Below are 114,379 nucleotides of genomic sequence, written 5' to 3' on the forward strand. Positions count from 1 at the left end.
TTTTTTTTCCTTCTCTCTCTCTCTTTTTTTTAAAATGTGTTTCTCAGAATTGTCCAGAGTGCGACCCGTCTCTGTGTTCAATTGTGCGACAGATGTGAAACGCAAGGCTCTCTCACCCCCTTTTTTTTTTTTTTTTTTTGACCATAAATATATATCCCATCCTTTCAAAAATATCCCGAAACAACAGAAAAGAGCAGACGAAACGATAAACCATCAGGCATCAGTCTTTCAAAACACTTGAAGCGTGTCGGTTAATGTCAGTCGCGGACAAAAAAAAACCTTCTTTAGACTATTCGTGTAGTCATTCCGCCCCTCCAGCACGGAAACTTAAAAAGGAAAAAAAAAAAAAAAAAAAAAAAATGGCGCTATCTTCAGGTGAGATTGAGCGACAGTGAGATAAAAGAGAAACAGCAAAAGGCAAAAGAGAGAGAGGGGAGAGGGCGAAATTAAAAAGGCTTTTCATCAGTCTCTCTGGGAGTGTTGCGGCACAGCCTCAGTGTTAGGAAATGAAAAAAATAAAGAGGAAATATTTACTCTCTTTGTTATAATCATAGTTTTACACAATATTCATCTCTTAATACTTTAATACTCTCTGAAGTACCACAAAGTGCAGCTGATATTAAAATAGAAAATAAAAAAAAAACAACATGATTTTCAAATGGGAAATAAATCAATGGAGAACAAGGCAACAAATCATCAAAATGACAAACTTCTCTGTCCACACGCTTTAGAAAATAAAAATAAAAATAAAACAAAAAAAACATCATGCAAATATCCCACACAGCAAAGTAGTTAATAAAACTTTATATATTTCTTTTTCTTATTTTCTTTTTTTTTTTTTTTTAAATGAGGATATATTTAATCTGATTTTCCTTTGAGGAAGAGACCAGCCACAGTGCAACATTGAGTGGAATTCAAAACAAAAAAAAAAAGAGGGGAAAAGGTGTGTGTGTATGTGTGTGTGTGTTTATGTTCGTGTGTGTGTGTGTGTGTGTGTGTATGTGTGTTTGTGTGTGGTTCCAACAGAAAGATGAAGGGGTTGGCACTTCTTATGATGGTAATTCCTTGTGTAAGATACAGTCAGGATGGGCCTCCCCGGGCGGTCCACTGGACGCCAGCGAAAGAGGAACTTTATCACAGTACTTGGCACCAAGAATGCTGGTAAAAACGAGATATCAGAATATCTTTTTTTTCATTCATATCCTTACAATTTATTAATAATACATCATTTACATTTGTGTTTCTGTATAAAAGACTCCAAAAGGAAAAGAGAGTCTAGAAGTGATTGAAGAGGAAAGGAGTGGAAATGGATTATGTCGATGGTTTTAATAAAAAGAGCTACAAGGGCAGATGTGGAGCGAGAAAAGAGCGCGAGGCAGCGGAAAACGGGAAGCGGGTAAATGAGCTGAGGTGGGAATCCAGACAGAGAGATAATGAGCGGGAGACAAATAAAGTAATGGACGTGATTAGTGAGTGTGTGAGGCGGAGATGCAGCGAGTTGTAATGGGCAGCCTGGATTCCAGGTTGCATCCTACAGACTGTGTAGGATTCGATTATTTCTCCTGTACCCGCCCGACAGTTGAAGCCCCAATCTGGAAAAGTTTTGAAATCGGCACCGGCGCATCACAAATACTTTATTTTCCTCTTTTGAAGCAGAATGTTCGGTGGCGTCGTAACCAAAACTAACAGACACGTACATTTTGCGGATAGAAGAGATGAAGTCGCAGAATGAAAAGAAATCATGCGCCGCTGTCAACTAGCGCTCATCCTTGTGCTCCTAGCCCTGTCAATACATTTCACAGTAAACAATAATCTCCAAAGCCACAATGCAGAGACAGCTGTTGGGACATAGTGCTCATCACAGGGTGCCAAATTTCCCTTCCAGATTGGGCCTTTAAAGCTGCAATTTGTAAGTTTGACAAAATCAGCGCTTTACGACAGACAGCTTGTCGGGACATATGTTGCCACACACAAAGCTGTTCACTTCTGTATTCTCCTTTTTTTTTTCTTCTTCTACTAAATGAATGAAAGTGAATGTTTGTACTCTATGTTAAACATAGTTTTGCACTGACACGACAACACATGCGCAAAACAACCAAGCTGCACATTAGATGTCTGACTGATTGCGATCAGCTTCTGAAAGAGCTCCGGGCTTAAAGCTGCATGTGTGGCTGCTCTCCCAAGAACCAAACACCCAAAAGACATTTGATAAAATAAGCAGTGTGTTTCTAGGATGACAGGCTTTTTAGCAATGGAGCTCATTAATCCCAGTCCTTCTCGAGTTATGATTACAGTTTAGAGGTATTCCACCGCTTCACGTCTTACAAACTGCAGCTTTAATTGAGGGCTTAATGAGAAAAGACAAAACAAAACAAAACAAAAAAAAACATCGTAAAGTATAGAAGGTTTAAAGAGTGGAGTTTGTATGGAGCAGTTTGTGTGGTGCATCTCTGAAAGCCCAGAGTGGGGTAGCAGAGCTTGTGCCTGGTCCTATACACGGGTGGTGGAGTGTTGGTGTGGCAGGGCATTGTTGCTGTGGCTGGGGACGGGTGTGGTGGACGGCGCCGGGACGGGAGGGTAAGTGTTGAAAGGGTGGAGGGGCTGCATGCTGCTGATGGTGCTGGGGATCATGGTGATGGTGTTGGCTGTCATCAGTGGCACATCCTCCGGCGCCCTCCGCAGGGCCAGCGTGTAGTCGGGCGGGCACACGGGGGGCCGCAGCGGCTCCAGGTCTCCGTGGACGCCGCGCGAGGGGAGCGGCGTCCCGTGCTCCAGCTCCACCCTCTGCTGCTTCATCTGCAGAGACATCAGCTCCTCCTCCTGAGTCAGCGCCAAATCGTTGTGCGGCGGGGCGCCGATGACGCCCATGCCGACGCCCATGCCCATTGTCGTGCCGCGCTGCGGGGAGAGCCGGCGGTGGCGTCTCTGCATGAGTTCGTGACGTTTATCCCGTTTGTAGTAAAGTGCGGCGAAGGCCAGCACGTTGAGGAACAGGAGAGAGGCGCCCACGGCCACCGTCACGCTCAGCTCGGTGGAGTAGTCCCTCGTCTCGTCGGGGAACGGAGGAGTGTACGGGGGCCGATCCGAACCGTCCGGCTCGGGATCCGGCGGATAGGTGGACATTATGGGGTGTCGTGTGGACAGGGTGCCGGGAGTCGGGCGCGGCTTCTTGTGGATGGTGCCTCCCGGCGGCATTCGGGTGGTGATGGGGTTGACGAGTATCTCGTGGAGGTTGTGGAGATGTGGCACGAGCTCCAGCCAAAAGGCCACCTTGTTGGCACGGTAGTTGTCTCGGACTCGGGGCTTCAGACCGATATGCAAGTACTGCTTGTCTTTGGAGCTGAATTTGGTCCAGATGACCTCCTCAAACCGGTTAGGCTTAGTGTGGATGAAGGTGGTGTCCTGAGGAACTGGTAGGTTTGGATCCCTGGAAAACCGAGAACATTGATTACAATGACAGTTTTCCCTGATACCAGCTGAACAGCGGAGGATGGCAAATACGAGCGACTACATACCGTCAGTGGCAATACTCAGAGAGACTGTGGCATTCAAACTATTATTAAATGGTGTAAAGGCAGAAAACACGTTCTCCACCCCAAACGCTACCCTGAACTGCTAACAGAAGGCTGAGTCTGTAGTTTCATAGGATTACCATCAGCACATGGTTCTACTCTTGGCTGGCAGGAAGGAAACCAAACGACTTTAAGGTTTGACATGCTGTGCATCCGTAGATGTATTTCAGCTCATTACGTGGTAAAGAGCAGCTCAGCCGGTCTGGCTATTCTTTTCTGTCATTCCTCATGTAGATGATTTTTTTTCCATCCTTTTGTGAAAACTTGACAAGATCATCAAACCGGTCCTCGTCTGTCTGACGCAAACACCAACTCCAGCGTCTTACCAGGATCTGCATTATGCATGTCACTGCTGCTGTGTAATTACCTGATTGGATAATTGTGTGAAAAAGAGGGTGTGCAGGTGTTGTTGGAAAAGTGCTTATTATTCCGGTTTACATCGACACTCGGAGCGCTTCAGCACTTTTTGCGCATCTGTGTCCTATTTTAAGGTCACAGGTTACTTGAAGATGGGTCTGCCAAAGCATATTGCTTCACTTCTAGTCTTGTTCCCAATTGTTTGAATGCATGGCTGTGAGGAGTTTGCATGTCCTCCCTGTTTCTCTGGTTAATTCAGCTTCCTGACACAATCAGTGCTGGTTTATTTAAGATGTATTTTGTCAACTATAGTTCAGCCACTTTTAGTGATTGATCCATGATGATCTCCTGTCTTTGGACTTGTAGATAAAGTAAAGTTCATAAATACACATTTTATTTGTTGAATTTGGTCCACCACTGCAGAGAGAACCAAATAATGAATAAGAATGAGCTTTGCATAGCGATGCCATTGACAATGCAATGTGTTTTTTTTTTTTTTGTACAGGTACATAGTAGGAAATATGTTTAAAATGGTCAAATCATCTCATATTACTTTGACATGTTTTTTGACGGCTTGAGTTCATTTTTCATGTTAACTTGAGGCCAAAATTACTTTTACCCACTCTTCTAAATATAGGATATAAGGCACACAAGAGTAGCCTGTAAAACAAAACCAGGCATGTGATAGGGTCAAACTACAGTTAGAGAAAAAGTGTTAAACTGAAAATATTACTATATTATAATATTCTTCTTCTTATTATTACTACAGTGTGACATCAATGCTGTGTATGTCTCCATCCGTCCATCCATCCATCCATCCATCCATCCATCCATTCATCCATCCATCCATCCGACTGGTGAATCTGGCTTCCTACTAACCCTGTCTTGGCAAAGTTGGTCCAGTACGTCATGACCACAGCGCTGAGCATGACGTCGTTCTTGGAGAAGTTGCAGGGGAAGAGGTCGGTGGCTCCCACCATGGGAATCCCGAACACATAGGGGATCTCGTCTCCGTGGGCGGCGTCGGCCCAGTCCGGCCTGGCCTCGGTCTGACAGTGGTGGTGGAAGGTATAGAAGTAGACAGGCGACTGGAACTCGGCCTGCAGCTTGGCAGTGGCGACAGCCGGGGCCACCCACTGATGGTCCGTGAACAGAGCCAGGAGGGTCTTCCTACGCATGTCACTGTTGTCCCTGTCAGCCCAGTCCGTGTACATGAATTTTATGGTTTCCCTCAGGATATTTTTACCTTCAGGGGGAAAAATAAGGAATGTGAGTATGCGTGCAGAGAGTGCACGTTTATTTGCAGCATAAAGTTGAAGCATTTGTCACTCTTTCTGTGTTGACTCAGGAAGAAAGCTTAGCATATTTTAATGTTTTAAATCGCAAAACATTCTATTTTAGGCCACACTGATGTGAAAAGGAGTCACCTGTTCAACTCAACAAACCCTAACTATATACTCGTATACATGAAGAGAGAGAAAGAGAAATGGATAAAAAAAGCAAGCTTAGAGACAAACCACAGCTTCTGTGCATTACAGATCTATTAATACAGTATTTTCAAAAAAACAAAAACAAACTTTAGCAGTGAAACATTGAAATAATAATTTTTAAATTTAAGCATTTAAGTTTTCCTTTGTTTTGTTATCGAGTATAAATTTTAAAAAGTCCACGTTACTGTGAAACCAAACAGTTATAACCGAATAGTGCTACAATTTCAACACAATAATAATGACCAAAATACAATTAAATGTTCCAAAAGAAACCTTCTCCAATGACAACTGAATTTGGTGTCAAACCTTCATGGCAACATCTCAGATACCTCAGCTCGGATGTCAGTGTTGTGTTGTGTTGTGTTTGTTACTCTTAAGAAAACTATGCTTCAAAGTGAATGGTTTCTTTTGAATTGTTACAATTTGCCTGGTTGAAGCCTCGCTGCGGGTCAGTTTTGTCCCACAATCCTGATGTTCGGCTCTCCTGTGCTCACTGATATATGGTAACTTCTGGAGATTTTCTGGAAAAGCGAGACAAACTAAAAAGCTAAACTATATTCTATATGCTGGAATTGCCTCATGAAAACTGGAGAAATGTCAAACTGCAAAACATTTATATTAGGAAAAGACTCTTCATTGCTGTAAAATAAAGTCAATCATTGTGTAAAGTTGCTATCAGTCACCGCATTATGAAACGGAAATAAAACCCAAGCCTGGCAGTAGTTAAAGCAGGCATGTACGCCTAGATTTATTCTGTCCTTGATTTCACTTTGAGGATATTTTTGTATGTTTCCCATTGTTTCCTTGCGCTATGAGATAACTGACAATGCCAAAATGATGTTGTTCTTGTTTTGCACCACTTAAGCTGCTTAGGATTCTGTTGAATAGCTGACTAACTGCACCAAAGAAGCAGATGTTGAAGACAAAAACATAACCAGGGGGACATGTCCTATCTAATGTTAATGTAGACAGAAGAAACTAAGTCAACCCTCTTTGCAAAAAGAAATGAACAACTTAGCCAACAAAAGGAAGACGAGCTAAAATAAATACTTAAATTGTAATTAAAACTCAATTTCTATGTCCACAAAATGATCTGTTAAGATCTCCTATTTATCTTTTTATTCTATGCGACTGTGAATTTTTATTAGTACTGTGACGATTCCACAGTGAGCTCCTGGACACCTTGAATTTCCCCCCTGGGGAATGAAAAAAGTATTTTTCGACTTCTTCTGTGCCCTGACTCTCTTAAAGACTCTACCTCTTCTTTACTTTTCCATTTTGCTCCCATAAAATATGACCTCAGTAGCATCACAGTGATGCAGAGAACAAGAAATATGTCGAGAAAATCCAGATTTCAACTGAATTCAAAGGTGAAAGTGGGTCGGATCTGACCTTCTGGGTATCCGTACAGATTGTCCACAAAGTTGGAGATCGTGTAGTCAAATGAGGCGGCGGATATTCCGTCCTCTCCTTCACTGTCATCCACAAACTTCAGCCCCTCTCCCTGGTTGACACCCAGCAATATGTCGTAGTTGAGGAACTCCCCCTGGTGTCACAACAAACGCACACACACACACACACACACACACACAACGTGACATGACAGAAGAGAAAGTAGCAGTAATGCCAGGGCTGTACTCACACCACAGTTGAGAGGAAGTGACTGACATTTTAGCGAGGAAAAAAAAGAAAAAAAGAAAAACTAGAAATGCTGACTGGGTGTGTATCGGCGGTTACCTGCTGCATGAGGATCTCGGGGTGGTCCGGCACCACGTCCCCGTCCACCACGGGCCCGAAGGCGATGTGGTAGCGAGCAGGCTGGATGTCTTGGTCCACCAGCTCCCGGAAACTCTTCCTCCGCAGGCAGTCCACCAGCTCCGCCATGTCCCCCAGCGTGCAGCCCACCTTCTTGGCCAGGATCTTGGTGTACATCAGCGGCCGGTAGTTGACCGACCAGCTGGAGATTGCCGAGCCACTCTGAGCGATGGCCCTCTGGAACAGGCCTGAACAAAGCATGAAAAGCCCCAGAAGATGGATTAAAAAAAGAAAGAAGAAAGAACAAAAAAACTCCTCCTGGTCTTCTATTAGCTTAACTCTGTTTTATTTCCTCTGACACACTTTTTCTGGCAGCTGATGGGGCATTCAAGGCCTTACACTGTGAGAGATTTAAATTATGCATATCGTGGAGGAGGAGCATTTGTAGAATATTACATACGAAGCAGAAAGTACATATTCTTTCTGCTTTTCGCAGCTGGAATATTTACATTTACATTTTATTTTTTTTTTTTAACAAAAGGAAATCAAGTGTTTACGTCACGCAGGACAAGAAGCAGGAGAAGTTAGACTGAAGCGGGAAAGACAGAAAAAAGTCACAGAGGAAGAAATGCTCGCACTGTTGCACCGCTGCACTGTTATGTAAAGTGGTTTGATGTCCCTCTGTTTTATCTGCAGATTCTGTCATTAATAATTAAGCCCCCCCATATTCTGCATGTGCCCCGCCCCCGCTCCTCTCCCTGTGAAATCAATTAGGAAGCCTCTCAGCAGCAGATCGTCCTCTCATCACATTTCCCTGCGTGCGCACACACACACACACACACGAAAATTCCTCACCCTCCAACTTTCACTGGTCTTCGTAGGGTTACGGTTTGTGCGCAACAACCTGTTTTAGGTGTTTTTGTAACAGATGTAACTCAACTATAATCTCCACTCCAAGGGCAGTGTTCATTTAGGGAAAAAACAAAACAAAACAAAACAAAACCAAAACAGCAGCGGCCATGTTGTTTCACGTTCACAATAGCTGCATTTACATGGTCTATTTTCATTCCAATTGAAAGAGCAGATTTTCCTGTACACATCAACACTGAATGAATAAATGCTTAAAATGAGTGGTTTTGTGGCATAAATTAAATGCTAAGTCAATTGTTTTCAAAACATTGAAAAAAAAAAAGGACACCCCAGTGCTTCATGATCTTTGCCCCCCTCCAGTTGGCAATCCCTGATGTACTGAACTACAATGTTATTATAAGGTATTTAATAAGTGTGTTGTACCCAACTTTAGGGCATCTATGTGGTAAGATGTAGCAACTATTACAGCAAATGGACTATAGAACTGCTAATATTATGCAGTCAAGTCAACATCCGGAGTCCGAGTCTGAGGAGAAAGAATGAACTGAGCATATCTAAGAACTACATACAGCAATTAAATCAAACTAATCAATCTAAATTATTTAATAAACTGCCTTGGTATTATTTAGGTGTGAGTCTTCACTTTGCAACACAACTAACATAATTTGACAATATGAGCATGAACATCTTGACATCTCCTGTCTTATCACTGTGTGAGTGTGTGTGTGTGTGTGTGTGTGTGTGTGTGTGTGTGTGTGTGTGTGTGTGTCCGCTCGCTCACACCGAGAATCTGCTTCCTGAGAAATGTGTTTCTTTTCATCGCTCCAAGGTCACTCTGTCAATGTGAAGGGCGGCAGTTTAGTAATAACATAATCTGAATTCTCGGTAGCGTATAAACTGCCATTCACCTTCTCGGCTCCAGCAACCAAGATCGCATCAGAGGATTAGTGATCAAACATCTGCCGGGTATTTAACAGATCTGCCACTCAAAAACAAGCAGGGTAAAGTAAATGCGCTCTGTAATAAGCTGCATACTGCACTGGTTCCCAATGAGGTGTCTTCAGAGGAAGAAGATTCTTTTTAACAACATTTAGTCACATGTTGATTTTATAGTACTGAAATAAAAACCCAGGTTCAATAGGAATGTCCTCGTCAGCTGTTGTCATAGAAACGTGAGAAATGATCGTGTTTCGCAGACGCACAGTGGGAGAAAATGAAGACCACCAGAGTGCGGACCACTTGTTAAAACTGCTGAGCTGAACGCGAAGAGGAGAAAATCACAGAGTCACACCTGAGTCTAAACAGAAAGTAATGAGAACCTGTGGAAACAGTCTGCAACTGAAACCTCCTCGGCTGCAGCAGCAGTATATGATGCTATTTACATGTTCTTATTATTTTAATCCACTGTGGATTTTCTAAAACGTCACATGTAAACATGCTTTTACATTTAGCAGAAACTGGAACATGCTGGTGGAGGAAACGACTTAACAATGGTCGAAGCTTTCCACGACTAAAGAAGCTTTAAAAGAAGCACAAAAGACAGACGAGACTTTTCAGACACTCAAAACCATCAAAAGCGGCTCTGCTCAAATGTTTTATACCCAACATGAAGGTGCGCAAGTGATTTATTGCTTTTAATTAACTTCAATTTTTGGAAAGATCCACAGTGATAAAATGTAAATGAAAGGTTTTTTTTTTTTTTAACGTTTTCATGAATCAGAGGAAGTATTTTCAACAAAACACTAAAACCTAATTTTTCTGACAAAAGGGTTGTTTTTACCTGCTCATCCAATATACAGAAAAAAAATGACTTAACTGGTCTGGGAAGCAATAAAGAAAAAATGCTTTATTACTGTTTGTATTTAAACCCCAAACGCTGTAGTTTTTACTTAATTTAACATGGACCAGCTCTCCTTATTTCACATTTAAAGACTTTGATTTAAAACTCCGTTATGCAACGTTTCAGGTGGAAATGCTTTGTTTCTGTGTTTTTGTTTCAGAAAGGTTTCACGGGTACACAGCAGTGTTTTTTGAAGTCCATTTACACAGAAACGTGGAAAACGTTGTAGTTTTCCTGTAGAGCCACTAGTGTGTGCTGTTTCAATGTGATAAATCCACCTGCATCTGGACACAGAGAACAATGTGTTGTTAACACTGAATCTTTAAATTGCCTTTCTTTGTTGTTTTGATCCACCCAGTAAGAAATACCGTGTTAGAATGTGCAGAATGTAGATGTAGGTTTTAGTTCATACATGTAAACCTGTCATCATGAAATTTGATTAGCGTGTAAAGTGGCCACGAAAGGTTCAACATGCGTTAAGTCAGAAATAAATTTTTGGAATTAATACGATATTATTTTACTGGAATAAAGTGAACTCAGTAGATAAATGTATATATTTCCCTTTAAGTCCAGAATGTGAATACTTTTACCACATGTGTGAATCAATAAAATGGAACTGCTGTCAAAACTGTGAGATGAGCTCATGATATCTGTTATTTGGAGTCTTGGTTAAAAGAAATAGGTTTTAAAGAAAATAAGTATGTATGGTGCACTGTTTATTATCGCCTCGTTCTGCTTGGATAAGGTTTATTACTGAGGGACAATTTTGCCCGTGTGGTTCAGCGATCTTTGCGTCCTGTGGTTTTACATTGTTTTGGATTATTACAAGATTTGGAGAGTAATGGATTTTACCCCCCAAAAATACTTACATTCACCCATCTGTCGAGTCAAACACCGTCCAGACTGACAATCTGCTTTTCTTTCAAATTACTCAATCTCTGCAGTGTCTCGTGTTTATTAAAAAAAAAAAAAAAAAAAAAAAAAAAAATCTATAATGCAAATAGTGGGTGAGTCATATCTGGAAATTGCGTCCCTTCTCTTGGGGGAACTGCCACCACCATATGTCTTTATAAAGACGTGCAGTATCCACACTGTTCTGAAATGTTAATCCCCTCTGAGCAGGGGTGGGTGAGGGGGGGGGGCATGAGTGCTAATGTGGCGACGACAGGGAGAGAGCCTGACCCTCAGAGTGGTGGGAGAGGATGAGGAGGTTCACACAGGCAGCACCGGCTCCCGAGCCAAAGATGGTGATTCTCTCTGGGTCTCCTCCAAAGTGGCCAATGTTTTCATTGAGCCAGCGCAGAGCCTGGATCTGGTCCAACAAGCCATAGTTCCCCTTCGCAGACTGGTCCCCGGTGCTCAGAAAGCCTGCAGGGCAAATTAGAAAGAGGGAGAGAGAGAGAGAGAGAGAGAGAAACACAGATCAGGTGAAAGTGGAAGAAGGCAAGAAGCTTTTTTTTTTTAACGTATCCCACACAGAGGAGAGGACGGCATCCTGCCGTTGTCAGGAACTTCTCGGCCTCGCCGAGGAGATTGTGCACAGAAGGCTTGCCAAATTACTCATTTCTGAAGACCCACGCTGAAAACGCAACGCAGCTGAGAGAACGTGTCAGCGGAGAGAGGAGGAGAGCAACAGAAGGCATGTTTCACCTACTTCCAGGACACACATCTACACAGTAGGTGCACACCCACAGCAAGATAAAATAAACCCAACAAAATACCACACACACGGCTTTGTTCTTACGAGAGGAGATCACAGGACTTCACTTGGGTTTTAAACAAAATAACAAGCTCTTTCGCCCCGCAACTATTCTTTCACGTTTCGAAAAACATGCAAAACATCAAAAGTGCTTTCAGCGCACCGAATTCAGCAGTGAGAATCGAATGCGTTCAACCCATTTGGGATTTGGCCACCCCCGTTGAAAGTGCTACATGTGTCACTACTTGTGAACAAACAGAAATCTCACTGCAGCTTGAAACCAACACCAGCGTTAACTGCGGCTTCAAATTAACCAGCAGACGCAGGAGGCAAGGGTTCAGTTAAATATTACACTAAGTAGGAGTCATTTCTAAATCCCGGAGGAGACGTGACTTTAAAAAATAGCTCACCAAACAAGACACAGTGGGAAAAAAAAAGCTTGAGAATGTTCTTGTTGCTGCTTATTATCGCCAGATTTTTTAATATGGAGGTAAAAAAAAACCCAAACTTTTCCAAAACACAAGTTCTATGATGAAAAATTAACTAAAATGTATTTTTCAAACACCGTGAATGATGCAAATGTGACTTTTTCAGACTTTGTATCCAGTGTGTGTGTCATGTCTTTCACATTTTAAGTGAAACCGCATCGTTTTTGTGTTTTTGGTAAAGAAAATGATGTCCGTTTACACCGAAACAGCAGAAATGCCTAAAATGGTGTAGTTTTGCTGTTGGGCCAGTAGTTGGCGCTGTCATTTGCTTTTGGAATGAAACCACACAAATATGCATGCAGAGAACAAAACGTGATGTATGTTGACAATTGCGAGAACTTAGAAATTCGTATGGACAGACGAAAAAGTCACCTGCGATTCCAGGTGACTGTCAACCATAAAACCTCCAAATCACAGAAGAAGACGGACTGGGAGTCAACAATGGCGGCCTCTGGAGGATCTGCACCACTACATATAAATACCTTGACCGTGTAGCTTTGTGACATAAATTATGAGACGTGTGTGTATTCGAGTTAATCGTTCCACCACTATGATTAAAAATGACTCTGCATAAAGAGGATATGCAGATCAGAGTTCAGGGATATCCTACCATCATCTTCTGGAAAACTGCACATTGATACACTGTGATTTTCTTTTCTTTTTTTTCTCCCTGAGATGATTTCTCTATCAGTTGTAATTTTAGTTTGCATAGGATGTGGATTATCTGTATTTGCTGTAGTCTCTGGATACTGTTATAAAAGGAGATTTATATTTAAGAGGCGGAGGAAACACTAATGAATTCACAAACCAGTTGACCGCTGCTGGTCAGAAGCAAAACCTGCACCGATCATCAACGCGTGAAAACGAATGCTAATTTCCACATGCAGATAAGTGAAGCGGTCTCACTTTTCGGCACCCTGCAGTGGGTTTGCTCCCTGTGAGAATCATTCTACTGCTGGAAAGAAGCTATAAAGCTATAAAACGGTGCCATTTCTCTGTGGGTTTATCACTGCTGCACCAGATCCACCGGCAACATAAAAATATTGACTATAGCAGCTTTAAGGAAGAGTGAGCTCTCCGCTTTTATCCAGCCGTAATTTGTGACTTCGCTGGGTGAGATGGTGAGACGGTGCACAAAAGCGGCCGTAAAAGCCTCAAGCCTCCATTTCCTGACTGGTTTGTCAGATATACGGTTTGCACCGGTGAGAGAGTCAATGTGCGGTTCAACTTGAGCAGCTACTGAAGAAGTGAACATCGCACAGTTTGAAACACATCAGGACAGACAATGCAATCATGCTACAGGTGGACGCTCTTCAGTGGGGATGGAGAATGAAAGACTGAGATGTATTTATTGGAAGAATTTATACTATTAGGCCTTCGAATGAAGAAATGGATCGTCTTTCTGGCAGAGCATCGTGCTGCAACCACAGAAGCCTAAAATGAAAAACGGGTGACGTTGGAATCTTTTCTCTCTTTCTCAGAATTCTATAGCCACAACAGGTTTTCTTAGATCCCTTGAATAGATGAAGAAACATGTGACGCATTCTATTTTCAAGGTAAGCAGCTTGATGTGTGTACATAACTACAAAAGGAGATCTGGCATATTCTGCTGGATCAGTGCAGTTTCCATGTTCTTCGTGTGTGTGCAGGTTTTTTTTTTTTTTTTTTGGTTTTTTTTGGGTGCTTTTGGTTTTCTTCCAGAGTGGGACTGAAAGGTGAATGTAGTTTTTGGACGGACTGGTGATCTGTCCCTTCCTCCCGCTTCAATGAATGAGATAAAATCATAAAGAAAAAAGAAAGAAAACATGGTCACAAATGAAGGTCTGCAAGGATCTAAAATAGGAGGTGAGGATCACATCATTGGGCTTCTTCAAATTACATAATAATGTTTCTAGAGTAACCTCAAACTTGTCTTTCAATTTCTATCAAACTATTGGAAAATATGTCCATTAATCATGTCATACTTAGAATACACCTAAAACGCAACATTACATTACTGTCTATTGACACAAATTAGAGATGCATCTAATTTAAAATGGAACGGTAAATCAACAAAGTACCTTGGAGTCACTGCAACAAAGCCACTTATCAATACAGTTGAAGCCAACTCCATTAAAATGAAGACAATATCAAAAAGGACATTCACGGGTTGTTCCATAATAAAAATACTACAGAAAAACTGAAATACTGTCAAAGAATCTGTTCTCTCCTCTGGCTTTGGAGAGAGCAGAGAGGACTCAACACTTCACATTAAAGACGAAGGGAAGCAGAGTTAAAAGAGTTCAACAGTTTGGGGAGAATTTTGCTGGAAAAATGCCAAGTGTTTTTGTTTTTTAATAAACCAACAATGATAATAATTGAAAAAAATAAATAACTGTGCTCAGAAACACTGTTGGAGAAGGTGGAGAGTTGCAGATGTGGACCATTCACATGTTTTCTGGATTTCCACAAAAGTGACACAATTTTGGAAAAACGTAATCTTTATCATCAAAAATGTTTCAGGATACGGAATTCCAAACTCCTTCCCTGTAATGTACCTGGAAAAGATTAAAGATGGTGTCATCAAAAAAGACCCACACTAGCCCAACATTTTACTTGCAGCAAGCAAGAAAACCACAATCAAAGCTTTAGAACAAGCACTTTCTTCCTTTTGCTCAAGTGATCAAGTTAAATGAATTCCTCGACTATTCCCAAAGTCTTTGTTTACTCTCGTAGCTCTGCACTGGATTCCCAGCAGCTCACAGGGATCAGAGTGTTGTCGCTATTTTCAAGCTATTTGCTCCATTTCTACAGGCTGAAAACAATCATTATCGAGCCATCCTGTTACTGTGGGAGCATAATTCTACCTTTCTCCTTGTATCCTTGACCGTTTGTCACCAAAGAGAACATAATGGCTGTATAAATGTTTTATTCTGCAGGGCTGTGTGGACTGTCCATCCTTGAACATGCAGCTTAACCCAACATACACACAAAGATAACAGTGTGTCGGCATTATCTGTGTCGGTTACAGTGTTTTTCTTATGAGTGTGTCCAGATCAGTGTGTTTCCTCATGAGGAAACTAAGAAAAACACGTATAAGGCAGCATGTTTGACAGGACTGTCGGTGCGAGGCACACTGGGACAGATGGCAGGAACTGAGACGGTCAGCATGTTTTCCAGTGCGTGGAAATGCAAATGAACTTTTACTGTTGATGATTATAATGTAAGTGATGGTGATGATGGTAACAGCAGCAGGGATGATGCTGGTGATGAGAACCTGCCAAAATGACCTTTCAACAACAGTTCACTGTGGGACAACATGTTATCCATTCACCGTACTTACGACGACACTTAGTGCCACAAGTGGGTTAACCTGGAGTAATCATGAGCACACCCTGTGTCAGTTCCTTACACCATTTAACTCACAGATTTTCAAAGTGAGGGACAATGAGCCTTAAACTATGCTGTAACACTCTGACCTGTCACGCCACATGTTCTGTCTCACTAAAAGTAGTAATATATGGTGTAATGCTGGATTTTGGAATATTTTCACATGTTTTACATGCCGTGACTGTTGTTTCTTGACACTCAAACAGTTTTCTCCCAGCAATTAGACTCCAGTTTGCATGTTTCTGTGTAACTGTATTATCCTTAGATCATCCCAGCGATTGACTGGCTGTTAGCCCGATGTGAGTCCGACCCAGTAACGTATCAACGCTGACCTGCGCCGCTTATCAAAAAAAACAAAAAACAAAACAAAAAAAAAACAAACGCATGAGGAAGTGTCTGCTGCCCGGCCCGGTGCTGAGCCGCCTGCCACAGTTGCCTGGCAACCGTCCAGGGCTTCAGGCAAAAATGATACGGACAGACACTCAACAAAAAGCACCGGCGTGCACGCGCACACACATACATGCACACACACACACACACACACACACACACACACACACACACACACACACACACACTGGAGTGCTTCCATATTCGAGTACACAAGCAGGAAAGTCAGCGTCACGTGCAGCCGAATCGGAGAGCTGGAAAGTATCCGCAGCCGCTGAATGTAGCGCCTCCTGCCTGCTCGCTCTGCAAGGGCAACGTGAAGGGACATCATTCTGTTCTCCCATCCGCCACTGAAGAAGAGTCAAACAAGTAAGTTTTTCTGTTCTCATCCACCAGCCACCCCTCTCCGGTACACCCTGCTCCTCCTCCTCCGCCCCCCGCATCTGCTGAGTTGGGTTTCCTACCGACTTTAGCGCTGAGAGCAGCAGTTTATGAGGCTGAACTCATGCATATTCAACACTCGCTTTAGGTAACGGCCAAGGAGCTGTGAGGAGAGCCGTCAACCTCTGAGTAAAGACACGGGATCGAGACGGTGAAGCGAACGGATGAAGGGGAAGCGGAGGAGTAGTGAACCGCAAATGGAGGGAAATTCAAAACCAAAGGGCTGATGGGACATCGCTGTAACTGCTGATGCGCGGCGTATCGCTCTGGTAATTAGGAGGAAAATTGCTCTGAAAGTTTACTTTATGAAATCATTAAACTAAGAGAAAGCGTCCTGCCACAGAAAGCACAAAACAGTAGAAGCTCTCAGTGTTTCTGTAACGTACACTGATGAGATGAGTCATGGTAAAAGCCATTATCCTCTACTGATACAGGGTTGCACTGTTTCTTCTACTGGGAGAGAGATTAGTGAAAAGATGCATCAGAAGAACTTTTTTCCATTTTGAGATGAGGAGAAATGCATTAGAAAAAAAAAAAAAGCAGCATTTTCTACTGTATATCTCATGGCTGGCTTTATTCATTGTGTTCTTTTGTTCCTGAGCTGAATTTCTGGTGGATAAGCTGAGTGTTTGGGGAGCAGAACAGGAGCACGCGTCCGCAGAGGGTCTTTTTTATTTTTTGAATTTTTTTTTTTAGGACTGAACGGAGTGACTGCAGTGGGTCACTGAACATATTCCTGTGAACAGAGGGGAAAGGACATGAGTGCGGGGTGGAGGGGATTAAAAAAAAATCCAGAGACATAAAACAGGTATTAAAGCGAATATTGCCCTAAGCTATTGTCAGATCCTGACTGAGAGAGAGGTGAAGGGAATATAGCGCCGGGCGCGTTATATAATTTGACTGTGACGTCAGGCAGCGGATCATGAGAGATGTCAAGATCCACTAAGAAGATATTGGCTTTTTTTTTTTTTTTTTTTTTAGCACACAGAGGAAACAACCCTTTCCTGTTCCTGTATATGAGTCACTAAATTAATCAGATACAGGTAGACGCTCTAATACCAAGAAATGATAATAAAAACCTAAGCAGATGGTGAATGTGTCTCGCACACGGAAGACTCTGTTTCCATGATTGGAATAGAGCGGATTTGATCACTCAGCGCTGCGCTGCAAAGTTGGGGATTATCTGCTATGTGTGAATGCAACACTGGATGAATATGACAGTAGAAAACACAATAGAAAATCTTTTTTTTTTTTTTCCTGTTAAGTCTCCTTGTTGGCACAAAGGCTCAATCTGAAGGCCTGCTGGCAGGTCCACTTCAATTACGTATCATTGTGAACGTCAAGTATAAAACCAGAAATGAAATTACATTGAAACTGGGCTTGCTCCTGCATAAACTAATGCGATTTTAGAACAGCGCCAATCGGTCTCTGATGCCACAGTATTTATTACCTCACTTGTGTCGTTCAGTTTTTACTCTGAGAAATCCACTCCAATGGACCAAACTGCAGCAAACCAGGTTGTTATACAAATCTGAAAAGAAATGAAGCTGCTGCACAAAAAAAGGTTTGGTTTTAGAAGCACTGCATTGACAATGTCAGGCCCCGTTTGCACATTTTTATAAATGAAAGATCAAAGCTTTCATTGCGTTTTGGTTTTGAGGGTCCAGCTACACGACAACGGCGGTCGGAGCTGCTGAAACTGCAGCTGAAAACGACTCCCGAGGTGGAACTTTTGGAAATCTGTCTCCATGTAAACAGGGGAAAACACAACTTTTCAGAAATGCTGCAACTCCACACACACACACCACAGCTGAAGTAAACAGTTCTTTTGCTCATGCGTGGGTAGAAGGACGATAACAGCAATGGCCGCAGCCTCCAGAATGGCATGACTCCTCGTCCACATCTTCCTGGGACTTGGTAAAAGCAGAATCGACCGTATTAACAATCCAGCTCATCTGTCCACGAGAATGTTTATGTCTTATTGTTCTCTGCACCCATTAGTGGCCTTACAGCAAAATGTCAAAACACCTTAAAATAAATTTTTTTTAATGAAGAAAATTAAATTAATATTAATCCTAGCAACACAACGAGAATGACTAAATTTATTCTGCAGAAAATAAAGAGAAAATATATACCACAGTGTGCACTTTCACTTAAAACAAATCACAAGAAACTGACAATAAATAACTGGAAAAATAAACAGAGAAACTTCTGTGATTTATCCAAGGCAAACACAAAACCATTAACCATTTCACATAAGGTCAACATGCAAACTACATGCAGAAAAAGCCTAGGTTCGAACCAGAGGCCAGAGAGCTAACCACTACACCACAGTCTGAAGAGACTGCAATGCTTTGAAGTAGTAATTCCATGATACATACCAGGTTTCAATTAAGGAATGCTTTTTCATGTTGAAATGTTCCACAAGATTTGTTACTGCACAAAAACATTCTGACGGTTTCCGGACACGAATAGAAAAGTTTAAACTACATCTCATAAATTATGCAACAACTATTAGCAAATAGCAACTTACTTTAAATAACTATTCATTCATTTTAATATTTGTCTGCAACATTGGGTATGTAGGCTTAAGTATATTTGAAAGTAAAACAGGGTTGTTTCACCATTTTCCACTAAGGAAGAGAAAGTCTTACCAATTTGGAGTCACCGTTATTTTTAACACTAACAATAATTTATTTTGTAGCAAATGTAGCAATGTAATTAAATGTTTTATCACAAAAACGTACGTGGAAAATCAGTGACTGAAGCACATTTATACAATATGTATACAATGTTAGTATGTGCATCATGTTGGAAATGTACATTTTTGACATAACTGTGCCTAAAATCTGTTTTCGAGCTTCATCAAAAGTGTTCTACATTAAGAGACCATATGCAGAGATCCAACAGAAAGATACACTTCAGCATGAAAAGTAGTGGACATTTCAAGTGTACTGTAGACAACGCCACACACCCGCATCGTGTGTGTAAGACGTCACACATGGAGTACGGCTGGTTAAATGATCCTTCCTATATTTGATGGGCCCAGCTGTGTATCTGGCTGTCAGCCCGGGAGGCAGATCGGTGTCAATTCCAGTCAATATGTTTAGAAGTCATTAGTGTTCAATGTGAACTTCCCCTATAGGAGAGAAGCGATCGTCCTTGCCTCCTGTTTGTTTTTTCTTTTACTTTTAGTCAGCAACCTCTACAGGTAAAGTATTGAAACGTACTGTATTGACTCCTGCATGGAGGACGCCCAGTGTGTCCAATTCTAAAATCTTGAATCTGAAAGGCGGCCATCTTTGCTTTGTACTCAACTTCCCTTACAATTACAGTGACAATAAAAGAAAAAAAAAAAAAATCAGCTTTGTGCATCGGCAGCAGGCAAAATGTGTGTGTGTGTGTGTGTGTGTGGGGGGGGGGGGGGGGGGGGGGGGGGGGGGGGTAGTGTTGTGCTCGCAGACTGGGAGGATTGTGGCTACATGCAAAGAGTGGGAGGTGTGTTTTACTTCAGTTTGGAGACAGCTGAGTTGTGAGAAGGCAGCAGGCCGTAATTAATTGACAGCGCCGGCTAAAAATACTGTTTATGTCATATTTAAAAGGGTGTTTTGGAGAACAACATTGTGGACTGATTCACAAGGCTCAGTGAGCTAAGCTGTATTTGTGGATGCGTTGACACTCTCCGACTTCAGCCACACACACATTTTTTTTTTTTTTTTTAAAGGTTTTCATGTACATGGGATTATAAAATGATGCGTATTAAGTAATGGATCGAGCTTTGTTTACTAGTGTGGCACAAACAGACTACACGAGCACATCAATTTTGGATACGTCCTGTTTAATTGGCCAATTTGTACTTGATGGGCAAACCAACCGGGCATTATGCAACCAGCTAAAATAAACATGGTTTTCTCTACCTTCTGTGATTTTCAGCAGAATATTACATCTTGAATTACATTTTTAATGGCAACATCAAGTGTAGCACAGAGTACACGAACCTCAAAGAGAAGAATATAAACCATAAAAATGTGTATTTATGAGATTCATCTCCAACATAAAAACCTGGTGCACATATTGATTTAGCATATTGCATTAAAAATGACTGTTTCTTCTCTATTTAAATTTTTTTTTAATATACTTTGTGTTTTTATATGAACATCTCTTTTGAAATAGGTTTGATCAAACATATGGGCTCAGCTTTAACTCTTCACATGCACAAAATAAGTGACGATATTAAAGCTGCTTTATTCAACATTACACTGGTTGAGAGTGGAAATGTGATAAGGCCATTTCAATCCTTGTGAATAACCATCTGTGGAGCCGTTTAGCTCAGGGGTGTCAGAGTCATTTTAATTCAGCAGCCACATGCAGTCCAGTTTGATTTCAATAAATGAAAAGAAGGATGACTTAAAACTTCCAGCTTTTTTTTCTGTACAAAGAAGTACATTCAGAAATGCTTAAGGACATTTAGAAAAAGCTTTTTATGAACAATCCGAAGAAAAAAAAAAAAACTTCAAGTGCTTTCAAACCTGGTAATGCAGACAAAATCTATGTTCAGTCCATCGTTGTGTATTTTTACTGCTCAGATCAAAGCTTTAAAAAAAGAACAGGAGGAGGTCAACAACGGAGGCAGAAGTTTGCCGTTTATTGGCACTGGTCACTCTCTTCTTTCACCGTGTTTGATCGGACGCGATATTCTCCTGGAAGTGTTTCCAGAAGCTTTGCCAGGCAGTCGGTGTGTTTGCTTTCGCACTACATTCGCAGCGCAGCAGTGTGCAACTGGAGCCACACTGTTTGGGGTCTGCTCCACAGTGCCGGTGTGTTATTCACATCTACACTCATTCCCAAAACTCAACAAGGTCATCGTAAAAAAAAAAAAAAACGTGTGCGAAATCACCCGAAATGCTCTTCGTCCCTTCTCAGGCTGCAAGGTTTCTGCAGCTTTCAGTCTGCATGTTTCCACAAATCCACCATGACAGTATTGATCTGACGCTAACTGAATGATTAGCAGAAAGGTAGCTTGCTCTAACTGCAGTATCTTGCTGCAATTGGTTGTATAACATCAGTTAATCACACTAAAGTAGGACAACACCTCGTGGACAAAGTAGGAAAAGTAGGAGCTTTTTTAAAGATCAGGAATTCATGTAAAATGAACTATCAGTATTTGCTGTGACATGGCCAGAATAAAAGCAACAGAGCAAATGAGTAGGTCTTTTTTTTTTTTTTTTCTTCCTCTAAAGAGCGTTTTATGTGTTTGTGCCCGCTGAAGCTCCACCACAGAGAATCTCCCCCCACTGGTTGAAAAAGAAGACTGGCAAAGGGTGCAGCGGACCATTGTGTCATCTTGGCTTCGCACACAGGGGCGCATAAATGGAGATTCTTCAAGGATTCTTTTCCAGTAAAAATGGCATTTGCACTTCTTTGGCAGAGCCATACCTCTTCTCGTATCACCTCTTACCTTCTACAAATCCTACCATGGTTTTCTTTTCTTCTTTTTATCTTTCACTCTTTACACTGTGACATTCTTCAACAGAGCAACATAAAATACTCTGATTACAACCTTATGGGCACTGAAATGATTACACTGCACCTTCTCCAACCATCAGTGACATTGTGGTGTGTGCAGTTCAGCTATACAGACGCACTGCATGTGAGAATCATCCTTGCTTTTACTTCACCCACACACAGCCAAGTCAAGTGCCAGCTCTCAAAATAAACAAGTTCATGCACAGCATAACACAACACGGTCGCACATCATGGTCTTCATGCAGCGCAGCAACCGAGATCAACCTGATGCTTCTTCTGTCCCCGTATACATTATTTTACCTGGTAATCGTGATAACTGGACTTTGAGTCTGAGCATCATTTTTTTTTTTTTGGACATCAAGCACCGTTGTAATTTTCTTGAGGTTATCTTGCTTGCTGCTCGACGGACCTTCAAGCGGCCCACTTTTGGCCAGCTCTCACTTTGAGTTATGTTCATTTTGGTAGGTGAATACATATTAAATGAGATCATTTAGATATGTTAGTAGAAAGCTGAAGAACCAAAGCTTCATCGTATCGTCTGTATGTGAGTGATCAAAAGATTTTTAGCACGACACACCAATACTGTGTTTTTGTTTTTTTTTCTGGTGGCAGTTTGCATAAAACATTTGCAATCATCCATTCAGAGCCTCCTCTTCAGCTGGCCCCTCACAACTTCTGTTTGCACAGTTCATCATTTGATGTTTTGTGTTGCTTTTTGAAACGTCATCTGATGGAAACATAAAAAATGAAACATTTTGCAACAGATCGTTCTGAAGTATAAACTGGGCCAAAGCACATAAAGGCCTAAATTGACTACTCCACTTTGCACATCATGTCCTGGTGTTATTTTAAGTTTGTTCAGTTACAAAACAGTCCCAGTCCAAAATGTCCATCTGTTTGCATGAACATGAAATTTAGCAGATTCGAACAGGATCTTTGTGAATCAGATCAACCAGGTTGCAGAGGGTTGCAGCTGATCCCAGCCCACTATGGGTGAAGGAGAAAAACACTCTTTCTGACCAAATTAAAGACACCAATTAGCTCAAAATTTAGAAAACATTCAAACTCCACACAGAAAAATCTCCAAATCTTGTGGTATAACAGGAATCTTCTGGTTGTGTATTCAGTGTTGAGGTGCTCTCCACTACACCACCCTGCAGCCAGAAGCATAAAACAAGCTCAAAACCATCCATATAAACTCATAACATCTTGCATTCAAGCAGTGGTTGTTAAAGACAGACTTATTGTTTCCGCGCTTATCTGCAACTAAAAAGCTAAAATTGGCGAGAAAGCGCAGAGAAACGTTTCCAGAAGAAGTGTTTCATCTCTCGTCCTGAGGTGAAAAATGTTCTCACTCTCCGAGCCTGCGATGGTGGGCCTTTCCCCAGAGTTCATTAATTAGTTAATTAGTTAATTAGTCTGAACAGATGGCTGTGCAACACAAATCAGAAGGCTCTGTGGGCCTGGAGCAGGAGGAAGGTAGGAGAAGGTGAGCCCAAGCAGCGAACTGCAATCACTACTGTCACCGAACCTCTGAACCGGGCTACAAGCGGCAGACATCTTCCTCTCAGTCACCGCTTCCGCTCCGCAGCGACGGGGTGCATTATAAATTAATGAGAAAATTCCAGAAAGAACATAACCTTACTGGAAAATTACATGTGTAGCATGTCGTCCCGGAGTGAGAGCGTGAAGCCATACGTGAGGGTGCTGTGGTCACACTGCAGCAGCGTCTGTTGGAATGAATGCATTGCATCGGCGCAGAGTTTAAAAAGCATTTCTGAAGGTTTATTTTTAGACTGTTCCATCTCCCCCCCCCCCTTCTGTTTCCTTTTCCCTCACTGTCTCTCTATGATTCTCCCTCGCTCATCTGTCTCTATTCCCTGCTCTCCCTTCTTCCCTTCCTCCTCACTCTCCATCACTCCCTTAAAGGTGCAGGCATTGTATGAAATGAGGCTGGCATGTTTAAGCTCCCGTGTGTGTAAGTACAGGATAATACTACAGATTAGGACATAAAACTAATAAAAAAATATGGTATGCTTCTGTTTCGCACTTTGATTCAAACGCGCAGTGTCAGAGAGGAGTGCCATTAAAAATTCAGATGGATGGTGCATTATTCATATATATATTTTACGCACGGCACAGAACCAATTATTGCACACACACACAGTTGCACATGCACAAGAAGGAACTGGCAAACATGCATGCTTACGTTACACACAACATGCAAGCACATGCGTACACACACTCACGTACACACAAGGATAATCGCCTTAGTACAGTAACCCATTTAAAGCATAACTGAGTGTGAGAGCGAGTGAGAGGGAGAGAGAGCGAGAGAGAGAGAGAGAGAGAGAGAGAGAAGGAAAGAGAGTGAGAACGAGAAAGCACATATTCGCCCACATATCCAAAATTTTCAACAATGTTAAAGGAATCGAGGACACTGCGTCATCCATCCTCCATAATCACTCAGCAGTATCTGTCTGTGCTTCTGTCTGTGTGAACCTGGTATGTAGTCTAATGGCAGCATGTGGAGGTTCAAGGGGTTGTAAACAGACTGTACAATGCGTGAGTGCTCTTCACACATCTCCGACATGAATCACGGCCACGACGTAAATCGGCCGCCTTTACGGTGTGGGGAAAAAAAAAAAAAAAAAAAACCAGGTCGGTAAGCGTGTAAAAGGGAAGCAAACAAAGATACCGCTGATGGGGGTTTAGATGAGCGTGTGATTTTGTACCACACACATACACACAATCAGCACGGTTTCCAAATTGTGGGACGGATCTTGGCTTGATAAAGGTAACAATTTGTCAAACAGCTGTGGAAAAAAAAGACCACATAAAAAGCTGAAATGAAGCGTCAGGTCCAGGTCCTCGTTTCACCGACTCTCAGCATGTCCTTGTCCCTGCGCCTCTCCGCTGGCACTGTCAATAACAGTCTGGATCACGTTGCCCTCTGCTAATACTCACTGCAACTCTTGGACTCCATCCTAAACTACTCCCATTTCTCTGTTTATCATTATTCTGATATGTTGAAACAGGCGTGATGCAACAAACAAGATCCGGTTTCCCAACCTGGCAACCACAATGGCTGACACAGAGAGTGTGTGTGCAAACACCTTTGAAAGGCGACGACAAATGTAAATACTTGACTCTGCTGATATCCAGCAGCACAAGGCCTCGGTACACACACACACACACACACACGCAGGCCATGCAAAGCACTTGCAAAGCCCCAACAGAATGAACAAACAGAATACCTCTTAATCCAAAAACACACTGACAGCAACAGACACACATTTCAATTCTGTTTTCAGCGGCAGAATGTACACCAAAGGCACTGAGCTGTCGGTGGTGTCTCTGAAGTACGGTGAGTCAGGTCCTGGCTGTTGTCTCTACACAAGCGGATATTAATACGACAATTAATTATTCTGAAAGAAACATTTTTTTTTTGAAGCGAAGTGAACACAGTAAATACACCTGTTTGTGCTTTATTATGAAATCCCAGCGGCACAAATTACATTTGGTGGACAGATAAAACGAGTGGCTGCTGAAATGTGAGCGGTTTTAGTGACAAAACTGATAACTCGAGATTAATGAGACCTCATAATGTGTGATTTCAAGACCGTGAGGAAACACTATATGAGTGTTCGGGGACACGCAGTCCCAGATCGGTGATAGACTATAGTCTCTGACAACAAGCAGTTCTGCTATATGACCTGATGCTTTTAAAATGCTGCGTTCATGAGCTACTAAAAATGTAGGAATGGTTCCGCTTCTTTGGAAAAAAATACATCTCAACTCTGCGACTGGGAACTTCCCACAAGTAGGACGTTTCTGGGATCAATTGGTTGCAATTTCTGACTCAAATTTCCAACTTGAATTTGGAGTTGAGGTGTGAAAGTTGGAATTCAAACTATCTGGGGTCTAAACTAAAATTTCAATATGGCTGCTTGCACTGAGATGTCATATTTTGTACAGTCACTCACTGTTTTATATTTTGTTAAATTTCAGTGACTATTAATTACAATTCAGTACGCAAGTATTTCCTTCGTGTATGAAGACACAGAATGGAACATCATGTTTTTTGAAGAACATTTGTTAAAATATTTCTTCTACAGCATGCTGTCACACTGAGAAGAGTTACTTGTGTAACTGCAGTCTTGTGTATCAGCTGTGGGGGATTTGATTGTTTGTTTGTGTAATTATCTTAAAAAGCAAGAGTAGGGCAAACAGATTGTTAAGTTGTTTTCGTCAGGTTAAACATCACTGTGAAAAGAGGATCGACACACTTTTAAATATGACTCTGGATTAATGAGTTACTCCCACAAACACACACATACACTAATATAAATATACTGTCATAAGGTAACATATGACAATGTTTTTATTATTTGAGAGCTTTCAAAGTGGGGAAATACTATAATTTCGCACTACAACTCATTTCATAGTTTTGAATCATCTTGATAAAACAACAGAGGATGTTTCAAAATAAAAGGATCAAACCACTTCATGCAGAGTTAAAGTGGTTAAATCCCCTTGTCTCAGTCTATGTTGATCATTTAAACAGATGTAAAGGTTTTTTTTTTTTCTGAATATAGTATCATGACACTCGGTTGTATTGACATTTTTGTACAGTTCCTGTTTTCCTGTTTATTAAATGACATTCCTATGTTGTGTCAGATGTAATTTACCAAATCAGAAAGCTGATAAAAGCAATATTAGTTGTGTTTGAGTGCTTTCAGTGGGATGTTGTCTCGCACAGCAGCTCCCTGGAGACACTGCTGAATACCTGTTCTCTCTTTTGTAGATCGCTGCCAGCACTTTCCCTTTCATGTCCTTCCTGCTGTAGCATGTCAACACAGCTGAACGGATTTGAAGAGAGTGGCTACTTTACGTTGGGACTCAAATCAAATCTTTGCAGTACATGCCGCCACTGGTATGAAGTGAGTGACACTCGTGCGGCTTGTGATGTTATCTCAGAGTGAGACGAGATGAGAACCAGTGATTCAGACTGGGCTGCACAAGGGGGAGTCATGCTTGTTGCATGCAACTGCACAAGCAACCAATCACAGCATAGCTTTTGTCGCTCTGTCAGAATGTTTCTAGGAGCCTTTTTGTGCATTGTATAGGTTGGTAGTAAGTTCCACTCACAATCTTGCATATTCTGAAGTTGTGGCTACTTTTAATATTATTTTATTAGTTAAATTAGCTTTTCCTTTTTTTTTTTCTTTTCTTTTGTATTTCCATTGTTTTTTTGTCTTTTATTTCGACAGTTTGCCTGTAGAGATGAAATAACGTAAGGTTTTATGTGGCCTCCCTTGCTGAGCAGTCTTTTCTTAGGTAAGTTTAAATTTCAGTTTTTCCTGCTCTTCCTGACTGAGAGAAGCTATACCACACCTTTCAACCTCAGCCTCTGTGACCCACAGAGGAAGGTCAAAGTGAGATGATCCATGTCAGAGGAAAGCCCCACAGCGTTGTCAAGAGCGTCCATCACCTGATGAATCGGGCATGAGGCGCGGCGAACTTACCGAGCACGCCGAGGCGATAGTTCATGGTGACCACGATCACGCTTCCATAGGCGGCGAGGACGCTGCCGTCGAACATGTTCCCTGAGCCCTCCATGTAGGAGCCCCCGTGGATGAACAGCATCACCGGCTTCTTGCGACGATCCCGAATATCTGCAGCACAGAAATGATCATATTCATAGTTTTTCTTTACGCGCTCTAATACGACAGTTTATCTGTATATACACATGCTGCAGTCTTTAAAACAACACCTATGCAAACTTTCCCTGAAGTGCAACTCTGAAAAAGAGAAATACTTCACGTTTGTCCCTCTGGGCCTGTCCTCTATATTTTATTCTGTGATGTCTGTTTGCCCTCTCTTGTCCACGCATGGTACCTTCCCAAACTGCCATTCCCCATGTGTGGAGCAAATGGTGCAGGCATGTTGTTGACGCTCTCTCTCTCCCTGTTATTGGTGTCTCTGTGCCCATCAGTGTGTTGCTATGGTTCACTCTGTCAGCCCTGTGTGCCCACCTCCTCCCTCCGCTCTCCCTCCCCTCACTCTCGCAGCGTCTGTGGTACGGTCTGAGTGTCTGTGTGTGGATAAGGCTGAGAGAGCTGCCAGTGCAGCCCCAGTTAGGCTCGAGCGTCTGCACTGTGCAGGGCCTGTGGATAATTTGTATGAAAGCCAGACCAAGTGGAAACATAAATAACAGCCACAGCATCTGTTTACCCTGATGAGCTTCAGCACTCAGAGATGGGGGGGAGACGGGGAGATAAGAGGAGAGAAAGACAGATAAGGGAGGGAGAAAGTGAAGCGGGGAGGGATGGACGGTGTGTGTGTGTGTGTGTGTGTGTGGGGGGGGGGGGGGGGGCAGAGAGAGGAAGGAGATGAAAATAGGGCAGCGTGAGAGAACTGACGGGGGTAGAGAGGAAAGGATGGGAGGTTCACACCAAAAAAAAAAAAAAAGAGAGAGAGAGAGAGCAGGGATGAAAAACATATGAAACGTTACAAAGCAAGTCATACATAGGGAGCTACGCTAATGAACACTCAAATTCACACAAGACACACACACACACACACACACACACACACACACACACACACACACACACACACTTTCTTGCATAGGCAGCTGCGATGTTGAGTCGCTATGGAAACTGCCTCTCGCTAATAGAACTGCACCATTCCATCGCACCGACTCACTGAACGCCTGTTGCCGTGGTAACAAATTCTACTCACGTATTTGCACACCCGCCTGCATCACCACCTGAATCTCAGGTTACACATGCACTTGGGTGCGTCACTCACAGTCGCACACAAGACCGAACTAAGGAGGCGGGTGCGGGGGGGGGGGGGGGGGGGGGGGGGGGACGACACATATGGCCTCACACATGCGGGCATCTTTAATGGATCACACAGAAGACAAGAGCGGGCTGCTTCAATCGAAATATTTTGAGCCGTGCACCCCCGATGCTGCTCCCTTTTTCTTTAGCCCGTCTCTTGTGTATGCTCCGAAGCTCGGCTGATTTCCCGGAGGATATGTAAACAAGTTCAATTATCTCGCCGTTACCAGGACCGTATAGAGTAGGAGTGACGAGTCAGCCGGCGTCATCGGCCACACTCACGGCAACACTCAGGACATAAATGAAACCCTTAGAGAGAGAGGGAACCTATGCAATGACATACATCTCCACATAAGAGGTCGGCAAATTGTTTTCTTTTCGCTGCTGAGTACCTCTCCTGATGTAAACACATTTGCTCTCAGTCGGTGCGGCACGACGACGACACTCTCCAAACCTGACGACGGAGCCTGGAGATTGCAGACCGCTGACACACGCGTTTGACCACTGGTATGGGCTCCAATAGCCTGGAGCCACTACAGCCGCCAGCGGAGGTGAGGCATGGGCAGCACGGGTCTGATAAGATCACTGCTCTTTAACTCCACAATGCCACAAACTTGTAGCGTACAGCCCCAACAGACACGGACCCGTGTAGCATCAGTCGAGGTCATTTATCAGGATTCAAAATGCTTTAAGAAGCTTGTTTCAATACAACTAGGCTCCTTTTTTAATAAAGCACACAGACTGGTATGGTCCACCTCTATTGTTGTGCTTAAAACCAATGTAATTTAGACAGAAATAATATTTTACAACGGTGCAGATAAAAGAGGAGGAACGTTAAATTCAATATAAACACATTACAGAATGAATTGGAAGAGATGTTCAGTGAATCAAATCAAATCTAACCGGCTGGTTTTTATAGCGGGATTGGGGGGGGGGGGGTTCCCGTCCCCTGGGGGGGTGTCAGAGTGATGCAGGGTGTTTAGCTAGCAAACTGCAACCATAATTGAATAATTGAACAAGTGTTGATCCTCAATAAATGAATGTGATGGCTATGTCTTCCATTCTTCCTTTTTTTTGATAAGCAAAATGCACTAAACCTGCAAAAAAGCTTTTATATCCAAGAGATGCAGAGTTTTAGAAAAGTTGAGTCTACATTGCTTATTCGGAAATGCAGTAGCATGCTATAAGACCTGCATGGAGGCTTTGGTGGATTTCATATTTTAATTCCACATTGGACAAACTCTGCTGGAAGTAACAAGCTTTCTAATGACAGTTCTTGTACTTTGAAGATTTATTTATGTGCCTTTATATGAGCAGAGCAGTGAGACAGGAACTATGTGAACTAAAGTATCTGAGTGACCTCCAGCAAGTCGCCACCCCACCAAGGTTTGAACCGACTGTCTTCTCAGAAAGAACACAGTCTTACGTTCTCCAACCTCACTATTCCGTTATCAGGAGGAACCTCTTTGGTGTAATGGGAGGTATATTTGCTTATTCTTGGTACACTGATTTAAATAGGCTGTTTTATCGAGTTGTCCTCCGCATTTACCATTGAAATTTTCTTTCATTGGCTTCTTTTGAAACCCCGGAGCCAACCGGTGGGGTTTTCTAAGCTAAATACAGACGGGTGAGAAATTATGAGAAAAAAAAAAAAAAAAAAAAAACAACCTTAAAAGCATCTCAGTGAGGTGTTGGGCCACCACATGCTGCCAGAGCGGCTTCAATGAGCTTAAGCTTTGAGGCCACAGTCTCTGTGACCGAGAGCCGTAAACACACTTCTTCCAAAAGATATCCCCTCATTTGGTGGAGACACTTTGGTCCAAAATCTCCCATTTGAGTTCATTTTATTTGAGATATTGTGACTATAAAGGCTTTCTCAATGAATATAAACTCTTTTCCGGCCTATCATTTTCCTTGTTGTGGTGCAGATGACAAAAAAAACCAAAAAACAAAAACAAAAACAAAAAAATACTACAATCTTAACATAAAGAAAATTTCAATGAAACCTTCTGGTGCAAAATACAGTGAAATGTCCAGAAAACTTCTCCCATTGCTGTTGCATTATGCATGCTTTTACAGATTCCCTCTGACAGCTTGGCTTTGAGGCTAAAGCGAGTTTGCTCACAATGATCTCAGGGTCTCAGTGTTGTGTTCGCAACTCTTTTAAGACATTTGTTAAAGAAAAATAAATAGTTTTATTTAAATTTATTCAAGTCTGCTTGGCGGTTTGGGTGGTCGGATTGAGACCTCCTGTAGACCTTATGTTTAACGCCCCTGATCTGCACAATGATCATAAATGACCATTTGTTGGTACCAACTGTATATGAGTTTTTTTCTGGATATCTATACCAAAAATTTATGTTTTCACTATATCTTAAACCATCATTTAAAGTAAAGCATTTGAAGGAACAAAGTAACAGAACAAAGTAACAAAGTAATGTAAGTATTCATTTTTTGACAAAAATCAACCAACGGTTCATGCATACAATGCATAAAATGACTTAAAATTTGCAGAAAGTATGAATTAAGCAAGGCCACTTTTATATTCTGGGTGTCAGTGTTGCATCCAGAAAGCAGTCTTTCATGTTTTAAAAGTGAAGCATTGATAAATAGTGAGCAGTTTGCAAACGATTCAACCATTTGCACACATTCTTCTTCTTCTTCTTTTTAACTTGTTGATTTCACTTGTACCAGTGGCAGTATCAAAAGACTGAATGTGCTGGAGATGAATAGTTACAGTACAGACCTTCCATTGCCATTTATATAGCATAATAGGAGAAATCTTGGACGAGGCATAACCATTGTCGTCATGGTCTTTTATATAAAAAATATGAGTATGACATGAGGTTATTCTACACTTTGATGTAGTCTGTAATTGTAGTCTGACTAATTCATAAAAAATGTTTCTGAATCTGTTGTTAAGTATGAACAAATCTTGTTGATAATGGAGTTTATTGCTCTATATAATAGAAACCGCCATAAGAAATATATTGAAATTGCATAAATGTATTATCTGATTTTACATCTGATCTTTATCATGTAATAATTTGATATTAAGTAACTTCTAAAAGAAGTCTAATAAAATGTTATAGCAAAAATAAATAATGCATTAAGATATAAAAAGTTTCACTTAGATGCTGTGATGCTGAGGAAGGATTTTTCCCAAACTGATCATCTAATCCAAGGGTGTCAAACATAAGGTCTGTGGGCTGAAACCAGTCCACAAGCGGTTCTAATGCGGACCACAACCCCACCAAATAAATTGTAAAGAGAACAAAGTAGGCATTTCATTTTAACTTCTTCAAAACAAATTAGAGTCAGTGTGGCACTAATTCGCCTGTTCGGACCACTCAAGATGAAATTGGGCTGCATGTGGCACCTGAACTAAAACGTGTTTGACACTCCAGATCCAGGTTGGAAAATATTTGCACTACAACATTTTTTTTTTGGTTGAGTTTATGCAAACTCAACCAAAAAAACCAAACATGCTTTTCAGAAGATTTACTGTCGTCCAATCAGAAAAGGAGGTGGCAAGGCTGCATGTGTGTTGCAAGTAAGGGGAAAACAGCACAATGACTAGAAGGCTTTGGACACAAACAGGGAGGTGATTAGGGGGCGCAGGGGGTTCCACTCAGACCGAATCCAAGGCATATAAGGCCAACAAGGAGCTCATTGTCTTTCCTGCCTGCCTCCAACACACTGGCACATTATTCACTCCTCTCTTTTCCATCTAACCTGATACCATCCTCCCCAATATCCACCTCCCCTCTCTCTCTCTCTCACACACCCATTCTCAAAGCAACATCTTACCTCCCAACCAGAAACTGCCAGTGTTTTTATTGCTGCGGTCCACTCTCATTCACTCTCGTATGGAAATTTCGATTGATTTGGGGGCGTTTAAGCTTTTTTTTTTTTTTTTTTTTTTTTTTGCCTGACTCAGCACTTGAATATTTTTTCGCAATCAAACCCGACGCCCGGCGATGCGGCTTCCTCCGAAGTCCGACGCGGCTGTATCACGGAAAATGTTGAGGAACGTGTGTTGGATTCATACCTCAGTCACACCGCAGCTCTCCTGATGTTGTCAAGATCCATCAGGTGTCGGCATAAATGTCAAGCCCGAACCGATCTCCCACCAATCCAAGCTCTCACGCTCTGTCTTTCTCCACATCTCTCTCACTTTCAAAGCCCTATAAATGTCATTTCATCAGACACTTGTCTTCATTATGACTATTTTTTGCCTTCTACCCCCCCCCCCCCCCCCCCCCCCCACCATTGCCCTCCGCGGTGCTCGGCTTTTTCTTTTCTTTCATCTCTATTCTATCATTCAGCTCCTCTCCACAATCCTGTGTGAATCCTTCCCTCTGTTTTTACCGTTAAGAAACCACACAATTGGATTAGCTACATCTGTCTCTTTTTAAACCAGAGCAATTAGAGATGCAACGGAGAGGGAGAATTCAATACCCAAATAGCACACAGCTCAAAATGCAGCAGAGAAAAAAAAAAAAAAAAAAGACTCGAGAGGCATGCACACAGGCACAAATTAAAGCACATGCATTCCCGTGTCGATCTGCACATGCGCGCACATGCACGAACGGAGACGTAACACACTGGTGGATCTACTATGTAAGATACAGTAGGACACATGTAGAGGAACAGACGCACATGCTGTCTGTACAGATTTCGGTTGCATCAGTAAAGAGAAGCGGCAGCAGCTGCTTTTGGGCTGCAGCGAGCGAACTCGAAAATGTTGAGCAACAGCAGAAACAGGCAGAGAACCCTTCATGTAGACCGAGGCGGAAAACAAGGGCCAAGGTAAAGCCCAATAGCATGATGAAGAGGGCTAATTTTCCAAAACTTAAGCCGCAGAAAACGTGTGCAGGTGAAAGCCAAAGCGCTGGGTATCGATTTTCAGCGATGCATCAGACAGGATAGCTGAAGCATCAGCATGTGGCTGATCCACCACATAGCAGCTGAGAAAAGAAAGCAAATTAGCTCTTTCACACATGGAACCAAAAGCAGTCTTTGCTATGAGGTTGGAAATGAAGAACGATCACTTTTCCTGTTGCTTTTATTTCACTAAACGCGTGCCTCTGAGAAGAAAAGATGGATTTGAGCGCCAATAAAGGCAGTTAACAATGGATAATGTAGTGTGCACATAGAGCGATGACTCTGAGATGATTATTAATACAGATGTAAGCACCATATTCCCCACGGAGTGTAAAAAGTGGAGCAGGAGGAGGAAAAAAAAAATCATGCAATTAAAATACCTTCATCCCTGGGTCTGTTCATTGTAGACTCGTCTTGTTTTTTAGTGAGCGGACCTGAGGAGGAGAGGAGACACAAAAGAGAATATTTAGAAACATTAAAAGAGGAAGAAGAAGAAAGGGAAACTCAAGAAAGAATTCAAAGAGAAAATGAACAAAGCTGTTTCACTAGTTGGCTGTGCATGAGGCGTGCACACTGTTTTCTTTAAAAGATAACCTCCAACTCATCTGTTTTAACTGCTTAGGACCGAGTGAAGGGCCGCCTCGTAAATGACCCCAGAGGCCAGCGCTCCTCAGCCCTTCTCCCAATCAGTCCTGACACACTGCTGCTTTGTAAAGGAAAATCAATGAGCAGAATCAAGCCATCACTCTTTTCAGTCTTAAAAAGAAAAAAAAAAAAAAGAAAGAAAGAAAGAAAGGAAGGAAAAAAGCTGAGGAATGCCAAGATCCTGTGTGTCAGGACAGCGATGCAGACCAACAATGAAGAGACGAGAGACACACACTTCTGAGAAAATGTGACCCTGTACGGTGAAGTGTGCAACCTGAAATGCAAGACTTGTTGACCAAATTAGCAAAGAGGGAGCTGTTTTTGATATTTACGCCGCCCACGGCGGCCTGTGACAGGATTCCCCTCATCAAGGTCAAAGAGCCGCCCCACATTAAGCTTTAATGGTTACGCCAGTTAAATGCTCCATAGGGCAGAGCCAATAACAAGCATTTATCACACTGACCAACCAATGCCCTGGCGTGTCAACCTCTGTAAGTCTTAACTGATAAGGATCCCATTAATTTGTTTTTTTTCCCCTCCGTTTCTGTCAGCGGCGCTTTCCATCAGCAAACAATTACCACTGGGTTTGGTGTCGTCCTCTCTCTGCGTGTCTTCAAGGAAGTCATTAAACACGTTCACGTTCACGCAGACGTACGCCCCTCCGCACTGCACATACGCGCATTAAAAGTCCCCACGCCACACGAGGCACGCCAAAGGTGTCCTTATCATCTGTTGCTGTCCTACTTGTGCTCAGCCGGCAGCGTCCTCCCCTCTGCTCGCCGGTGGGGAGGCGTTGCAGTTAAAAAAAAAAAAAAACAAAAAAAAAAAACTCTACGTTGGGATGCCAAGGGGTTTATCACTCTGGCAGCGTGCTGCTGACATGTCTGTTTCTACCGTTCTGCCGGAAGACCTCACAGCCAAACGATGGCATACATTCCCTTTTCACAGTGCTTTGCGCCTACTGACGGCGGAGTCGCACAGCATCACTGCACACCGCCATTACAATGCTGCGTTTTCGCCCAGCCGTCCGTACGAATATGGTTTCCTCATATAAAATGTTTATCTTCGGCCTAAATGGGAAGGGATCGATGCTGAATGGATTTGCCGCATCATCAGAGCACCACCGTGCAGGCGCCTGATCCGGAGAGCACTTACTGCCGCGACGGGGAGATGGTACAGCCGCCGGTTCTGGGGCTACAGAGCAGACAGGTAGACAAACCGGTAATGGATGGAAAGGCACATTAGTCCTCTGTCTTGTCAGCACTTCCTCGCTTAGAACCACTCTAAAACCACACCTTGCCGCCTAATGGAAGCTACTCGGATTTCAGATCAGAACCTAATGCCAAATGAAAAAAACTAAACTCTGCGTGAGGATGAGGATTGAACTTTGTTGAGTATGAATACTGGACTTCTCTGTCGCATGTGGAGATTGCTGATCTGTTTTCACCATCCTAGATTAGCATGCTAATATTAGCTTGTAAGCACAAATCACCAAGACCTCTGAGGTCCAAGTCACAAAGGGCAAAAACCTGGATGAAAGGGATACGATAAAAACCGATGGAGTCATCTTCTATTCCGCTCCATCTAAAGGAGTCTGAGCACACTGACCAGGATATTCATGAACAGATTCCAATCGTACAGAGAGACAGTCGGTCACATTTACCGTCACACCAATGAGCAATTTAGGTCCTGTTTACACAACATTGTCAAGAGACCACTTTCGTTGTGTTTTATGTGACAACAGAGTTCAGAGCCACTGAAGACACACCTTTTTGAAAACATCTCCCAACTTGGAACTTTTTAAAAACATTTTGACTCCATCTCTATGTGAAAATGCCGCTTTTTTTTTTTTTTTTTTTTTCTTTTAAATCGCTGCTACTGTGCATGCACGCCAAAAGCCGCAGTGAATAGTGGGGCCAAACAGTCGGGGCCTCCAGGGTGTCATGACTCCCAGTCCACATTCTTCAGGGACTTGGTAGTTTTATAGTTGAGAGTTACCGGGTATATATATATATCCAACTTTGTCATCTGTATACATGAAAGTACTCACCATTATTATTGTTTACAAGTTCTCTGCATGCATGTTTGTGTGTGTGGTGTTATTAACAAAACAACCAGCCCCCACTAATGGTCCAACATGAAAATACATCAGTTTAAGCACATTTCATCAGCGGACCAACAAAACAACATTATAACACCGAAACAAATCTTCATTGCAATCCACACACAAATTTCAAGTTAATTGCAGTTTCATGGAAGGTGGTGGGATCAACTACTCCTGAAATGTCACTGGCCATCCATACGTGACGGTAATCAGCACAAAAAAGCCGGGCACACACTGTCAATCAATCTCTGACAGCTGCCTATACTGACTGCAAGAGAGGGAGTTTGCTATCGCCACCTACGAACTGTCAGTAGGATTTGATTGTGAATCAGAGAAAACCAGATGGAAGGACCTTATCCACCATCTGAATCTACAACTGCACCACAGCTCTGTAGTCCAGCAGTGGGAGAGCAGGGCAGTGCTGGTATGAGTATGGAAAAATGTTTAAACAGCCAAAAACCAAGTCAACAGAGGAAAATACTTTTTTTCATGTTAAAAAATGGAGGATTTAAAAGTATGGTTATATCCCTGCAGCATAGACATCTCAATTATTGCACCTCAAAAACATTTCCAGTGAGATTATTTGAAGTTTTGGATTACATCGGAACAACAAATTTCTGGGAACAAATATGTCGTTTGTATTTTGTACGTAGCATAAAATGTCTCTCCGTCAAATTTAACTTTTCTGATTGTGAGAAAATGCTGTCAGTTTTTTTGGGTGGGAATCAGATTACTCTGTCTCAGGTATCATATTGTGACCACTTGAGTCAAAATACCCAAGCCCTCATTTGGTGCTGTCAAGGAAAGTCATGGCGTCACCGATAAGTCACTGGAATTCATCACCTGACAGGTTTGAACAAATTTTTGCACCAAGATGATTGATGAGATATTTCCCAGAACAAATGAAAGCTGTGACCTGCTGGATGAGTTCGTATGGTTTGGGCATCATAAATGTGAGCACCAGCAGTGTCAATGTCTCTGCTAAGGGATGTCAGGAAAAAAGGAACAACAAAAATGCAGAGGCATGGGTGTCTCCAGAGGGGGGAAAGCTCCAGTCATTAATCTGAAATAGCAACACATAGTTGTAGATTTCTCCTTCTGCATCATTGATTGACTGAACAAGTCAGTCATGTTAGCAAGGCTGCAAAGTAACCTAATTATGGTCATAAATGACAGAATCAATCATTATCAGTTTTGCCTTTCAAATTGGACTTGGTTTGCAGTTGATTGATTGCAACCTAAAGCGGTTAATGTAGTACTGTGACACCTTTACAGAAACAGACAGCACTGCTGCATGCTTCTGTGGCTAAAGTTGTTGATATGTCAAGACTGGCGCTGAAATTAAATGGTTACGTTTGGGATTTGATGGATTTCAAAGGTTAAAAAAAAAAAAAAAAAAAAAAAAATCAAAGTTTGGACAATAGATAAAGCAGGATGTAGCCAAAAGGGTAAAACATCCAGTAGAGAGGGTTTGGAAACATCTTTGTGATCCATCCCAGCGAGTAAGCCTGCTGATATGCTTTCTGCCACATGATGTAATGGACCAGTGGTCAGTGAAATGCAACGGCCTATGCAGGAACATTTAGCTGGGATCCTCGCAGTACTGTTTGACCTAACGCAGCTCCATCTCTCAGTCAACAGCGTTTCTGCTTGGTTCAGTGAGCCAGTGGCCGGAACGCAAGCTGTCTCCCGTCCCTCTCCATTTCCTCAGTGCAGTAAACGGGATGAAGCTGCACTATGTCATGTCTGTGGTGGCCTGTCTGCTTGACAAGGTGTCAGACACAGCTTCAGTTCAAGCCTTCCCAACCCCCTCTGCATCCGGGCAGCACTTCCAGCACATGCAGTCCCATCCTTTTGCTCTCCATCTCCTCTACTGCGTCCCCCCCGCTCAGCCTCCAGCTCCATCCTTGCCTCCACTGTCCTGCTTCCTGAAATATGGTTTTTAATAAAGAGCACTGTAAATGGCTGCTCTAGCGGTAATAAAAATGAAGAATCTCCGGCCCTTGGCTTGGGAGTGTCTTGAGGAAATAGGAATGCGGTGAGACACCACTCTTGCCTAACAGCCTGACCACAAACGAGAGTTAGGGCTCAAACATTGGAGGTGAGAAACAAGGCAGATAAAAGAAGAGAGTAAAGCTCACTGTTCAGTCCGAAAGCACATTTGTGTTCTTTACATTATTGTAAAAAAGTTATTTGGATTCCATTTGAGTTGAAGGAGTAGCGGGCTGCACAGTGGCCTGATGGGGAAGGGCACGGAGCTCATTTGCATTCAGAACAGTGACCCCTTCTACCACCATCTGCATAAAGATGGAGGCGCGAGGAGAGCGGAGGGGAGACGAGGCAGGGATGGTTTCAGGAGGGGCGAACAGATGCAGGAAGAAAATGGAGCTGTGAATTTCTTTTTGTCCAACGAATAACAGAGAGAACGCGGCCGACGCGAGTATTTCTGGGTATGAAATAGATATAGCAGACAGTGGGTGCATGACTTCAGCGAGAACGGGAGGATAATGCGTAATGTTGTACTCTGGAGATGAAATGTGTTAAAATCGAGTCGTGCCGGACAGATCTGGCACCCAAAACATTTTGATCTGGGCTGTGCATGAATCTGGGCTGCCAATTCATTTTGGCCCACCTACATCCGCTGTGAGTGGGAATGCAACTTCTCGCCTGCCAAACAAAGCACAGCACAGCGTCCACATCTATCTTTTATACTCCGTTGACCATCACTTGAAAATAAACTTAGCACTGTAGCTTAAAAAGCTTAGCATACAGTTGAGTACAAAAGCAATGTCAATTTACTTGGCTGTATGTCTAAAAAAAAAAAAATCCCCGTACAAACCAAGATTGTGAGTGGATAATGGCACCAAATCCTCCGGGAAGCAAATCTCCCAGCAATTATGAACCTCTTGGTGGCAGAAGAGGAAAAATCCTGGGATTACTAATGAAATGAGGGTACGTCATCTCTAAACCGTGATTGTCTGAACCGATTTTCACACGAATCAAACCAACACTTGTTCAGACATTTCCCAAAGAAAACACAAATGTCACGCTGCTGGTGGCACTTGGTGAAAAGTCAGAGGGTCAGCGGGGTCGGGGTATTTCCGTGTGCACATCGCCCTCCCTGCAGCGTGCCGACAAACACTAATCCTGAGCGGAACGGAACATTCATAGGCAGGTGGGCAACCAAATACTCCTTGGCTTGGCTTGATTGGCATCAGGATGAAGCCTGTGTGTGCATAATGAAAATGTATCTACAGTACTGGGTCGAGCTTCTTGAATACCTTCAGTTTTAGAATAAAACTGAAGATTAAATGTCCATTGTCATTTCTCACCAGTCCCAACTCAGCAGCATATTCCAACAGTGAGATGTGCTGTGATTGTCAATAGGTATGTTTTGAAACAGTCTTTGTCAAGTTAGATTCAGACACTTTCATGTTACGTTCATGAGAACCTGGGAAGTGGGAATGGCCTTCATGGAGAAAAAAAACACAAACAGAACACTGTGAAACTCTGAAAAAGGAACTCCAGGTTGAAAATGTGGTGCAACTAAACAAACACACTAAATGACGGCATTCGGGCATCTCCAGGAAACGTTATTATTCGCTCATGATACGCTCAGTAACACATTCGGTTTGTTAGCAACAAGAAACATCTCCATATCTGCAGAGGTGAAGTTTACGGTTTTAGTTGGCATTTAATTGGGTTGTATGATTTAAAGAAACAATATTTCTCATCCATCTGCAGATTTTTGTGGGACTGATTTTGCTGCTGTTTGTTGTCAAGTAAAGATTCCTAAGATGTTAACTTTCTGAGATTCCAGCTGCATGCACACACCGTTAATGTCGTCCACCTTGCCTCCTGACAGAGGCTGTTTCTCCTCGTTTTATATTGCTCCCTCGGCTCTGTGCAGAGCTTCACTCAAATTCATTACCACCACTAGGGGACGCTATAAATTTTGTTTCTTTAGTTAATGGAGCTGGCTCCTACATTTTGTTTAAATACAGAAAACAGCCATCCAGTCAGTGTGATTACATTCAAATCAGTCTATTGAATGCCTGCCCAACCTGAAACCTTCCACAGTCACAGAGTAGCTGATTTTTGTACCTACACTGTCGTATACTGGTTTTTTTTACAATAAAAATTTCACGCTTTAAATATATAGTGAGGTCCTTAACAGGAGCTTTAAAGTCGCTCGGTCTGCAGTAACCACAAAATGTAAACAATGTGCGGCGACGTGACGACTGTGACATGTGAAAAACGCAATTTGATTTCAGAGCCTCCTCACTGGCCTCCGCTTTCTATTTCCTCCTCACACACAAGGCAGAACCCATCCTCGGGGACGGCAGCGGCCTTGTGTAAGCAGTGACCCCTGACAATAAGTGACAGATTCTGACAAGCAGACAGGGCTACATGTAAAATCTGTCTCACTCATTTGCACACCTTCTCCTCTGGGAATAACACGGGAGACTCGACATCATCCTCTCTGTGAGAATGTGACATATACAACAAACGATAAGTACTCATTCCACTCGGGCACAAACACATATACCTAATAGCTTTTTTTTTCTCCATCACTCACACTCTGGTCTTTCTGTATACAACAAGTAAAAGCAGCACTAATTTATTCCTCTGGCAATTACAAGCAATGTTTTTCTATCGGTTTGTTTTGCTATGGAGATATTGCAATGGAAATTGTAGCTTGAAGATATACGATGCAATATAATATATTAGACTAATCCACAAATTAGACATCATATATTAGGAGCAGAATCGCATAAATATGTGGGATTTTTTTTTTCCAGGCAACTCTCAGGTGAGCCCATTAATCATAGGCTTTTTAACATTTTATCATTAGCCTTGCTTACCACCATCAGCAGCATATGCCTCACAGCCAAAGTTATACTTTGATCCTGTGTTCTTTTACCTGCCCATCTGCTTTCTCAAACGCTCTCCACAGGATCATTACTGCAAAAACTACACCCAGGTAGCCCATGAGGAGGTGGAGGTTCTGCATAACAGTGATCCTCACTTTTTGACTAATTTCACCCCAGGAGGCAAAAACAAGGTTATGTTTAGAAAAGTATTGTCGAGATGTATGCCTCATTTTAATTATAATCTGATAATTATTGTAATAAAATCTAACTTGCTGGAAGTCTGAACACTAACGTTGAAGGGAAAATGTTCTGTTCATGTGAGTTTAGTCGCCTCAGCCGAGTTTACTTGTACACTATTAAATGTTGAACATGAGATTTCCATAAGAAACACTGTTGTAGAGCGAGGACGAGCTGCCCTTGCTGCTAATGAACTCATCGTGGAGCACGTTTCCAGCCCGCTGACAGCTGCTGGCTGCAAGCGCTAAAGCTACATAATGTGAAAACCACACTGACACTGAGCTTGGATAAGGTCTGACGAGAGATGCTTGATTTCATTGCTGGAGTAGAAACTGTGAGGAAGCTTAGCTTACAGAGAAATGACAGTGATGCTGAAGAAATGTAGATTTCACTGTGCATTGCCGTGTGGATTGCATGTTCATCCTATGCATAGATGGATCATTTAATGCACTGATTGATTTGGAGTCACGCCATCAGTGCAGAGGATTGTAAATAAATTGATTAAAAAAACTTTAAAAACACATAGTTTAATTATCTTTCTGTTTAAACACATTCATGTCAAATTACAGCCAATTTATATATTATCAAAGTGATTTTCTTGAAACTAAGTATGCTAGTTATTTTCCATTATATGTAATTTTTCAAATGCCTTATTAAAGTGCACATAGTTGTATTATTAATTGTCACAGTAACTGTTAAGAAAAATGCTTTAGGTGATGCTTATCATTTTATAATAAGGCAATAAAGCTAAAAATACAAAATGTACTAGTAGCTAGTTTGCTAATCTTAAATACTGACCATTTAAAATAGTGAAGTTAGAAATAATCTAATCTACTACGGCCAAACTGTTAATCTTTCTTGACTGATTGCAACATCTGCGAATTGTTTCCACCTAGATGGAGAGGAAAGAGCATCAAGTCAGTCCTGTAGTGGAATTAATATATTATGCATACTGTTTTTCTTGACAGCCCGCTGACAGATGCAGGCTTGCAATACACATGCTGGTGCTTTTTAGTAGACACGGCCAACTTTAAACTTTTTTCACCCAGTCAGGCATTAAACCTTCAGGCGAGATTAAAGCAGACGTGTACGGGACTGTCAGATCTGTAGAAATGTTCATTTTAAAGCCAATTCCAAATTTCTCATTTCACAGCCAAAACAAACCGACACCAGTGATTGGTTGTGTGCGGTCCAAGCTAATACTTGTAATTCATAGACTGTGCTTTCCCCTAATTGTAAAATAATAATAATGCCATGTTATTATAACAGAAACAACTGAATGAATTCCTTTTTTTTAAGTGCGGGGGCAGTGCAGGTCTATGAGTGATTGTTTGGTCGAGTGTAGTGGTTAAACCAGAGTGGGCTCTGTGTGAAGTTTGCATGTTCTCTCTGCATGTGTGGAATGTGGACAAAGCATTTAGGATGATGGAAGGTTGGCGAGAATCTCTTCTTTACCTTAAAAGAAGGAAGAAGAAAAAAGAGTTTTGCCTCAGTCGCCCACTGGGTAGTGCATTAGTGCAAGTTAGCTTTCATAGTTTTAGTTCTGATCTTTTTTTTTGATAGTTTCAGAGGCCTGGATTGGACATACCGGATAAAATCTGTATACCAAGATATCAGGCACTAATCATGTGTTAACTCTTTCTGACTCAATACACCTGGTGGCATAAACTGGTACTGCAAGACTAAACAGGTTCAGGCAGTTTGGGTAACTACGTGACTTTGGAATATTTATGTAGTATCAGGAGACTGCAAAATTGTATTTAGGATGGCATCATGGCTGCCGTTTGATAGTATTCAGGATGTATTGATATGCATTTAACCTAAATATTACATGTAGGACCTTTAGCTTGTCTACTATGCTCATGGAAGAGATTAATGTTTGAGCTAATATGTATTAGGAAGATAAAAGTAACACAAAGAGCATGTGTAATATTATCTTTAAATACCCTCCATCATGTTTAAATGAATAAAACCTGAGACATAAAAGTAAAGTGTGTCTCACTGCCTGGCTGCTCATTAGCATGAACAAGACTGCATATGTGATTTTGCTGCAGTCTGTACATTAACATGATTAGACTCCATAATCAATAGTCATTTAAACACGCATTAGTCGAAGGAAATATTCAGATGAGACGCTCTGATCATCTCTGGGGTGCATGTTGGCTTACATTAGCGGCTTCTCTTCCGCAGAATATAATCTTAACTAACTTATTAGAATGACACCGTTCTGGGGAGCTCCAACAGTGAAATTAAATTTGCAGAATGATTAGCAAAGTACAAGCTGTTCTCACACTGTGAAACTGTTGTAAGACAAACAAATTTTCTCTCTGCTAGCTCGATGCAAAACAATCTATAAGTGTTCACAGTGGCAGAGAGAGGATGTCAGTCTTACAGTGACCCCTGTGGGAAGCATGGGCTCCCTGACAGGCACAGACACATCACTTTCTCTCACGTGTGCATCAGTAAGAGCTCCCTCTCGCGCAGCAGACTCACCGTCTTCAGTGGGCACGTAAATGTTGAGGTAAAGGCAGTCCTCGCTCTGGTTCTGGACGTACGTCGCTGCGGCGTCCAGGTTGTCTGTGAACCACACCGGGAGCATGATCTCGGGCAAAACCCCGTGCACGTTCTGAGGGCACACGGGGGCAAATTGGGTGGCGTTGCGGATCTCCTGCCAGGAGCCCGGGGCTTCGGGGGGCTGGAAGCGTCGCTCGCCGACAGGTGCTGTGGCATATGGCACGCCTAAATACTGCTCCACCGGGCCCAGGATCTCGTTGTTGAGCTCCTTCCTGATCCCGCGGACCTTTCCGTAACTGGTGGACACGATGGGGTATTTCAGGTCAACTCGCTGACATGAGGAAAGGGTCAAGTGCAGCACGAGTCCCCAAAGCCACACCAGACAGTGATTGGCGACCTGCTGAGAAGTGCAATGACGCTTGCCACCGTAGCCGTGGTGGCTGGCGGCATGAAACGGAAAAAACAACATGTCCAAAAGAAAAGCTCTTGTACTCATATCACTGGGACTTAAGCTGGGAGCAGAGGAGGGGGATCACAAACTCAGCGGGTCATAGGAAGGCGAAACAAGGAGTGGAGGAAGGGGACGGGTTAACAGAGCTCCTAGGCTGACATGGTGAGGCTGTGGGACGGGTCGCATTCTCAGAGTGACTCTCTGGTCTCATCCGTCTTCCTTTTAGGAACTCCTAATGGGTCCAAAGCTGCAGTTGGGACGCCAATTAAACCTGGAAGACACAGACAGGTTGCAAGATTCAGAAAGTGCATGTGGATAGATGTCAGTGCTTTTAAAAAGGCATGAGGGGACACTGCGGGTGAGCTGATTTTAGCGAAGATGAAGTGTCTGTTAACTCAACAAAGAACTGGCACTTTAGTACAGATGGGATTTGTGTAATATAAAGCAGGGGTATTCAAAGTGTCTGAGAGTGTCCTCCTCGAACCTCAACCCCATTTCACCCCACATTCAGAATATCTTTATTAATGTTATTGACTATTGGCGCCACAGGCGAAAACAGCCAGAACCTTCAAATCTTCACCCACAACTTCCTATTTACATTAGCTTTAAAATGAAAAGTGGTGATTCTTGATATTGGCACCATTTACAGGACAACGCTTCAAGGCAAAGCTTTGAAAACAATTCCCGTTTACACTGAAACAGCAAAAACACTGAAAATGATGTAATCAGCATGCCAGGCCATGTTGTTGGTTGTTTCTGTAATAAAATCACACAAACATGCAAAAATCATTAACAATGGTGAGCTCGCAGACATTCCTATCGACGGATGACAAAGTTAGAGTGCTAATAGAGTGATTCTCAAATGTAAACCTCTCAAGTTCCAGGAAAATACAGACTGGGAGTCTTTACAGAACTATTCAGTACGGATGTGGTGCATGTTCACAGCAGCAGCATTTCAGAAAAACTGCGTGTCCCCCCGGTTTCCACGGAGACTGATTTAGAGCAACTTTCAAACAGTTGAGTTCCCAGTGTCTCAGATTGAGGGTTTATTTGGTCAAACTTGGTTTTAACATCTGCTGAAGGAAAGCTGTGCTCATCATCCTCAGTCTTAGTTTGGTGAACTTATTCATGCGGCATGTTCATTAAAGCACTACTATTATGCATGTCAGCGATTTGAAGTAAAGCTTTAACCCATCACACACACACACACACACACACACACACACACACACACACACACACACACACACACACACACACACTAATGAACAGCATCCTGAATCCAAATGCACCACTGCACATTCAAATCACATCATGTTAACGCAACATATTTTGACTTCTTTTGGGGATTCTTAACTCATATATGCTTATGTTGAGTTTTATGTGCAAAGCATAAATCTTAAAATGATACGTAAACACAGTTTGTTTCCAACACTGTTTTATTAATTTTCATTTTCTGCTATGGCCTTGTATGTGATCCAAATTATGATTTATGTCTTCCCATTTTTATGTATTTTTAATCACATTTTATCTTTTTATTAGCATGCTAAAATTTCTCCAGTTTCAGAGAAAGTCCACTAAATGGAATGGAGTTTTCTTTTTTCTTTTTCTTTTTTTTTTTTTACAAATAAAAATGACAATTAAGTAAAGGGTTATTCTTGGAAACTGTGTGAATGAGGTAAAAAAACATTATTCACGTTCCTTCATTTTCCCTCAATCAGAAACCAATGACTGCTATATTGACTTAATACTGAGTAAAAATGATGTGATAAAATGAAAAAAAAAAAATCACAAAAACTTTCATCCTACATTTGCTAGTAGTAATGCCCTCACATTAAGTCTCTTGTCCATCTGAAACCAGTTTTTGACACCCAGGTTGCGTGTGACACCAAAATATTCTTCGAGTCTTCACAAACAAGTTGTGGTTCTACACATTTCCAGGTGCATATTTTTAATTGTTCACAAAAAAAAAAGTTACGTTGGAAAATTTACAGTTCATTACAATCTCAGACTGCAGGGTTTTAAAAGATGAATCAATACAAGTAGCACCCTTCTTGAATCACTGACCTGGCTATCCCAAGAAGAAGAAAAAAAAATACTGAGAGAAAACCTACTCATACACAGGGAGAATATGCAAACTCCCCCAACCCCAGGATCATAACCACTACACCACCATATAGTTCTCAAGTTTACCATCAGAGTCAAAATATATGCAAATAGCACCAATAAACATGTGTTTTATAATCATGTGTAGAAGCAGGAGCTCTGGAGAGTCTGTGGAGACACAATGTCGTTTGCATTAACATAATCTGCAGAGCAAAGGAAACTTTTTCAACCGCCGTGGTGTAATATGGCCCCTGCCTCATAGGTTCCTCTCCCAGATAATTAAAGGACTTTCAAGTGTAAAACAACACTGGGTTAGTAATTACCTTCAGCACACAGAAAACACAAATCAGGTAAACATATGTTCGAACAAACAAAGCAAACCTTTTTGGCCTCGCACCCTTTTCAGCCTGCTGTCGGCGTTAGCCTTTCCTTCTCAAGCCAGTTCAGTTACGTCTCGCTTCCACATCATTACAGCTGAATGGGAAGCGCTTATCTCACCCTGGCTTTGGGAGACGGAGCCGTTTAGGTGTGATAAAGGCTTTATGTGGCGCTAACCGTTGGTCGAATACCCCCCACCCCACCGCCACGGCGAGCAGACGGGGGCAGCGGGAAGGTGGCGTGCGACATCACAGGGCGTCTGTAGCTGGCCATGTGAGCGGCACTCCGCTTCACGAGGACAAAACGGGGACCAGCGTCTGGAAAAATATTCCGCTCATTAAAGGCCAGTGAGTGACTCCGTCTTATGACAACTCCACACAGCGTGAGGAGGAGATGAGCTGTGTAAGGACACCGTGAATCCTCAACACACACACACACACACACACACACGCGTGCAAAATAGAAAGTTTATGTGCATACATAGTCTAGCTGAAAATCCAACTTAGAGGAAGATTAATGTGAATTATACACAGTGCGTGACTCTACACTGGAGTCACTGGGAGGAGTGGAGGATTTAAAGAACATTTGTTTAGTATAAGAGTGAAGAAATGAAAGAGGGTTTATGTCTCTAGATCACTTTGCCAATGCCCCTTTATGTAGCACTCATTAAAATTCCCCAAAATACGACATTTCAAGTGCAAATGCATAATCTTTGTGTTTTCATTTCAGAAAAGTGTCACGTTCTCGTGTACGCATGCGCTGCTGAGAACAATACAGGGAGAGCGAGAGAGAGTGTGCCTACATTTGTGCAGACAGGCGATGACGCTCGTTCTTCTAGTAGAAAGTAGTACTGCTAATATTACTGATATAATGTAGCTACCCTCAAAAGAACATTCAATACAACATATAGATCACTCGTTTTTTGTTTGCGTTTTTCTGAGTGATTCCAAATGTATTTAAGTGAAAATATTCCGCATGACACCTTTAAACAATAGAGAAATATGTTCATAAAGTATTTCTGTAATCCAGCAAAATACTTTCAGGAACTGGCTATATTCAAATCAATACATGGTGGACAGTTTTTCTGGGATTAATTTGCATTTATTCTAAGATCACTGAAAAAGATGTAATCATTTAATGTGAGGTCAAGTCTGTTTTTGAGGAAATGAATACAAAATTGAGCTGCAGAGGACACATAGCGCCAATAATGTTTAAAATACACAATTCTAAGTATTAGATCAGATATATGCGTTTTTCTTTCATTTGCATAGCCACAAATGATTTCCCACATTGAGACTCAATCACCAATACTTTGATTTGTGTCCCCAAATTATCTATTTTTGCATTTGCAGTCTTCATTTGGTTGCTGCAGCTCGAAGCAGAGACACATTTGTAGCTCTGGTCTCGTAGCAGACCTCAATGTATAAATCAGAGGAGCAGCTCTTTATGTTTGGAAGCTTGAAAGCAGCTTGCAGGTAAGTGGATTTTATTACATTCAGATTTTTTTTGAAAACACCAAACAAGGGCTTCAGAATAAGCTTCCTCGACAGCAACATGAAAGGAGGCAAATGGGTGTGGAAGCGGTTAAGTGTGCAATGAAGAGAATAATCTTAAAATTCAATGCTTGTGCGAACTACGACAAAGAAACAGCATTTTAAATCTGGTACGAAGGAGGAAAAAAGAAAAACACAGAGAGTGCAATACTGCAAATAGAATCACCCACAAATGACTATACAATACACACTGTATAAAACACTGTGCAAAGGTTGTGATTTGAAACAGTGCTGGATTAAACAGCAGCTGCTGCCATTGCTCACTGCTCACGCTGATGTACACGTTTGGATTTTTTTAGAAGAGCCATCTGTGTTTGTATTCTACTGGTAACTGAACGTACAGCAGGAGCCCAAGGTCAGAGCACCTTTAGTATGCACGCTGTAGTCGCAGAGATGCACACAGAGGTATGTCCTTCCTGAGCGGGATGGCAGAGGTGTGTGTGTGTGTGTGTGTGGACTGTTTGTAGCCCGTCAGATTGTTCTGTGTATTATTTCGGCTCTGCGTTTACACACTAACACACACGCGGAAAAATTCAATGAGGCGTCGGTTGTTGCGTGTGAGCGGAGACTCCACGGCGAGCACAAATTGGTCTGTTCTCAACCTCTGGCGTGCGGCAGCACCCTAACATCCCCAACATCTGTTCCCGTCAACCATCCGTGAGCTGGAGCAGCATCGAACATGCATCTCCACGCACTAAACGGGATAAATTGACACACAAATCACCGGGCTGATGCAAGCACTTTCCCGCTCTGTTTTATATAATAGGGAGCCCTGTCAGCTGAAGCTGTTGGAGGAGGTAATGCCTCTCCGCAAAGTGGGACACGTTTACGGGCACGTTTAAATGAAATGGTCAGAGTGGCTGGTTGGGGGGGAAAAAAAAGGAAAAAAAAAAAAAAAAACTTTCACAGGATGGTGGCGTTTGAAGAAAATGCTTGGTCTCTGGGTTTTATACTGCTTTGTTTCCACTTTGACTGGTAAAACTACACGCACTACTTCAGCTGTCAAGACGCTCTCCTCTGCTAGTCAACATCTGTGGATGACAAGCCGCTTAGCAAGCCAGAAACAGAGTGCTGAGTTCTGGACGACAATTGCTCATCTGCTATCTTCTGTCACTGTACAGGAAAAAAAAAAAAAAAAAAAAAAAAAAAAAAAAACTGAACCTCTGGTGGCTGTGTGTTGTGTTCTCTCACATCCAGCAAGGTTTCTAAAAGCTAAATCTGCTTCTTGAAGCACCGCAGATCATGATTTCAGGATTTGCCTTTTGCTAATTGGCATATGAGCGAGTTAGCAAAATGCCACAAATACGTATAGGTTTGTAAAAAAATGTGATTTGTGTATGTTTAATGAATAGAAAAACTTAAAATAAATAACTGAAACAGTCACTTCATATTCAAATATGATACAGATGTAACTCAACTAAACATGATCTCTTCTAATTTAGTCAGGTGAAACATCTGTGCTCTATTTGTGTTCTGCGTGCAAAAGAAAACGTGCTTCAGCTGAACTTGAACAATTCTCGTAACATGTTATTAGCAAAGAACATAAAAACTGTCCACCTGTCATCAATAGACAAACATTCAAGTGATCAGTGAATCCTGTATTTAAAGAATTGACAGTGACTATTTCATCAGGTTGAACCTGTTGTATTCTATCATCTATACATGATGAACGAATTATGAATTAAGCAAAATTCATTTGACAATTATTCATGCAAGTTTTTTTTTTTTTCATTTTCCAAAAGCAATCGTTTGCAATACAAAAAAAATAAACATAAGACAGCAAATAATGCTTCTTAATTTACAGCTGAGATTTACTGGAAATAGTTAAGTAATCTAAAAACTGGAAAATAAAGTTTTTTTAAGTGAATGAAAGCAAAACAGAATCACTGGTTCCTCTTGAAACTCTGGAGACGTCAGATGAGTTTAAAAATGTAATACGACCACATTGTGTCACTTGATTTATGTATTACTGTCTCGAAAAGTTATTCGGAATACAGTCACTTATTATCAGCTGGCACCAGCTCCATGATCCAACTCAGAATGAAGCAGGTGAAGAGAGAAATGAAGAAACAAATAGAGAGAAGCTATTCTGATTGAATTTGTATGTTAGTTTGTTGTTTTCAGAGTTTCATCATAAAACAATGGATGGTTTGTGATTGTTTCGCAATATTCCTCAAACCAGCCCTCATGAAGGCATATATTAACCGCATAATTTCTTCTCCTATAGTTCCCAAAAGCATTGAGTCTTTTTCTCATACACAAGTTTGTTGAAAAGCAAAGCTTGAAGTAGTAATTTAGTGTATCACAGAAATGAATGGTACAATCCAAATTCATTGTTATGCCCAAATTGCTTGTTGCAATTCCAAATTCCTTTTTTCGTGTTTTCACAGGTTTGTAGATCTAATAGATCTCACTAGAAAGCCAGACTCTGAGAGAGAAAAACATGAGGTAAATATGACCGCTCAGCATGGATTAAACGTTTTCATGGGCATCATGGCAAGGAAACAGGTGAATCACAGCTGCTGAACGACTCCCCCGGATTTTATTTGGAAGGACACGGAAATCCTCCTTTTAGCAGGTACAGGCAGAGCGATTTATGCTGTTTTGATTAAAACAGATGATTAGAGGCCTTAATGTTCCCTTAAAGCTTTAATGGAGCAGGAAAGAGGAAGAAGACGTCACGTTGATGAAGTGAGAGGCCAGCAGATTAGACTCGTCAGGGTGCGTATGTGGGCTCAGCCAAAGGGCCCCATCTCCTTTTCAACACAAGGCATTGAAGCTATCCAGAATTTGCCCCAGTGTCTCTGTGAGTTCCCTGCCGGGGTTGCTTCAGGAATAGGAGGTGGGGGAAGAGATGGCTGCAACTCTTAGAACAGCACAGTGCGATATCAGAACGCATTCACTCAAAAACAAGTACCAGAAAAATGTTTGTTTGTTTTTTTTCTCTTTGTAAGCTACGATAACCATATCATCAAATGAAGTCAAATGAACCATAAGTAAAAAGCCATCCAGTTAAAATCACCACAGCACTTCTGTTTAGATTGGTCATGTCAGATTTGAATGACGATCAGAACGGGAGGCGGTGCAAACCCAGGACTGTACACGGTCCGATGAGTGTCTCTGTGAACTTCACACTCACAATGTTCACACCAAAATGTTTTCAATCATGTCCTGGCTTTTAATTTACAACCTCGGTTGTTCCGTCCCAGAACAACTCGCTTTGAAAGAAAACAACGTGACAAAGACTTTGTTGATGGAGACGACAGATTGTTTAAAAGAAATTATTCTTCAATGACAGGTGAAAAATGGGAATGATTTTAATTATCTTTATGGTAAATTTCTTACCTTTAAGCTATTCTGTCTTATTTTATTTTTTAGCAATTTTTATAATTGTCATTTTACTTATTTAACTGTTACATTGTTGTTCTGTTTTTAACTATTCCAGTGGTATAGACAGGTTTCGCAAATTTGATCCCTTTTTTTTTTTGCCAGGGCACAGAAGTCTTTTTAATGAGTCAGGTCTGTAAAGAACACTGAAATAGGATAAATGCAATTGTTTGTATAATTTAGGCTGAAAGCATCATTTTGGCATTTTCGTTTCAGAAGTGGTTTGCGTTTACACGGCAACGTCTTGGAAAAAAAATGTAGGTCTGTCTAAATGGAAAAAACACTGATTATTTAGTCAGCCTGCCAGGCCACAAGTTGGCACTGCTGGTTGTTTTTGTGATGAAACCACACACATACATGCAGAGAACAAGACACATTAAACAGTATTATGTTTTCAAAAAGTTGCATTTTCGTTGGCTCAGAGTGTTGCTTTCATGTAAACGGACACACCGAACAACAAAAGTTTCTATTTTGAAATGTTGTTGTGTAAAGGAGGCCTCAGCGGGAGCTCCAGGGAGCCACTTCAGAGAGGCTGAAGAGCCACATGTGGCTCCAGATCAATGGGCTGCAGATAATTGAACAAGCTTCCTGGCATGTAAACTACAATGTTTCCGACTGTGTCCTTGTGTAAGGAGGTCATTGTTGGTTTCATCTCCAGTTAATCATTGTGAAAAAGGCAAATGTTTTGTTGCAGTTTCAAAAGAAACATATAGACAAACACAACTAATCTGATTTGCCCAGATAAGCATGCACATCAAGCTGATCACTGTATTCAGTGTTCATGTAAACAGAACAATCTGATCACTCAATCGGAACAAGTTCAATCAGATTCACTAAAAAGCAACACTGTTCAAAACACAGACGATATTTTCAGAAGCAACGGGGTGTAAAAGAAAGATTTGACAAGCCAGAATTAAACACGTAAGTCCATTTTTAAAACCTGACAAGCCACTTTAAGTTAATTCTCGTCACTTATTATCACGTCTGATCCATCCGCTTCGAGAGCAACTCGAAACAATCCTGTGCAGTCATCATTCAATTTTAGATAACAACTGCTGAATTTATTTGGTAAAAATAACATCAATAACTGTCTGACTGATTTAAAAAGGCCCTTTTAATTAGATGAAACAGTTAAGCCCCTGAAACATTGTGTCTTCAAGTATGTGACATGTTTCCTAATGAAGACTGAAGCCCCTGAAGACAGGGGAGGGCTGCACGGGGTAATAGGCAGAGATTCTGTGGACTTTGTGTCAATCGAGCTTTAAACCATATTAGGATTAATGCGGTGGGATAACTGAGGAAACCTACGCAGGAAATGCATGTACAATTCGTCATGAACTCGCTTAACAGTTGCAGACGATGAAATGCAGCAGTGTCCGTATGTAGCATGTTAAATAGACTGATAAGGGACATTTTTGAGACAGCGTTAAGATGATAGACCTATCAAAGGAACAAGCTAAAAGGAAAAGAATTACATGCCATCTTACAAAATTGATATAGCAGATGTTATACAGCCTATGCCATCAGTGCACTTAGAGTAAGAAACAGGAGCGCACTATAGCTGGTAAAATAAGCTCGTCATACATACTCGCTTTTTGACTTCATTGGATATATTACCCAGTTCTGCTATGGGCTAAAGTGAGATATATGAGCTATATGTCAAGCTGCCGGGCGATCTGAATCTGGGTTTTCATCAAATGTCCCTCAGAGGAAGATTTTCACTGACCTTCTGACCATGTTTGACCCGTTTCAGCCCAAAGCATGGTGAGTCATACTCTGGTGAGTCCATTAGATCTGCTCACCAGTCAGTCACAGTTCTCTAATGACCAGGCAGTCCATCCAAACCACTGCAAAGGCATGGAAAGCAGATGGGGGCAGGAAGGTGAGGTGCCTGCAGGCAGAAATAAATACCTACATGGCAACAAGAAAGTCAGATGACAAGTTACAATGGAAAACTCAGAGAAGGCTGAGGGAGTTTCATTCAATCAATGTTAAAGTTTGGATGGATGAAATCTTTTGTTTGAGGCAGGAACGAAGCGTCTGAGACAGTTTTAGAGAGACATGTATTATAATAAATAAAACACAGTTATCAAATATAAGCTACTCGACATGTCTAATTAGGACATTGGCATGTCGCCATGTCTTTGACTTGTCATTAGGGATTTGTGACCGACTGGTGACCAGATCTAATGGACTCATGAGCGCATGACTCAACACGCTCGGAGCTGAAACGGGGTCAAACATGGTCATGGGGTTAGTAAAAACCTCCCTTTGAGGGACATGTGATGAATATGGAGATTCAGATAGCATATATAGCTGAACCATCTGGTTGTGGTCCATAGCATTGCTTCGCAACAAACAGATTAAATCTAGCACTTCCTAACCTGCCAGATTTTTAAACGTTTGCTTTGCCGCTATGCGAATGCGAACGTTTCTCAAGTTGCCAAAGCAGTAAACTTTTCAGTGGTGAAGATAACATCATTCTACCCTCAGAGATAATATGAAATCTTCAGCAAAGTGCAAATCAAAACTCTTTGCTGTGTTGGATGCAGGAATGAGAAGTGAGGTGTCACACCTTTAGCAACACTGTGCTATCAGGTATGTTGAGATGATGGAAACACAGACGCATGAACACAACAAATGTTCCTTTCCTTTAATCTTAATAACACAGTCATGCTACATATATTTTCCGAGAGTCCCGGTGTCTTGTTTAATTCCTCTGTAACAAATCTGTTCTCCAGGCCAATGTCCAAAAAAGGTTAATCCGTCTGAGAAACATTTTTTGGGTGGCAACTTTTGGTCAGAGTTAATTTTAACAGCGACCACATAATTGCAAAGTACCGCAGCATTGTTAGAGTTGATGAAGCCTTTGAGCTTCATCCCACCATTTGTTCTATTTACCATAAGCTTCTCCAGAATCGGAGAAGCAGCTCAATCAGATACCATGGCCTCTCCATCTGGCACCGCATTCCAATACTCCTCGCTTGAGAAACACCATCAGAAGAAGAGGGAAAAAAAGCCAATAATCATGGGAAAATATCACTTCACACATCTTATTTTTGCAATTAACCCCGAGACACAACTGCACAAAATCTCATTCAAAATGGGCTTTTTGGACGGATCCTGAGGCCAAGCTCAATTTAAATCAGCGGTTAAAAACAAATTAAATGTCATTATTTTTCCCCTCATTGCAATCCAGCGTGGACTCATCCCAGTAATTAATAACACGAAAACACCAGTTAAACTCAGACAAACCAAACAACAACAATGTTCACAAAATAATCAAGAGGAGGTCAATTAAATGGGCCTAAATGAAGGATCAATGTGGGTATTAAAGCAGCGGCGGGGATCATAAAGCAGTGGGCAGTCGGAGCAGATAGGAGATGTAAGACTAAAGGCCCTCTGTCACTGCTGGACCAGAAAATCAATACGATGCTGTTGGTCACTGCTGTTGTTTTCCTCTTAACACCTGTGGAACACATGGAAACTCCTTTATCTTAGCCCTGTCCACACCAGCACACAAAACACCGCACAGTATCTGGGTGGCTACCGGCCGGGCGCCTCCACAACCGCGGTGTGGCTGGACCCGGACGCCTCGAGGGAGACGTTACGTTATATTTATCTGCCTTCCCAGTGCACTCGGTAATTGTAAATGGAGATATGTGTCATAATGAAGCCAAGTAGTGTGCACAATCTGGTGACACACTAATTAGAGATGATCTAGGTGAAATGCTAGCCGTGTTAGCATGTGCATAGGTGTCTGTGGGCGATGCACACAGTTTGAGGGAGCAGTCTGACAGCTGCTTTGCCTCAAGCTTAAAGCTAATTTAAGAACAGAATGGCCCAGTAAGTTAAACAGAGAAGGCAGCCGACCCACAGTAACATGATTGTCCGGTTTAACTGATGCACAGCGCTCGGGAAGGGAAATAATCCCCAAATTAATCATCAAAAATAGTAGTCATTATTCCAATGCAGGAACAATAATAAAGGGAATAAACCGAAAACTTGGTTGCAGAGAAGAAGACAATACAAAAACAAATCGTGTCCAGAGGGGCGCAGTTTAAAAAGAGATTTACAGGATAACATTGATTTAACTAGCTCACGTTCCTTGGGCAGGCGCATTCAACGCTGTGGCCCCCCGCCCGCCCCCAGCAAAAAACTGCAATAAGCTTTGTTCTCCACCGAAGGAGAGCCGAAAGAGTCGCACTACCTTGGGCTGGCAGGAAACTCAAAAATACTCAAGCTCCAACAGCAGCCACGGGCCAGTTGCTGCTTTAGCCCAATTTAAATGTGATCAGTGAAAAGAGATGACACCAAAGCTGAGCCTTCCCGCCCTTCACTGTGAGTGAGTTCACATCATGCCGCTGCCTCCGGTTTAGAGGAGAGAGCGCGGGTGCGTCGGTCGACAGTCTCCCATTTTTAGCGCTTCCCAAAGTATCGCTCTCACCCGACGACTCCCAGCTAACATGCTGCACGTCTCGTGTTCTTCGTGTGGGCGAGGTATGAACATCTATACTGGCAACGTGCGAGTCTGACTAATTCATTACCGTCTGTGACGGCGATGTCCAACTGACAAGTAAATCCCTTTCCCTTCATTTGGAGAAAGCCCGGATGGGAGCGAGTTGGTGAAATATTATGTTATCAAAGCCACAAGGGTAGAAATGTTTACAAATTACAATGGAAATATGAATGCCGGGAGGATGCATTACATAGAAATGATAATTATTAAAGATACATCATGGATGAATAATACCGCTTTTGGGATTTGGAGTCTTTTAATAGAAAGTATCATTTATGGGAGGAAAATAAATAACAGAAGTTCCCTGGTACCTTGAAAAAGTTCCTGAGATCAAAAGACTCACAGGAAGTTCGTGTTGTTATGAGCTCTCACAGAAGCATTTGCAAAAGAGGGCAGAATTCATGGAAAATCTAAATTTAAAGGTTAAAGTAACGGGGATACTGTTGCTGCTATTAAACTGAATATACGTCAGAGGGAATATTTGATTCCTTAAATTTTAAGTTTTACATTCTTATTTTTAGTCGATTTGTTGTTTTTTTTACGCTGACCTCTCCTGATAGTCTATTACTATTCTTCACTGTCAAGATTTTTCTTTATTCAATATTACCTGGAGATATTTTAAAGCTGAGGTCTTTACATTCTGAGTTTTTCTAACCAGATTAAATATATTTCTAAACTAGTTCTTCAGTTCTAGCTTCGTGGTAAAATGTCACAGGATTAGATTTTTTGTGTTCCTTTTGTTTCATCCACTGAACCTGAAGCAGGTTTCTGATTACAGAAAGAAGGAAAAAGCACACAGGAAGACCGCGGCCAAAAAACAAAACAAAAAGCAAAGTGTGAGGTTGAAATAAGAAGCTAACTTGAGAAACCACACAACGAGTGGAAGCAGAGAAACAAGGCACAGCTAAAGTAGAGGGAGGTGACATAGCGGATGTGGAGCTGCAGTAATCCCTTTCTTTAAAGCTCCACCATACTGATAGCTGGTGATGATATCTGTGCAGCTGCTGCTAAATGTTATGTTCGACCAGCGTCTCTCAATCCGGGGCCTGCAGCGCCCCTGACCTGAATGTTATAGAGATTCAAATGACTGGGGTATCTGGTAGGAGTCTCTGCCTCACCGCACTGCAGGATCAACAAACAGGGATGTAGAGACGACAGCTTTAACAGTGAGACACAATGTGCTGAAGCTTGGGTGTGAAGAAGCCAGTAACTTCATGTCTAAAGAGACATGAAAGAACAGCCAAACCAGAGGCCTCATTTATCAGCGTGCGCACACAGAGATGCATGCATAATAAATGCATAGGCGCACTTCCAGGCAAAGTATGGGATTCATCAACTTGCATTTGTGCTTGGAACGTGTGTGAATTTAAGCACAAAATCTAGTGGCAGAACAGTGAAACTACAAATGAAAGCATGAAGAGAGTCACAGCAGGCGAAATGCAGCATATGTCCTCTGTTTGCTGTAATTAAAATGCTTAATTCATAATTCCATCCAGATAGAAACAGACATTTTGCATGTAGTGCGAAAAGCTGTAAAAGTAGCTGCGACAGCTGGTTAAAATGTATGTTCAGTACTCAGGGAAGTTTTGCCGAACAATGCGCTCCGCAGGGAAGGAGTTTTCAAAGTGCAGCTGATCTGTTTGATGAGAGCACAGAGCGGCGTCTCAGGAGGGAAATGCTCTGATTTATTTATTTGTCTGTCCGAGGGTTCTACCAGGTTCTGTGAGTTCAGTGATGCACAGAGAAAACCATTTTAAGAAACCCAGATTAAGATGACAACTGTCCGGTGGCAGGATTCTTACTCTCCAAATTGGGGTTTGATTCCTAGGTGGGATGTTTTTTGTTCTTTTGGCAGAACGAATAATGGATTTCTCTCTTGGAATTTTTCAACGCCAAACCACTTTTTTTTTCTGTTGATCTCTCCTCTGAGCATCCGGGCAGCATTTCTCCTTTTGTAGGTTTTCCCAACTTTCAGTATACCAAAGAATGTGTTCTGGTTGGCTTCAGCTTCACTGACAAGGGCTGCAGTTTGAGAAAAGTTCCTCTTTTTCATCTCTTTGACCTAATTATAAAAGGTAAGAAAAAAAAAAATATTTCAAAAGAGACGTGTTGTTTCCATATGTGGTTAATTTGAGGCTTTTCTGACGGTAAATCATCCTGAAGGTGCACGAGCAAGAACAAGTGGGATTTATCAACACTGATTACTGAGCAGTGTGTGTACGACAGGCGGCTTGATAACTGCAGATTTTTTTTTGTACGTTCAAACATTCTAAATTTCATTCATAAGACAGAATTCGGTACCTGTTCTACGCAGGGATTGATAAATGAGGTCCCCAGAGTTCAACTGACATTCAATGCTTGATTATTGTTGGAAATTTCAACAGTGAAAAAAGTGACAAAAACTGCTATAAAAACTTCTACGGTATACTGAAACCTGAGTGTGCTCTTAATCACAGATCTTCTAACGATATTCACATTTTGAGATGTTATTGTTTCCGGCTGTTGGGACAAAGCACAACTCTTGCGGTGCTTGTTAGATGACAAATAAGGCAGAATGATGATAGGTGGACGTGTAATACGTTGAGAGCAATACCATGACGTGAAAGCCTTTGTGCTTAGAGATATGTTCTTTCTACAGTGCTCTATTCATTCCTCCCGTCATCACATCGGTCATGAAGAGCTCTCCACTTACTCCGTGACCTCAGACACTCACGTCTTCCTATTGACCAACCACACGGCACAACAAGGCCTTCTGATTGGCCAAACATGTTGACGTGTAAGCATGGATTCACGATAAAGTGCATGGAAACACAATATTGTGAAGCCATGTAACTGTTACATTTGTGGTTTATCATTAAAGTAATTCATATTTATAACAATAGGTAGATACATGTTGAGTTCAGTCGTCCTGCATATTGGTTAAAATATAATTTAAGTTGTTAACAAGGTGAAGGAATGACCTGCTTCGACCACCTATTCTATTTTTTACAAACTGAGGGTTGTTTTCGGTGTCTGAAAGCATGTGAGAAAATTTAAGAAGTCCTCGTGTTGTTTTTTTTTTACCCCAACCATGACAAAAGAGCGCACGGTGGTAGGAAAAGCCCTCAATTTAGCACTAACTGCTTCAGACAGCCCCGTGAATAAGAAGACCTCCATCAGTTGAACCCTGTGAAGAGAAGACGAGGAAACAACAACACAAAGTCAGATAAAATAACCTGACATTTCACGCTAATTCCTCATGACCAACTCTTGTCTGCGCAAACTGCCCTCGCTCTAATCAAACACACCCCTGCCGGGCGAAATCACGTTAATTTGAACTGTGCGTATGCTTAATTGACCTATTATTGCAATCTGTGTTGTCACAGTAACAAGCGTGAAACTCGTGTCGCTCCTGTCATACAATCAACCAGTCGTGGCTGGAAAATTACATCTAAGCAACTTGAAAAATTAAAGTTGAAGGCGACAATATGCTGAAATATTTTTCAATTTTTCGGGATTTAGATCTTGTTTTCCTAGCAGGTGGTCCCCGCCTATGCTTTCAGACTGTGAGTGTTTGGGTCTTTTTACTCCGCTTTAGTGTCTACTTACAGTGTTTTCAAACTGTGTTACAAATGGGTACTCAGTCACCTGTTTTCCCAAGTGGAAAGTACAAGATCCTGCGAGAGCCGCCGAGGAAAGTGACTGAGAGACACATGTCAGCCACACCTGCTTCGTTCTCACATAAGATCATGTAAGTTCACAGGAAAGAGAGAGAAAGAAAAAAAAACAGGGCTGAATCAGGCACGCTTGGGTAACAACGTGCAACACATTGACACAGTAATTCTCACTGTTAGGCTACAGAAGTGTGCAGTCAGTGAAGGAGGAGGAGGAGGAGGAGGAGGAGGAAGGGGGGCAGCTGCAGTCTGGATACTGCACCAGTGTGGGCAGATAAGGAGGGAGATTTTACTTGGAAGTGCAACAGAAAAAAAAGGGGGAACACTGAGCTGTATTAGTGACACTGAATGATATGCAGATGCAATGTGACAATCGGGCGGCGGCGGACCGGCAGACGATTCGGTTGAAGTCCATGCACGGTGGCAGGAAAAAGGTGGGGATGAAGGAGAAGAGGGCCCGATCGCAGGAGCGTTTAAAACAATTTACAAGAAATAGTGGAATTGAAGCGGCCAGAGGATTCGCTCAGAGGGGCACACTGCCTTTGCCAATTTTGCTCTGACTTTGGCGGACATGAATTTATGTGCTGAGGAATTGCACGGTGTCGCAAGAGCGCTTATAGGAGGAAAGTGTAAGATGAGCAAACATTTTGTTCAAATGAAAATGTGGTTTATGACTTAATGTTAGGAAAGGTCTATTAAAAGACAGGGAAGTTACATTTTTATACCTCCGTATGTTTTAGAGCTAGTGCTACTGTGGATTAACAGAGATTTAGCATGTTTTTTCATCAATAACCAATGAAAACAATATTTTAAGCAGGCAGACACATGTCTTCAGGAGTTTAGGAGTCTGCAGAACAGATCTGAAAACCAACAGTGCTCATCCAAACTATAAAAGATATTAATATTGAACTGTTTTTTGTTTGTTTGTTTGTTTGTTTGTTTCCTGCTGTAAATCTACAAAGTCAATTTTGGAAAAGGTGGTTATGAATAATGAATCCCATTAATCTATACTTTAATAATAAAACAGACGGTCCCTCTACTCTTTAGTTTTACAGGACTGCATCCATAGTTTCCAAAAACATTTTTAAATATCAAATGATCCGAGCACTGGATAGATTTTTTTTTTCCTCAATGGACTTTTAAATGAGCTTTAGTTCAAATTGTATGTTTACGTGTGGCTTTTCCCATGGTCAGCAGGGTAGCTTGTTTCCACAGGTAATGGTGATTTACTTTTTCTCCTACAGAATCGTGTCTCTTCTTAATTACAATTCTGCCTGAGTGACCAAACTCAAGGCTACGCAACATGAACAGCATCTGAAGCAGAATAAAAACAAAACACCAAGAATGATAACTGTCTAATAATGACCTTCTTGCATATTTTCTGTGTACAGATATGGTGATGTTTTTGGTCTATTTCATAGACTTATCTTCTATAACATTTGCTGTAAAATAAGACATTGAATATACAGCAGAGGTTAGATGTCAGATGTCTTTAGGTTATTCTTTACATCACTGACATGTTTTTCTGCCTCCTTTCGTGATTTAACGTCTGTTTATCTGCATGGACACCGCATCCATTTGCTTTGCATGTTGCTGTTTGCCGAGTTTGTGTCCTTCACCGCGGCTGAAACCCGGCTCCCTAACTGAGCTGTGGTAATGCGTCGTTGTCCAGCTGTGTTCTGAGTATCCAAACAAATTAATAATTTAAATGTTTTCACAGAGGCTGGGATAACCTGCATAGCGTTGGGCGACATACCACCACTTTACCCGCTGAAAATAAACCAGAGGAGCTCTATATGTGTGTAAATGCAAAACGAGCATGGGGATCCCACGCATAACAAATTCACTTTTATTCAGTTTTCGTCATTTGTTTGCTCAAGAGGGAGAAAAAAGGTCCAACTACGAGAAAACGACCTTATGTTGTGAAACACTGTTGTACAAAAGGAAGATTGCTGACAGGCAGAATAGTATTGATCCATCCAGCTTCGATATCACTCTATCAGCTTCTTGTTTATGCATTTCACATCAAGGGCTGAAACAGTGGAATATCTTCTTCTGACTCTGCCTCCCGAATCGCTGCATCCACGAACCTTCATCTTCTCCTCCGGCCTGACAGCTCCATCCTAAGGATCCTTTTCTCTCCACATCTATCACTCCTCCAACATACATGACCAAACCGTGTCAACCTCGTCTCTGTGACTTTCCCACCGCTGTCTAATAATTTATGATCCCGTCCATTCTGGGCACTCCAAGTGAAAACCTCAACATCCTTCGCCTTGCTGCATCCAGCTCAGCCTCCTCTTCTTCAGTGTGCAGATCAAAACTGCAGTATTTGTAATCCTAATAATAGGGTAATAAATAATAGGATTTAATAAGACATAGACCCATAAAGTAACTACTCATCTGCTGAAGTCTGAAGGAAGTTGTATGCCGAGTTTTCCGTCACTGTGTTCAAGACAAATAATTTGATTTTCCAAAAACATCAATCGGAAAACTCGAGCAGGGACAGAACCACTGAAAATGCAAATTTCTGTGGACACATCCCAAGGTGTCACTTTGTGAAAAAGCTCTGCCTCCGTCATTGAGTATGTAGGAGCCATTTACCATTCTAGTATTTGACCTCTAGGGGGAGCAGGATGAGGAAGGCATATTCGGAGCACACAGGGGATTGGCTTCAGGTGTGCGAGAGAGGGACAGCACAAAGTCTTTTGACCGTGTTTGTTGGCGTGTTGAATCATGTTTCTGCTGCTGTGGGTAAAAGAAACCGTATGAGTGAGCTCTCCTGCTCAAACTTTGCATTTGTAAACTGAGGATTTATACGCACACAGGAAAATAAATGGGTCGCCACAACCAAAAAGAGAAAGGGTGTGGAATATTGACTGACTGACTCGTCGTGGACACGCGTCCAAAACAGTTCTCCCTCTCCACCCTCAGAAGGAACCCAAAGTGTATCAGCCCAGACTGGAAATGGGCTGTACAGTGTGAATGGTTCAAAATGCAACTCCCCTCGGAGCTCAGACTCAAAACGCACATGCACACCACAGTCGTTGTAAATACTTCTTCTGCTCATGTGTGAATAGCAATGGCAGCGTCCAGAGTGGCGTGACTCCCAGTCCATTTTCTCCTGGGGCTTGATAGCTTTATAGTCATGCATAATAGCAATCCAGCTTTATCGTCTCTTCATGTACTTGCCATAGTTAATGTTAACATATTGTTTCCTGCAAAAAATTACCAACAGCATCGACTAGTCGCCCTGAAAACTTCACTGTTTCCAGCATTTTTGCCTTTTTTGTAGAAACGGACGTTTTCAAAACGTTATCGAGGAAACTCGAAACATTTCTGTAGCAAAAATGCAGAAATTATACATTTTCACCTGAATCAGTGTTGTCTAAACAAGGCCTAAAACAATACCCAGAGTACTCAGAAAAACTGACAGGTAGAACATGAATACCTCATTTGCACAGTTTCAAGGAAGGACTCACACTAGCAGACTTGCTGTGCAGTGAAAGTACAAACAAGTCTATTGAAAGCTTCCAACTGGATTTAATTACTGAAAATTTTCAGTATTTAGTGGTGGTAAATTACTACACCATCTAGTCTGCTCTCAACTCACATATAATGGAAGTTTGCTGATTAGTTTCTGAGAGTCTTAGTTTTTTCTTCTGATTAACAAACCCAAGATTAGTGTGGCTCAAGATCCCATCTTGTGGTACAAAATGGTATTGCATTGTAACTTTTCTTTCTCCCTTTCTTTGTGATTGTTGTAAATATTATTCTTACTTTTGAAGGATTATAGATTATAGAAACTGACAGCTATGCTGAAACTCTCGAGCAAATTATGCAAATAAGATGCAGAAATTGATTATTAATCTTTACATACAGATTAAAAGACCCCGGTTTTCTCACTAGGTGCAATCCTACTGAGTAATTTCCTATCAAACAGCGATATAAACATTCATCAAAACAGACATCTGCGATCATTTCATCACTCTAAATACCATCAACTTAACTCTAACTTGAACAAGCATGAGCTTGGGCCCACCATGTTAAACAAGTGTGGTTCACTCTTACAGGTTCCAGGAATCTGGAGGCAGCTAACAAAAGCAAATGGCAACTATGTTACCAGAGTGGCCAAACATTGTTTCTAATCAACACTTCAGACAATGAGCTGCCTTCGGACATCACGATCTGATTTCATGTCGCACATCGCACAAGTAGGTTTTCACACGCCAGCAGGAGGCTACCTTGCAGGGGAGTTCGTGTGCAGCCTGTCGCCGGTGACTCTTCTTCTAAAAACTGACTCTGCCTCTTCTACTTTCGAAACTGCATTTGCAAAAAGATGCAAAGTGATATGGAGGGAATAAAGCCAAACAAAAACTGTTATCTTGTTTTGTTAATGCTTTTTTTTTTTTATGAGAAAGTGCTGTCGGTGCTAAATTCAGGGTGATTTACATTGTGTTTCCTCTGGCTTTCTTACAACACTGTGCTTGGCAATTTGTCTGCTTTTATTGCTGTAACATGATGTACATCTTATCCTCGAACATAGAGGCACTCATATGCTCACTCATACTGGATGGGAGATCTTGAAGGAAATTTCTAATTTTGCAGAATTGTCCAGTGTTGATGCTCCTGTCTGGCAACAGCATCAGTAATCAGAAAAACCAATTGGTGAATCCTCATAAGAAGCACATTCATCTTTTGATCTCCAGGAAAGAATTATCATATGTTTTACATTTATATTTCATGAAGATCTGTAGCCAGGGGAATACTACTTAAGATGCAACACATACTATAGATCAACTGTTATTACACTGTGGCATGAATCAATAGATATATGCAGGACAAATCAATACAATAATAATTTGTCTCTAGCCATAATAAAGGCCATTATAACCTCATGTAATATGGTCGGGGACAATGCACACAAAAGGATGAGGCAGACACCGCTGCAGGAGAGAGGTCCAATCGTGTATGGAAACCTAAGAAAGTGTGGGAGAGCAGGTGCACCATGTTTAACCACAAACACTAATAATAATGAGCAATGCAATAATGTACGAGTCATACAGCCAGGATGCTTCGTCCAGCCACAGGAGGACGGGGGAAAGGTAATGACACACCCTCATTACCTTTCACAAGGGAAACTTTGATTCATCGCTCATTTTAGTCAAAGCCATTTCTGCTGTGGGCCACGTACACTTGAGTCAGATCAGTAAATGACGGCATAATTATCCATAAATAACCACCACCCAAAATGCTTCCCTTGGTTTGAGAGAAAAGAATTACTATATTACAAAGCAAATAAAGCACTGACCATTGTGGATGACTTTTTTTCATCCTGAAATTTTTGCATGCTCCTAAACAATTGGGTGTTTTCTGTTATAGCTGATGTAACTTGTTACACTGCATGAGCAGTCTCACTGTTTACATCAAGGGCTTCAAACACATGTTAGTACCAGGAGCCACACACAGCCCAATTTCTTCTTTAGTGGAACGGACTGGTAAAATAGGGCCTTAAACACCTTTAAATTTAAACTTTACTGTTTTTCTTTGTAATTTTTTTCTTTGTTTGCTGATAATGAGGTGGGGGTCTTTAATGGCAGCATCACTGATATCTCAGCTCAGGTCTTAGTGTTGTGTCATGTTGAATTCAGTAGTTTTAAGAAGTTTGGTGACCACATTGGAGCCTGATGTGTTTTCTGGCTTTGGCCCATGGGCCTTATGTTTGACACCCCTGCTTTTCATGATTTGTAACATTAACTGGAAACTATTCAAGGTGCACACATGGCAGAGCGAGGAAATGGTGCATGCACAACCTTAGGCTTGAGTCGCAGTCACCTTCTATTCAAAGCTCTGAGATAAGCTCAATAAAAGACACGGGTTGTAATTTAGATTGTGCCACTAATGCTGGACAGTTTATCAAACTACAAACTCAAAGGACAAAGACTCTGAGGCTCACCAAAGTTTGATTATGTGTCTGACAATTTGTTTGCGTAAACCCTTCTCCAAATATAAATCATCCCTAAATTAAATATCTGACAGACCAAATGGATCGTATTGTGTGAAATATTTTGATAAAATGTAGACGGCAATTAATAGCAGCAGCGATTTTCTTTTTGAGATGGCACTAAAACCTTCACAGTGAAACCAGACATTGTGCAACCTCAATTAGCCTGACAGCTGAATATTAAGACGTTATATTATAACAGCACTGGAGGAATTGTTGGTAAATTATCATAATGAGGTTTGCTGCACCTTTTAGACACGGACATTGTTCTTGCGTGAAGAAATGCAGCTCTTGATCATTACCACATCTCCCAGAATCAACTCCCAGTTTAAAACAATTAGCAGTTCTTGTAATCTTACAAAATTATAGCCCAGTACTGAGAACATTCTTTTCTTGTCTGCAGCTAACAGCTCGTATGATGCCCAGGCTCTCCTGTACAACCTTCAAATGCAGAGTTTCTTTTTCTTTTTTTTTTTTTTTTCCAGACAGAGTGCATCTGGACATCTGCTTTCAATAAATGGACCCGAATCCTTTAATGTGAGAGTCTGAATGAACCGCATGACATTTTGCCAGCGCACTGGAAAGTGTAGTAGTTTTCACAGTCCAGGTTAACTCGCTGGCTGAGTTCACATGAACTCACTTCACCAGTCTTTCAAACAAGACTTGAAATCTTTCAAATAGAGAGCTGCTTTAACAGCGTGACGGTCAACTCTGGCACTGAGTGCTATTCGAGCCCCCATGCTGTGATGAGAGATATTTTTTGGAAATATTTATCACTAATTCCTTGTCTCACAATTAACTATGTTGATATTTATTCATTCGTGTTTGATAAATTAAATAAGAAATTAAATTAGAGCTTCCTTTTTTTAATATTCATATATATTCTCCTTCATTATAGTTCTTAAATAAACCTTTCAGAATGTTAAATACTATAACTTTCAAACGAGAAATCTTCAGCAGTATATTTTCTTATAATTTAACTGCTTTAAAAGAAATTTATTATAGTTTGATGGCACTGAAGAGTAAAAATGTCCCATTAAATAAAATGCACAAATGATAACAATCCAAAACTCATTATAGTGCAATAACTTGTATAATCACCTTTTTTTTTTTCTTCCTTTGTTAGTATTGAGACCGATTTAGCTCTGGCTAACTTTGACATGCAAATGTGTGCGACTGATAATCTGCAAGCCACCTTAACACAGACAGTTCCAAATGAGATGAGCCGTGTAGCACAGTTCCATTAACTTTAACCTCTTTGTCTGAAGTGTGAAGTGTTTCACAAAAAGAAAAAAAAAAACACTCTGCAGACCGCGGCAAGATAGGAGCCGACGGTACGAAACATGAATAAATTATAGGAAGTCATTACTGTCCTGTTGGCTAACTAGCTTGTTAACTGAAACGAAGGACAAGATTAGACAGCATTTTTTACTTTCACAGATAAAATACAAGGAGGGTCATTAAAACTGTAGTGACTACTAGTGTGAATCTGGGCGACTAACAGTTTGCCTGATTAAAATATTGCATCAGTTCAATATTACTGTGGACTTCAACACACTGTCACCAGAGACAATGGAGCACACCTTATTCATCTGTCTTTATTTACAATTCTGTGTCTGCTTCCTCAATAAATCTGAGATTTCATTCATCTGTGGAGCACAGACCGACAGGCAGCGATGAAGCAGACTCTTGGGTTCTACAAAATCATCGTTCTACATAAATATATGACAAAAAATGACCATTCCTCATTACTGTTGTGTGAAAGTGATTTACATCTATTCTGGATGGGTGGGTGTGTGAATGGATGAATAAGTGGGCGGGTTCGTGAATGGCTAACTGAATGGATGATTCCGTACAGGAATGGGTGAAGGTGACCGAATGATTGGGTGAATTACTGGGCGAACAGGTGGGTGAGTGAATGGATGAATGGGTTGGTGAAGTAGATGAATAGGTGGGGGAATAAATAGATCTAGGTGACTGAATGGTTGGGCAGGTGAGTGAATGGATCAAATGATCGGACATTTTTCACGAATTTAAGACGCAATAGACGATGAATAACAGGAGCTTGAGGCACAATCTTAAAAAAAAAATTCAGGATTAGACACCAGTTCGCTACTATTTACATGTTGAGAGAACAAGAGCTCACAATTAAAGCTGTTTGAAGGAATGTGCTCAGAAACAGCGCGTGAGCAGCAGCTCTGGTATTCTGTTCGTCTTCACACAGGCAAAATGTTCATCTGTTGTAAAACTTTTAAAGACACTCTAAAAGTTACAAGAATATAGCACAAACTATAAAGCAAATACAGTTTTACAGCCAGACAGTAAAGAGCGGAAGAACTACAAACTATTACACAAGGCTTCTGCCATCAATGGCACATGGGCAACAAGATCTTGGAGGAAGGGTTCTTCATCCAGTTAATTAAAGGTTAAGTGCAGCACAGTTTTAGTTGAATTACCAAACACTTTAATTAAACCAAAACACCAAAAAAGGCTTCAACTTTTTGCATTAAAGTATGTTTCACAGGTTTTCTATTTCCACTGACATGCCCAGAATCAAACTTTATAGATTTTTCTTGGCAAATGTTTTGAATGTTTAATTCAAATCCAAGACAGAATAATCCTCCAGATCTGATGTTGTTTCTGAAGTGTATCCTCGACTTTGAACAAAAACATGTTTTCATGCGTGACATTCTGTTACCTACTATAAATGCTTCGTTTTTTTGCACCTTTCCAATGGTGTGATTTTTCGAAAATGAACACAAAATGTCCACCATTCCCAATCACAACCTGAATTTTAAAAGGCAACAGTATTATTCAGTGCTCATCAATGTTTGATCATAAATACAATCCGTCTGAAAATGCTGCTGGATCACATTTTCCAACATTTTAGAATCAGCCACATTCCCCTCAATTAATCATTTGATAATGTTTCCAGATAATAAAAATGGTTTTTCAGTCCATGTGTGCAAATCTGGCTTGTTCCCTTTTGTTTTTATCTCTATTTCAGTTAGGCTGGACTCACACCACTTGCTTTACAACCAAATCTCACATTTGTTTCCCCAGCAGTAAAAGCCATCTCTTGTAGTGCAACTCAATAAATCTAGTATTTTGGGAGGGCAAGTATAATATTATCATCTAAAAACAGAATTCGGGGCACCTGGATGAATAGAAAATGAGCTGTAACTCTGCGATGCAGACGGCATGTCAAACTGCCTGTGTGTACCATTCATGTCAGCTCTGCCCACACCATTCTAAAAGAGCACCAGCTCCTTCACATAATAAGTGAAGTTCATTGACGCAGTGCCACTGTGTGAAATAAACTGGGGTTTTTTTCTTTGTTTTTTTTTTTTTTTTTTTTGTTGCTGGTGTTTTTATCAAAGAGTACATGCCATGTCTGAATGCCAGCTCGGCATCTGCATCAGTGCCCAAAGAAATATCAGAGAATTAAATGTTACAGCTGCTTAATGGATCATGTCTGATGAATTGAAGGGTGGAGGTTTGTGATTGGGGAAAGGTCACGTGGCTCGTTTTAATGGGCCTGTGCCTCTGCTGCTAATAAAAGACACATTAAATGACCAGATATTTTTAATGGGGTTTGGTGTGATATTCTTTCCCGGACTGCACAAGACATGATGGCACTTATCCTGGCTCATCTTATGGATGACTGTTATGTGATATTGTTCCGAGGAGGTTACGCAAGACGGTTACCATGGCATTTGCACGGGCGCTTCTCCTGCTTTGCTTTGCTCACGGATAATGGGTCAGGTCAAGCTATTCCAATGCTTTTCTCCCTCCGTGGTCTTGACGTGACTGAGAGCTGGGTCATTTCAACCTCTCCCGCCTCTGACTTGACACCTTCACGTGGAAATTAAAATCTCGAAGCCTCCGTCACACGCCGCCTTCCACCGTCAAACCAGCACACTCTCAGTGTTGAAGGCGGTAAAAATAAAGCTGGTCCTGCGGTGAGCCAATCGATTAACGGCCCTGAGCTGATCAGCCTTAAAATGATGATCACCTGCTTAAAATAGTGTATAGATCCCGACACAATGACGCGTGGACTCCACAAGATCGGATCACAGGGACTTTCCTTACGAGGAGTGCTTTAATAGACATCGACCACTTGCTGCCTGAGAGATGTAGCTGAGAAATGTTTTGACTCAGTGGTACATAAATCCTAATGTTTTCCCATTTCTTGAGGAAGAAAACCTTTGCCTGTTGCCTAATACTTCCCTCCCACGAACAGGTGCCGCGATAAAGAGACATTCGGTGTTTTTTTTTTTCCTTCACCTGTCAGCGGTCGTAATGTTATGGCTGATCAGTGTATAAGACAACAAGGGATGATTTTCATGCTGCTTTGTGCTGATGATAATTGCAAAAAATTGAAAAATCACAACATGGTGTACAACTGGAATTACCGCCTCGCGGTTGTTTGCCTCCGTCGGCTCGTCAAGAAAGTGGCGTCGGTCCGCACGAGACGATGACTTTAAAATGAGGCTTCAAATAGGAATGCTGTAACAAGGGAAGCTGTAAAGTCTAAATGTTTGACACTGAGTTTTATTTATGTCAATTTTTTAGTACTTGTGCAGTGTCAATGTACAGTAGATAATTAGCCACACACACAAACGGATATCACTGTCAAGCAAAGGCAAAGATCATTGAAAGCAAGATGAAAAGATCCTTTTGTTCGTAAACAGGGTGAGAAACAGTGAAGTGGACCTTTAAACTTGACTTTTGGAAAGGGTTAACCTAACCTAACCCTACCATCATTTAATCCTTCCAGATATCAGTTTCAGAATGAATGTATGCCTTCTTGAATCTTGGCCACAAGAAAGTTTTGCGAGATAATAGTGACCTTTAAATGCCAATCTCATTAGCTCAACCTCTAATTTGGCCGAGTCATTAACATACATGAGATGAGCATGAGATTAGAAACATTCATCCATCCGTCTTCTAGACACATATTATCCCTCTTTTGAGTAGAGAGACATTTGAAACTATGCTCAACAATAAAAACAATAATACAGTCTTACTCAGGGGTGTCAAATATAAGGATCATGGGACAAAACCATCTTGTTTGACATCCGTGATCTAGCCCACTCTCATGATAAACTACTTTACCTCAACAATACATAAGTATACTTCATTATTGCCTCCAAAATCTCAGCCAAATTTGAAACTAATGTCCTTGTAAAGGCAGAACTTATGGCAGAGCTAATCGAGCACAACAGCCTGGACAAGTGTACCTAATAAAGTGGCGTGTGAGTGTGTGTACAAACAGACAAACTGAAAATGTAACACTCCAAGCCATGTGTGCCACTGACACCAAAGTATAAAATTTCACGGTGACACTACAGGTAACATCTAATCCTTAAATCCAACTTCTCGGTCCATCAGAAACCACAGATTTTAGAAGAATGTTCTTGATACATCTCCGAGGGCTCGGGTCAGGCCCACACTACAACGTCGCTAAGTGCACGAGGGCTCTCTCCTGGACTTTTCTGACTCTTGCCACACACTCTCCATGAGTGTCCAGTCCTGCAGACCCTCGTTTCAGAGTGCTGTGCCGAAAATGCATACAAACAGAAGTGACAGCGGAAAGCTCGAGACATCAGTTGAAATACTGACCAGCGGACGGTCCGCCACTTCACACAGCACCATCAAATACGTAGAACTTTCACTTTCCGTGCTGTGCATATCCCTGCTCATCCTGCACCAATTACATCAGTTAAATTGCGTGTGCTTCAATGCCCTGGCCATTGAGTGCACATCGAGATCAGGACAGCATAATACCTCATGAGTTGGCTGTCATTAGGGAAGTTTCTAACAAAGATGGACTCGGAAATGTTCTTTCTAATGATTCAACATTTCCCAGCTTAAAATATCACGTTGACTTCACCTGTGATGGCTGAAAAGATAACGTTTGGCCAGGAACAGAACTCTCTCCCTCATCCACAGTTCTTCTGCTCAAATCGTAAGGCAAAGGCACTTTGAGTGCAAGTAGATTAAAGGAGAATGTACTGTATGATTATGTGAGAATGCGTTACATTTTTTTTTTTTGCACATTTCAAAGTGTGAAAGCATCATTGTGGAGAAACCAGTCGTTCATTAGCACTTATTTATTCTGAGTGGCCAATTGACGTAGTGGCAGCATAATGACACTGTACAGCCAGAGATGCTTTTAGTTTTTAAAATCATTTAAATGTTTTTTTTTATTTTATTTTTGTACATATGCCTCGAAGATAAGACAAGACAGTCTGGTAGCAGCAGGAAACATAATGATCACAAAAAACTGTTATCCACCCACATGCTGCTCTATAGTATCTCCTCAAGGTTAAACACATAATTATTTCAAGGGTGATTTCCACATCAAAGTTTATTGTGAATGCGCAATCCTTAGGAAAGACTAAAATCTTAAATTATATGCGTTTCATAACTGAATGACTTCACATGGAACTGAACAGCAAATCAAAGCAAGGATTTTTTTTTTCTTTTCGAGAGGTGCATTATAAGTTAACGGTGGAAACAAATGTACTCGAGCCGAAGTAAAACCTGCAGACTCAAATGGCTGGAAATGAACTATACTCTCAGCTGGCTTTCATAAATCAATGTGCATTCATGCTCACTTTTGTGTGAAGTGAAAGAAACAAAGGATGCTTCAATCCACCGCTGCTTACCTAAATCTTCGACGCTGCCGTCGATGGTTATGATTGTTTTATGCTAGCAGTTTTGGAATGAAGCGCACCAGTTAGCCTGAAGGGTCAGGGAGCTGACCAGCTGCTGCAATTTATATAAGACCGATTGTTTTCTAATATAAGGGGGGAATTCACAATGTTGGGTCAACGTGGACGGTACTGCGGTTTTCTGGTTCTGTATATACGACATAACTTAGCAAATTTAGATATTTTCACCTGAAACTGTCTACAAACTGCATCAAGAAAATTTCATTCAGTGTTTTCATAGTAGCTTCCTGAAGCTCCATGAAACTTCCCACTTTCCCAGTAGGAAGTGGCCCAACCTCACAGCATTCAGGTCTATTTTTCCCCACAAAGAAGGTTGTTTTACCCCACTTCCTGGTTACATATTAACAAATTCAACTACCAATACGTACGGCACTGGAAGACAATGAGTTCAATCCAGTGGTTTTCAACCTGAGGGTGGGTCCTCATCAGGCAAACAGGTCTTTCTTCTTTGCAGTTTCAATTATCAATTGAATAAGGTTTAATTTACAGCTATTCACTTCAGTCCTCATTCATTGGTAAATGTTAAAACGTGGCTGGTCGAAAAAGGAGGAGTTTTGTGGTCCTCGTCAATGCTGTGTTAATGAGAGGGAAGAAAACAAAATCCACATTTATGAACCAGTTTTCTCTAAGTTTCTGTAATATGACACCACATGAGAGGTTTTAAAGAAAAATCACAACTTAGTGAGGCTCATAAATCCTCAGACTACCATCTCGTATATATTGTGGGCTTGCAGAATATAAAAATAGTTGGAAACCACCAGCTAAATCAGTTGCATTTTCACTGCTGTGTGTTAAATGCCATTAAATTAAAAAGAAATAAGTATATTGAAGTAAATGGGGCTGTGTATATGGGGCTGTGCAGTGATGTAGTGGATAGCAGTGTGTGTGTGTGTGTGTGTGTGTGTGTGTGTGTGTGTGTGTGTGTGTGTGTGTGTGTGTGTGTGTGTGTCTATGAGAGAGCAACTCCAGCACTGTGAATAAAGCAGTAGGTATGTATTGATATATGTATACTGAGACTTTGCACCACTGAGCTTGAATTAGGAAAATTGTATAGTTTTCTTTTCTTGCTTGAAACCACATTAATTAAAAACACCTTTCAATATCGAATTGCCACCAATAACAATAACAATGCTGTGTGACAGAGGCAGCTATCAAAAACAAACACATCAACAATCACCAACTGGACATCCACCAGTTTCTGTACAAAAGCCGTGGTTTCATGAGTGGGAAGAGAATATCACACCGAACACTCCTGGACACTCACCCACATATCACCCAAACATACTTCATTAAACATTAAGACTCAACACGGTTTGTTCTGGGTTGTAAGTCTCAACCTTATGTTGTCATCCAATCCATTAAGCAGCCATTCCTTCTTTTACCTTCCATTTATCTTCACTTAACTTATATTTTCTCTCTAAAAACCAACTGACACTGTGCTGCCCACAATATTAGCTCCACTGGCCTTGTGACTGTAGTTTATTGGCTACAGTGTTCGGGGAAAACGGTGGCTTATTGGAGATGAAAAAAGTAGCTTGAAAGCCTCTTTTGTAAAAGTTGAAGCACATGTATCACCACCTATTTGATTACAGAAGTTTAAACACGATTTCCACAAAGGTGGACACAAACTGGATCAAATCCGAGAATAAATTAGCTTGAAATGCAAAAAGGTCTTAGATATTCCCAAGAGATGCTTTTAATGTGAGGACCTGGGTGTATTTGTGCCAATTCCCTTCTGAAAGCCATGTAATTTTCTTCACTATGTAATGAGCCATTTTAGATGAAAATGCATTGCAGTAGGCAAATACATGGCGCAAAAGAAGCCCATGCAAGTACCTCCTTTACTCAACCGTGTTCTGCTGTATTTGCTCAAATGCCAGCTCGTCCAACACCGCACCAACAAGACTGATACAAATTCCAACAAAAAGTCTACAAAAGCTCTTTATTGGATTTCTGATAGATTTTAAATGTCACTTCTCTGCAGCTACAGGCACCACATCTCATATATTTGTTGCCTTAAAAAAAAAAAAAAAAAAAAAAAAAAAAAAAAGGAAAATATATACCATTTCTCATCCATGACCTGTCAGAACAGAGGTCCTGTTGTCTGCCATTAACTGAGCACTGCTCCAACCAGCACTGAATATTAATGGAGCCTTCCCTGGATCATCAGTGTGTGTGCATTTAATTCACAATCCTATCTGCATCTTCCAGGGCACGGGCTTTGTGAGGCTGTGTGTGTGCATATGCGTGTGTGTGAGGCTGTGTGTGTGTGTGTGTGTGTGTGTGTGTGTTGTGAGTTTGTTCATTAGAGAGGACATCTTCTGAGTTCAAGGCCCGTCACACACTCCGCTTGAGATTAGTTATATTGCAGCGCACGGACATGTGTGTCTAATTAAGCCGTCGTCAATAAGTGTAATAAAAAAAGGGGGCATTATCAAAACAATCTATACCTTGACAAGCGAGGCAAATGGTGGGGGCGACAGAGGAGAGCAGCAGGTCTGATTGACGGTCTACATGATGAGCTGATTTCCAATTAAATCACACTAATGTGTTCTCGTTAGCGGGCACCGTGCAAAACCAATGAATGCTGATGTCGGACACGCGCACACACACACACACGCACACACGCGCGCACGCAGACTGATCATGTTTGAGATGTGATGGCTTATCAACAGGCAAGGCCAATCGAAGGGCTCCCGCTGCAAGGAAGAAAATATGTCCTATAGCAACGAAGTGGCAGAAGGATTTACATTGAAATCTCATCCTCGCCGACTGTGACAGTGCGTCAAGATGGGCAACGTGCGCAATGTGCGAAGTCACCAAATATTGCGCACACGCAGAGCCCATGATGGACTTGGGGGGTGGGTGGGAAAAAAAAAAAAGCACTAGTCACGTTTTGGAGGTGGTGATGGTAAACATATGGCTTACCTAAAAAGACGCGATGCGAGCACCGGAATTAAGATGATGACGATGGTGACGGCCGTCCATCCAAACACGATTCTTCTCTTCTATCCTCTGTCGGCGTGCCGGATAATCTTTTTTTTTTTTTTTTTAACTAGGCCATTTCTTCCCGGATCGCAATTATTTCTCAGGAGGGCAACGCGTCGCAGGCTCGCGCACATCAGTACACCTTCTCGGTGTCCGTCTTTCTCCGGCTTTTCCAAAAAAAGCACACCTCATACTGCCTCCCTCCTCCTCCTCCTCTCATCCCTCTCTGACAACACCCCTGCTCTGTTTCCTTATCCTCAGATATTTGACTTTTATGAGGCTGAGATGCGGTACGGTTCAAACAGGGGGATGGAGAGACGGAGAGGTGGGGGGGCGAAGAAGCACTCACAGTAAAATAAATGCGTAACGCTATAGCGTCAGGACTGTGCGCGTTGCTTCAGAAGTCAACGCGGCGATCTGTCCTCTTTTCCCCGTTTGCCCATGCTGACGGTAATCCACGGTGTCTGCCCCCGCTGCACAGACAGTCTTTTTTTTCAAAGAAAACACGGGACTAAAATGTGAAATAGCGTCTGTAAAGACACCCCACGAAATCAGGTGTCCAATCTCTTCTTTGCGCGCTTGCGTGGACTCTCTCCCTCTCTCTCTCTCTCTCTTTCTGCTCCCTCTCTCTCTCTCCTGGTTTCAATGAATGTCTGAGGCTCTGAGCTGGAGAATCTTCCGTTTAGCCTTCATGGTTTGAGAACAGCAGCAACATTACATGCTGTAAATATTCGGATGATGCAGTGAGATTATTTTGGAGCCTGGTGTCTGCGCGCTCCTCGGGAAGATGCCACAGTCTCTCTCTCTCTCTCTCTCTCTCTCTCTCTCTCTCTCTCTCTCTCTCTCTCTCTCTCTCTCTCTCTCTCTCTCTCTCTCTCTCTCTCTCTCTCTCTCTCTCTCTCTCTCTCTCTCTCTCTCTCAGTGCAGTCTCATCCTCTCTCTCTTTACAGGGACACCGTTTGCAATGTTTCAATCTCACAGCCAGTTGTCATGACGAACATTAGCGGTGCGTAAATCACCGGACGAGCTAGATCTGCATTTGAAACGCGCAGGCACGCTTTGATTGTTGTTTGATTTTTTTTTTTTTTTTAGGTGAGGATCTGCACCATGCTGACGTCAGATTTTTGTTTTGATTTTTTTTTTCTCTTTTTTTTAGGCGCCAGGCATATGTACACCTCAAAGTGAGAGGTTTCACCTGATCCAAAAAACACACCCCTGAAACCAAAAACATGATGATTTAGCACACTTCATCAATTTCTTGACGGTACTTGGTGTTTGTTTTTTCTTTAAAGGGAATTATCTCTTCAGTTTGTACATTTTTTGATTCATTCTGCCTGAGTTTGGCCACATGGGGGCAGCAAAAGCAAGCATGTAACTATAGCATGACCGACTCAGCCATCAGTCATGTTAACAATCGATTGCCAGACAAAACTAAGGCCAATAACTACTCTCAATTAAACTCTGTTTTGTTCTACAACGACTCTTAAGGTGGACACCTGGCCAATTGGCCTATAAATACAATCTCTGTTAGTTACTTGGTTCTGGACAGGAAACAGTGGACAGACTTGTAAACTCAATGCATTTAAATGCTTATTTTTCCCACCTTGGCTTTGGGATTTAGTGTCTTCTATGTGACAACTTTTCCACAGTACGAAGCAAAACTCCAGTGTGGTGCAATTTACCGATAAATTAGTGCTTAATTACAGTTACCAGTTGCATCTGTCTCTATTAAAATGTGCCAATGATGTGCATATAGGTAGATTAGCAGTGTAATGGGTCAGAAAACCAGAGGCAAAGTACTCTCAAGCAGAATTTTATACATATGTCAAAGAAGGCTATTAAAAAACACTTTCCAGAATGAAGAGGAAACCCTGAAAAACAGGTTAGCAGTTAAACTAAAATAAATGCAAAATATATTTAACTTACACTCTCGCGTTACAGCGACAAGGTTCAGGTTCAAATATTTTCTGTGTGGAGTTTGCATGTTCGCCCTGTGCATGTGTGTATGTGTGTGAGCTTCCTCTGGCTCCTCCAGTTTCCTCCCAACGGTCCAAAAACATGCGCATGACCCTGTTCATTGGTGACCCTGAATTTCATACATCATTAAGCAGAGGAAAATCACAAATGATGGTTGCTGATTGCACATAAAGATAGACGAATGACAAAGAATCAGAAAAATGGTTGAGATGAACTAACAACAACCATTGAGTTGTTACAAAAGACTGACTAATGCAAAACTCAGTGAAACTTCGTTTAACTAATCTAATAACAGCAATCAGTTGCAAGCAGCACATACTATAATAGAATATTACTCTAAACACTGCATTATGCGATATTATATGGATACAAAAACAACCATAATTACCTCCTTTTTTAATGCAGCACATGACAAAGTGCATAGAGAAAAGCTCCGGCATACGTAAAGAGCCAGAGTGTGTCCCTGCCTTTGGTGCCTCACTTGAAGCCTTGTTGACAACTCAAAGAAAGCTCAGGAAAAAAAAAAAAAGAGAGAACACAAAAGAACTGTATTATTATTTAGCTGAAAACCACATGATGCTTCAGGAAGGGAAACATAAGGTTTGTGAGATGTGTGTCTTGGCAACGGACCAAATGCAGATATATGTGGCAGGAAATGGACGGATGGACAGATAAATGTACATCAGAGTACACTTCACTTTCGGTAGCCATTAGTTTGAGTGGATCAAGCAGGAGAGCTGCACAGATACTGTCACTGGTCAAATTTCTACAGCAAATATTGGACACTTAAAAGGCTTTTTAAAAAAAAAAGAAAAAAGGAGACAGTCCCTCTCTCTGCATCTGTTGACAAAGAGTATACAACGCAGGGTTATATTTTGTTTTACAAAAATACAAGATACAAATAGTATATACCTATGTGTATTTAATCATATTTGTGTTCAATGCAGTTAATGCTTCACCCAGATATCACTCCTTTTTTCACTTTAAATACATAATTAGGTCCATATTATGAAATATGACATTTACACCAGTGTAGTAATTTGCTTCAGCGACTCACATTGCTTCAGTTAAGTCAAGTATATTATGTCACTAAAGGGGATTAAAAATAGCATCATTTATTTATTTATAATTCCAGGGAAATTAATATGAATAAATCTCTGTTTTGGCTTCATAAGTAACTGTTAGAGGTTTTAAAACAGAGGATTGCATCAGAAATTTAGCATGACTTCAAGTGTCTTCTTTTTGATTGGGGTCACAAAACTGGAGAGCCAACAGATGAAAAAAAAAAAAAAAAAAGATGCTTTGTCCCCTATCAGCAAACTAGCACAGATATATGGCTCAAAGGAAGCTTTGTTGTAACAAAAGAACATAAATAGGCTGTGAACTCTTCACTTTGGGTCAGTACAAAGGGAAATCTGGCCCCACCGGGCCGTACGGAGACAGCAGATCGCTGGTGTCATCATAAAGTGAGAAGTTGGAGACTGTAGGTGCGGAGGTCCCTCGGCTCTGTCCACTTATCAGAGGCCAGAGGAGGAGATTAAAAGAAGCCAACAGCTGCGGGAGTATCAGCTGCTTACTGAATATTATTAACAGTAACAACAAAGCAGCAATCTGGCCAGACTGGTGGAGGAGTTTTTTCTTTCAGAATCTGTCTGTGAGTGGGAGTTTTTTTTTTTTTTTTTCCTTTCCCTCCATGGATTGCCTCACAAGATCAAGACTTTCATGGGAGAATAGTGAAAGCTGAATAAAGCTGCAGGCTGGCTGGTTTGGTTTGTGTTCAGCTGAGGGTGTGGGATCTTTTTTTAATGCTGTATATCAAGATTGTGCCGGCTGCTCTCAGGCACTCATAGGATTTGACACGGCATAAAAGGAAGCATGACCAGAAAATTCTGTTTGCCTTAATTTGCTGTCCTTCATCTGTAATATGTTACAAATGCTTTTTGGTCTTTATGTGCGCACAACTATTCCAGGTATGCTGGAAATGTTGTTATAGTCTGTGTCACACTGTAATTTTATATTGCTATACCCCTGATCTAAGCTTATTATATCCTTGATGTCCCTCAAGAGGACATTTCTCGATGTTTTTCACTTGAAATAACAGAAATAAACATCACACTACGTGATAACTGACAATGTTAAAATAGCATTCTTGTCTTGCACCACTTAAGCTGCTTAGGATTCTGTTGCACAGCTTACTAACTGCGCTGAAGAAGCAGATGTTAAACGGAACAATATATCCAAGGGGATATCCATTCATCCATCTTCTGTACTGCTTTATCCAACTTAAGGTCACGGAGTGCTGGAGTCGAAGCCAGACTGTCACATATTATCGCAGTCACAACTATGTGCACCAGTTAGCCTCAAATGCGTGTTTTAAAACCATGCTAAGACCACACAGAAAGGCCGACAATCAATGAGGTGAGTGCCAACAACATCTTAGTGCAGTGATCTAAGAGTGATGTCTACTAAATGTTAGTAACAAAAGTGGAAAATTAATGTTACATGCAAAGTTTTTACAAAGATGAAGAATTTAGTCAACCAACAAAAACAAAATGGGAATATTTGTCTGATATATTTGGAGATAATGCCTTTGCTCGCTGGAAATAAGTGTAAAGTCGAGTCAGCATCAGCTCAAGGATGCCGTGACTGTAACTGATAAAACAGCATCAAAGCATCAAGGCAACACATGAGAGTCTGAGCCAAGATGCAACATCCAGCATCCAGTCCAGAGTTGCAGCCCTGTCAATGTGAGGATGTATTTATAGCGTTTAGACGTTGGAGAGCAGCGCCCTCTGCTGGAGAGATGATGCTGTTGCATTTGCAGATCTCAAAACTGCAGTGACATATATATATATATATATATATATATATATATACATATATATATACATATATATATATATATATATACATATATATATATACATATATATACATATATATATATATATATATATATATATATATATATATATATATATATATATATATATATATATATATATATATATATATATATAGATAGATAGATAGATAGACACACACACACACACACACTCACTCACCAGCCACTATATTAGGTACACCTTGCTAGTACCGGGTTGGACTCCCTTTTGCCTTAAGAACTGCCTTATTCCTTCGTGGCATAAGATTCAACAAGGTACTGGAAACATTCCTCAGAGAGTGTGATCCATATTGACATGACAGCACTATGCAGTTGCTGTAGATTTGTCAGTTGCACATCCCAAAAGTGCTCCACTGGATTGAGATTTGGTGACTGTGGAATACCATTTCAGTACAGTGAGCTCATTGTCATGTTCGAGAAACCAGTCTGAGATGATTTGAGCTTTATTACACGGCGCGTTATCCTGCTGGAAGTAGCCATCAGAAGACACTGTGCTCATAAAGAGATGGACATGGTCAGCAACAACACTCTGGCAGGCTGTGGTGTTGCAACGATGCTCGAGGTATTAAGGGGCCCAAAGAGTGTCAGGAGAATATCCCCCACACCATTACACCACCAGCAGCAGCCTGAACCGTTGATACAAGGCAGGATGGATGCATGCTTCCATGTTGTTGATGCCAAATTCTGACCCTACCATTCGAACGTCGCAGTAAAAATCAAGACTTGTCAGATCAGGCAACATTTTTCTAAATGCATTGAGTCGCTGCCATGTGATTGGCTGATTTGAAATTTGCGTTAACGAGCAGTTGGACAGGTGTGCCTAATAAAGTGATCGATGAGCGTATATATCTCACTGATGATGAAATTCTTCAAACTATAGGAATCCGAACCTGCAGCTCCATCTTTTCTCTGAGTAATCAGGGCAGAAACGTTAGCTCTGTCCTCCAAGCTCAGCCGGGCACGGTTTATAAAACTCTGAATTCATTGTAAAAATGAAATCATCAACTTACAAATCAAGCCGGGAACAGTTAAAGGAGTCATAAAGCGGCACATTTAAAATATAAAATACCAATTTAACGTGCGCTTTATTTGGTGGAGCCAGCTCCTGTTAATTTAACAGCTGTAGCGCCTCTGGAAAGAAGCTGTAAATGGAGCTGAGGTCTTCATCCTGATGGCTATTTAAGTAACACTGAGAGGAAAATATGAAGTGCAGCAGAGGTCAGAGCAGTTCACAGTCATCCTCTGAGCTTTATGGGATCTGTGGTTGTAAAATGGCGGCAGAGATAAGACTGATTCTAGTCTACATCATATCTTCCCATCGCCGTGTCTGAGCAGACATGTAATCAAGCATGGAGAGCGTCTTAAAGATCTTTGAGGCTTAATATCTGCCTTCTTACTTTCTCATTAGCTTTACTCCCTTTTTTTCCAGGGTTTATTTTCTATTTCTGTCACAAGCTAAGAACATGATTTTCCTTTGGTGCGATCGGAGCATAAATGTAACGATTAATACTAATCTGTGTTGTTCGAGCAAAGATAATTTGTTGGCTAGTCTCCTGAATCGGTTGCAAATCTACTGAAAGCGACTTTGAGACCAAAGACTCGGGACACGTGGCAAACCAGCTCATAGACAAATTAAGTGGGCTTGAAAGCATAAAATTATCAAATTACATGAGTTATCTACGACTAACTGCCTAAAGGCTGCATAATTTCACCAACAATCATAACTGCAATTGATATATTGACTCAGAAACAATGAAGACCATGTCCATCACAGTGTCATCAACCCACCCTTTAATCTAAGTCATCATGCATCTATTTAATGTCATTTTGACATTGTAGAGGTGTCACAACAGAGTCGTTGGGGCCCCAAGGCGACTCCTGCCTGGAGTCTACAAAGCATCTGGAAGCACCACTGATATTCACAGCAGTGAGACAAACCTGAGGTTGTTGTGACATCTGAGCACCACAAACTAATCAGACCAGAAAAGTTACAAAAGAAAGGAAATTCAAGGCCGTCTCCACTGGAATGTGACCAGAAGCTGTTGCCTTTCTGGAGGCATACACATTTACAAAATTAGCACAATGACTTCACCAACTCTCCACAGATCTAACTTACACTTAGGAGACACTTCCCAGACATGCTTGCAGACGCTTTGAGTTTTAGCTTCACACTTTGTCTTTCCCTTCAACATTACAAGTGAAAATACAGTTTTCAACAAACAATAAAATGTCCAACAATGGAACTAAGTTGTTTTGTAAGGATGGGGGTTGTGTGTCTTTCTGTATTTTCCCTGTGATGGATTAGCTACCTGTCCTGAGTGTAGGACAGGTTAGCTGGAATTAGGGATGGGTACCGAATTTCGGTAATTTTTTGGTACCGACCAAATTCCCGCTTAGGTACCGAGTATCGATTCACGTGAAATCCGTCGGTACCACATTTCGGTACCTGAACGCACCTTTTTCTTTTTTTTTTTTGACCCTGAACGCACCTTGACATTATGCATCGGCAAGAGCGGAGGACACGGTGACGCGGTGACGTGGGTCCAAAATCTTCGGAGTATTTTGACTCGCAGACCGGGAGCGAATATATAATATACCGGGAGAGCGGACACACACACGGGCCGTGAGAGCAGGCGGGGGGGGGGGGGGACCTCCCGATGGCCACCCCGCCCCTATTCGGAGTTGTTCGCGGGAGGAACAAGCCGCTTCTGCGGCTTCTGCTTCTGCTTCGGTCGCTCCCGCTGCATGTCACTTCCTAAACAATGCTCTGCGCATGCGCGGCTCGAAACAAGAGCGCGCATCGAGGCGGCGACTCGACATGATATGTCATCACGCAAAAGCGGTCCCACGTGGCTTTGATTGGCATTATGACTGCCCAATCACGAGTTGGAACCATACAATTCTGATCCTCCAGTAAACCTTTGAGTGTTTACTGTAGAGGGGCCTGGTGCTGCTAATGTGAAACATTTTATACAGTTATTTATGCTGAAAGTTGTTTGTTACTGTATGGGCAGCAGGTGCAAATGTGAAACATTTCATACAGCTATTTATTTTGAGTCTATTTTTATTATGTTATTTATTATTGTTATTTATTTAACTTATTTACTTTATCCCCACACACATTTTTCTCAAGTTCTATGTTGGAGTTATTTCAGTTGATGTTATTGAAGCATAAATGTTTAAAATTCTGAAGTTTTGACTATTTTTTTAAAATATACAAAATAACTTTAATTACCAAATGCATATCCCCCCCCCCCAAAAAAAAAAGTATCGAAAACAGGTACCGAAAAATACCGGTATCGATTCGCAGGTACCGAGTATCGGTATCGTATCGATTCAGATGTGAAAGGTACCCATCCCTAGCTGGAATAGTCTCCAATGTCTGCAACTTTAGCTTGGATAAAGTGGGTATAAGAGATGGATGGATGGACAAACAAGTAAAAAGCATCTAATACGGAGTCCTAACTGAATTGTGTAGGTGGGTGATTGTGTGTCTCTTTGCGTTAGTCCTCTGATGGACTTGTGACCGCTCCTGCTTTTTGCCCAGTGTCAGCTGGGATGGGCTCCCGTTCAACTCTGGAACCTTTTCCCAGATGAAGGACTCAGAAGACGGATGGTGAGAGGACTAAATCACCCAAAAAGACAAGATGAGACGCGATAACACTTTTTAGGGCCATTGGTATCATAGTGTCATCTCTCTCCGCTCTCTGGCCACTGTCTACGATCATGCACAATCCTATGGCACTTCCTCTGAGGCCAGATTCCCCTCCAGTACCAGAGTTTATTCACTCAACCCCTTCCATATATCAAAGATCAAATATTGTACACTGGAATGATAATTCCTGTGCAGGGGTGCTGTGAAGAGCCACCGTGGCACATGCTCCTACTACTGTCCATATATGAAGGGACTAGTATTGCTCTGTGTGCCAGTCTAGACGATTTTTACAGGTTAAGTGAATGGAAAACCAAGCTGATAGTGTGACTGTGAGGTGTTCAACGTGATCACTCAGGACTACCCAGAACCAAACTAGAAATGTCCCTCACACCACTCCTACCATAATTGTCAAGTACTTAGACCTATTCATGCCTCACCAAAGACTTCACATATTCAAATATTTGTAGGGATGCAACGTATTACCAGGTTATTTTAGTCCAAAGGTCTCTCTTGACCAATTTCTTTGACATTTGCACATATCAACCCTTAATTTTGAATTTACGTTACAAAAAACAGTATCTTCAAATGACTGTATTTTGGTCTGTGATGAATCACAAGGACATATGGAAATGAAGAATCAAACCTGCAACATCCTGGTGGAGAGACGACCGATCTACTAACAGAGACACAGTCGCCCTGTGAGATCTCTGTGTTGTTGCTGGTGCTATGTGAATAAACTTGAATAAGATCTCAAAGGAGAGACAGAAACATCCATTACAACTACAATGACCCTTTCATGTCAAATGCATGTTTTTGACCAGGAGAACACGACTGACTTGGACTCCAACCCACAACCTGCTTGCAATTATGAAAGAGTGCTAACCACTTTGTCATGACTGATATATGTTACCAAGATTCAAATGCAGACGTGACCGAATCTAATCATGATTTTTAATGAACCATGACTGATATTTCATGCCTGCAGCTGCTGCTGGTCCGGGTCCGTGAGAGAAGCCTCCATCTTTCCTTTATGATAATCAGAATCAATTGGCTTTACATGATAGCAAAGCATAGTAACCGTTTATCTCATGAGGATCTGTTTATGCAGTGATTTATTCAAGTCTTACTTCTAAATTGTCAGTCATCTCTACATATGTTTTATCCCTAAACCTAATTAACACGCACCATGGCAGTCACAGAAGGAAAAGTACTTCAAGCACACTAAAAAGGACTGCTCTTAAAAAAGCATGCCACCCCTAAATATGTTGATTCTTTGAAAGCGATGCCTGTGGACCACAAGTGTGAAATATATTTGACAATCTTCTAAAGCAGCTGACAGTTTCTCAAGCTCCTTTGTGGTATTATTAACACATTGTCATCCACGTACGTGCGCTTCTACAAAGGTGTCAGTGCTCAGACAAACCACAGGTGCCTTTACAGAGAAGCTACTTGATGACAAGTAAAAAAAAAAAGGTGTTCAGTTGACTAATGATATTCAAGGACGGCAAATAATTAAAGGTCAACCGGTTGAGACATGATGGTGAGAACAATGAGAAGCGTGATTGCAGACAGAGATGTGGCTGAAACCACGATTTCCTCCCTATATTTAACATCCTTTTAATCTCTCCCGCTTTTCCTTTTCTCTCCCTCTCACTCGGTCCCCCTCCCTCCTGTACGCAACACTTTACAGTCTCCCTATCCATAGCTATGTCTTTAATAGGATGAGGGAAATCATGTTAAAGGATTTAAAACCTCTGCAGTGAAACGCTGTAGCTTTGCCAAGCTCACTCTCTGTCGTTCGGCGCCTCATTCTCTGTCTCCCTTCAAACACTCTCCCCTTTCTGAATTACTTAGCAGTGGCTCACACTGTTCACTCCCACAGACTAATAATGGAGGACCAGCAAGGACATCAAAACATAAAATAAAAAAAAAAATAAAGAAAAATCAGGGCAGTACTAGAGGTTTCTGTGTTTGTGCCTGTGTATTTCCACAGATTTTGGGCAATCCTTGAGAAAAGTCCAACATTTCAGAACCTTGAGTGCTGGAGTCTTGTGAAGGTTTTCAGACAGAGCGCCAAAAACTGAAGGCGAGACGCAGCTGTATCAATCTTTGGAGGAAGAAAAAAAAAAAAAAAAAGCCGACTGTTTAGTTTTGAGGAGCTCGACTTGAGGCTGCTGTTGGAATCAGAGATGTGAAACACAGGCGGTACAGCGTGTGCAGTGCTGTCCCAGTTTTGTCATTGTACCCAAATTTGCCAAAGACCTTTCAAATCAGTTGGAAACCATTCTGACTGGATTAAAAACTGAAATTACATTACAATATGACGCTCGGGGAACAGAAACGTGTTAGATTTTAATGGCTGCTGTGACATATTAAGGATGTGGTCCAAGCCATGTGGGTCACTCATCAATTTGATTAAAAAAAAAAAAAACTGTTTTCTTTCAAGCGGTTAATTCAGAGGAGATTAAATTGTGCCATGTTACAGTCACTGTTTGCACTTTATTTGTTTTTAAATAACAAAAATAATCCCCAGTGCTGTCATCTGGGTATCAATTTGGGTGGAAAAATTAGAGAAAAACACAAAACTCCTCAATCATCGGTTTATACAACCCAAATTAAGGCAACAATAATTTTCATTTTGCTAAAAAAAACAGGCAGGGGTCCAAAGATTTCTGACTAATGATGAAAAAAAAAAAGTGATAAATTGTGAGGAAAAAAAGTAATACCAACAGTAAACAGATTGAAAACAACTAATTCTCTATTTGAATGATCAGTTAATTAAGTATCTTAGTTGCATTTCTCGCCTGTTTAATTAGCAGCAATGAGATGTGAAATTCCTTCGTCCTAATGTGGAGCGGATTGAAAATGGCTGAACCATTAATACACAGCGAGTCACTTCCAGGACTCCTGATCTGATACGTACTGATAATGATCCCTCGAGGTTCATGATAACTCAGAAAAGGGGGAATAAGCAGTAATCCAGATGAAAATTACAATAATCATTCTGGAATTACAAAAAAAAAAAGTCTCTATTATGGCATTTTGCCCCTTGATCTAAAGCATGCAGTCACAGTTTATTGAAAAAATAGCTGAATGAACAAACCGGTGGCTGAATCGAGCAATGCCCTTGCTGTGTGTTTTCAAGGATGCAGCAGAGCCGGGAGTCAGTTGCGTTTTGTGTACAGCAGGAGGTGCTGGCTGACTGTGCGTGGCTCTCTCCATCTCCCCCCCCCCTAATCCTGTAGCAGCTCTGTCAGTGGGAGATAGTCACGGTCCGTGAGTAAGACTATCAAGGAGGAGAGGGAAACCAGGATCGAATGGGAAGATGGGAGGATACACGGGGAAACCGGCAAGGCAAATGGTGCTTTAATAAGGTGTTAAGATGAAAAGTGGGGCTATAGGTGGGTACAAGTGTTTGTGTGTACATGCACATGTGTGTGTGCGCACGCGCATGTGTGTGTGTGTGTGTGTGTGTGTGTGTGTGTGCTAAACCTGGCTGGGTGATCCTTAACCCGTTTTGCCCCACTGGCAACAATTGTTGCCAAAGTTTGTCACTGTTATTTTTGACTCACAATAAAAAATCTCAAAGGTACTAATGCAACTTTTCCCACTTAAATGCTAGTAGACCACTTAGACAAAGGTTTTCATTTTTAAAAAATCATTTCCAAGTGCTTCCTGTCACATGACATCATCTGCTTCCTGCTCCTTCCGGCTGAAGACATGGCCGACGCAAATCTTCCTGGAAAGAGGTAATTTTCAAACATTTCTAATGATTTTCCAACAGCCATATTTATAATTATTTAATCATTCGAGTCTCTAGAGTAACCCTGAACCCAAAAATTGTACCTAGGATAAATATTTTTTTGTTCATGGGCTTATTTTTATGAGCGGCAACAAAAGTTGCCAATGGGCACATAGCTTGTCACTAACTACAGGAAAACACTGTCTGCAGGATTGCTCCTAATTTACTTATTTAAATTTGTAGAATGATGTACAGTGTCTCATTTTAGTCCTCTTAGAATACTCTTTCAAGCTAAATAAGTTCACAGGTGCTCAAGGCCTGTGTGTTTAGGATTTTTATATGTTATCATATATCATTTTGTTGCTAGCTAACATTAGCTTGTGTTTCACTGAAGGAAAAAATGTTGCTGTTGGATGATGTTGGAGGTGCACTTCTCTTGGCACACAAGTACTTTTCATAGCCAAGGCCCCCCCACCCCCACCCCTGGGGTAGGATGGATGTTATTTAGCAATATCACAGTCGAGTTTGTGATCTTTGACTAGAGGTCATCATCGGTACTGCTCTTCAGTCGACAAGAGCAACAGTGATGATATCCAGACCAACATCAAAAACTAAACTGTGATATTGCTTTTCCAGAATATTCTACATATGATGCTTTAGAAAGAATGATATTGATGATTCATCAATAAAATCAAATGTGAACTAAAACATGGCGCATTCTTACATCTGTCATGCTTGCTTTGTCATTCATTTAGGTCCTGGAAAAGTGGGCAGGAGGATCTCCTCTGCTTCCAGAGGCTGACAGCCCAGACCCTCCTCCATGGAACAAAACCAATTAGGCAGGGCAGAAGATCTTCAAAGGCATTGCTGATAACTGGTTTGATAGTTTCAACCACTGGGCCTTCAACAGCAGCAGGTGCAACTAGTGAGAGGCAAACGAGGCCTCATGAACCACTGTCCGTACTGTCTGAAGCCACTAGATGGTGCTGTATGTTCAAGAATTGTGTGAAAGCACACTTCATTGTCAGTCCTTCAGCCTCCACTTTAAAACCAAGAGACTCGTGACCACAGAAAATGGAAACCACGGAAAGTGGTTCAGGAGGCCTGATTTACCCATCACTAGAAACGATGCAAGAACTGTGGCGGCGCACATCATTAGCACGTGGAAAGTGTGATGTTCCACCACATGTGGTGTGCTTCAAGAAGTACCACAATGAGTAGAACATGTATGAAAGATGATGGAATGTATGGCAAGACATTTTATGTAGTATGTGTTTTTAGACGTTCTAAGAAAAAACTGTTTGCTAAGGTGTTGAGTGTAAAAAAATGAGAATAAAAAAAACATTCCAAGTTGTTTGTTGTTTGGAATTTTATGCAGGGAGAACCTGAGGCTCCATCTTATTGTTATTGTTTATTCTGACTACATTATTATTTTGTTGTTATTGTCATTCCTGTATTATAGGTGACATTTGACATAGTGACAAGGTATGTGCCCACTGGCAACAATTGTTGCCAGTCATAAAAATGCAATTTTTTTCAAAAAAAAGAACAAAATGGAAATAATAAATACATAACTTGATTCAACTGGACTCAACTGATAAAATGATATGCCTTACAACTCTGAAAAAAATTTGGGCACAAATGGGTTAAGGACATGGTTTGGTTTAGCAGAACCACTTTTCCTCCTAGTGGCTGCCTCTCTTCTTTCCATCCTCTTTTCTGTGTCTTCCCTGACTGGCTTCAGACCAACACTCATTCTAAAGTTACATCCTCTCCGATGCCCCCTATGTCCACCCCACCCCCCCCACCCCCCCACCCACGCCCCCACCCCCCCAACACTCCCCACTCTGCTCTCTGTTTTCTTCTTATCACTCTGTGAAATACTTCCTTATCCTATTCTCTCCCTGAGGCCTTTGTCTCTTGGAGTTGCAGGTGAAATTAGAGGGTATTATTTCCTACAATCAGCAGAATCTGGTCCACAGGAGCCCTCTCCTCCCACCCTCCCGCCTCCCTCCTCACATGAATCCCCCACCATGGCCAGGGGCAGAGGAACACCAGCGGTCTCCGGGAGAAACCTCCTCTCGCTCTGCCTTCCACGTGGGGGTCACTTTCATCTTGCGATCGCGGGGGAAAGAACAAACCGGCACGGAGGAAAAGAGGCACTAATGAGGATGAAAAGCAGATGAGCGGCTCTTGGTCCGGCGCTCTGTGATGAAATAGAGTGAATGTATATGGAAGGGCGGAGAAGGTTACAGGGAGACGCATGCGGGGGAGAGAGTGCTATTGAAGGACGGCAAAGACGCAGAAGAAGAAGGAGGAGTGGCGTTGACAGGAAGGGGTCCAAACAATTCTCTTCAAATACAACATGGATACACTCACGCATGCACACACACACACACATGCACATCACACACTGAAGCAATCTGCCATGGATAAGAAGATTATGCCTCTGAGTTTCCTGGAATGTTCTCTGCTGTACCCCCTCAACTACCAGCGCGCATCCCCCTCCCCCCCTCCCCCCGCCACCAACACAAAAACAGTCGTCTGCCTCTCCCCGTCTGTCTCCTCCAGGCTGTGCCCCGATCTTCCCCGGCTCAACTTATATAAGCGCGGCTCCGTCCGCTCCTCCCGTGTCCCCAGAGCCGTCTCAGAGCTCAGCCGCTCGGACCCAGCCCGGCCCGAAAGGCAGCTCGTTCAGCTTCAATAAGTGCCGCGTACAGCGTGAGTCGAAATTACCGGCTCCCTTGATTTCTAAGTACATAATTTACAGCATCTTCACAGTTCATGCAAATGAACAAATTTGGAATAATCAAGGATGTTTATTCCAAATGTTAAAGTTTCTGAACAATAAACAAGTTTTCTTGTTTCTTGTGCTCCCATCCAAACAAATCATCTCTCCAGATGTATAAAACACACAGTTCTGTTGTTGAGTGCAAATAGTTTTCCTTATTTGAAACTTCAGTTTAATCTCTTCCAAATGGATCCAAAACTGATTCTTGATTGTGCAGGTAGTGACCTGTCCTCGACGTCGCTTTGCTCCACATCAGACGGTGATGGCTGAAGCCGATCCCAGCTGACGATGTGGCGAAGAAGAGCACACCTCGGACAGGCTGCCAGTCCGTCACAGAGCAAACGCAAAGAGACAGACAGTCTTACGCATAATCACAGTCAAAGGCTTCGGGCAATCTGAAGTCACCGATCACACTGACGATTCTGGACTGAGGAAGGAAATCAGTAGCAACACATGCAGAGAGGAACATACAAACCACACACAGAATCACCCCCAAACCACAAAACAAGTTCATTCTGATAATTACTACTAGTTAGTTCATTGTATCAGCACCATACAAACACCATGCACAACAACAAAACAGTTATGAAGTCAATGCCTTGAAGCACCAAACATATTCAGTTCATCTTTGAGTGTAAGTCAAAGTGTGAACCTAATTTTGGAAAGAAAAAAAACCCAGCAGGTGTATTTGACATGTTGCCGTCAGTCAACAGAAATTTGTCCACTGATGTTTGAGCACCAAAATCAGATGAATTGATCTCCGAGGGAGTTGTCATGTAAGATTTGAGAAAGCCCGCTCAGTGCCTCCCTGAAATATTGCTTCATTCAGAATTAATGACTGAATCTTCACAGGGGACTCTGACTGTGAGCAGCCCTCCATCATAACCAGAAGCTCCCTGGTATCAGATCAGACGGCCTCTCTGTACGAGTTTACATGTTCTTCCTGTTCTTCCATGGGTTTTCTCTGGGGACTTCTGTTTGTTCTTCCAGTCCGAACACACGCACCCAAGGTTAAGTGGTGTTTTTCTCAACTCTGTTTGTCTGCTTGTGATGGACCGGTGAAAATCCAAACAAAAATATAGCATGTCAGAATTATTACGCAGGGTAAAGGAAGCGCTGGCAGCACTCTGACATCTCTCTGGAAGGTTTCTGTGCTTGTTTTCTTGTTATTCAGACACTCTTCCATTCCATTGCAACGTGTTCAAGTTCTCCAGATGATGCAGATTTCAGAGTATTCCTTCTATTAGATTTAGCTTATGAATTAGACAGGTTAAAATCCAGAGAAAGAATTTTCCTAACAGGAATAATAAAGTTTTGATACAGAAACTTGTGCAATGCACTTCCAAAAAGCTGTAATTCAGTTTCATCTGTCTGTAGAAAGTCATTCTGGAAAGACTGAGGTCAACCAATGCAAATATTGGTCTTTGCCTTTTTGTGCTTTTCTTCCAAAAGCGGTGTCCTCCTCGGCCTTGGCCCGTGTTGTACTGCTGTGTGGGCTACAGTCTGAAAGCAGCTCCTCATTGTTCCAGCTCAGCGTGAAGTTGTTAAATCTTCAGACTCCTCTCATTGAGTTTCTTCTTAGCTCCACACACAGGAGGAGTCGTAATAGTTTTATGACTGTGAAATGTCTTGATAACACTATGAACTGCTGAAACAGGGATTTCAAGAACTCTGACAATTACCTTATGGCCTTTGGGATTGTTCTGTTGTTTGATAATAGAATTTCCAATGCTCTCACATAGCTCTCCTGTCTTTTTAAGAAATTGGAAACAACCTGTTCTCAATTAATAAAGTGAAATTTTCATTGATTGATTCCTGTGATATGAACACTGATTGCCAAAGGTAAGTCTTCAGCCTCATTTACATGAAAACATTTTCAATAATCACTCTCAAGACAGCGATCGGTGTGAATTTCATACAAAATTCCAAGTAAGTTTGCTCAAATAAATAACCATGAACTTTTAAGTCACAGAAACCAGTAATTCTTAGCATCTGACACAGCTTCAGAGCTTAAACAGCACCAGAAAAACCATCTTTCAGTCACTCCAGTTTGAGAGAAAACACTTCTCCTTTTGGCTGTGTGCTCTCTCACTTTGGTTTTGTGTTCCACAAAACCCTCTTGTGCTGTATGTTGCTCTTCACTCCATCATGTGATGATCACTCCAGCACCCAGAGGGGACGCTGATCTGTAATTATTTGAAGCACAGCTTCCACGTGAAGGTGGAAACTTAGTGTTTCCTCTCCCCTTAATGAAATCTATCCATCTTTCAGTCCGTCCTTGTTTTAACCCACTCACAGCATGCTGCACCCCTCCTCCACCACCACTCATGATGTTTTTTTCCCTTTGCTCTCCCATGTCTGTCTGTTGCCTGTACCCATTAATCTCCATTAACACAGTGAGTATTAATAGTTTCGGGGAGAGGAAGAAAAAGACGGAGCTGTTGGGGCTTTAGGGGGCAAATTACAGTGGTCAGTGAGAGGCTGATTTATATTTTGAGCTCTTTCTTACTTTGTATGCAAGTGTGTTATTGTCCTTCTCCTCGTCCTCCTTGTTATTATTACTGTATATATTATCACTATTGTTTAGTTATTGCTGCTACACACATAAGCAATTACTATGATGACAAATGTTCCGCACAAATGACTTTTATGCAATTAGTCTTATTGAGTTCGGTCTGCCTTGGAGCGATGTTAGTTTTACCAAATTTTCACATATTTCCCCCTCTTGTTTACACAGTACATCATATCATTTGTAAAACTGGAAATATCATGCAGGTCTTCAACCTACACGTACGGATAACAATGGACCAGTCAATGTAGATAATGCAACATTGATTTGTGTATAATGAAAACAATAGGTTGCAATTTCAGGAAATATGAAGATAAAATAAGAAGCTTTATAGAGACAATAACCTGAATGGCAAATATGTACTGTCCAAAGCTCTTATAGGCACATTTATACTTCCACCTATTATATAACAATTACATTGTTGTTGGCTCCATTTGGGGCAGCTGAGACTCGGTTCACAGAGCTTTTCTATTATTTCATATTGATATAAATCAGCCTTTTTTTAGTCTTTGTTGAAAGAATTGACCCAGAGTTACAAAAGTGCCGTTTCCCATGGGCACATACAGTACTTCTTCCAGTCTATATTTAAATATTTAGATGGCCATTAGAAACAAAGATGTTGAGTGTGGGATAGGAAGGGGACATAATAAATTCAGAACTTTTTGCAGAACAGAGGTGCAAGCGGTTTATGGTCCATTTGGCCAAAATGAAGTTATTCTCTTAACGTATCATTGTGATTGTCAAGTTCCGAGCAAAGCTAGACATAGCGTGTGCCCAAACACAAGCAGAGAAGTCAGTCCACAAACGCTTGTTTTTGTAGTGCACTTGGCTCCAAGTCATATTGCAAATTTATAGCCATTATGGTACCAACATTTGCAGTATACATATTGCAGAAGACAGATTGAACTGCAATAAATTAGTTGTTTGCATGCACACAACCCCTTCTCAGAATCTCAAGATGTATCAATGCACTGGAGTAGGCTGATAACAGATCAGCTTTCATTATTTGTTCTCAATAATCACATCAAATCAACATGACATCAAACCTGGCAGCAGCAGACCAAAAGAAAGACGAATATCAGGGAAAAATTACATTTATGTGTACAGAAATTGTGTGTAAAAAGAGATGAAGTGTTGTGCATGTTGCCATGGCATCAAACCGGAAGCCTCTCACTTCGCTCCTGGAAAGCTCCCAGTTTAAAGTGCATTCAGATGGGTTTTTCCACATAGTAAGTGGAATATTTGCTACTTCCCATTTTCTCACAAATGCGTGATTATGTCGCAGTTGCTGACATGAATAGAGTGGGATTTATTCCAGCCATCAAGATGTTTTGAAGATGTTTGGTGAGGCTAACTTGATCTACTGATGAGTTAGCGCCCATAGTCGCATCGCTCAACACATAAACAGTAATGTTTATGTGTTGACAATAATGACTGCTACAATCACAGACAGCAGCTAAAAATTGGAAATTACTGTAAAGCGAAATGACAAATATTTTGCAAGAAATGAACAAAACTATAGATTCAAAAAAAGATGTTAAACCATATTTAGAGGGATGAAAGTTCACAGTGTTAAAAAGCATATTTATGTAACTTCAATTAAAAAAAGATGGTTTGTTGTGAATGTGAATTTTTTTTTTTTGTTTAGGAGGGAGAGGCTGTTTGTGGTAAAAGGCTGAAAAAACTACTGGAGTGTGGTCTTGTTAAACAAAATGTGCATGTTTAATGTGAGAACAGCGACCCTGTACAGGAAACTCTTCAACCGTCTATTCATTCATTTCCAGGCTGACGTTGAGTGGCACACATTCAGGTTTGCTAACTAGCTAAAAGATTTATTTTCTGGCTGTGACTTGACTTGATTAATTAGTATTCTCTTTGACTACATTTTTTTTTTTCCTGTTCGAAAAGGGAACTCTTGGATGCAACATAATTGGCCGTGGCTCAAAACCTTTGAAGTAAAATTGCCTGGGTGAAGTCGACTATTGTAAACTGGATTAAGAGTCAAGGGGGTAATAAGTAATCAGTTTTTCATTCTCTATCAACTTTCGCTCTCTTGCTCGTCTCAGACATCCACTCTCCTCTCTCTGCTTGCGTCACCTCTTTCACTCTGTCCTGCTTCTTTACCAAGCCTTCCACTTTCAGTTTTCCTGCTATTTCACTGGCTCTGGCAGGGACCATCGCAATCTACAGCACATTTTTATCCCCCTATGACAGTAACTACAGTGCAAAACCTCAAATCGGCATATAGAGATAACCCCCGTGACCTTTTTTAGATCATATAAAGAGCTGCAGTCTGACTGGGAAATGTTTGGTATCAAAATAATCTAAGAGGTGAAGTGTTCATTAGCTCCTAATTAGTGGCATCCTTGAGTGAAAGATTATTAGAAGACGTGGGCGCAGCAGAGGATGTGCAGACAGACAAAGCGGGAAAGAGGGATGGAGATGGAGGAAAACAGACTCCTACTGGGGTGTGACAAATTATTCCTTAAGCTGTGGCACACTAGATGGGCCACAGTCTGAAAATAAGGCCAGCAATTACACGAGGAAGGGCCAACCCCCTTTTTCCCCTTCTCAATCCGATGAAAGCAGAGTGGTGCTGAATGTGATTTCAGTCAGGAGTAGTTCTGAAGCAAAGGCCACACATAAGAGATGAAAGTTTTATGGTCAGTATGTATAAGTCTATAACTCTGAGGAGAAGATAAAATGGAATTTTAGCTGCTTATTAGCAGCCTCATGATTACAATTCCACTACAATTGGCAATTGTTTTTATCTTGTTTGCTGGCAATCCTCTAATTTTAGGATGATGATCTGAATCTTGGGGGGGTAAAGACCACTTCAGTGGGAAATTCAGCCGCAAGCAGCAGTGGTAGGAGGTGTCACAATGCTATCAATTAAATGTGTGTTTGATAGCGTCTGACAAAGTACATCTGAATAATTAAAGCAACATGTTGCCAGACTTTATCCACAAGATGCAATCTTCAGACACGAGGGGGTTTCAGTGTGGGAGAACTTCAAATGTTTCCTTTATTTTAGTGCATTTATATAATTTGAAAAAGCTTTCAAAGTGCAATCTAAAAGTTTGCAATGATGCTACCTGGTGCAAATTACAATAAAATGTGTGGAAAAATCCCCAGATTGTGTCAATTTGCAGCATTCAACTTTTGAGTTTGTACGAAATTACACCCACAGCATGTCTTTGATGCTAAAGCTACTTTACGAGCAGTGAAGTAGTGCATCACTGATGTCTGACGCAGCGGTGTGTAGGCTCCTTTTACACGACAATGTTTCAAGTAAGAGCGCATTTAGAGAACACACAGAACAAGAAACTATGAATGTTAACTATGGCAAGTACTCTGACATTCACCTGGACAAACGATCTAAAAAACTACCAAGTCCAGGAGACTATGGAGGCCACGCTTGCTGTTATTGTCCATCTACTTGCACATTATGCAGAAAATTATTAACTAGAACCGTGATGTGCATGCAGGGCAGCAGCGTTTAGGAAAAGTTGCATTTTCCACTGTCAACATTTTTGAAAAGGTGAGTCTCCAAGGAGACAGAGTTGGAGTGTTCTCAAAGAGTTCCACTCCACTGGGAGCCGTTTTCAAAAAGTTGTGCTCATGCTGGCTACGAGAACCGCTGCTGTGTAAACGGACATCCAAAACACAATAAAACTTTTCCATATTCACTTGAAAATGTCTTCTAAAAGGGGCTGTAGTTTACATCTGTAACTAATACAGTGTAATCCCAAGTGAGACGATCAGACATGGCAGTGACTTCAAGTGGAAAGTCACAGATGATGTCTTCTTTGCAATTTCATGGGTTAGAATGGACCCGCTGGTGGTTTTAGGTATGCTTTTATCTGATATGGAGTATGCATTCAGGTTGATTTTTACTCAGGACCTTATGGTTAACACCCCTGGTTTAAAGTGTAGCTTTGATTTTTGGATAAATGCCGTGATTCCTCATATTTTTCACAATTTATAGGCAATAAAAAGTAGTCTTCAATGTTAGCTTCTACTTTCAAAAGTGTTTAGTATAAAGAACATGGCCTGCAACAATCTCTACATCTAGTTAAAAGAAACATGTGGTAAAGAATAATGAATATTACTCATACAAATACCGTTTTCCTCTCTCCTTCATTCAAAACAAGCTAGTTTCTTCACAAATCAAACTTTGATTATTGTCTCATGGTTTATTCGAGTGTGGTTATGCTGCGAAAGGGTATAATATCTTTCCGCACAATCCGGCTCTCGCTGGCAGTTTCAATGCAGACTGGACTATTTATTGATATCTGCAAAGTCCCCTGTACAGTAGTCAGGCTAATGCATTTTATGGGTGTGCTCTCCAGATATCTGTGATTTGAAATCCATCTCATTCTGTGATGCCTATTGCCAAAAGCTCCAGCAGTCTACTTTACGGGCAGATTCAGTGGGCTATTAATCCCCCATATTACCAGAATGTAAATTTTTACCGCCTCTCAAATAACAGCATCTGTTCCGCACGTAGCCGGAACAAAGTTTTCGAGGTATCCGTTCTAAATTCCGAACAGTCCGTGGAGAGTGTGGGTAGCTGAACGCAGAATATTAATCAGGAGGTGGAAATCTGTGAGGAAGATTAAGGTTGTCATCCATTATCATATTAATGCGTCGCAGAGTCAGTATTAGCAGCAGTGGATATCATCAAGCAGCAAGGCGGGTTGTGCAGCTTCAAGCTCGATGTTTCCCATGATGACAACATGTTTGTACGAGTTAAAGAGGTGAAGCGGAGGTCAGAACAGGTTCTGGGGTGGAGGGAGGTATCAATAAGACAAGCGCTTAGATTTTATTCAGCCAACCTTTCTCCCTCACCATAATCAGATGATAAATTCAGCTTGTCTGCTACAGATATGTCTGTCCAGTTGTCTTTAATGGCGTTCAGCAAATTATAATAATCCTGAAACACTTAACTTACCAAGTAAAACAAACGGCGCTCAGTACCTCAACCAATCATAAAGAAACATAACTTACTGATAAACTGCCTGTGTTGCATTAAACCTGCCGTCACTCAGGAAAACGCATTTGTAATTTGGCACCAGCCTCATGGCTTTTCCATCTGAGTCGGGCATGTACTGCGTGTGGAGAAGACACTTGATGAATAAGAATCGTCAGCTTGTGCAAACTTAGTCCACAGTCGATGTGGTTTCTTGATATGCACAAAAAAAAAAAAGATATATGTGATGATAGCGTGTTTAAAAAAATCTTTAGCTAATCATGTAAACATACAGGCGCACGGTGAATTAAGTGTCAGTGAGAGAAAGTCTGAGGATTCACATCGGTTTCATCTGATAAGCTGACATAAATATCCACTTGGTCTGCGTATGTGTGTGTGTGTGTGTGTGTGTGTGTGTGTGTGTGTGTGCGCGCGCGCACGAGAGAACATCTGCACTTTGAATGCACTCGCCACACACCCACTTGTGTCAGTGTGAGAGCGAAGCATCTGTGGGGATAGAGCCGCATATCTAATGGAGAGAGTAAAAGGTATCATATTAATATTTTAATTACAGACGGTGTCGGGGCTTCTGTTGAGAGACAGGCTTAATGTGGTGACAGATGAGGGTTAGGGGTAAACAAGGATTTGGCTGTCCTCCACAGGAATTGAGAGGGCAGAGGTGGTGGATTAAACGGCGGGTTTTTGGCCAAAAGGCACCCGGTCTGTGGTGGCACGGAGGCAAATCCAGGAGCTGATCCTTAGAGGTACGAGTTCAGACACCAGATACTAGCTCACTACACAGTCTCAACTACAAAATGTCACATTAAAGCTTCACAAAATCATATATGTGTGTGATTAATCCATGGAGATTGGAGGTAGAAGTCGTTTGTAGCCACAAATCCAGGCTTGCCATCAGCAGGCTACTGCCCAGGTGTTAATTAAACTGCATTTGCAAGCCTTTGGAACATCGCGGTGTTTCACCGCTTTGCTCTGTTGCCTCACAGTATGAGGATGCCGTTTCCTCAGAGGTGAGAATGTGACTGTGAGGGTGTTAATCTGTTTTAGCCTTGTGATGGACTGCCAGGCTGCCCAGTGCATGCTGGGATAAGCTCTTGCCCTCTGTGAGGTGAAGGTAGACAGAGTTCTTACAGCTTCTTCAGTGGAAAAACTTCCAGGTAAAAATAATCATTCCCAGCCTGCTAGAGCAAAATCATTTTATGCAAGTGGTTACTAACTCAAGAATTAATGATTACAGATGGAGCACATTCAAATTCACATGTATTCTTAACCCTAAAAGCCTGATGCTTACAGTTGTCTGAAGTTATTTACAACCAGAGACTTTAGGTAACAAAAATTTAAGTTAGGTTCAATCTTCTTGTAAAGAAAGTTCAATCAGGCTCATGTCTTCTTACACTATGCCAGTGGAGACTTCAGTGTGGATGCAGACATTTCACCAGGTTTGTTTTGACTATGGTGTGAGCTGTTGTCCTGATGGCTGCACTGAAGTTCGACATCATATTCAAATTTTGATATAAAGTGGATCAACACTCTGCTAAGCTCTAACAGATGTGAAAGCACCATAGACTCTCGGTGGTTATGAGTGTGTTGATGTTTCTTTTTTTTTTTCCTAGATGCCTTTGCACCAGGGCTATATCTAAAGTTATCTGGGAAAAGCTGTAGCCTAGGGCTGTCAAACACATTTTAGTTCAGGAGCAACACAGCCAAATTTAATCTTGAGAGGGTCAGACTAGTGAAATAGAGCCATAATAACATTTAACTTCAAACCTTAAAGTTTTTCTTTGTTGTGGCGCAGAGTATACGTGATGAAAACGCTCACTGTTTCGCAAAACCAAACAATTACTATTGAAAATCACTCCAATCTTAACACAACACCAATTTTAATAATATTTTCTGGTGCAAAATACAGTAAAATGTCAAAAAAATCTATCTAATAACTGTTGATCTATGCATGTTTTTATAAACTCTTCTTGCCTGCTTGGCCTTCAAGCTAATTCTAGTTCAGTGCTGTATATTTCATGGCAGCATCGCCAATATCTCAGCTCAGGTCACAACATGGTGTTGTGGTTTGGCAGGCTGGATTGGAGTTTCTTGCAGGCCAGTTTTGGGCCATTATATATGATAACATCCTGCTCTGGGCCCAAACAAGAGTAACTACGATGACATTGTTATATTTAAAAAAAATAAAAAATAAAAAAAAAAACTGGCAAATTTTACATTTTGAATAAAATGCCTGAAATGTAAAATATAATGTTTCAGGGACTTCCAAAGACACTCAATGTAAAATTGCCATAAATAATAGGTATCTATTATGTTTTAACTCACACTGTCAATTTCCCAACAACAACCTGTGAGTTTGGTCTTTCAGCCCTTCTGAAGACTGAAAGGTGAATCCTTGATTTTCTATATGACTTAAATTACACAGCAGTAAAGTGGTAACCTCTCCTGCCACCCCCATCCACCAAACACACACATACATATTGAATACAGTTCAGTTTTTGCCCTGCCATGCACCAAAAGCCTTATGTAAAGCCGGCTCACGTGAGATAAACAGCCAGCTGAGTTAAAACCTCCCGTCCACTTCAGCATCTCCGAACACGGCACTAACAGTGGAGCGTGGACTGGTGGCGCCTTCAAAAATGTTTAAACTAAATAAAACCAAATCAATCTTCAACGAAGCAGGATTAACGCCTCTTAAAAAAAAAAAAAAAAGAGTATTACTGACACATGCACACATAAATATGATATACAGCATGTTCCTGCCAGACCTTTCAGGGGAAATGTTGAGGGAGGACAGCAGTTTGCATCCCTGTTGGCTTTTATTCAGCTTCCTCTTGCATGTCATTTAATTTCTCCTCGCAGGTGGGACAGCGCTCGCTCACTAGTTTGCTCGGAGGATCTGACGGAGCAAACAAGAAACTATTTTTACCGGCGTCTGCACGTACGTGAGTGTGTGACAGTATCACAGCGGCTAATTAAAAATCATGCCATCTAATTTGCTTTTTGAACATTCATGTTTTCGTGTCATGTCCCTTTTTGCAGTTTGAGCTTGCAGAAGAGCAGAGGCAAAAATCAACATACACGAAGTGGATGATAGCCACAAAAAAACTAAAGAAAAAAAAGCTGTGATCAAGCAACAGACTGTGTACTCACAACTGTTGCAACAGTATGTTACAACTTCATTGCCTGCACAGTCGCTGGCAATGCATACCATTGAGTTTGAAAACTGGATATGTCGCATAATAACTCTCTTTTCCCTTCTGAGAAAAAAAAAGAAACAAACAAAATATCCCATGGGACTGCTCCTGTCTGGGCCATATGCAGGGCATGACTTGTGGTAAGTTGATAATAACAAAGATCTGCATGGTCGACTCACAATAGCACAAGCAAGCCCCCAGCAAGAGACTTGACTGCAATATCCATTAATCCACTGCAGTTTCCCACTGGTTCAAAGGCTGTCTTGCAGCGGAGCTCTGCAACATCAAAGAGAGCTCTCTTATGAAGGGTAGCACTGAAATGTGGAACTCTCTGCTCAGCTATCTACCAAGCTGGAGAGGAGTCTTTGGATTTCACCACAAGTTGCAATTAATTCCTGTTTGATTGAAATCACTCCTGCATTGACAGCATGCTGAAGGTGGAGATAGTAGTTTGTTCCTGCCTTTAGCCCCCTTTAGTCCTTGTAGGAGTGCAACTGTTTCTCATTAAAGTGTTAGATTACTCAAAGCTAAGACAAAGACAAAGCGTCTTATTTGAGTTTAAATTGGACCATACAAGAACACAGAGTTCACAGATTTTCCAATGTTTACTTTTTTCACCATTTTATAGATGTTTTTATGTCTTGCATACAAAATACAAGTGGAAATTTAAAGACAATGTGCTTTTTTTTTTTTTGTCGTTTCAAGATGAAGTTTTTAAATTTTGCCACCTCTGAACCTGATTCTCCAAAGGTGGGAGTTTTTCCCTTTCCTTTACCTTGACAAAAACCCATGCATGGACAGACCCGGGACCACATTGACTGTATTATCAGTGTGTACACACAGCCATGTGCACAGTGAGTGTGTACGAACACTCCTACGCAAAGTATACACGTCATCAACTTGTACTTATACTAATAAATGTGCATAAGTAAGAGCACAACTCCGACCAGTTTCTGCATATAATCTATCGGTTGAATAGAGAAACTACAAATGTCAATTCGTAATTTCATTTAGTTCAAAACAGACGTGTTGTATGTGGCATGACAGGTTATAAAAGACAGGCATATGAAATGTACGTCAGTGCCATGGCTCATCTTGTGCTGTTGGAAGATTTGGCAAACCAGGTGCACTGCAGGGAACGTGTTTTCAAACTGTGGCTTCTCAGTAGGTGCCGCTTCCCAGAGCAAATACTAATGGATTTATGCCGTGATGTACGTGCTATATTGGAACAAGAAACAAGAAGAACCAAGTCAACATTTAATGACTCATGACAAGACTTTCTGGTTTGCGTCAACCTCGCTGACATGTTCCTCAATTTCAGCTACAGAAAAGTTCCCCTTTTTCACCCTATTTGCTATAATGATGAAAGATGAGGGAAAAAATAATAATTAGAGGTGTTTCTGAATAGAAATGATTCTGATAGTGCATTAAGAACAAATAGGATTTATCAACACAGATGACTGATCAAAATGCAGATGTTGAACAAATACGTATTATTTTTGCACGATCTAAGATTCCATTCCGCAGACAAAATGTAGAACCTTTCCTGTGCACTGATGATAATGATTCCTCAGGACTTTAACCTAAACCACCAAGCTATTGCTGCCCGTTCAAAATGAACATGTTTCTTCTGTACTTTGGTATTAATGAGTGCAGTGTTGGCCTTGATAGCATTACCTTTTCAAGTTCATGTTCATCTTCCACTTTAACCTGGAACAGTTTATAATTTGTTCTAATGATCCAACGGGGTGACATTTATCCACGGGTGAAGCTATAGCGGTGCCTCACCTGTGAGTCATGGAGTCTCTTTCCACATCAAAGTTCTCCCCGGCGACTCTTATTCATTCATCTCCACTCCACCATATAAAAGGCCGAACACATCCAGCGTGCTGCTGTCTGATGCCCTCCTCCATCATTGTGTATTTGAAGCCTGAAAACACAAGAAAACACAACATTAGATTATTGAAACTTTTCGTTCTCAACTCATAACTGGCGATAAAAAGAAAAGGCTTCCTGAATTCCGACACCTGAGAATTCAACTGCAGTCAAACCAGCTGAATAAACTGGTTATGACATCCGATCTAAAAATGATTACCTTGTCTTTTTGAAAGGTCAACCAGACTCCTTCCCCTTTCAGTTTTATCTCTATCAATCATCGCCGGCCCTATATGGCCTTCCGGGTGTGTAAAGGTCAGTTTTGTTTCACGGTGAACTCTTGAGCTTTCAATCTGTTTACAGCTCTCCGCTGTACCATAATCCCACATGTGCCGTCTCACTGTGAACATATTATGTCTCCAGCTGTAATCTGACTAGAAAATGCCCATTGCGCTAAGCCTGACAGCCACTAATGCTTTTACATAAAGTTTTCTATATATATATTTCATGGAGAATAATTTAAAGCATACTCCGGGATGGCGACTGGTGCATCAACTGCAAATAATCTACGTGCTTCCGCAGAAGTGGGAAGTGAAAGATTACAACTATTTTGCTTTCACTTTAAAGATTCTTGCTATTACATATTTTCTGGAATTGTTCAACCTTTTTCTTTTTAACATTGGTTAGTAGACAAAACTGAAGAAAAAAAAAAAAAAAAAAAAAAAAAATAGATGGCCTCAGTTCTTAAACCACCTCTGTAATTAAAAATTCCAGACTCAAAACTATACAATACATGCTCGATTATGATCCGCTAATGACTAAAACTTTATCTTATTTAATACATTTAACATTCTCATTCCGTCCCATTTCTTCCAGACTGATGAGTTCATAATGAGAGTCACAGAAGATATGGCAAAATTAGCTGTATGACACACTGACACTGGTGATGCTTGTGGAGGAATTTTAGAATTAGAATTTTTTTTACAATAAATGATGAAACACAACAGCAATCTTTTAAAATTCTACATTTTTTAATTGAATCCATGTCTTGACTGAAATGAAATGCTGATGCGTTTTGGGAAACATCATCCAACTCCCAGACGGTGGCGACTCTGATTGAAATACACAATACTGATAAAAGAAGTGAACAAGAGACACGCACAGGAGCGTATTCAGCAAAAATTATTTTAAAAATTGCAAATCACATTACAATGTATTACAGAAGGATTGACTGAGATATGTTAATATGATTTATGCCATAATCACTTTGAGAAGTCTTTGTACTTTAGACACATTTTTAGCCGTCAGTCATTGAATGTGAAATATTTTGGCCAGCTTTACACTTTGCAGAGCAGACTGTATTATAAATGAAGTTTCATAGTGATGTTGATTTTTTTGGAGAATTGGTTAAAATTCAACCCTTGAAATGTTCTTTGGTTGGACTTTCCCTTAGTGCAATGTGTGTCCTGAGAGTTAAGCATTAAACCAGTGAAGCACAGTCTTCTAAACATTTAAATATAGTCTCGACAAATGCATAAGTATACCATTAAAAAGATTAAAAAGATATTATTTCTACCACCTTCGCTAAAAAAGGCCAACCACTATTGTTGGTACAAAAATACTTACATTTCAAGTGTTATAATTAATGTCATTAAGAGTTATTTGCTCCACTGATTCTGCTCAGGAACTAGTAAATCTCACTTAGCTGTGCTGGGAAATCTCCAGGTGTAAATGTGTGCCAGTGAGTAAGCGTGTGACCGTGAACGCCGCTCTCAGTGTGACAACCTCGAGCAGATAAAGGTTAAAAACGAAATAATAATATATGTGCTTCTGCCTAACCTCCCCTTCCACCAACTCCACCCTCGGGATATCAAAAGTAGCACTAGAAATAATTACATGGGTGTGGGGGGATGTAAGTGGATTTGTTCGATGGCGGCTGTCACCACCTGATAGGTGTGACAGATGAGAGAGACGGGCTGGAAATAGACTGTATAGTGACCATAAACAGATCCCAGCGGCAGAGGCATCACTGACACAGATGAGTTTTACACCCTGGACACAGATCAGGACGGAAAAAAAAAAAGAGGCCTCACAGCAAGATAATACCAGTGGCGAAGATAATGTGTCAATAGAGGTCAGCTGAACTCGGCTACAGCAACGTGTAGTTCAAGTGGAGCATCTCTTCCTTCTGTCCATTTGACATGCAGTGGACATCAATGAGCATCGAGCTTTTTTAAAGCGACAGAAACATTTTTAAAGCTGCAGAAACAAGACTGTAAAGGAAAGAAGAATTTCCTGCTCTAGAACAGCTTTTCGGCAGACAGATGTTCCTTTTTCTCCAAAAAATGTACATTTATACCTAAAAAGAAACCAACAACCTAAAACCGAGTAAAAGCACTGCGTCCCTCTCATACAGCTGAAAGAAAGAAGACTTAAAGCACTCTACTGCATTTGGTCGAAGAAAAGTCTGCTTGAACATGACAGTGAATGGCTAAGCAGTAGTGAAAGTGACAGCCAGCGCTCAAGTTTATTTGTGAAATGTTGTGCAACACATAAACTGATAATATCATATGTTTAGCCAGTGTGTTTCCATGTCCATCTGTTCACAATGTATACAAGTTAAGGTCAAAGTAGGTTGGAAGATGAAGGCAAACACCTGAATAAATACTGGACACATCACGATTGAATTACAGGAACAACAGAGAAATGTAGACCAGATTTCCCAGACTGCAAGACATATCTGTCAAAAGATGCATCATGAAAATGAAGGAAATTCACAATGGAGTATCAGTTACATTATCTTTTCCAAACCTCACTCATAACAGTAACAAAAAAAAAAAAAAAAAAAGCGAATTTAGGTCTTGTTCACACGTACTAACTGAAAAATGCATCATTTTGGAATTTTCATTTCAGAAAAGATTCCCGTTGGAACAGCAATATTTTGAAATTGATGTCTGTTTACATGTAAATGTCAAAAACACTGAAAACGATGTGGTTAACATGGATAACCACATCGTTAGCAAATATAACATTCCAATGTTATATTTTATTATAACATTGGAATAAAACCACATGCGTTTACAAATAACTATGTTCTACAAAAATTAAAAATGGTGAGTACAGACATTTGTAAGAATAGACAAAGTTAGATTGCTGTTACGACTGACTCTTAACTATAAAACTATCAAGTCCCGCGAGAACATATCATGTCACTCTGGAGGCTGGCGTTCTTGTAATTGTCCATCTATTGTCCTTCTTAGAAGCACTAATTAACCCAAAATATATGTTGATGGCCTGCAGAAGGACACCATATTAGAAACACACATACAGGGAGAACCTGCAAAATCCCTATTGAGTAACCCCTAACATAGAAGTGAAGAGGCACGTGCTAACAACTACACCACGGTGCAGCAAAGAGTCATTTCATATCAATTTAATAGATACTTGCACAGAGGATGGCATGGGTGAGCACATTCTTGCATTTCAAATTCAAATACTAGTTGAATAAGTTTTCACCTGCCTTATTCAGATGTTCTTCCACTCAACATCTCTTAATGTTGTGTTTCTTCAAACTGAAAGTGAAAGCATGGCACAGCCTGAAACATGTTTTTAGTGATGAGCAAGTTCTGTCCAAGGATTAACCAAAAAAAAGCTAATCGTTCGTGTTTCTGCTCCATGTGTGTGCATATTATGGATCAAAGATTCAAACGAATCTGAATGATTGAGCTTCTTGCTGAAATAATGATTAAGAACACTACATTCTGGGTTTTTTTGGGAGGGGCAGGGTTATGAACATGAAGCCATATTTCAGCCAGCTTCTCTGGACTTATCTGCAGTGCAAAGAGGTGGAGTTTGTTTGTGCTCCTCAGACCATGTCTCCACAGAAGCTGTAGTGCGAGCAGCACAGCAGCAGCTTCGATGCTCCACGTGCACAGGACACTGAGCAAGAGCTACGGTTCACTCCTGTTTTGGAAGCCTGAAAAAGCCGTTGCAGTAATGCAGAAAATTACATTTGCAGGGTAAAAGGAAGCAAGTAAAACATGAGCGGGGACATATGTATGCCTATATTGACTTAAACAGATGCCTTTGTTTTCCATTAGATGAGCATGAGACTGGAGAAATGCATTCTCTGTGGCTTTATGTTCTCGTTGAAAAACCTGTCTGCTTGCATGCTGCCTGCACGTCTCGCTAAGCCGCAGAATCTCGTCATGGATTTAGCGTGTTTGCATGAAAGCTTTTGTTTAAAAAAATGTTAATGGTAGGCTAATGAATACAAAACATCAAACCCTCGGCACTGGAGAAGGTGGGGCGTGAACTAAAGAGAAGCTTTGCTAACCTCGTTGCGTAACATAATCTTTAATCGGAAATATAAATACGGGGGGGGGGGGGGGGGGGGGGGGGGGGGGAAGCATAATGAAATCGTCTTCCTGTGTACATGCCCGAAGACAGACTTGTAATAATAAAACAAACGCTCTGCAGAAAGTGGTGGTTTTGGGTGCCAGGAGTTAGATTTGAGCCTTCTAGTGGTGCTATGATCCTAATTCAGCAGAACATCTGCGATGGGAGGTGCTCATCTGACAACCCCAAGGACACCCCGGCTTTCAGCCGCCGCTTCCCTTCCTTCACCATCCGAGCTGGATCCCCGCGTCAAACTCGCGCCCTGAAATAGATTAGTGAACTGAACTGCATGTAAATAAGAAGCAGCGGCACGTACATACAGTCACTGTCATTTTGGTGAGTCTGAAATGAGTCCCTCCAAGCGAGTTATTCTTAGGAGCTGCAGTCAAGTAGAGAAATGCCAGGAAGAATGACGGAAGACTTGAGAGATCTGCAGGAACACAAAATCAATATTTATATTGAATACACAGCCAATCTGAAAACCTACTTATGTGACCTCCTTTCGCTGGCTTAAATCTGTCTTGTCTCTGTATTCCTGCTAAGCTTTGATTCTCTGGAGATGCTTTTCATATATGCAAAAATGTATCACAACAAAAGCTTAAGGAAGGAAAAAAAACCTGCAGAATTACCATACATTTGTGCAGACTGCACACAAACACACTTTGATTTGAACATTTCTGAACTGTTTGTGATTACCGGGTACACTCTGAGAGGGATGACGAGATTCGGCTGTAGCCAGATTAGCTCGTAAATAAGAAAACCCCAAAACATTTCATTTCCATCGCTAATCCATGAAATGAAAGGTCATTGTGATCTGACATAGACCCATCTCTATACTCATTCCCTTTAATGAAACTGTAAGGGATGAAGATTGCAGAGCATAGAGAAACAGATTGAGTTTTGACGAGTACAGATCATCCCCGGCTTGCGAGAATCAAAATAAAACACCACCGTTGCATTCGGGTGTACAATTAAAAAAGGTCTTTTACATTCACCCATCGACTTTAAACTGAACAAGATAAAAGCTTCTGGAAGTTTGGAGGCGGCTTTTCTTCAGAAAATGGTTTTTGTTTGACTGAATTCAGCCAGCTTTAATAATAAATGACAGTAAGTTTCTGAAAATGAAGGGAGATAAGGATAAGTTTAATATTTTCAGATTTTTCTTCTCAAACTACTTCGTGAGGCTGCCCTAACAATGTGACAAGACGGAGGGGGAAATTACAAAAATGACCGCAAAGACAAAGGTTAAATTTAAGTAAAACTGAAGGGTTATTATGTTTTCGTTTGACCTGGTTGGATTGATGACAAACTTAAATACAGAGGACTTAAAAAAAAAAAATCATAAGCAATCTTTACCCACTCGGAGAAGGCAACTTTAATCTTACAGATTTACCTGCGAGGATTCAACCACAGGCAAGAAAGACAAGGAGAAAAGATCACGACAGATTACAAAGAGAATGCAAAAGACCGAGGTTCATTTTCTGTCCGTCTTCAAGTTTCCTAAAGGAAAGAACTGAAGAGTTGCCTTTGATATAATAATCAAAGATTACATAAGTACAGGTCTTCTTGACTAAAAATGCCATAATGTTGTGGACGTCTGGCTTGTTTATCTTTTGATATTTGGTCAGTTTTGCTGTTTCTGCAGGCTAACTAAAGATAAAGACACTCTAATGACCACTATACTTTCAAAAAAGGATTAAACAATCATCACTGCTGCATTAGTTTTGAAACTTGTGTTTTTATCTGATAAAAAGCTTGCATATGAATAAACTCTGTGTGGAATAATTGAAGTGTTTTCTTTTACATGTTAATTTACTGCTGGAATTATCTGTGGAGAAAAGAGAAAAAAGTCATGGTTTCTGATGTGAAGATGACAAATTTTCAATTTAATAGAATTTTTGTTTCAAGTGAAGTTGCTTGTGAATCTCTGAAACATCAACAGTAATGTGAGGAAAACAATCCTGAATATAAGTAAAAATATGAATTTCATACACAATCACAATAAACTACCATTATATAGAAGCATAATGGAATTTTTTTTCTTTCAAATAACCAATATCAGTTCGTTTGTGATTTTTCCAAACTGTTATGCAAATTAAAGTGAGCCTGTTTAAATTAACTGAGCTTTTCCTGAGTGCTGATATTTGACAATACCTGTGCAAAAACAGTTTTGCAGCCTTCCAGCGTTCCATTGCTATACTTGGACTCAAGACTCAAAAAAACAAAGAAGCCATGGTGGTTCCAGCTAATAATGTTAACTTCTGATTTCATTAAAAAAAATTGGCAGAGAAGAGTACGGGTCTGAGAAATGATATTGGTTGGGTTATTGTTGGTCCAAATGATTGATATGAACTCCCAAATAAAACAATACTGGTGCTCCAGTCGTCTGTCTAAAAAGATACTAACAAAAAGCACATCATTTCCCAGTAATGGCTAATACCTTTCCCTTGACAAGACATCAAATAGAAAATGGTTATAAAAGCACTGACTGCTGCAGTTATTTGAAAAACAGCATAACTGGGATTTTTTTTTTTTTGAAAGCAAGGCTCTCCTGGGAACTGTGGTAAACAAAAGCTTGACTCACAGCAAATAAAACTCAGAAACTGTTGTACACAAAAACAAGAGAATCTGTCTCAAACACAGAAATTTTCACAATTAACAGCTAATTAGCGGAGTCTGATCCAACCAGGGCCGAATAAAGAATGGAACCAAGAGTGATATGAGCTGCTCGGAGCTAATGAGCAGCTCACCCATGGGTCATGGACACTGGAAATATTATTTCTGTATGCAAGAGGCAGGCCTTACATTCCACATGGTCGCATAATGGAGGGGGATTAACAAAGAATACCTCCTGTCATCTGTGGACACTGTGATGAGCTGAGAGGGGATTGAAGGAGAGAGAGTGTGATGGAAAAAAAAGGAGGGAGAAAGAGACAGAACTAGGCCAATTGTTTTGATATGCTTAACTCTCTCTGACTTTGTGTGTGTTCGTGTGGACATCTGTGTGTAGAGGTAAACATGGCTGCATGGCTAAACCTCAGCGTAACTTCAAAATACAGAACATCGGACCATCACACACTCATTTATAAGTGGTGACAATAAATTAAACTGCATTCCTCAACAACATCATGTTTGGGTACCTTCACTATCATGACATGTACAGTGCAGCTTCTCAGGTGAAAAACCTTAAACTAACTGTGGAAAATGACTTTTGCTCTGTATGAAGATAGTGTGAGACAACAAGGCAGAAGCTGAATCAGGACAAGAATTTTCAGCCAATCATGAAATCTATCACAGACTGGCTGAAAAACACAGAAAATCAGCATTGTGTAAAACTCAAGTCAAAATACATTATTTTAAATCCCATTAAAATATCACGAGGAGATTAGAAATTTTCTCAATTGTCATCTATTTCTGAAGCACCATTTACAAGCCAATGTTTTCAGCTGAAAACGAAAAACTTTCAAAGCCTTTTTCATGCCAACGTTGCTCAAAGCGACTAAAAACACAACTTTAAGAAAACAGCTCCAAAGGTGGAGCTTTCTGAGAAAGCTCCATCTCTGTGGAAAATGATACAATGAGATCAACATCTAAAACATCTAAAACCAAGAGATCTGTAGAAAATTATATAATATGCCTATAATGAATTATTTCTACTAAAAAGAGTACCGGTGCTTTTAAAGGGCCAAAGGTGCATTTTTTTTCCTTTTATAAATATGTGAAAATTATTATTAGTATTAATATTTATCAAATATTCCAACCAGTCTGACTTTTTGGGTTTCTGCATGTGGCTGCGGTGACTCTTTCACAAAATGATGACAGGATCAGAAAGACCCGAATGACAGATGATGCTCCATTTTTTCCCCCTTTCCCCTCAGTGCCAGACATCACTTTTCACATGATTTAAAAGCAGATTCATCTTATTTGCTTGACGGGTTTTCTCCTAATGAAAGGGAATTCCATGAGGTAAGTGAACCTAGGGGATTGAGCTATTTTCACTCATCAATGAATTAATGGCCCTTTGCAGATTATTTACCATTAAAAGGAGAATTGGACATCAAATAATATGAACTTTCTGCTATTCGCATTAACATCTTAAAAGAGATCCCCAAAAGTACACTGATCCAAGTGTATTTTTTAAAGCCCACAATTTAAATATTATTACTTAGGGTTTTTTTCTTTAATATATGGCTACATTTGCTTTCCATAACTAAGATAGCAAGAAAAACATTCCCCTGCCTCCACCGTTGATCCATCTGACTGATCTACAGAAGATTAAACAAAGTCTTTGATAAGCAACGTGGAACGCACCAAAACCTGGGAATCATTATCCTGGGAAAAACATTTCAACATAAAGCCCTTTAAAAGAGGATATGCTGTTAATACCCTCGGCTTCCATGTAAATTGATATGCATGAAGGGATTGTGAAATGGATTGGTTTTTTTTTTAGCAAAACATCTGCATTTAATCCCCTTTTAAATGTTATTCAGTTGATGAGAATTCCTGCATGGACACATGGCAGAATGCTCAATTGCCTATCTTTTTTAATTTTTTTTTAATTTTTCTATTAGTGTTTCGATTCATTTGCTGCGTTTCATTTTCCTCCACCCTGTCAGAGATCTCCACAATATTAGAGTATACTGTAAATCATCAATGTGATCAGATGCAAATTAAGCATATCGTTGGAAAGTGAGGCAGACGTTCACAAATTACACTGGAGTAAGACAAAACACCGAGACGGTAATATGGTAATAAAGTGAGAATAACAAATGTGCTCACATTGAGTGCCGACATAATGGGTGTTTAGTTGTTAGTTGGGCTGCGTTCATACAGGTGATGGCTCTTAGGAGGAAATGAAAAGTGGCTCCGGTCTTAATGACTCCACTTGCTTTTTGGCATGGAATGTCATTACAGTGATGGAAACTTTTCTTAACCTTGAGAGTGTTTAATGTCCCAAGAACCCCCACTTAGCTTGCTTTTGATGTAACTTGGCATGTACTTGTGATTTCGAAAAGCCAAAAAAAAAAAAAAGTGTGGGGGAGGGGGAGGGACAACTTCTGGCAATGTGTGTATAGTGATGTCCATTAGGAGATTGATTTTTCAACCCAAAGTAAGAAGATGAGAGAGTGGCTGAGGATGGTTGGCGAATGCATAGGCATTCATTAGAAAAAAGGAGAAAAATATGGTTCTTGTTTTCAGGTCAATACAAAGTGCATTATCCAATCTGTGTCCCGTTCCTCCCCCATGTCCTCCCGCCTCCGCGGAGACCCATCATCTACTGTCACCTGTCAGTCACCCCCTGACAGACAATGACCTTGCTCAGCATTGTTAGAAACAATTTGAACCGACCTTGTTCGGTTTTCTTTTTTTTTTTCCCCCCCTTTGCTTCTTCTCAGGTTGCCTCCACTGCTGCTTTCCCCGGCGATCGGCCCGTGTGGGAGGTGCCACGCCAGATAAAATGGGATTGATTGGTGCTCAGATAAGTTGATTTATTGGGTCCAGACCAGAGATGTCCATTGTGCTTTGATATTCAGTTCTTGTGAGCTTCTTGTTTTACGACCCTGACTTATCACGGGTCAGTGCGTTTTCACATGCGACAATTTATACAACACACATCCACAGGCAGTCCACAGAATGCAGTGATTTCATTTAATGTTAAGAAATAAATGGTTTAACGGTCCCGCTTCATATTCTATTCTGTTTGTTTTAATCGGGTTGTTTTTGTTTTGCAGAATCCAAGTGCTTGAAAAAAAAACTGAAAAAAAAAAAAAAACTTGCTTCTTTTCTGTTGCAACCCAACAAGATGACAAATGCATGACTGCAGGGCACTGTCATTTACCAGCACCCGCTATTTCCTGCAAAAGTATGTCAGCATGATTTGTGCTCTCTGCTGATAAATGTGGAAGTTTGTTTTGTTGAGAATTATTGAAGAAATCTCAGCTCTTGAGCGTGCATCCCAATGGAAGTGGAGCAAGTGCGGGAAGCGCATGTCGGCAATCTGCAGTATGCACATGTTTGTTGGGTTTTTCTTTTTGTATGGATGCTTTTGCAGGTTGGGTGGGCAGCCGAGGGAGGGAGAGAGGGGGTACTCGAATGTGTTTGTGTGTTGGCAGGGCTGGCTGTCTAACTCAATCTGTCCAAGCTCATGTTTCTGTCAGGGTTAGTGTAAGCCAGCAGTCAGCTATGTCAGACACTAAATGCCAGTTTCAGGGAACAAAGTCACTATTCCTTTTTTTTCTGCTTTCCGTTTTTTTCTCCCCCCCCCCCCCCCCCCCCCCCCCCCCCCCCGTTTTTTTTTTTGCCATCCTGTAATATGTGGAGCTCAGGGAATGAAATCACAGAGAGACTGTTGAGGTTACTACTGTGTGAGCGGATGTCAGGGAGGGAGATGAAGTGGAATACTGACTGGAAACACACAATTATACAGCAGGGAAGACTCCACGACAAAATATGCTGATTTGCTCTGTGTGTGTGTGTGTGTGTGTGTGTGTGTGTGTGTGTGTGTGTGTGTGTGTGGGCGCATGTGACAGGAAGGTAGCACATGGTGATGCCGTTCCTCTCGAGGAGACAGAGAACTGTCACAATCTGCACC

The 114,379-nt window shown here is 41.2% G+C and overlaps 1 protein-coding gene across 1 annotated transcript; it reads right to left on the reverse strand.

The window, feature by feature from the left end:
- Window positions 1-1,322: 1,322 nt before the first annotated feature.
- Window positions 1,323-76,428, reverse strand: LOC115396095 (neuroligin-2-like). The gene is made up of 9 exons (XM_030101862.1): window positions 75,629-76,428; window positions 43,889-44,631; window positions 33,916-33,969; window positions 27,326-27,475; window positions 11,067-11,252; window positions 7,157-7,422; window positions 6,812-6,965; window positions 4,809-5,175; window positions 1,323-3,427 (listed from the first exon to the last, which is right to left on the reverse strand). Exons 2-9 carry the CDS (start codon window positions 44,403-44,405, stop codon window positions 2,491-2,493), a joined length of 2,631 nt encoding a protein of 876 aa, XP_029957722.1. The 5' UTR covers window positions 44,406-44,631; window positions 75,629-76,428; the 3' UTR covers window positions 1,323-2,490.
- Window positions 76,429-114,379: the final 37,951 nt, after the last annotated feature.

The sequence above is a fragment of the Salarias fasciatus genome, chromosome 10, assembly GCF_902148845.1.
Source record: "Salarias fasciatus chromosome 10, fSalaFa1.1, whole genome shotgun sequence".
Taxonomy (NCBI): Eukaryota; Metazoa; Chordata; class Actinopteri; order Blenniiformes; family Blenniidae; genus Salarias; species Salarias fasciatus.

Excerpts from the sequence above, each read along its gene's own strand:
- LOC115396095 (XM_030101862.1), bottom strand. The coding sequence starts at position 44,405 with ATGAGTACAAGAGCTTTTCTTTTGGACATGTTGTTTTTTCCGTTTCAT. Across the intron at positions 7,423-11,066 it reads CCTCTCCCACCACTCTGAGG|GCCTGTTCCAGAGGGCCATC; the intron begins GTCAGGCTCTCT and ends TGCTTTGTTCAG. Across the intron at positions 6,966-7,156 it reads CCGAGATCCTCATGCAGCAG|GGGGAGTTCCTCAACTACGA; the intron begins GTAACCGCCGAT and ends TTGTGACACCAG.